Consider the following 110,925-nt stretch of genomic DNA (forward strand, 5'->3'; position numbering starts at 1 on the left):
CGTGTTCTATATTAAATAATATTAATGTCGGAACAGATATCGATTAGAAATTAGAAATCAGTCGTATATGCTCATTTATACATCCTCTCACCCAAATATATTTAATGATATCGAAAACAATAAAAACTACGAATTTTATTGGCGTCAATGAATTGGATTTTTCGACAGACTTTCGGGTATTGTTACGACGTTGGTCATTAGTGAATTTTAATTTTTCTTTATCGCTCAACGGCGTAGGAACATATAATATTATATGATCCATTAGCCTATGCGCAAGGGCCATGGACGCAATGTTAAGAATGCGGTATTTAATATCAGTAAACTATATAATATAGTCACTTGAACACGTGTATATATACATATATACATAATATAATATTATGTGTAAATAAATTATTGTATATTATGTATATTGGTGAACGCGTGTTCCCGGACCTTGGACTCTCGTGGCGCTACGATATGCAGTTTCACAATCTTTGTCGTTTTTTTTTTGTATGTGCTTATGTGGGTGGTGATATTATGTATTATAATATACTCCCCGAGAAAAGGCTACGTTCACGCCACAAACATCGATAACGATCTCGACTAATCGACTGTTACTTGTGTTATATTATTACATATATATATATATATATAATAATTTATATACTGTTATTGTAAATTGTAATGCAATATTAAATTTGCGTTCGAATTTTTTTTGTTTCGCGTGTACAAAATCTATTGTAACGACGTTTGAATAATATTTGAAGACTGTAACAACAGTACATGCCAATGTACTCGTACGAGCGTGAAAAATAAAATATATACGTCATAATATATTTTCTGTTGATCGGAAGATATCATTATTGAGAGGTAAATGTAGGACGTCGGTGCAGTTGACGTGCGCAGTGTCGTGCGTTTCGATATTATGTTATTATGTCTATATAATGTATTAAAATATAAGAGTCGAACTGCATGTCTGCATCAGTGTGCATATTAAAATGTGTGTACTTTAGTGATTTTAAGTTCTAGTCTCATATAGAACGAACGAGATATAGTTGATACAAATTTTATATAGTTTAATATAATACGTAATATTGTACGAATATACGGCTGATGTTGCGAGTACCTGTTCATTTTTGGGAGCATTCAGCCTATACTTACTACTTATCTATCTATCTTTTTTACTTATATAAAGAAACTTATCGATTGCATCGTAATAGAATACGTCGAGCTTTTTCAAAATATTATGTAGGTAGTTGATCCCAATAACTAATGTATACACTTTAACTGAAAATTTCAGCTAATTAATGATAAAATAACGTTGTTGAAATTCATATGTAATAACGTATGAATACATGTATAATAAAGAACTAAACTTAAATAAAATCTGAAAACTAAATAATAATTATGAAATTAAAAAAAAAAAAAAAATTAAAATATCGAATCACTATTTAAAAAAGCGTGGTCAAGTGAGTATACCGTTCTGCTGTACATTAGGAGCCGCGTGGGTCATTATTATAATATATAGAAGTGTTAAATTTGAATCCAATGAAATCCATTTGAATCCATTTTGTATCATTATATACAAAAAACGATTCTAAACGGAGATGATTTGTCATAATATTTTGAAAATAGATACCGTTAATTTAAACATTTGGTGAAAATTTCAAATGTATACAGTGATTCGGTTTTGAGTTATAACTATATAAAATTTTTTTATCGAAAATTGGTTTTGCTTAAAAATACTCATTTATCCGTCACTTTTTTGTGATTTTTTCCGATTTTTTTGAAAACTGTTGGAAAATTCTTACTTTTGATATCTTTTATAAGGCACCAATTAAATTCACTTTGTCATCAGAAACCACTCATGAAGTTTTAAATTGGAATATTGTTTCGACAAGGTAAGTGTACACAAATAAAAATAAAACACATTGTAAAGTCAATACATTCATCACTTCGTTCAAAATCTAAAAATTATAACTGTATTTAATTTTGTAAAACTAATAATTTGAGTAATATGTTACAATAAATGTTGTATTGTATTTATTGTTTTTCTGCTACATGTGCTCCGTTAGTATGTATAATCGATAGTCAATGGAATTTAGGTAGGTATACTCAAACAGCGAAATCGATAACATCTCAATTATTTTTGGGAGTGTAACTGAGGCTAAACGTATAAAATAATGTGTGTTGTGAGATGTGTATTCAATATGATACATATAAGTTTATGTTCGACAAAAAAGTAATAAAGTAATTTTTATATAACTGACATATATTATAATCGTAGCCCGTAGGTAGTTATAATTTTATAAGCGCATGTCGAATAAAATGTATGTTATATGTTAATTTGTATAAATTTTTATAATAGCCGACACTTCCACTTTAGCCCGCACAACTACTATATTATACTCGCATCTGTCGCACGTATTATTTATAAGTATTAATAGAATATCATTATGAATTCAATGTAGATTTTTATACATAATGTATAATGCTTATTAAAAAATAATAATAATAATAATGAACATAAAATAATTATCCTTGCAATTTAAGAATAATAATGAAAAAAAAACAGAATGGTATTTAGAGGACGTCATGCTGAAGCTTATTACATTTTTCTCTCTCATATTGTGTGCTTTGCGTAAACGAGTTTGAGAAGATCAATCATAATAATGATTATGGGAAATGATTTTACAGCTCAAATATTATACTAATTGTTGTATGTGTATGTATACAAAAGTTAAAAAAAAAAACTCAATATTTTTCAAACGAGCCGCAAGATTTAATCTCAAAGATATTGTTTTTTTTTTAAATATTATTTTTATAAGTCTATTAAATCTAGTATAATATTTCCCACTGATTGGTGTGAACTATTGCCTTTGTTATACACACTTGCACGCGGAATAAAAGATATAATTACATAAATATAACAAACCTTGAATTAGCGTTCTTTAAACTGAAAATATTAATCACGATTAATATAATTCATATTTAATAAAGTATTTTAATATGACTAGATAATAATATATAATATGTAATACATATTATGTATCTATACTACCTAGTATCTATCATTGAAAAATATTCATTTTGAACTTTTAGAGTAGCACATTCGTTAAGGCTTGATCATGATGATCATATTTATTCACCTATTATTAAAAGTATATTAGGCGTATGAGATTTTCAAATATTTTGTTTAATATTTTTAAGAGTTGGTTTAACATTACACAATTATTAGTTGGCAGTGATGATTTTTATGAATTTAAAACTGAGCTAATTTCAAATATCAGTACTTGTTCGTTACTTTTAATAAACTGCTTGTTTAGTACAACAGTATCATATTGTTAACCACCTACTCGCGTGTAGTTTTGAAAAATTATAGACATCCACTGTGTAATAAAACTGTAGTAGCTTGTTAGTATGTGTTACAAATGATTTTAGCCACAGAACGGGTGTATAAGTGGACAATAATATAATATATAGACTAAATAATATGGTGCGCATGCGGGGGAGGTGATAGGTCAGTAGCAATCACGAACCGTGAACAAGACAGACGGCATTTTTTAATTTATAATAATGAAAAAATAGGTTGAATAATAATCGTTTAGTATAGTATAGGTACATTTCGCTTGTTTAATGGGTATTAATTTGTTCTTTTCGTATTTCATTTCCAATGAAATTGTAACACGTTTCCCAACAACCAGTTCGGTGAAAGTTAACGGCGAAGCGATGCTTGCACTTGTCCTTGTGCTTATGTCTGTCACTGTCCGTCCGGGGTCAATTCGTACATGATTATCATTATTATTATTATTATATTATGTATATCGCACATGATAATATTATAATAATCGCGCCGAGAAGGAACATATATTATAATATTGTATTGTAACCGAATTCAAGGTCGGAACGTTGGTTATTGTTGACCGGACCCTTAAGACGTATATTGCGGCCGTTTGTTATCATACAATATATGATATAATGGATGGATAAAATTTCACAAACGCACGACGACGAGTGCCTAGTGTTGCCGAATATATATATTTATATATTTGCAACCGTCGAATTTGGAGACCGTGGACTGCACGTTTTCGAAGCCCATCGTATGGTTTTTTACATTTCTCTGACATCGATGCGATTATGAATTATAATATCGTATGCGCTGCACAAGTGCACAACACAACCGGCTTACCACTAATGTTATAAAGCGAGTCGATTTTGGACATGTTATTTGATCGGCGATGGCATAATAATAATATAATATAAGAGAAACGACAATTTTCATTGTGGTTTTTTGTTATCGATTTCATAATTTAGCAGAAATATCATTGAAGTAGGTTTATTTGCGAAGGTTAATTAATTTTTCCAAATTACTATATTCGGTAACAATGTATCTTCGAGCGTATAACATTGAAAAACTCGGCGAGTCGAAGAGATCTGAAAATTCGTTTTACGGATGAGAAACGATTTTCGTACGAAAGGCCACAATAATATAACATGTTATACGATTAAAAATAATGTTTACGATTTTCGTATTTGGCGTTGTTATTTATTATTCCTTGGAATATTAAGTACACCGTGGAATATTAGTTATATAGTTGACCTATGCGTCATGTTATATTATATTGAAGCCACCTTCTTGTTATTCGTTTTGATGTTTAATTAGTAGGTATCTACCTATCACATAATATAATAAACACGCATGTGATCATAAAAATTAAAAATATTAAACACATATAATTGTGTGACTAATTATTAAGGAAAAAACTAACTATTTTTACACACATAATAATGCAGTCTAATAACACAGTTACGCAATCGATTTCAATTAATAAGTATTTATAAGCTATAATTGTTTCGAATTTGCATATAACACGCATAATGTATAATGTGGAGTGAAATTTATTTCAATTGTAATTTATAATATGCCTTGTGGGTGGCAAGTAGGGACCTCAGGTATAGTCTGATAGTCGTAACAATATACGAAGTGTTTACAATACAAATAACTGTAATGTGTAAAGAGCTTTTTTAACAATCCATTTGTGAGTATAGGTTGATAGAAAAAAAATGATAATATTATTCGCAATTGTATTATACATCACGTGTAATCGCTTAAAAACTAAAGTAAAACACGATAAATATACTGATTGCAATTTTAACTATTACAGCGGGCAAACTGAAACGGCCAACCGGATCTTGGTATGCAACATATGTATAGCTACCGACTTAAAAAAACAGTCGCATTCGCATTTACAAAACCGACCCGATCTACGATGCTTATAAAGTCACAAAATAGATGGAAAATATGCATTTGAAGACAGTTCGCGAGGCTGTTTGGTGATGTCCGGAAAGACGTTATCTGTAATTGTTGGCGTTATCATCATCGTGGGGTTTCTACAGAGACAACGATTTTCCGACGAAAACGTACCACCGTCGCTTAATAAAAGGGCATATTATAGTCTGCATTTCTACTTGCCGGTTACGATGTCCGCAAAGCCAAAAATCAGTCAACCCCTAAGCGTCTCCTATATAATTAGGAGTCCTGAGTTGGAAACGGCTTGGTTATTATTGATTTTACTTGGGTGGTTAGATCGTTGGATGACTGTGAGCTGTAATAAATGTATTTATTTAGAATATATGGTGTACATTTTAGATAATTTAACTTAACATAATTTTATAAATTCGTATAATTAAATCAGTTTAATAGGTACTCTCACATAATTAAGGATACATATTGAGAGTTTAAATTAATTGTTATATCCATTAAAAAATAATACTTAAAGTAGGCATTATAATAAAATGTTTGAAAAGGTTGGGTCTAAATATGAATTTTAATTCATAACCCCTCCCCCCTGAATTGCATATAATGTTAACTTGATGATGTTGATAAAAAATGTGGCTTGCGAACAGATACAATTTTCTAATAGGAAATTCTTTTTTTCGGTCATCACTGGATAGGAGGGGAGGATTCTAAGTGATTACTTTCAGAAAAGTCCATATGATACGACTTGAACTAAATTAATCCCGAAAGTTCAATATTATAAAATATTATAATAAAATATATAAACTTGTTAAAAAAAAACCTATAGATCTTAAGTACCTATTAGTATATTTTATAATGTAATTTTATAATTATTTATTTATAAGTATACTGTACTTATATAGTTATATGCCATTTGTTTAAGTAAAATCTATGAACCATAGTCGACCATTTATATTTAGTTTATAATTTTCAAATATTATATCATAATATACTCCTCATTTGTGTGTAAAATATTGCTGTTTAATATACTATGTAGTATATTACATTATTATCTTAACAACATTTTTTTAGCAAAACTACAAATGAAGTTGATAAATAAGAGTTTAAATACATCAACAACAAGTAAAACGATCGACATTTATAATTTCTGGTTTTACTTTATAATATGTGTTAGTATGTGATGTTTTCTTATTTAATCGCATAGATACTATAATAAAGTTTGAATTATTGCATTTTAATCTTGAGTTCTAAGGAATAGGGTATCTCCACACCCGATCAAGGAAAATAGGTTATGAATGGTAGTGGGTGTTTGTTAATTTTTCTGTACGAGATTGTCGAAAAAAATCTTACATAATTCTGTACATCATCATATAATTATTTGCTTCATGCAAGGTGTATTACGTATATTTTTTAGCTGTTGAAAATCGATTAAATTTCATTCTGGCCGTAAGAATAAAACCAATAATAATTGAAACCGAAAAAGTTATTACATTGTATGTACAATTATTAATTATTGTTGTCGTTTCAAACATTGTGATATAATATTTTTTTTTATTAAAGTTTATTCTTATCGAAAACGGTAACGGACCATCGATCACCCGCTGAGTCTTGTATTATACATTTATACATCATGTATGACCAAAGCAAAATATGTGGTTTTTGACTACACAAACACGATCAGTTGTACACTATATTTTCAAATATGTGTTTATGCACGTATGTGATGAATGTGTAATGTTTTTAATGTGACAAGACGTATGTATATACTATATATATTATATATTATATGTTTTTTTCGTATTTTACCACACCTACGCCAGAGGCTAACCGCTTTGCGGGCAGAACAGCTTTGTTTCCTAACTGGATTTTGCACTTAATAATAATATACAATAGTGTTACAAAATGTTCACTGTTGAACTAATAAAAAGGTATAGATATTAACTTGGCTTTAGAACTATGTCTACCAGCTACCGCAAGTTTTAGACGAGTAACGTACAGCGCTTAAGACCAAAGTTTGTTCTTCCATGACGACTTGTACCGGTAGGTGCGGTTGAACCTTTGAACTATGACACTATAATATCGTACGCGGCCATGGACTCGACATCGATTTTATTACATTTTCTATGTATAAAGTATTCGTATTACACTGCACACTATTAGTTTGCCGACCTTAATCTGCCTGCGTAAATCATGACAATAGTAATTTTTAATAAACATTCCAACAGGTTTTGTTTTATAATATTATATTTTTTATAGATTCTGAATATTATGGTAATATGAATAACTTAACTAATATACCACATTACCACGTATAGAAAAGTTTTTTTTTAGATTATTGAGTTAAAGGAGAAAAAGTAAAACTATTATTTGTTTTAATCTCACGCCTTGACGTTATAATTTAACTTTTTAGAATTTAGGGGAATTAAATAATAATTGTGGGAAATTCGATTTCAAGTAAAATCGACAATAAATACTAATTGTTTTCAGAATCCTTTCAGAGATCAGTTGGTACGTTGGAATGTATAGTATATAATTTAATTTCCTATTACGGTTATCTAAGTTGCCATTTACCGTAGTCTAGTATAGAAAACATAACCGTGATTCTTGTGTGGTATATATTATGTTTGATAAATAGAGAACATTACCGCTTTCAATCCTTTTAAGAACGTGTTAGCAATTTATTATTGATAAATACTATGTAGTAAAATATTGTGATTAGACAACTGATAAGTTATTGTGGACTGTTATTTTAGGTACTTAGATTTATTAATTTTAGTTTATTTCAAATTATTTAATAGTTTGTGTAAATCATAAAAACTGTTTGAAAAATCTTAAGAAAATATCAGATTTTTGTCAATTCTTGAAATGCGTTTATACTAGCCAATCGTTTTTTTTTTTAATTTAATATTTAAGATTAAAGATACCCTGCTGTACAGTATTGTATTGAGTGGAGTTTGGCGAATATAAACATTCTCCAGTCTTTGTAAGTTATTAATCATTAATCATTACTATTTTATTTTATTAAAACGCATATATATATAATACTTCTTGTGAACTAATACAATTAGGTACATTATGTTTCCAAGTGTTTATTTACTTAACAAACTTGACAAGTGTACAAGTACAATATGTTGTTATTTAGCTTTAGTTATACCGCTAATTTAATAGGTATTTACATCTAATACTCTACACTTTTACCTATATATTGGAATTGAAGATGTATTATGATATAACATATTATTTAATGTAAGACTTTGTTGTACTCAATACATTTCATATTTTTTATTCACCAAGTTATATAATACAATCCAATTAGTAAGTCACGTTTTTGACTCCGTTTTTATGAAAAGAAAAAAATAAGTTATAATAATACCTTTTATATTATAACATGAATGATTCAATGATTGAGTGATGATAATTATAACGTATATTCAATAGTTCACTTTGTTAAAATGTGTGCATTAAGCAGTGACTTTTAAATACACTAATAAGGAATTCAATTTATAATGTTTTAAAGTACGTTGTTTCCTCGAGTTTGTTAATATTTGAATTTGATTGATGAAGAATCCATGGAGTTTTGAATTTTGACGTAGACGGAATGGTGTTGTTATGGCTGTTAATTGATTTTAGTTTATCATGGTTGAATAAATATTTTTAACTGGTAAAAAGTCTCTTAAAATTATTTAAAAACGTGCAAAATAAATACCTCTATAGAGCTAATCTTATTTTAGTTCTGAGTAAAATAATTAAAATTAATCACATGAAATTATATTTTAAACGTAGGTATTCAATATAATAAATTAATAAATTTAATAATAATGATATTCTTAATTAATAGTGTGACACTGTGAAGGGTACAGGCAGAGTTGTAAACGGCTTCGAAAACATATTTTTTCGCTAAAATTAAGTTTTACCTTACACAATTGACTACAATAAATAGAAGTTTCAACAAAACCTAACCAAGTTAGATAGTCGTAATTAAAAAAAAAAAGTCGAAAATGGGTTATTATCATTAAATTCAAGATATTGCAAAATCATTTAGATTGTATTATAACATTTACAACCGACGCCTACGTACAAAAAGCTTTGTATATTATGATATAATATTATATGATGTATATAATATAGGTATTCAAACGAAAGTAGGGTTGGCAGCTCAGTTAAATTTGGAAGGGCTGGTCAAGACTTGGCCTGGTTGCCTGTTATGAAAATTATGGGTTTAATGATTTACTTTTAACACGTCGTATATTTATTGTACAATTGTGATTGACTAAGAACACGGCACCACCAAACACTTTTATTTTGATCGATCTTTATTCTTTTATAAATGGACCAGTTGACTGGTTGGAGACACTATTAGCTGCATTAGTTCAAATGTCAAAATACGTTTATAATGTTTGTATAAGCCACAATTTGTAACTTTGTAAGTATTGATAAAAACTATTAATGATATTTTCTATTTGTCACTATAGGTACCTACATGTAGCACAAAAGTAGAGCCGAGTTGCATAAAAAATTGATTAGTTTAACGGTTCAGTGAAACGTAATGGACCAATCATAGGCTACTTAATTTATTTTAAGGGACTATTAGCTCACTATTGACTCATTAAATGTTAAGTGATTTCTTATGCAAACTGCAGGCATAGGTATTATGCTTATACATGAATAGAACATATAGATATTTGGTTTAGTGACTAAAGACAAGTGTCAATAAATGTATAAAATAAATAATGTCATATTACTTTTTAATTTACAACATAAAATCAATGTTATTAGTCGATATCATATTGTAAGAGTATGTAAGTAAGTTTTAAAATATTTAAAAGTGTTATATACATAATAATTTATATTATATTATTATTATGATAATATATATATGCCCATAAAAATATTATTATCCCGAATGAACACATTTTGTCTAATAAGATATACTCGATTCTTTTTTTTATTTGTTAAATAGATTATACCAATTTAAACGAGTTTCCCAAGTGGATTATGACAACACGTACCTACCTTATGAATCTAAAAAATATATTTTCGTATCTGACTAGTGAAACACCTCCCTCTTCTTTGTGCAGATTCTGGATACGAGTATCAACTTTGAGATTTAAAAGGTGATGCCTATGATTTACCATACACTATATGAAAAGTTAGATTTATCAATATTAATTATATACATATTTTCTACAAATTAGACATCATAATTTAGATGCATTTTAGCATTTACCAATTAAATATATATAAGTAATAGTATGTATAATGGAGTTTTTGTCATCCGCGTCGTGTAAATGATATAAACGATACTATATACCTGGTTTTACTTTATAATTTATTTATATGGTAGATTCATTAGTTATAAATAAGGGGAGGGGCTGTAATATTTTTACGTGACAGACGTGAGATTATATAACCGTCAGTACCAAAATCGTATCATTAAGTTTAGACGATTGTAACAAAAAAAAAAAAAAAAAAAATGGTGATTATTTTTTTATGGACAATTTATGACGATAAATGGGCTAGTAAAAAATACTCACCGTTGCACCTGACCTATAGCTGAAACTCTGCGCACGGCTGTACGAATAATCTATACACGTGCACGTGTGAGAGTGTGCGAATAATGCGTATAAATGTATATATTGTACAATATAATATCGTATCGCATATATTATTATATATAGGAAAGTGATAGGCATAAAACGTCGACTGCGGCAGAATATCTGGCCGATATGCGATGTCGCGATATATAAAGTCATGTGTAGGTTTATTATATAGATATGTAGTACATTGTACTCTCCGAACGCCCTTGGCTCCTGTTGTGTATCGGCATAGTAGCGGGGTCGTATAGTAGCAGTGCACGGGCTGAACGAACGGTCGTCGCCGTCGTTGGATTCCTGCGACGCCGTCATCACGTTCCGGATCATCGGCCTCGAGGACGAACGAGGTCGTCTCGGGTTAAGAAAAAAAGTTTGCGCGGTAGCTGCAGCGGAGCAATGCTCATCGCCGCGGTCGTGCGACTATAAGCGAGTAAAACGGTACACGGACATTACATTGTGTATTATGATATGAGACATAAGTATATAATATAGGTCCTGCACACGTACAGCACATTACACTGTATATAGTATGTTATATACAGAGCGGTTATCTCAACCGATGACTACTATACAAGAGTTGTACCTACATCCGCTAGTCGTTTCAAAAAGCTACGCGTTGACGTTTAAATCGACGATTTTCTTTTCGATACTTAAACGATCCATCATCTACCTTTATTTTTTCGTATCATCACGCACGTTCGAATACTACGCGCGCAGTATATAATATTATTATGTTTTTAACGTTTTTATGTATAGATATTCGTGGACATTTTTTTTTCAACGAGTAATCTCTTAATATATTTATCACAGAAAGCGTTTAAAGTTTCAACTTGTGTTTAGTAATGGGTCCACCAGCAGGTTAGGCTGATTTTGGAATAAAAAAAGGAAGTCATGCAGATACCAAATTATCGCGTTAAGTAGTATTAAGGTAATAAGGTATAAAATCATTGTAGGTATGTACTTTAATACAGACACTATAACATAATAATTCATTTGTTTTTTATTAATCGACGAATTAACGAGAAAGGCATATCCCCGTAAAAGAAATTAAGTTGACTTCGGCATCTATATTTTATCCGCCACTACACTATACAGGTGCCAATACTCCTTATTGCTTTTTAACTATTATCTCGCGGTCTAAACTTTAAATGCCCGAAATAAAAATTATTCGTTTAGTATTAGATAATACGTATACATCGAAATATTTAGAAGTATCCTACTGGCGACTGGTCACTAGAAATCACTAGTTCACAAAAATATAATATACTTAACGACAAACACGAGATTTGTGTATTATAAATGGTCGATACTTTTTGAAATGACTAGCACATATTTTTACAATAACATATTTTCAATAATTAATTATACACATGTATAGTATAGGTATATATAATATATAGAATATAAATCATTTGTACCTATCTACCGGATAGTGTATTTATTCTTTGTATATAATATATAACGCTTACATGCTTTGGGTTATTACTTAACGAGTAAGAATTTAATTGTTCGAAAATTTCGTCATTATCATCCTCGCAATTATATCACACACATACACACACGCGCGCGCACGCGCAAACATAACATTTTGGTACGCGTACTGTATAGGTATGTAGGCACATAGGTATATATGTATGATTGTAGTGTAAGATCGCATATATTATTATTATATAGGCTTTATTTGGATGAAAAGAAAGCGATCAATCACGTGGCTCATTACCCGGTCCGTTTTTGATATTTTTATTTGCGATGCTTAAATAGAAATACGTACATACGTTTGATACGTATTATGTATTATTATAATATGGACTAGCTATATGTAATATATTTACCCGTGCCGGTGCCGGTGCCGCTGCACGCGTAATGACATTTCTTTCTGTATTGCTTTTTTTATTTTTATTTTTTTTTTCGTTTTACTTTTCAATTAACCGACCATAAAGAGAATAGAAACCGATCGCGGGTGAAAATCGCAAGTCACGCGTTATCAAGAGCTCTCTGGGTCTCTTTGTTCGATCATATGTGTCTATATGCGCAGCTCATTACATTCTCTCGGCTCGTTACACTATTTTTTCCTCGTCGCTGCAACAGTGATCACTCCCGCGAGGAACTCGCTGCAATCAATCATTTCCCAAAATCATACGTATCGTAATATACCACCTACACATACAAATTTTAATACGAAAATTGTGGCCTAACACGTAATTAAGGACATTGGTTTCGGTTAGTTTATGGCTAAATCGTCTTTTGTTGTATAGAAAATAACATACGAATATATCACGCAAAGAGAGTGGAGTCGATGAGATGACCATTCAAAATTATAAATATTTGTATACATAATATAATGTGGTTAGTTTGTTTTCGTGTTATAATATAAGAACCTGCATGTAAGGTGTATTTAATTCTGCAGACTGAAACATGAATTATTAACTATTTCGTCAGTTATGAAAAAAGTTTTTAGTTTACCTAATAAACTTTAATTTTATTATCACATAAGCTATGATGTAATTGTGTGTATATGAAAGAAAAAAATCCGGAAGATAGATTAAAAACAAAATTCAATGTTTTGAATTAAATATTGAAATTCTCAAGTAATATAATGTTATTCAGTATTTTCATTAAAAATTAAAATAGGCTAATAGGTAAATTTTTTTTTTTTTTTTGATGATGATAAGTATGTATAGAATTATGGTTTTACTAAACTTATATCGAATTCATCCATGCATTCGGTAATTAATTAAAAAATATATCTAGCATTTGTGTTTCACGAAACTCAAATACTTTTTATTTTGGCTTAATTATTTCTTAAGGTATTTTCAACCGGGTATTTTTATTATAGCAGCTTTTCTTCGAGATTCTTGTTAAATTCGATTTAAATAAGTACTTCATATTAAACGCTCATAGTGTTAGTTGATTAACCCGTTCAACCATAACCGTTAATTTTCTGCTACACTAAACGTCCAAACAACGAGTTTATATGGCAATTCATATTAAGATTAACGTACAAACATTGCACGTTGTTTATTCATATTATATGTTACATATTAATGTATAATTACCAATAGCTTATTAGAATTACAATAATATGATAAAAATTTTATAAAAATTACATTTGGGAGTTAACATTTGTTAAATTAGTTTTCCCATTAACAGACGTTTCATCGCGTATGGTGACTTTAACGATCGCTTCGTTTTATTATAACATAATATTATATTGTTAATTAATAGGTTTTCTGTATGAACATTTGAATTGATTATACATGAAAAGAGCCATATCGTAAAAAGGTAACTTAGAAAAGTTAAAAATAAAATAAAATACGGACATGTCTTACCTGAAGTCATGGGCTTAATATATGTGTAGTTGTGTGAATATTAAATTTAAGTGAAGTATAGGCATCGCATCTGTTGATTTTAGTAAATTCTTGATATAATTTAGCCTTAGCGGCACCTATATATACCTAGTACTGTTCAATAATGACGTAAAATACTCTTTAAACTATTATTTTTATTTAATTTTATTATTAATTATAGGCATGTTTAGATATTTTTTTGTAGATTTAACCAAGATTATTTTAAGCCATATATAATTATAATAAATAGCTTTAAATAAGTGCCTACTAATAAAATGTATTTTTTATGAAAACAGCAAAATTTTTATTTTTATAGTTATTCTCACGGGCGTCCCTAATAACTTAATCTAAAACAAAATTAAAAGTATCGTTGTACCAGATACCTATAGTAAAATGTATTCCAAACGTCATTGTAATCAAGTGCAAAATATTTCACTAATTACATTTATTTCGAGGTCAAAATTATCCACGCTTTTAAGGGTCATTATAATTACTAATTAGTAAGTAATTTATTCAATTGAATTTTCGCACATGAAAAACGTTAATGTTTGGAACGATATTTATCGTCATAAAAACAAGGTTTTATTAAAAAAAAAATATTATATTATAACTATATTTACAAATTAAGCACATTTATATAAATATATATATCGCTCTAATAAAAAAGTAACAATAAATTTACCTAATATTATGTACATTACAATATAAAGTGTCAAGTTTTGTTTGTACTCGGGGAATTTCTTTACATCTCTCGGACAAATTATGTGTGCATATGCAATAATATGCAGGGTGTTTTATTTGTCTTCGTATTCCTATATACTCCTACTTCTACATCCGCTTCCTTTAAAAACTTACGTAACGATTTGAATGCTTAATGGAAATAAGTGATTCTACAACATTTAAAATATTTACATAAATTATATCTCTGTATAAATATTGTCTATAGACTATAATTTTGAAAAACAGTTCTTATATCGAGTTTTGATGAGCTAAAGAAGTAAAAAATATAAAATATTGTAACGATATTGGAGTTCTCTATTGAATTAGGCAATTATTTTCAAACATTATATTAAAAAAATATTCTAGAAAAAAGACAAATGTATTTACGGAGACGGTCAAGACGGTGTCAGTATGTTAATATATTTTTAAATTCTTTGTACATTCATCTCATTTTGTGTTTAACTAATTAAAAATATAATGTTGTTTTTTTTTTTTTTAATTAATTGTATTTAATTTTTTATCTTGAACGAACTGTTTTAAAAGTATATTATACACAATACACATATTAGATAAGTATACTGCCTATATTTATTAATTAAACCATCGTAAACATATTTAACTATAATGCGTGTTTAGAATCGTTCTTATTTAACAACATCTTAAACGTATTATTATTGTGTGTAATATGATTTTATAAAAATGAGTTAAATTAAATAGATCAATAGAGTCGCGCGTCATGCGTATATACTTACACAATATAATATAATATCCCCATCAGTGTATAATCGAACAGTCGAAAAATCCCGCTAACGTACTATAAGAAGTAAAAAAAAAAAAAAAAAAGGAACACTTTCTTGTCCTCTCACTTTCTGGCCCTACTACTGTGATCCTCCCACTGGCTCTACATGTCTCGTCTAATCGGTATGTCTGTTGTGTCGGTTGCAGTGAACACGGCAGAGAACAAGTTGAGGGCGTCGCGCCAGTGATCACGCCGAGTCGCACGCGCTCAGATCGTCGGTCCCGAGTGGATGTCTCTAAGTAATAGTTACGTGATTTTCGAAAACAAAAATAGTTAAATAGATAACACGTATTTATGATATATATATATATAATACAATAATTATCAATATTTACTTGTGCTTTGATTTTTGATTAGTGGTTTTTATTTTTTTATTGAAATTTATCGATTTGTTTAATTGTTATTATTTTCGATTACGAAATTATGAAGGAAATATTGTTTAAATTTAACGTCAGTGATTCGATCAGTACTTGACGGATTTCCTGACACCTGGATTTCCATTTTGGACCTAAGTGGTCAAATGACGTTAACTTCGTGAAAGGTTGGTAACATTTGCATAACATGTTAAAATATTTTTTGAAGTACTGCAATACTTATAGATTTTACTTGTTGTCTTTTTATAGGGATAAAATATATTATCGATTCAACTATTTTTACTGTTTTTACGTTTTTTTTTATTTTTATTTTTTAATAGATTGATAGTCTGGGTACTAACGTTTTGTGTGTTTCTACTAGAAGTACCTATAAAAATAAATAAAGACGTCCTTGTTACGATTTATTAATGAATAAAAATACTAAAAAAATTATCTAATTGACTTTTAAATTAAATAGACAGTGAATAAATTAATGTGCTGCTATTTAAGAAATATTAACCTAATCATCTAAGTCATCTAAAAATGTAAGTTGTATACTTATTTTAACAATAATTATTTATATTAATTGAATTTTTAATAAAGAAAATCAAGTGTTTTTTATTAACTATTTATGAATGTAAAATAGTCGTGTACATTTTCAAGCATAAACTGTGTGAACAAAGTAGTTAATTAATATTATATAATCCAACATAAACATGATTAAATTATTAAATTATAACAAATTTAGGTACCTAAGTACTTTGTTATTATTACCAATTTCCATATTCGAATAATTAATTTGTTCTATTTAAATAAGGTTATTTGTGTGTTTTAGATTTTACATTCTAACGTTACATTTAACTTTAACATGAAACTTTTTGTTTTGAATTTAATTTTATTGAAAAAAATAACATGTATGTAGATTTTTGATCTCGTCATTTTTAGATTGTTACATCATACACATATACATATGATTAAACTAATTAAATAAATTAACCAAGTAGTTGGGTGTCAAGTGTCAACCTTAATGCTAATATATAGCTATTAAGTAACATATTACCTTAAACTATTTATTATTATTATACTCATACTCATGCAGTAAACCCACTAACATTACAATTTGTTAAAAATAAAAGGAGTACATATTTTCAATGAATTATGGATGAATAAGCATTATATATTTATGTTGTCTGGAGTGGAATTCTAAATGAAATCATATTTATCTAATTATTATTTATACATACCAGTTGCTAGATAAATTGATTTTATTCAGTAGGTATACTCGAATCGTTGTATAATATCAATAATGGAAATATGATTTCTAATTTTAAATAATATTCTTCTTGTATTCTGTATTTTTGAATAGTAATTTATTGTATACTTTTATAATAATAATATAACTAAACTATACTCTCGTTGATATATTATACAAGCTGCCAATACCATATGAAATGATCTATATAGTATATTTTCTTAATATATTTTTTTTTTTACCGAGGGATAGCAGTATTATTGAAACAATAACCGGAAGTATTAACGATGTTTACACCCCGATGTTATATAAAAGAGAGAGAAATCATAATAATTTAAATATTTGATATTTGTGTATTTTCTAAAACGTACAGTAATATTATAATTAAAAGTTATAAAGTTATATACTAATAATGATGATCTATAATCTAAAGATTACCGCGCGTCTGAAATATAATTGCCATGGGAATATGTATATTACGTTGTATTTTAATTGGCGGGCTTTTACTTTTGTGAAAATTGTTTTTAAAAACGCACTCTGAGTATGACTATCATGCATACCTGTCTTCTTTTTCATTCATTCGAGATTTATCTTAATAATTGCATGTGCAAGTAGTTTAAGTAAATCTGAGTAGGTACCTAGGTAAATGTTAATCAGATTATATCAATAAAATAGATTACATCGTTTGCTAGTATTCTTATTTGTAATTCCTCGATGATATATTTCAACTATAGATTAGTCGTTTGCATTAATTCTATTTATTTCAATAAATTATGTAGATACAAATCTATATTGTATAGACTAGTAACAAATTACAGTAAATAACAGTAATATTAACATAATATTATTATATTTTAATTTTCGACTGTAAACATTATACTTAATACGTAAATTAGAATTACAATAGATACATACAGATTCAAAAATATAAAAAAGAATACAATTGATTTACAAAGAATGTCGAGTTATAATAATAATAATAATAAAAATAATTATAATAATTTAAATATTGCGGTGTAGGTAAACCACAGACTTGAAGTAGATTGAATTGATTTTTTTTTAAACCAGTGAGATTATAATTTACTTTAAGTAATTATACTATTTAATTTATATTTATGTAGGTAAATTAAATATTTGTTTCCAACTATAAACATTTTGATAACATTATAAGATTTATTTTTAGAAATGTAATTAAGTAACTTTTATAATTTACATATACGTAATTATAATATTGTATACCAGTTTAAATAATATAATATTAAGTAGTACTAAAATAGTTTAAAAATCATATATTTAATGTAAAAGATTATATTATAATACATCACTGGCCACTGCACACTATATAATTTAAAGTGGCTATTAAAATAATTAAAGTATTTGCAATTTATATAAAATATTAAGTTGAATAATTTTATATACTTTATTCAGACAAATTATAATCACTTATTCACTTATAATAATTCGCTGTACAAAGATTATACTTGAATACATTATAATTTTATGTGTGTTTAGTTAGCTTAAAGATTCACGTTTGTTCTATACGTATATAATAAAAATGAAAATAAAACAGTTAAATGTTGTTAATTTATATCTTACGCGTTTATCTGCAGCAGCACAGCGAATTATGTCTCTTGTACATTAATAATTCTTATATATCATGAAAATGTCATTCTAACGCGGCGATGCTCAAAGTTCGTTTGGTTATACGAGTGCATAATATGTAAAGTATAAATCGTTATAAAAATAAATAAATTAACAGTATCTACGACATATCGCACACAATAATATATCGATGTAAAAGAAAGCGAATCTATTACACGGTTGTTGCATCATATTAAAAAATAAATATTAACTTTAATCACGCGTATACAAATATATTTTATATATTATAGTAATTATAGCGCTGTACCGCATCATAACACGCGTAAAATATGTATAATGATGTTATTTTTCTTTTCTTTTTACCATAGGTTTACTGACAAATTTAAGGAGAGTGTGGGTGGGGGATCCAAAGTTTCACGCTATCTTTAGCGGTTATTTTTAAGGGTGGCTAATCTTTAGAAAGTTTTAGTTTGCACCAAAATAAGAGCATGTATAATTTGCACTATTGTAAGTATAGCCGAAAACAGTGTTTGTAATTTGTTCCAATATGAGTATTGAGTAGATATTTATTTATTCGATTATTTCGTCGGTACTCTCGTTGAAGCCGAGGCTCACCATATTCAAATGACAATAAAAGATTTTATAATTACCAATATTAATATTTCTAATAAATTATCCGTCGTCATATCTCGTTATCTCGTATTCATTAAAAATAAATTGACATCCGATAACCATTTATTAAAAAAAATATGTAGATGATACGAATATTCTGTAAAATATTTTGGTTTATCTACCTTCTGCAAGCAAAACGTATGTTGAAAGTAGAGAGTTATTTTCTTTGAATCTATATGAACTAAATACATTTACAATGATACTATGATAGAAATAAAGACATAATCAATTAAATATTTATTAAATTTACAATTTAGATACATAGAAATTAGAAAAAGATTTATTTATATTGTTATTTACTATACGATATTATTTGTTAAAATTATTACTAGCTTATAGCTAAATCAAGGCAGAAATATCGTAGAACGACGTTAATAGCCGCTTAGAAACTAAAATAGAATATCGTGTATTCGCGTACGTTACTTCACTCCCACCAGATTTTAATTTTATAATTTTTTTCATGTGAATAATTAATGCTCAATTCCTGTGAATTGCTGACGAGCTTTTTATAAATTTTGCTCTATCTGTTTACTGGAAAAGTCGAATTTTCTTCGTGAGGGACTTTGATGCATATCATTTTCAGTCAATTTTAACAGACCCGGAATATTGTATATAAGTCTAAAATGATTCTTTTTTTCTTTTTTTTAATATTTTTGACAATGTCTAAATACACATAAAGTGTTTGGGTCTGTCGTGTGTGTATCGCACGAGCACAGTACTACAGTGTGTAATGCATAATATTGTAACAAAATTGAGAAAAGAAATTTAGCGAACGTCACGGATTTCTACGTGCATATATGTACGCGTGTAGGTATATATTATGCCTAAGTGTTATAGCTACGCGTATATACTACACATATAGGCGTATAAGCTACGGTCAGCGGCAGTGTATCGGTTACTTACGTTTAATAATTTAACTCTTCGCCAGCTGCAGAAGATGAGTGACAGACAGGAGGAAGGCGAACGGACAGCGCCTTCCGGATTCCCCGCAGGAGCCGTTGACCTTTCTGCCGACTATATTATTACGCGTTATTGAATTACAATCAATCATTATATAATATAATACGTATATAAGTATATGTATGCGTTCATTGGCGTCGTCGATACCGGAGATCGGTGGTAAAAATTGAATTCAATATATTAATTATTATTAAAATCAAACGAGTGGTATCGCGCCGTGCGCCCTGGCACAAATAGTAATTCATCATCGTTTATATCAACGACCGCGATGTGCCTCCTTTTCTCACCGAATATAATATGTATTATAATAACATAATAATTGGATAGATATTGACCAGAATAATAATAATAATAATAATAATAATCACTTATTGCTTAATATTAATTATCATGTTATAAATTGCTCTATTCCATTATTATCTAAAGTATAAGCTATGGTAGTCGTATGTCGATTTCACCTATACTATTAGAGTTATATTTTTGATTTTTTAAAGTTGAAGCGTTTGAAAAATGTGAAATTTAAAAGTTTTAAGCTAGTAAGCTACCTAACATAACTAAGTCACAAAAATTCTAAATAGAATGTGACTAGATAGTTCTAAAAATGATTTAATGTTACGTTATATTTGTATAGGTGATTCAATAATATATTTTGATGTACAATAATTAATAATACAACTATTACCATTCCCCAGTGTTGTTCTACAGAATGATGTTTGTTTATTTTACTCTCATTTTGATTTATCATCGATTTGTCTAATGTCTACTGTCTAGTGTCTACTGTCTAGTGTCTATACGTTATAATGTGGTTGTATCCGTGTTGTTGTTTGTTTTCTATATTATTAATTATCATGCGTAGGATGTTTTCAAACATGCAGTTTATAACGATATTTGAATATAATGACGACGATGATGCATTTTTTAATTATCATGATTATTTTAATATTATGTGCTGCGTGGGATGGCGTGAGGTCGACGATCTGGTAATTGATAAATAATATGTTCTATTGTAATACAAATGCATAATATAGTTATTAAAAAATAAAAATTAATGAATAAGTGAATAAATTGTTCGTTCGTGATATTTATTTCAATCAATTTCACGGTTTATAAATGTATTATTATCAATTAAAAAACAATTATGAAACTATATGGAATTTTATTTTTCTATCGTTTTAAAAATCAGCATCATACATTTTGCATATATTTAATAAATACCGCGGAAAATAGAAATTATTTAATATCTTTATTAGCTTAATTAGTAGTTAATAACTAATATGCATACAATTAAATTATTTCATTGATAGATCAATACAAAAACAATACAACAATAGCCAGTACATAGTTAAGACATATTACATATAGTATACAATGTACACACGTATATGCAGGTATTGTAGGTACTTGGTAGTTTGCATATACTAAGTACAGTTATGATGTAAGAAAATGTACATCATTTTCTATGTGTGACCTTATTAATATTAAATTATATTTTATCTCAAGAGAAATAACTCTATGCAATGCTTTTAGTATATTATTTCTTATGAAGTTGTATTATAATACGTATGTTAACCCATTTCGACTGCTGTCACCATTCAATATCTTTGATCTTATTATCAACTTACCTCTTAACATTATATTGAAATTCATGTACGGACGTATGGTTTAATTATATCATGATTAATTAAAGTTTTTAATAGTATAGATTGTTGCTCGATTTAGTATTATTTTTATTTTTAAATATAATCATAATTATAAGTCTGTTGTACATAAAAGTTATCAAAATTTATTTTTATTTTTTATATATGTCAATAGTTGCAAATTTTCTTTAGTAGACCTTACACCAATGTTATTAGAATATTTCTGAAATTATGGGACAGAATTTTAGTATATTTTAAACTCGCTAGGGAAATAAAATTGCATTAAGTAACACTTAATAAAGAAAATAAAAATACTTATTTTCATTGAGTTTTTATTATTAAGAATTTATATACATGAAATTGGTATAAGAGAGGAAAATCTTATTTACCCTAACTTTCAATCTTAAATATAAATTGTGCGTAACAAAGCAAATATAAGTTCACGCAGATGTCAGACGTGTCGTAAAATATTTTAAAATTATTTTGAGCTATTCAAAATACCTTGAATAAAAATTAAAAGTTACAATAAAAATCGTTTCAAGGACATATTTTACCCTTTCTTTTATAAATATTTATTAATATAAAAAGTAATTGCAACTTAAATCAATTGAAAATAAGTAAAGTTTCTTTTGCAATCGGTTTTATCGACATATTATATGAAAATAAATGTATCATACGTTCTTAAATACTCAATATATATTACAATACGTACTAATATGTTATAGAGAATAGTACCTATACCACCAGTTCATTATACACTGTGTATAAAAAAATGTTTCCCGGCAAAGAAATATATTCAGTCAGAAAGGTTAAATATTTTAAATGATATTATTAATAAAATTAAAAATGGAAATGAAAATGATGATTTAAATTTTTAAAAATTAAACTGTTGTGGCTTTTGTAATGTAATGTAACAACAATGTTTCTATATTGAATATTATGTTATTCAGTTTGATAGAAATAACGCTACAAGATGCCCTCGAAAATTTTGTTTTCTTAAATTTTTATAATAGGAGTTTTATCTCAATAATCGTTTACCAATAATTTATACGACTGATCTGCGTAAACTAGTTTTTGGCGTAATATATACGTTTATGATAAACAAACCTTGATGTAGTGCTCTGTGACAATATATTATTATTTCTGTAGACATAAAATAAATAGTAATAGGATATATTATATATATGTATATATTATGTATGTGTGTGTGTGAGTGTTTGTTTTCGTTTATATTACGTTATAAAATTTTGTAATATGGTATATATAAATTTTATTCGTTTTGTAGAAATATAAAACGAGATTTAAAATAATAAAAGCTTATTATACTCGTAGTAACGATTTTAGCAAAATTAAAATTATACATTTTTAAATATACCACATCAGACATAATATATAGATATGTTATATCATTTATATTATGTTTACAATTTTAATTGAAAAGTTTTTATAAACTTTAACTTTGTTTATCTTTTATGACATTTACATTTAAATACCTATTTGGAACAAGTATGACAATTTATTATCTATATAATTTTATTTTTTATTTTAAGTTCGAGTATGTATCAAGATAAATAGGACTAAAGATAATATTAACTTAGTTATTTTTAGAAAGACTAGGGGTAGTGGTGTTCATCAACTTTTAGCCTTTAGCAGAAGTAAACTTGGGCATCTGAATGGAAAATATTGAAATAATCTAGTAATTGTAGTTATTGTATTGAAATTCAAAAAATATTTATGGTAGGGACGAAACGTATTGCCATTATGAAACCTGATACAACTTTTAATAAAATATTTATACTAATTTTAAGTTAATTATAAAATGAACTTATTTCCATTGTATCTAGCAAGTAGTATTGACTTATGAGTTATAAAATTAATGATATAGGTATGATTTAATATATTATAATATAATTATAACTATGTTTTTAGTAAAAATTAATTCAACATTCAGCAGAGACTGACTACGTTTTCGCTCAGAATCGTTTTTCGTAATCAATGACTTATTATTTTATATTGAATTAAAATTGACAGTGATAGACTCAGTAATGAGATACATTAAAAACCTACTATATAACAGACTATAGAGTGATTTCTGTGGGTTTTTTATTTATTTATTTTATTGAATAGCTTGTGGCTTAAAATCTTAAAGTATATAACTTGTTTTAATTTTTATCAAATTTCTTAAATAAGTTCTACTGTTATTTTAAAATCATATTTGTTAATTTATAATTAATCATGATTGTATATATTATGCCTTTGGAGTTTGGAGAAGAGTACAATTAACTCTAACAAAAAGGTTACTATAGGCGGACATTTGAATATCATAGACAAATCAAAATAATTTGTCATTGTTACGTAATCGCTCGTTCTGATTTGACATAATTATTTTATGAAAAAATATAATCGATGTACATGATATAATTAATGAAATATGTCCGAAGAGAAAACGTGATGATATTATGTTTATGTTCTTAAATTAATGATAGGGCAAATAGAAATTTATGACGGGTAGAATAAATCTAATGGTTTCATAACAGTATCTTATATTATAGTTCTACAAATTGTATAACTATGGAAAATTATTTTCATTAGTAGAATTTAGTAGAACGATTAAATAATTTACTAAAATATGCTTAGCTTATGTCTACATTGTTCAGAATAATAATATTTATTATTCAAAACTATATAGATACACGACACATTTATAGAAATACAAATGTATTCTACAAAGTGTTCCGTTTAACGTATATGCCATTTATTCACTTAACAAAAACATACTATTAATAAAAACGAAAAATTTACATTTAAACTTGTGAAATTTTATAAAATTATAGCTTCGTACACCTAAAACGTTTTTACACAATAGATTTCAAGTTATAATAAATAAATTATGAAACAGTATAATAATAATTATTAAGTTAATTTGAGTTCCATTATTAGATAAGATATGTTTTCATACAAAAAATAATAACACAACAATATTCTACAATTTTTTTACGATTCTACATCTAAATATTTCAAATATTTATTCGTTATACAATATTGTAAATGGAATGTGAACACGGATATTTATTCGACTAGGTAAAATATTATACTTATATCGGTATAGCATTATACATAGAAATGGTCTTGTTGAAAAACTGTTTACAATAGCCGTAAAATTAGGATATTTGCTGTACCAATGTGTATTCAAATATCCGAATTTGTTTTTGTATAATAATACTAAAATGTATATGACATAATTGAAGTATAACATAACAAAATCTTATACGTAGCTAGTTGTCAGTTTTTATATATCAAAGTAGTATATTTAAAATTTTTTACCATATCATTTACAAATGCAACTTGTAACTGCTATGGTTATAATCTGCAGTCTCTACAGATCAGAGTGAGTGTGACCAATTCATTTTTGATGTATTTTATTCTTAAGTTATTATTCGTTAATCTTACACTCTACGTCTACACCTTAGTTTTCAAATGAATTGTGCATTGAATACTTTTTTATTTTTAATAAAAATGTAATTGAATATAACTGTCTAGAGTCCGTCACTAATATTATTGCTACTAACGAGGAGTTTAGTTTAGTGAGTGTACAGATGTAAATGTAGTAATTTTGTTTTTCAGTGACTATATGCATTATAAGTATAACAATTTTGAAAAATTTTTCTACAATTTTTATCTTTTAAACATATTTAAATAATCAACACAAGATGAGTTTCAGCTTGTTTGTATAAAAATGAATTTCACAATACGCTTAAGTAGTAGGCTTAATCGATTTTTAATTTCTCTCGAAAAATGTGACCGACGTCGGTCTATGTCGATTATGAAAATACCCATCATTAACGCGTTGAAAAAAAATACGATGACTATAAACACCGATGATGAACCAAAACGTCTTGTCCTATACATCTATACACTCTACGGGATATCTCGTTTACTATTTACAATATCTGTGTTTCAATATTTTAATTTAAACGATTTGTTGGAAATACTTCGATTTCGACAATGAGCTATTTCGATCAAACAGGATGCTGCGGTATCGTGTACACATTGTACACTGCAGTATACGATCTGATAATATACTCATTGCGGTATTTATTTTATTATAGACGAATCTATTCGCGTATAGCTGTCTGCATAATACACACTGCAGTGTCGGTACCCATATAATAGCATAGGTATTATACCGCGTCGTCGTCGTTCTTTTTCTCGCACAAAGTGATCGTATCGTATATTATAATATAATAACTGCAACAATCTTGGCCACCTGCGTGTTCGGGACGTTACGAGCGTATATACCCGTGCGCCTTTTACCACGTTGCAGACGATGAATAATAATTATTATGACATTACGATATATTTTATAATAAGGGCTTTAGAGTCTTCTGCCGGCGCGGCGTGGACTCCGCACGGACTCGCCCGCGATCGGTGCACGTTGTGCCCGCGTTCGAGTCATGACAGGTCGATACATATAATTAGGATTCTCCGCGAAAACCTGTCCATAAATCATCAACGTGACGATTCGCAGCGAAAACTTTCTTCTGCCGCGTTCGGTACACCGAATGGGTCACGACCGATCCGGCCGTCTGTAGCGTGTATAATACCATATATATGTATAATTAATAGCTGGTATATATTATATAAAAATAATATAATAATAATAATATACATAGGTATATATACTATGTGCCATGTCTAGTCGTCGACAAAATATTATCAAAACCGTGGCGGATTTTCGGGCCCCAAGAGTGGTAGAAAAGTGAGACTGAGGGAAAATATGTGGGTCAAGTTCGAAATCGGTCGGCCACATACCCGAAAATGATTTTTATCACGAATCGTGGGGGAGGTGGGCGATGATTAAGGGCGATATGCATAATACACGCCAACGATATAAATTCGTTCCATATACAATTCGAAATGAGATCTTCTAAATAATAATGCTCGTAAATTATATTCGTTACCGCGGGTAGATCGCGGCCGAAATCGAAATAAAGTATAATTTTCTGCTCGACCAAACCTGTTGCAGTATCATAATACGTATTCTATACGTAAATACTATCGCATCACGTATCGATTTATATAATTTCACATAGCTGAGGGTCACTGCATAGCTGCATGTCAGCTATAGTGGTGGCGTTCAATGGTCGTCAAGGACGCGTATGTATATCGTCATCCGGTGAAAATCTGCGGACACATTTCTATACGATGAGATATAATAATAATATGTACGCGTAGCAATGTTAAGTAGTCATGTAGGTATGCATGTATAATGTATATATATATGTATGTATAAAATCGTGAATATGTATTCGGTAATCTAACGATTTGAGACGCTTGGGCGGCGGCAGCCGATATATAATATTATAACAGCAGTATTTATAATATTATAGTAGTATTATATCTTTGAGTAGTCGACGACGCCTATTAATTGCATCCGTACATTAAATGTGTCTACACAACTGAGGACTTCACATTTAGTCGAGGCCGCGGGCACGACGAACAAACGGCGTTGACGATTTGGATTTCTCAACTCGGGCGTTGAGTTCAACAACAATAACAATAGAAATAATAATAATAATTTATAATATAATTCGTTTATACAATAATAGCTATAGTATTGTATAATAGAATATATATAGTCACGATGATACGCGGACTACGCGAAATAATACGTTATACATGTTACTTACTCACAGTCTTCTCCATCTGCAGCAGTTAATCGAATCTCGTTGATTTAATAACCGCGTACTTATATATATACACACACAATATGTATTTACTGCTTATATATACAGTCGTTCCGGTAATGTCGAGATATTATTCTGAACCGTTATGTAATTTCATTTTTATAGCGCGAAACGCGGAGACTTCAACGATCGGGTTTTTCGCCGAGTGTCAAGAGAGTCACACTATACATATAATAAAACATTGTAATATTGTATACTATAAAAATGTTTTCGGGATATATTATAAGAAACGAACCGATATTCATTTCAGGAAATTCTATGCACTGTATAGGGTGTTCTTCTCAATTTTTTTCTTTAGATTATCTTATTGCAGGTCCCAATGTCCTATATTTCTGATTTTTTTCACTAAGTATTTCTGCTATCTCATGGTCAATCTCCAATTATAATTAGTTGTTAGATTTAATATCCTAAACGTTTTTTTAAAAATATTTTTATGGAATTGTAGTAATTGTACAATCAATTAGGTATAGGTATAGGGAGTCAGGGAAGTTATTTTAACAGTAAACTTTTATTAATTGTAAAAAAAAAGCTAACATTTTTGAAATATTTTTTATATTATTTGAAGTATGTACAAAAATTAAACATTTTTTTAAAAAAATTAGTATAACTATTTTTGTTATTATGCTTAAAATTTTTCTTAAATTTTTGAATGTTGCTAAATATTTTTAACTTAATATTCTGAAGCAGAATTTTTTTCTGAGAATTTAAATATATAAATTAAAATAGAATATTAAAAGACAAGTTAATTATTTATGAGTATTTAAAATTAAAATAAACCATAAGTGTTGGATAGCGAGAGGTGAAGGTTCTCAGAAAAATATTAAGCTTCAGAATACAAAATTAAAAATGTATGATGCTGTATAAAAAGGTAAAAATTAATGATAAATTTGTAATCTAATATGTTGTTTTTTAAAGACTTAAAGCTATATAAAATAATATTTTTTTAAGAAACCTTAAGTTTACTAAAAAATACTTCTTTGTATATATAGATTATAGGTAGAAGTAGTAGTTGGTATAAAATCAAATTTGTACTAGTTTAGGTCATATTATGTAGCAGTGTCGTGTTTCGAGATCGAATGTCTGTGTCAGTAATGATTTTTCTTAATAAAATTACTTGCACAAAAAACGTGATAAAATTATATGTGTACAATTTAATGCATTTCCCCGAAATTGTCAACTATGTTATTTTCACTGTAGTTATTTTCCGATTCTCCTCGGTTCGTAAGTAAACGAATAGGTAACGAAGAGGAGAACAAAGTGTGTAGCGTAGAGAACGGACAGAAGAGGCGTGCGCGTGCGTTCAAGAGAGAAAAAAAATTCTGCAAACAATTTCAAACAGATCAATCAAAAGCGAAATATTAAATAAAGATCATTTATAGCTTTTTATTGTTGTGCGTACGGACGTAACCGACACGCATTGACAACTCAATCCCGTCACCGTATACACTCCGTTATATATCAATTCACAATGACGCAACGAAATAATATTATATATTGTGTATGACCATTTATAATAATCGGATAATAATTTATTGTTCCAGGGACATCCGGACGACGACACCAAGCCCAATGAGATCACAATGTTGCTGACATTTCTACTGGCAGGTGAGTGCGACGGGGTGGTACTATCGGAATTGCTGTTGATAATTCTCTCTCACACACACACGCACACACATACATAGACCCAGCTTTAGTATATATAAATGTATATATGTAGAAATGCATATCAAATACACCACACATCATGTACACGCCGCCGTCGATACGACATATTAATAAATCAGTGTACAAAAATATGAAACAATTCACTATTAGAAAACTCGCAACCGAGTCACGTACTGATGGGGGAAAATGAGAATGGAAAAAAGAAAAAAAAATGTACAAAAAAAAAACCATTTATATTTTATACGTTTTCAACAACTCTCTCGGTTGTTTTGTTATGTACCTATAGTATAAAAATATTCTTCGTTGTCATTGTATTATATTATTAAATTGTCTTACCTATATTATAGGATACCTACCTATATTATACGAGTCGGCTTACAACGTTATTGTGTCGGCGAAGAATATATGATAAATTTCCACAAATTTCTTGTGCTTTTTTTAAAAATTTATTTTCCATAATCGATAATATTATATAATATGAGTGACTGCTACTTTAAAATCATATAAGATCACTATAATATAATATGGTTTCTAACATTACCAATAATAATAGAATAACAGAAAAAAATAATTACAACACAAAGTTAACAAATTTCATTAACGTTTTAACAAATATTTTGTCTCTTACGTATTATTATTATATCGTTAAATATCATTCATTAATTTACTCTGCAAAAAGTAGATTTTATATACATATATATATATATATATATATATATATTTATATGTATTAATGTATTATACTTACATAGTGAGACTTGTTTTGACTATAGCCTGTTTAGTGGAGTTCACAATCAAAATTTACATAGAATGATGTAACTGCATATGGATTACATTATTGCACTCCAATAGTGTCCTTGGAAGGACGTTAAAAATCGAATATTCGTATTTATCGTTGAAATGTACTGTTAAATATCTAATATATATATTTTATTTACATTTTTTTAAAAGATTAATTGAAATTTTAACATACTGTCACATTAGCACAAACCAAATATTTAGTGTTTACTAAATGATTATGACGGCCAAAAGGTATTAATTATATTATATTGTTATGTGTTACAAGTTTTTTATGAAATTCGAATCAATAATAATTATTATTATACATAAATATAGTAATAATATAATATAATATTAATATATTATATATTATATTGTATATTTTTAATAGGTAGGTACTATTAAAATAAATTAGTTGTCGGTATATAGTTAAAATACATCTGATAAATTTAAATTAGTTCAAATATTTTATATATTATAATGGTGACTGTATAAAATTAATTTTGATATAAATAAATAAACATTTGACCAATATTTATCTGCAGTGGTTTTTTTTTTAGTGTTAAAAACGTGTTTTATATGTGAATGTAACTTCTATAATCTACTGTAGCATATTATTAGGTATCAGGTATGTCTTACTCGTATTTGTATTTTCACTTCATAACATGACATAAAAAATTTTATATTTGTGTAGAAAATATTTGGATTAATTGGTTAGGTAGTTTAAGTTAGTTTAAAAAATACTGTACTATAATATGTTCCTACTATATACATAACTCATTTAAAGTTAGAATATTTGACATTCGTTATCTTTTTGCTCTTTGTTTAATTTATGTACAATAAATAATATTTATTTAATAACTTAACAAATATTTTTGATTTTTCCACAAATATCTATACTCTATATGTATAATATTACCGAGGTATAATATAGTTATATAAGTCTCAAATTATTTTCAGTAAGATTCATTTTTACACTATTCAAAAGTGAATTGTATAATTTTTTTCTAAAACAAGTTTTTATCGTTATAATATCTTGGTGTCCCAAAAAAATCGTTCAATTGTATTCAAAATTCGATAAGTTTATAATAGTAGATTTAATTCTATACTTTAGATGAATTTATCACAACGAGCCAAAAATAAATTAAAAATGATATAATTTTCGCATATTTTATTTTGATTCAAATGTATAAGATATGCTGTCAACACTAAAATAAGTATAGATACTACCAATATAACTGTACAAAAAACTTTTGTTAATTAATAGTCGGGATGAAATAATGTTACATATCATACCTGGTATCCGGTATACACTTCACCCGCTGCAGAATCATGTGGCGTAATCTCCGTTTCATCACGGTGGCGTATATATATATAGCAATATAATATACATATTACGAGCAGCATAAAACTGTGTTTCCTAACGATTTTTCTACGAGTTTCGAAATCAAAGTAGCAATTTAATACCCCAAGGTTTGAAAGGGTTAGAACGCACATGCGATATCGGTTTTGCTTTACGCGATTTGACTTCTGTTCTTGCCGTTGTATAATATTTCTTAGACTCGCGTGCACCGCGTTTGATCGTTTATGGGCAGGCAGGAATCGCCCAGATCCGCTTACATAAAAATATATTATCGAAAGAAAGAGAAAAATCGAATAAAAGAAGTCAGAGCAAAACCGGTTGTTCAGCGGCGGGCGAATTTCGTGAAGGTACGAAACGCAAAAACAAAAACAAAAATGCCATGAAAAACCTTGTGTGCGAATACGTAGGTATACTGGGTATACATATACATATAACACACGTATACATAGCTTATAATCTAAAAATTCTTTGGCACGTGAACGCGAATCCGAAAAAAAAATCAAACGCGTTGATCTTGAGATATCCCGGACACCTGTCCATTGTTCTGTCGTGAGATATATAAATAATATCGTCTTATAGATAGGTTACATCCCAATCCTAATGGTATTGTATTAGAGCTGTGAAATTAATATTGCCACGGCAAAATACGATTTAACGGTAAACGTTTCCTAAGCCTAAAATTTCTTTTCGTATCGAATGCGGAATATGATTTCTGTCAGTTTTGTATTTTACATATTATTTTTTTTTTTTGGGGGGGGGGAGATATCACTAATATATTGTATTTCGTGTTAACTTAATAGTCAGGATACTATATTGAAATTTTCGGAAATATGATGTTCTTTCAGAAATATATTCATATAATATAACGATAATGTACAGAAAATAATCGGTAAATAAAATCTCGGTTATTCAATGCATATCATTTTGAATGTCTTGCGTTTAACCTGTTTGAAAAATTGACCAGGTTCCTATAATGAGTTTAATACTTTAATGAATAAATTATTCTTATTTCCGGGATGTTATGATTTCTAAATTCTAAGAACGAAGCATAAATTATACACTTATTTTCAGTGCGTTTTACCAGAATTTTGAAGAGTCGTTTTAGACAACGACTTTTTTAAAGAACTGTTTTTTTTTTATTTATTTATGAGATTTTTATTTTTAGATTTTTGATATTTATTAAAATATAATGAATATAGTATATAAACTTAATCGGGTATTTTAGAAATTGGTTACTGTCGTGTGGTTTTATCTTTTACCAAAGTAATCTAGTGCAATAAAAGTGCTCTAAAAGTTTCACCTAGTTCTTTATATATCTGTGACAAAACACGAGAACAGATTTGATCATTTTTTAAATTTCCTTATAGTTTTTAATAAAACATTGAAAATACTGTGAAAACATACCAATAATAAAAGCTCAAAATCAAATAAACATAATTGATTTTGGTCTTGTACAGGATTGTTTTTCAAATGCAGTGATCCATCACAAGTTTAAGTGTGCATAAATAGAATGCATACCTACAGCTAACACACCCCCTCGACCAGTTAATTTAGTCAACTTGAAATTGGTATCACATTTGTTATGTATTAATTTTCGCACATAAATACAGATAATATTATGTCAAGTGTGTGCATAACAGTCCCACGCATTATTCATGTATTTTGAAATTAAAATGAATGCTTGTACATCGAATTGCACAGTCCGTATAAACTTAATATAGATACGATTATTACGGTATAGGTAGTGTTAGAGTTATTATTGCTAACGTGATGAAATTTGCGGGGTCTATGCTTATATATTATATGTTCATAATACGTGAAGACTAAAAAGATTTGATGATTTTTTTTTACCATAAATCATAGCTTTCACAATGCAATCAACATACTATATAAAAACAAAATATTATTTCATTTCACAAAATTAAATTAATTTCATTTAACGTTTTTGGGTTAGGTTAAATATGCGCAAACATTTAATTTATGAGAGACATCGACAGAGATCAACTATATTTTTTAAATTGTTTAATACGTTTTCGTTTTCTGCAACAAACTACATTATATATTTTGTTTTTTTCTCTGTTAATCATTTAATGAACCATGTAAAATTGCGCCACGACAATAAATCGGGACTTTCGGGTTCACAAATCACAATAAATCTAAAAATTGATATCCGCGTGCGTTTAACGATATACATGTAACAATATAATATATATATATATATAAACGTTCGTGGTCGCCGTTTTGTAAAAACGATTAAAAACACATATTAACCACGTCCACTTGATGATTTCTAATATATTTTAAATGTCCATCTGCTATGCCTATATAAAACACGATATTATATATACGTATATTATTGTTGCTGCTATATCGAAACAAACTCGAGACATTAAAAACATTACGCCTACTCGTTTTGCAGTTTTTGACGTTTAGACTTTCATCCGAGCCCCGGGCTCATCCGTACATCGTATACGCGCCAATTCAATTAGATCCACTCGTATTTCTCGTAGCCCATTCACAATTGTATTACAAATGTTATAATTATGTTTTAATGCGAACACACCTAAACACAAGTCGTAACCGCGTTCTTATACACTACGGGTATACAAACAAGCATTAACATACCTCCTCGTATATAAGTGCAAATGCATTATAATATAATCTTCAAACAAATGATAATAATTATTATTTTCATAATTATAATGACGTACACGCCGAACAGGTAGCAATGTGTATAGGTCTGTATAAATGTGTTCTAACGCAGCCTCCGGATGTTAGGTATAAATACGCCGACGATTTAAAGCATAATGACGTAGGTTTATAATGCATCATCGAAAATGTTAAATTGTATCAAGCTTTTCAGATCTTCTTATATATTTATATCTAATACAAAATTCATAGTATAATGATATGATGTAATGCCAAGGCTTTAATATTATGTATATAGTTATTGTAAATTTGTCTATTTTCCAATAATGAATGCAATTAAAATTAACCATATCTATATATTATAAGCGTTTAACTAAATATATACCAATATTACCTGTGTAGGTATTTATATTTTATAATTGAAACTCACCAAGGTTTTAATTATTTAATACACATTAAGAATATACGTTTAGTCCAAAATATAGTATTACATTATAATATTACAAATTATGATACAAAATGGTTTGTATATTTTTATATTGTAAAATGTATAGTTTGATGTCTGATAATATAACATATAAAAATGTTCGTAGCATTGAGATATCACCTACAGTTGATTAATTATTTTACCCTATTTACAATGGCCTATGAGTTGTAATTTTTAACTTGTTACTTTTTTTTCGGTAAATTTATACTCCATAAAATTCGTATTAAAAACAAATCATCTCTAACGACTCGTAAGGTCAAAACAAAATTCTGGACATTGTCCGTATTTTGGCCATGGTCATTAGCTTTCATCAATTTACACGCCCAATTAATACGAATACGTTGTAGAATGTAGAGTAAACCAGTAACCTACACGTACATAGACGTTATGAAAAAAAATAAACAAATAACGCATGCGGACAAGTTTCAATTAAACAGTTTTTCATTGTATACGCATGGGCAGCGGTGATGGCGAACAACAACAATAATGATATAATTTTGTCCAGGGTCTGCATCGCAAGTTGTGAAATCGTATTATATTTATAATATATTATTCAGTGTTTTACTTTGTACGCATATTATCATAACGATATACTACCTACCGTATTATAATAATATGTTTAATGATGGTGCATTATTAATATAATATTAAATGTTTTAATGAAGCAATAGCTTGCTAAGATTTGGAAAAGGCCAAACACTAAATAATTTTTAAATAATATACTTGCGGGCCGCATTAATTTTTTCTATCGAGACATGAATTGATATAACGATAATAGTCAATTCGAAAAAAAAAATATTTAATTGCATCAAAAAATTCATATAAATTATTAGAAATATTAATATATTTATTTATTATTTTTAATTTTATGTTATTTTGACATAGATGCGTATAGAATCTTTCTGTTCCTTGCGGAAAAAGATATCGCATATGAAAAATATGACACTCTTTAAAAGAAAAAAAGTTTGTATTGAAATAGAACATCCCTTAAGTTATATATAAAAATCGAACAATTTAAAAAATATAGTTTTTAAAAATGCTATAAATTATTATTAAATGAGAAATGATGGTGAGTATTATGCTCACAGTGAATTATCATGTATTCATTGCTTGTATTGAAAGGGAGGTGGGAAGGACGGAATCTTCTTCTTTAAAAAAAATATTTATTCGATTCTTTATCATATTACATTATTACCCTTTAAGACAATTAAATACTTAGGTACACGCAATTTTTTACACTTTTACGCCCTCCTTCTAATTTTTCACTAATAAAGCACTTCCTGTTAGAAAATACAATATATCTTATTGTTCGCATACGATTTGATTATTGATTGTAATATAATGTTACATTTTACGAGTATGTATGTGTAGACAAGCGAACATTTTAAAGAGCTGGCGATTATATTAATAAGTAGAGATGACATTGCAATGCATTACAATATTCGTTGCACTTTTCATTTCAAACTACGAATTTCAAATGTTTCAATGACCGTTGTTGTCGGTTGACGAAGAGATGCCGCCAAAGCAAATATACATTTAATATAGTATTAAACGGACGGATTATAAAACGTTGCGAATAATAACAGTAATAATAAGACGCGCGTACGACGTCGTTTTTACGACCGTGTTGCGGCGTGAAATGTGTGAGGTCGCCCAAAGCATCAAAACGGACAGAGATCAACTTTCACCGTGGGAACTGCAGTTGTAATGTCGAGATGTGTTACTGTAGTGTATTCTGGCATAAACACAAAGATTTTTACGGATACAATTTTTGATCGGTTCACTCGGACGATGAAATAGAACGAAATATTGTATTGTAACGACTATGTTATATATTTAGACTGATACTATATTATAAGTGTACATAATATTAGTGACGTGTCGAAGGGGTTATCTGCAGTTACTGAGAGTCGGTTACCTCTGAATTCTTTAAGGGGTGGTGGTTTTTGGTCAATGGTTAATGGGTAATATAATTTAGTACCAAATTTGTATTTTAGTATTTATTACAACAGGCATAGTTAAAAATATGACAGTTAATATCTTTATAGGGTTTTTTGTGGGTGGGTGTAATATTAAACTATATTTAACCCTTGAACAATTTAAAGTTTGACACGCCATCGTATAAAATATTATATTATTTAAACGCACGCGATGATGCGTTTTGCATTTCGAAATTCCTCCGAGCTCTCAATTTTAACAAACAATGATGATATTTTTACCAGGAAATGGATCATGATCGAGTGAAATTTAGTTTTTAGGATACACTATGGCCTCGATTCACAGTGCCACATGGTGTTTTGACATTTCTCAAAATTCGTGGAACTGTGCGTAGGTCCTATATAGTTAGAATTTTAAAGAATTTTATTTTATTAGGTTTATTCGTGTAGTATTCACTTTTTACTTAGGTATTGAAAATTCGTCAACGTTAACATAATGTATGTGCAAATATTTAGTCTGGTCAGATCTGCACACCATACACGATTCAGAATTCGACAATACACGTACAAATTAAAGGTTACAAATCCAGCTGATTAGGTTTTAAGTATGTGTGGCAACTATAGGATTTAACGATTGTGAAGTCTTAGAAAACCAAAGTTTAAAATAACTCCCACACCCCCATCATTAGCATCAATAGAACTTCAAAGTCAGTTCTAGCTGTAGTAAAATCAAGACTGAAAACAAACCACTACTGCAGAAGAAAAGCGACTGTTCACATCTTATATTTAGGATGTTAATGCTTATAAAATATCATTATCGATGATTATCTTATTATAAGATATAATTTTCTTTTTATATTTAGTATAGCCAGATCACTAGAATCTGTTTTGGGTCATATCGAACTGATGTGTATTTTAATTCTTCTCAAATATATACCCACAGTCAATATACATTTACTATATAATTTTTAATTATTTTATACATTGAACCATAATAACGATTTTTATTTTTATACGATAATTTAAATTTTAACTTGGAGGCGCTAAAATTTAAAACATATAAGGGGTTAAAATCGTTTATGGGAAGGAGGATAAGACCGTTATTAGCTCCTCCTTATAGTTATGTCGTCGACAAGACATTAATATAGCGATGAGAATAAAACTATTTACAAATTTGGTCGTTTTTAAATGTTGATTAAAAAAAATTGAATTCTAGGCCTCAAGCTTATAATATGTTATATACTATATAAATATAGGTAGTCTTTTGCCTCCGGCTACAGCGGAGTTGTACGCACGCTTCAATCGACTCAAAAACAGTAATAATATTTTGCATTGCAGTGCTAACTTAAAATTATGAAATACCAACGGTTTTTTTTTTTATTGCTTTTTCATACCATTCATTACAAGAAAAATACTAAGTGTACATCATATTATTATAGTGTACTTATTAATATTTTGTTGTTATGACGTAACGATTTGGTCATATTATCACTGCTTCAACACAAACATTAAATATTAAAATATATAATATTATATTATAGACATCACTCATTCACTCACGTCAGACTGTATTACGTACGTATTTTGAGTTTTGACTCAACATTACGTATATAATACATAATATATAAATATATATCACAGAAAAATTACTGTCATTTTTTTGTAAACGTTCTATTAAATATGTGTCTGTTATTCTGAAAAATCAAGAAGATAAGCTTCTATACGCTATAGCTAAATTGATGCATATTATAATATATTATTTATATGTATACAATTATAATACCATTAATACCAAAATGTAACAGCCAATGAAAATGTATCTATATAATCTAATAGTTTCTATGGAAGTTAATGTTTTATTTGCATTAGAGTTTCATAATAATTAATTTAATGTTTTTGAGATATATGGCTCAAATTTGCTTAAAAATGTAGGTAGTTAAATCTAGTTTATATATTATTATATTCCGGTTTATGCCGATGTTTAAACAAACGTTACACACTGTGGATTATAATTGTTTTGACTTCCCGGAGAAAGTGATGCGGTCATTTTGTCTGTCTGCATACGTGTACGTTATATATGTACTGCAGTATATACTATATATATATTATATTGAAATCGCAGAATATAATCTACCTACAACTCTGGTTTCATAATAATGTAACGATGGACATCATTACATCAATTATATGGGCAATAATATATAATAGACTATAGGTCCTGCGCATATATCTAATTTCTATGAAAAGTATAAATTTTTATTAAAATTGTTTTTTAAATTAAAATTTATAGTTGAGAAGTAATATTTTTTGTTTCATCTGTGTCGGCATTGCTGATTGTTAAATATAACTAGGTACAAAATATTTATTATTTATATATATCTTAGGTATATATGTATATTATGTAAGTAGGTATATACCTTTATTTTTACTTCATTAAATAAACAACTTTGTATGACCTAATAATATATATGATTTTTTTTACGCAAGTTGATGATAATAATTAACATATTTAATTAAAATTGAAACGGTTTTGCAGAACGATCACATTTTATTGATTGTATATTATGTCGGAGAAACAAAATTAAATATGTATTTATTTTTAAGTTTATATTATCATACCTATATAATATTGTTTGTACACAGTTTAAAAATTATAACTTAATATTTATTGATGAAATAAATTACCTATATCTATATATAGTTTAAATAGATAGTTTTTAAAGACAAAAACGGTTTTATGATATAGCGCCTACTCATAGATAATAAACTTTAATAAAGAGAAAATAAATAATAATATTTGAAAAAATTTGTCATCGTCATAAATCTATTTTATAGTGACACGTAACATATTAGTGAGTAAATAATATAATATTCGCTCTGAAAGAGTTATGTGTATATTATTAAATACTATATAATAGGTATCTATATATAGTAAATGGGATTCTAGTTTGATTTGCATCCTACGTAATTGATAAATTATACAAAATATTACTTTATCACTGTGATTCGAGCTTATTATACATTTATCGTTAACGATTAGTATTATTAAAAATCCTGAACATTTGCAATTTTACATACCTTCACCTAATTTGCGTTCAATTATGCAGCAAGCTTTTTATTACGAATAAAAACGTTAGTGGGTGGGCGTATAACGGCCGGTAAATATTATTTACAACTTACCTATACATATATATATATATATATATTATATGCTGCAGTATAGAAACGGTGATAAAATTCATCGACACACATATACATTATACACGTATATCAATATATACATATATAGAAATAATAATAATAAAAAATTTATTTATGAATTAAAGAACGCGCGTGTGCATTTTGTGCGACAATCAATTAGTTGCGCCGACCGAAATCGCGTCAAATTTTGAGAGCCGCATCACGAGCGAGAGCCCACATTTATATCGTATATATAGGTATATTAAATTATGTATTGTAAGACATAGGTATATGTATACTGTTACTGCAAGTATCGCTATATCGCGTTGGCAAAAGTACCTAACCTATTGTATATACTTCGCACACACATATATATATATATGGGTTTCAACGGCTGCGGCGGTCTGGGCGTGATTCCAGTCGCGTGTAAGTGTGATTATCGTCCACCGCCGCTCCGTAGAACAAACAATAGAAAGCAGATTATATTTTGACACAGTGAAAAAAAAAAAATTGCGTTTTAATAACGCACATAATATGCACACTCTGTCACATTATATATTATTATACTGTATACGTGTTCGGATTATTCTTATTATTACTATTACTATTATACCTACAGACTACTACGTGTATATACGACAGCCGGTTCGACCCGTATCGTGTTATATTATGTTATTATGTATAGTTAAACGGAGATATCTTTTACGCTAAATACGAGTTGAATAAAAATATTTAAAAATAAAAATAAATAAATAAAACGGATGACAATATACGGACAGGAATGGCGTGAAAACGCCATTATTACTATACACGCGTACGCATACGCATAGGTATAGGTATATATTATTATCGTGAGTCCAAATGGATATTACATTATACATTTTACATTGTCAGTTCGTATATAATAATACATATATAACTTCCATGTTTGGCGGGCGCAGAAGAATTATATTGTTTTTTTATTTTTTTGTTGTTGTCCGTGTGTTATTAGTTGTGTAAACACGAGCCTTGATTTACGTAACGCTCGTAGTGGGTGTCTCCAAAATATCGATTATCGTTTTTAATAATATTTATAATATAAAAAAAAAATAAATACCAATGTGTATATTACATAGCTACTACGACTATTATTATAATAAACGCGTGTGGTACGGATTAAAATTGGTTTTATTCGATCGCCATTGTCCCTATGGGAAATAAATTATTGGAATTAAACAAACCAAATACCTATTGCAGTTAATAATGAAAAAGTGATACAATAAGTAAGAAAATCGTCAATAGAAAAATAATATACTTGGGCACCCATAACATTATATAAATAATAGGTATAAACTGTAGTAGTAATAATAATAATAGCCTATTATTTACGACCTTCGTTATTATCTAATAATTTATAACGTTATGATAACGCCTATGCTTGCTCCCCAGTAATACATTGTGCTATATAATATAAGGTTTGTGGAGAAAAATAAAAAAATAAAATCTACAAACTGACTCCGATTTGCATTATCTATGAGTTCTCGAAAAACGCCCACAGAAAAATTATAGATTAAATGATAAGTCTAATAACAATTTGCTAATTTTGTTTTGTTCCTAAACAATCGTAATGCGGTTACGATTTTAATTATTGTTTACCATAATAAAATAGTATACATAAAATCGTATAATGTATGGGTAAAAATTATAACTGGGGTAGACGGAATATGTATATTTTCGTACATGTGTACTTTTTTTTACTTCTAAGGCCGCCCTTGGATAAAGTCACGCTTTAAAACACTCATTGTATTGTTCGTTTTTGAGTCGCCTTGAAGTCACTATAGATTAAATTAGTTAGAAACAGCTTAGGTCGGGTTAAGATTTTCTAGCGGTAAAACAATTGATACCAAACTGGATTATATATTGCGTAAAAACATAAATGATCGAAACTCTGTATATTATTATTAATTATTTCAAATAATAATTATTGGGTATATATGCGTCTATAAATATCGCTATCTGAACGTACTAATTTGCCGTAATTACTTTAATTCGATTCAATTCGTGAACAATATATACAAGGGCTACAGTGTACGAACTACGAGTGTACCTACAAATATTATATCACAGTATCTTTTTAGTCTATATATATATATATCATGTCAGTCATGGTGTTTGAACTTTAGTATTTAAAATACATTCACATAAATCGTAATATAGCGTTATACATAATGGCCTCGATGTACATTTATATTTGAGATTAAGCGCAATAATATAATTTTACATTATTTGATCACGAGAATTACAATGATGTATCAATGTACGAGGATATTAAATCATAACCCACTAATACAAGTAGATTTCGGGGAAAAAAAATTGAATTGTATAATATGTTAACCAATATTTTATCATAGAAAAAAATATTATTATTAACAAACTCATGTAGTCTGGATTTTTAATGGGAGTGTTTTAGTTTTAATCATAAATCTTTAATTTGTATATAATATCAAATATGACAAAATATTTTTTTAGATATGTGAACTGTGAAGCATATAATAAATATATATTTTGCGCATAAATACGCAATATTATTTAGAGGGAGGATATTTAAACACCCAAAACACCCCTCTGGCTACGCCACTATAAATATAGGTATTAAAAATATTATTATTTATGAAGGCTACACTTTGATGTGTTGGTCTTCATCTTACAAAGAATCAATATAATAAATTTGCTTCTCAGAATATTCATTTTATATTTTAATTTCAGTAATACAGTAAATTGAACTTAATTTAAGTATAAATATAATATTTTCTAAGTCATATCATCTAAACTTTTATTAATATTTTAATTTTAGGGTATGGATAACGATCATTTTAAAATTTTAATACTTTATATAGTTATAGGTTCAATCTCATTTTAAAAGTCTATACGAGATGCTGCAGTTTTAGATTATACTTACCTTTATATTTGATTATATAGATCAATTTATCCTTAAATTCAAATAAAATTACACAAAATGGATTCTACAGAACACAATTTGCTATGTTGTATGCGTTTGTAAGACGAATACAACACATACGGATTTATCGTTGTTTTAATAAAATCATATAATTTGCTTATACGTTACACCAATAAATGACAGTAATTAGCTATTTTCGAATAGTCGATTTTTATTTGTTACAATTCGGCGCAGCTAAAACTTTTAGCAATTTAAATTAATTCGTGATTTTTTGAAACGATAAGTTGACTGCTGTAGACGTCATTGTAGGGAGGATGCGTTCGTAGATATTTATTTTTATATTACTCTAATTATTATACTACGGAGATGAGAGTGAGAGTGTTTTTTCCGCGCCCCAGTTAAGAAACATTTTTATGTACAACAGGTTTACACCAAGACCAAGCGCATAATATAATACATTAATAAACAGATACCTACAACCCACATGTAATATTGTATTATATATGAGCCACGGGATACGAGCGAACGGTACTTATTATTATAAGACTCAGGTCTTCCATCAATTCCATTGATGAGCTACTCTATTTTTAAAACTACGCGGTTGACGTAGGTCACGGTCGCTTACGGCACCCAAACACATAGGTACACGCAAGGTTTATCGTAATAAAATATACAGTCGATCAACACGCGATCGTATCTATTTATTTACAGTTTTAAACGTGTTATTTTTTATTTTTATTTTAAGTTATTTTATATTACTATGTATGTTTGTGATTTTAAAAAATCACACCACGCGTAAGCCGTATAAACACACTTATTTTTTTTATTATTATTATATTATAGCCATTATATTATGTACTTTGCTGCGCGACACGCTCGTTAATCGCACAACGAGCCTACCGAGGCGGCGATAATCTAATAATTAAGACGCAACAACTAAACCGGTCGGCATGGTAAAAAATACTCACTGGCGAATGGTATACATTATGAATATTATAATTTATAATATTGCACAAAAACACAGATAATATTTTAAGACGTATATACCCAGTTGAATTATATGCTAGGTGACTAAAACTAACTATCTGCAATGTCCAATACATAATACACGTTATAAATATTGTTTGTATACGTTATAGGTAGGTATATTGTATTATTTTTATACACAATTTAAATCGAATTCGGGTGATCTATATATGAGTGCAATCAATATTTTTATTTAGTTGTATAGGCAACCCTATAAGATCTTATTAAAAAAAAAGATGAAATAAGGTTTATGCTATATCATAGTTTTGACTGATTCAAGTTGAAAATAAAGTTTTCATCTAATTAAAATATACATATACATATAAACTTTTAATTGACTTGATTATTTCTTTATAAAAAGGAAAGCAGGAATATTTTAGATTTATTTTTTTTATTTTGAATAAACACTAAATTACCCAAATTATTAGTTTTATTGATTTAATATGTTTTAAGTGTTTTATGTGTAAAACATATATAAATTTCCTGATTACATTAATATATTGCTTAAAACTTAAAAGTTAATACTACTAAATTTATATTGGTATATATTTTTCCATAAACAACTCAAGAGTATATTATTATGTGACTGCGTATAATAATACATGTATATATTATGATTGCCGTCTTTTAGTATTCTAAAAACGAAACTCAACATCTATGGTTACACATATTTGATATTTGTTTACTCTTTCAAACGAATAAAATCTAACGAAATTTTATCATTTTTTAAAACTAAATAGGTAATATCAAATATGATACTGTACAATAAATGAAGTAGGTATACCATTGCTTTTTCTTTTTACACGAGCCCTTAATTCACTGTATCTTTATTATTATTCATATCATTCATTTTGTTGTTTCTGTTAATAAATATTATATAATATTACCTTTATCATCTATTTTGAAGATAATCGCAAAATTGACGTATTCCAAAAATATTTATAAAATATCTTTAACCCTTAATTTACTAATTGATAAAAAAAAATATATTACTCACTTATAAATAATTAACCTACTGGTTCTTATATTCTGCCTTCTTGGTCATATAATTGGTCCGTTCTCCGCTGCCTCCGTATTAGAACGATAGCATTCTACGCCTGTGGTTATATTGTTACATATGTATAATGTTCATTATTGTACGCGTAAGTACATCTGAATATGCAGTGTCATGCTAATAATTACAACTGACGTTTAATCACCTTTATATTTTCAATATTAATTTATTAATTTATTAGGACAAATAAAAATAAATAAACAAACTATTTAGTTATAGGTATAGCTTTTTAGAATTTTAACTACGTGTAGAACTATAATATATAGACTTATAATTGTATTAGTTAGGTACTTATACAAATGTTAGAATTTTCAAAATTTGACAAAACGGAACTTTCTAGTTTTCAAATTAATCAAATTTGTATTCCTCATAACTTAATTTTAAAAACATTATATTGATAGAGCATTTAATTTTTTTTTCACTAATTACAGATACCTATATACAATTGTAATTAATTTACATACTTGCAATGAATTGATTATACGTTTTTTTTAAAGTGTAGCATTGGTGGTTTTATATTTTTATTTAACTCTTTTGTCAAAAGAGGCCTAAGATATCTTTATATATGATATATTTAAACAAATTAATAATAAAAAAAATACCAATGTATCTTTTAATTTGGCGACCTAGTGCACTTGCCCTCTTTGCCCTTCTCTCTCCTTATCACGACCTTGTGAACACACGTGCGTAATATTGTGGTAATATAATGTAGGTACCGCATGATTTATAAACCGATAATCACATTACACAGAGGTGTATTGTCGAACAAGCGGAGGGTTTTCAATACTTGAGCACCCTCCCCACCATTTAAAAGCATTTGGAAAGTATATCTAACTCGAGTACTCCCAAAATGTTAACAATAATGTCGTTGTAACTATTTGTCGATTTTTGTGTTGATATTTTACATAACTCTCGTAACAGAAGCCATAATAGTTACATTATTATACATTATTAAAGATTGATTTGAATAAGGATAGGCCCGGTAAAGCAAACAATAAACTAGAAATAAGACAAATTTAAAAAATTAACATTTGGTAAAAATTTTGAATTTTTGAATTAAAAAAAAAAATATATATAAATTGAGGTGTTTGCGATTAGTTACAATTATTATTATACGATGTAAATGACTTGTATACAATACGGAGAAAATCGATGTTTTCTCACATATTATCGAGATCGAGTTTGTAGCTTATAGCGGTCATCAGGGGGCTTCGGCTAAGACGTGTTTTTATCAAAATCGTATACACGCGGGTAACGTAGGTACTTAAAGTACAGGCGTTATATACACCATATATATACATATATAGGTACATTGACAAATGAAATTACGTTATTTAAGTGTGTTACTGCGTATTACAATAATGGCACATTAAAGTAGTCCGGCTCGAACGGTGGGTCCGACCGAACAACAGAATACATAATAATATGTATATTGTATATTATTATAATAAATAATGATAAGACGATTGCTACAATCGCGAACGGGCGCGCGCGCGCTCCGGTCACGCGAGGAGAGCGACACACGACGAACGAGACGACGACGATAACGATAATAATTATGACAGAATCGTGTCGGCGCGCGCCTGTAAAATATTTCATGCGCGTGTTTGTGTGACTTGACGGGCGGCACGCAGAGTTATAGTTTTTTGCCATATGGCCGAGGCAACCGCCGAGACGACGAAACAGAGTTTTTTTTTTCGAAATAATCTCGATTTTTGTCAATTTTTTTGTTGTATTTTTTCTTTCGAGTGGAGGGAAAAAGCTCGGTGAAGATTTCACTTTCCGGCCTCCTTCACAGATCGGTTACCGAGTGTCTGGTCTACGCGGTTACCCGTCATATCGTATTATACGCGGTGTTTCGTAATTAGTAAACAATCGTTTTCGATTTTCTCGACATACTGAACGAGAGTGAAACATAATATTATATTGTGCACTAGAAACACACACAAACACGTTTGATAATAATATTATATACGTAATGAGTATCGATGGTTAAGCGCTCGCGTTGTATGCGCCGAAGTGTTAACTGCAGTAATGACTTATAAAATAATATACACGTTTGCAAATTTTTCTGAAACTACGTTTGTAATGTATTACGATGTTCACGATTCATATATTTCGTATTCATTGATCGTGATTCGTGGCTATTAGTTATCACCTTGAAAATGTTAACATACCTTTGTATAAACTTTAACGCATCGCGTACTATACGGTACTTCACCTACACACGCATCATATTTTAAGTATACGTACTGCGTTAAATATACAGTAGTCGTCTTTATTTGCGGTTTCTGCGAATTTCGTCACTTGAGTAACACGAGCGGTTAACTCCGTCGGAATACCGATTAAATAAGAAGAGGATGAAAAAGTCTATTGACGTTAACTCGACCAGTTTAATTTTCTATTATCTGTAATTGGTGTACGAACTACTAAAACCCCATCAGTGTTGAGACCTTGCCATCAGTTGCATCACAATAAAATATAAATACACCGACGACGTTGCGATGGCGTTCGTAGAAATTGCTATAACGCTTTTATTAGTTATTTCCTTCGAATCGATTCGTTTATTAATATTTAAAAAATAATTTCACTATGCTGTCCAATCATATCACAGTTAAATTTGTCGATTACCTTGTTGAAAATTATATAAGTATAATGATGCAGTTTCCCTCCTCATTTGTGGGCTGATCGAATTGCAGATCTGGATAGAACTACAAATGCTTGTAAATTCTTCGTCGTCTAAAAAAATTAATATCATAAAATTTACCAAAATTTACATAATATTTGTATTAAAGTTCTATCGAATTTCAAACGAAAACTTGTGTAATACTTAAAACTTCATAATATATCTTAATCAAATAAACACAAAAATTAAAAAAAAAATAATAGAACGCTATGAATACTATGTATTTAATTTGTACTGGCAATTATTTATTTTATTTTTTAATATCTTATACTAATAGTAATTCAATAATTTTAACTAATAATTTTAAGTTTTAAGTGTTAAATATTTCGGCGTATTACTTGTAATTATTATTTAATGTACATAGGCTATTTTATTATTATGAATATTATGATTTTTTTTTCTAATATTATTTTTAATGTTATTCTTCTACATGGTTTTTTCCTAGCTGAGTGTACCCACACTAAAAAAGGTATTTTGTGGTGGTGCTTACATGCGCGTCCAACCGTCCAAGTAACATATTACGCGTTTATGATGTTTGTGACATAACACCTATACACCACAAATAACGTTTGTAACAAAACCAATATTAAATTAAATTCGTAAGTAAAAAAAATATAAAGAAGAAGATAATAACAGGGAAAAAACAATTTCAAATTGAAAAAATGGCTAGTGTATTATTATTTATTATTGTGTATAGTGTATAAGACGTAACTCAAAGACGGCGACAGTAAGAAATTCAATTTAAATTTTTCAACGAACCGTCTGGAAACTATATGATAACTGCAGCAAATGTAGTAGAAATAATATACCTATTACGTATTGGTAATGAAATGTTCAAATAGTTATTATTGTATTATAAAATTGACGAATCCGATAGGAGAGATAATAGAAAGATTTCAACAAACGCGCAAATATGACAAAATAACTTCACTTTAAGTGAAAATGTATTTTAGATTCTGCTATAATAAATTAGTCACTACAATAACTTATGCACAATATTTTGTCTATAGTCTTCTAAAATGTATTCAATTAAAACAATAAAAATTATTATAATTAAAATACACTTTTTCATTCTCGTCGTTTTTATTTTTTAGTGGTTTGAGTACAATTACTATATAAATAGAGTAGGTATATTATTGGTACTTAAATAAAGTTTTATTGTTTTATAACAAACTCCGGAATGCAACGGTTACATTTAAAATAATAGGTATTAGCAATCAAATAAATAACTGAATTCATACTATGCATAAAAAAATAGTGGAAGAAATTAACCAAAATAATGCCTTAAAAACTAACTATTGAAACTTCTTTAAATTTAAATCAAGACAACAATAATTATATAATATATTGTTATGAAATCATTCTCTATGCTTCAGATGTGACTGAGTTTTACGAGGATCTGTACGACGCCGTGTCTATGAACTCAACTCAAACAAGTATAAACTTATGAATGTGATTTACGTGTATACGAATTAAGATATATGACAATTTAGGTCATTTGAAATTTGGATTTAGCTTGACAAACTATTTTATGATATCTAATATTATGGTATAGTGCAGTTCATCAAGGATATACAAATCAAACATATCTACCTGTGGTTTTAGCAGAACATTTCATAATAATATGTTGTGCGGTTTGGTCTAGGAATCGTAATCAAGTGAACTAACAAGCAGACAATTTTGCATAATACAATATTTAAGTAGATGTATTTGTTTTATTAATGTATATTATATGAGCAGACAAATATTTTTATAATACCCGCAATGTGACAAACCGTTTAAATATTCAACTTTGGTATTGTTTACGACATCGTGTGACCGAATTGTAGTCCATAAAAAACGTGTTGACGGTCAATAAATAATTTAAGACAATAAAAATGGCTTTTTAATATTCTGATAAACGTAAAAAAAATTTAATATAATTATACTAATTTATGCTCGAAAATGAACACAATATGCATATTGTAAAGAATCGTGAATCATTCGATCGATTGTAATTTTTAAATATCCGGTGAATATATTATATTTTTACGGTTATAATATTATAATATTTAAATAGCAATCCGCACGATTTAAATTTTTTAAATAAACCAATTGTAGGCACCATAATATGAATGTTATAATTATTTTCAATAAGGCGTCCAAAATGTGTCGAATATCTACACGATTACTTGATTTTTAAAAGATTATTGACCATATAATAATGTATACAATTTTGAGCGTTTAATGTTTATAGCAGTTATAAAATGTTATGTAGGTTGCTAGTAGTAGGTAAATAATACGTAATATTTATAGTGTCAACAATTTTTGATAAGCACACAATTGCCATTGTAATGCATGTATGCATTACACTGGCTTACACTGGATTACTGTCAATGAATTTTAAAATTTCGATTTAAACGACAGCAATTTACACATGTACGACCCGCACCATTATGCATAAAAATCACGATATTAAATCAGTGTATTGCCGACGTTCCCCAGGAATATTTTTCACTAATGCAATATAATATGTTATCATTTGTCGGTGTTAAAGTCTTATAGCAGCGATTTACTGGCGTGTCTGAAACCGTGAAACGCGGTGAATGACTGAGAGAAAAATATGTTGATAAAATAAAAATTTCGTTATCTGGGACGCAACTCCAAAAAAAAAAAAAAAACATCGGTTCTTTTACCCGACTGGCAGACCGCGTGATTGTTTACTCTTTCTATCCGCATCCTATACACAGACGTATATTTTACGAGTTATATTACGGTATACCACGCCAAGCCGCGGCGGATCATAGGTCTCGACACCGGGCCGGCCGAGAAGAGAGGTCATGCTCGGTTGCCGAGGTCGCACATATCCACGGATGAGAGATCGGTTTAATAAGGCGTTTTTTTTTTTTGTTTTTCGTTTTTTTTTTTCACAACTTTATTAGCCAACCAAATTATGCATACAATATACACTTGCATATTATGTACCTATACTACAGTGTCCAGGCATCACGGTGCACCAAAACATCTCCTCGGCCTTTTTCCCCCCAGCATCTTTCTTCCTATTTCTATATATAATATAATATCCCGCGGGCTTGGATAAGATGCCTTGGCCGTTTCCACAGCCGCTCAGTACACATATAATTATACGACGATCCGATACAAAAGGTCGCGGTTGGGACTGCGGTGCACAACATGAAAGATGATTTCGTCGCGATACAGGATCGACGCGTATACTGTATAATATATTATATATAGTTATCTCGTATTATGCGTGTGTAGGTGTTCCCATAGTATACGGTAATAATATTATACTATATTATATAATGACCCGACATCACGGCAGTAGTTGGCACGTCGTTAAAATATACTCGAATTGAAATTTAAATTTTTAGTACTGTATAAGTGTATAATACACATAGAATATAATAACTACCACAAAAATTACGAGTCTCGCCGAATAGTCCTTTATGGAGCCTGTATATATTATGAAAGCAGTGTGAATCGTTCGATAGATCTATAGCTACCTATACTATATATACGATGTTTTTAATAACGGTTGGCCCTCGTTATATATTTATATATTAATTTTTTTAATGAGGAAAAAAAACGTTAATTATGTTGTAACTCCGTATACACTCGTAGGTACCTATTATTTTTTATTTCATAAACTACATAGCTCAAACGAATTCGATAGATTCGTTCCCCGCGCAAGCGCGTAGTATATATTATGTATATACTATAGGTACCTATATTATATTAATATATTGTACTCTTCCGGTGGATTGTACAACTGCCCAATATAATATTATTGTGTTCGAACCTCACGTTTTTCATTAATTTAATAACGTCTTATTATATTCTGTGTTTTTTTTTTCAGCCGCGCTGTGGAACTGCAATTGCTGGTGGAATGCCGCCAATATTTACACTTTCGCCGTGCAACCCGGAGTAAGTACTCGTACAATAAATTATTAATAAAATAATATCATGTTTTATGTTATACGATTTGTGTTGTATGACTGAACTTTAAATTGTTTTTCGAATCGACGTATATACTCGAATAATACATCGCAGGCGAAACAATCGCATGGCTAGGAAAATTCACCCTACCTAAGGTTAGGCATGACCTAATGATATATTTGAGGTATACCTGAAATCTGAATAATTACATAGTGTGTATCGATAGAGTTATAGTGATTATTTGCGCCCGACGCCCAAACGGCAGTTCTGTAGGCATCTATTCCAGCGTGTGTGATTGTTTTGGCTAAATTACATAACTCGGGCATGCTCGAAGAACCGTGGTGTAGTATATAGTTAGTATACTATAGGAGGTATCTACCAGCTATTACACCCATAAGTCATAACACATAATATCATATTATGTGCTCACATAACGTACGCGTAAAATATTGAGGTGATTGTTGCCGGTGTTTAAGACGACGGATAATCGTATATACTGTATTATGTACACAATCGTTAGTAATTATGCGTTCGTAATTATATATAATATATTATATACCGGGTGATTTTTTTTCCAACTGTAAACACTCATTTTTTTAAAAGCATTAACATTTTTTAAGTTTTAATATTTAATTTATAAAGACATAATATTATATCTGAGCAAAATATACTTCTAAATATTTCGAACCAATAGTTAAAAGCGTTAAAAGTTTAGAAGTAGCAAAGTAGTATACATTCTGCGTGCAACAAGGGTATATTGGGTATAATTTAGCACAGTACACAGTATAGTAATGCACAGTAATGTACAACTATACGATAGTATAGTACAGTACATTGTACAGTACCTACTACTCAGATCACTCCACTTAACTCATTGAACTTTAAAAAATGACAAAAAAATGAAAAAAAAATAAAACATTATCAAAATTAATAGTTTTTGATATTTAAGTGTTAACTGTTTAAATATTCATCCTGTATATTATGTTGTGTATAATAAGCGTTCTTATGTGTTATACACGTGAAAAACAAATCTTTGTACGAAAATAACTATAATATAGCCTACAGGTACACATGATAATAATATACTTATACTGTAGATATTGACGTAACAAATTCAATCGAAATTCAATTATTAATTGCAGTTTATTCTAATTTGTATGCACTTTAACCAAAACGGTCTGGTTATTTATCCAGGTAGTTTTAATTAATTTTAAAAATAAATTCATAAACATTTTAAATAGATAAATATGAATATAATATGGTGATATATACTAATATACTATTAAGTATTAACTAGAACTCACGGAGAAAGTATCTGAAAATTAGTATTACTGTGTATGTGTTTTAAAAAAATTACAATATGCGATATCCTTGGCAATTGTAACTGATTTTTAAATTATTATGCTGATGTATTCATTAAAAATTCAGTTCACTTGGTATATTGATTTTCAGTATATGTATATACCTATAATGTATAAGTTAAAAAATAACTATAATATTATAGATACGTAGGACTCGGTTTCATAACTGGTTATAAAATGACATGTGTTACTTGTATACACTTCGTTATATTTTCGCCAATTAGATACCAATGTTATGAATATTTGTTCACATCCACGCGTCATCATTCCAGCGTTGAAAACGATTTCAAGAACATTATAAATGCAATTATTACATACATACATATTGATCGATTCAATTAATAATATATTATAATATAGTTATTTGTTTACTCAAAACACATAAACGATTTAGAAGAAAAAAATTGATGAAACATTAATTATTGTGTAATACTGTTTTAATATAATATAATAATATAATATTATACTTATATTATTACTAAATATAATATGTATATAAAGTATACACGTATTATACAATTATTTTAAAACATATTAATTTATCATCATAATATTCATGTTCTTGTATATCTATTTAGCTTAATTTTGCTGTTATACGTAATATTTATTTTAAATTAAAAAAATATGGAAAAAACAAAAAAGTACACAATAATATCATGAATAAAATTTTCGATGAAACTGTAAAAATAGAAAATAAAAATATTTTCATGATCAATTATTTTTGAAACCATTGACGTTTAATGTTTTAATAAAAACAAATATGATATTAACTCTTTTTATTTAGTGATTTATGTAGGTAATTTATGAACTTGTCTCATGTTTAATCATAATATATTTATTATTTCTGGGCGTATTACATATTATTTCTTAATTTGTGTATTTTGTATTATATTATGCCGATAAATATTTCCATACAATCATAACGCTAATTAATGATTATTATATAAAAAATAAAATCATCAAATCTTTGTTATTATGTAATAGCATGTATTAGGATACAAGTTTCACCAAATACTTGAATAAATATAAGCATAATATTATAGTATACTTAGTATAGTTACTAACTATTAATTTTAATGAAATAATAATATTAACTTGACCTAGATTAAAATTATAAAAAAAATATTTTAGATTTAAATATATACATTTCATAACTGTCGTGTAGCTAATAAAATAAATTATTAACTGATTGTTATCAATAAAACTATTATGATTATTATTAAGATTATCAAAAATCACACAGTATCCGTGTAAAACTAAAAGATATTGATAAACGTAGTATAAATATGAATTTGAAATTCATAATATACCTATCTGGTTTAAAATGATATCATAATTACTTATTTTAATACTACATTTTGTTGTCTTTTTATAATTTTCCAAGGAGTTAGGAGACACTGTTTTTGTTCAAATAGATCCGTTAATTTTTTATTTGTTTCGTACATTTGATTGCAACGTAGAAACAATTAACACAATTTATGGATAACAATTTTTTAATTTTTAGTCGACAAAAATATCATAAACAACTGAAATAATAAGACCATTTTAATTTAAGATTTTCTTGGTCCAAACTATGTCTGGATGATGACTGGTGATAAAAAGGAATATCAAATTTAACCTACCAAATAATAAAATCACAGTTATATACTTATAACAGTGTAGTAGACGTTAGGTTATGACACTATATACCTATGACACATATTACACTGCATTTAATTACAAATCTGTAAATTATAAATTTATTTATGACTATCATTATAGGTCTTAAAAACATAATGTTATAATTTAAAATAATGTAACTTAGAGACTACTGTTTTTTTCTATTTGTTGTACATTTGATGTGTACTTTGCGAGTTATACAAATACTATCGAACGCACGCCCTCGCACAATTAATCGTTTATCGCAACTTCGTGTACAAACTATGACTTTTGTTATGTTTTTAATCATTCAAATTTATTTAGTCACTTTATAATAATTTTCTTTATTAGGTATCCTATTTATGTAAAATCGACTATGGTTTGTTTTATATTATTTTATAATACATTAATAAAAGTTAATAGCTATGGTATTGTATTCTTTTTAGTAATATTATTCAAATTAAAAATAAAATTTCATATTTACAGAACATATTAATCTATGGTTTATAATAATGTTAATTCGTTGTTGAAATGTATACCGTAGTTATCAACACAATTCTAGTCTTACGAAAAAAAAAGTTGATGTGTACTAATAGGAGTTAATGAACAAAAGAATCATAAAGTAATATAGATAAAAAGTAGGTGTTCTAGAAAAACTAGGAAAAAATCAAATCCCCCCCCAAAAAAAAAAACTGACTATGGCACTGAATCATAAGTATATCCATGTATTCTACTTTTTAGTAGAACATAATTTTATTTTACATAATATACAATTTTAATAAAATTTGCTTAAATTTACAAATTTGTACATTTATTTCACAAAATATCACGTTTTTAGTGTCGAAATTGTTAGTGCATGTATGCGTGAGGGGTTGGTATGTAGACGTGTGGGACCAATTATTAAAATTCGTTATCTAGTCAAAACTCAAAACTTTAGCATATGATTTCATTAACAAACATTATCATTCATTAATGTCATATTGTTGTGTGTACGTTTTCAGTATTTGGACTTTGACAATTTACCGGATACGAATTTCTCATGCGATGGCAAAGTCATCGGAGGTTATTACGCGGACGTGGAGACCGGCTGTCAGATGTTTCATGTTTGCACTATTGGCCAAAAAGGTAAGAGGGAAATATAAACAAAAACAAAACCCAACCCAATTCGATTTTTCGCTACACAGAGGCAACTTTCTTCCGACACGTGAGTCAGTCGGCTATTGCCGCCACTCGGTTATATAACTGGAGCAATCCAGTTATCGTGATTTACATAAAAAAAAAACCGCCACACGGATTAAGTCTGCGCTATTACTTCTACCTGCAACTCCGGCTGCAGAAATGTATGATGTATTTTTGTTCATATATATACGTATAATATGTACACATATATTGTAATATGCGTTTTACTTGCACCTAAACTTATGGGTATGTGTGTGTGTGTGTATGTTGCATAGGTGTATCTGAGCATATTTATAGTATATATTATATCGGAATAGGACGAGGGCATTGCAGGATAATATAAAATATTATTATAATATTGTTTATAATAAGCTTCGATCATAAAATATAGGTGTACATAATATGATACGCAATTTCCCCGTTGGCTGGATCTATATAAAATTATACTTACGAATAAAACGATAAATGTATATAATGTAATAAACAGGGTGTATCGAGATTTCGAGAAGGTCTGATAGATATTCAAACGCGATTCTAATTTAAAATCGTCAAGTGTTCGCGGTGACAACGACGAAAACTATCGACGTTGACACAACGTCTCGATAAAGCTTCGACTGTTTATCAGTGAGGTCTTACACCATATTATTTTACATACCTATGTATATATAGTCTCCGCGCTTAATGGATAGGATCTTCTTTTTACGAGTATATTATATATTTACCATAATATATTATATTGTATACATACACTATATATAGGTATATCGCGTGCGTTTCGTTTGCAATCTTTGCGTGCAACACATTCCTCGCTTCGTACACAATGGTATAAAACAACTATAACACTCGTTATAATATTATCACTGTATAGGTACGTTCTACTGATATTACGTAAATCTCATTTTATCCGCAAAAAGCACTAAATACGCGTGTATCAGGGCCGCCTTTTTTCTTTGTGCGTGTGTATAATATACACTTAGATAGAGTATAAGAGGTTCCTACCTACTGCTACGGCGGTCGAAAAGGTCACGGATATGTGCTCAAGTTAAAATGCTAAATTTTATCGCTGTACATTGTAGCGTTTGTCATCTAATAACACACGATCGAGTCGTATGCCGTTTCTTAAATCGCCATCACGTTCAATTTCTGTCTTGAGTAATTTACAATAGGTATAATAAAATATTATACTATCGTAGTTGTGTACAGTATGTGTAATGTGTACGCGCTTACATATTACACTCAATAAATGATACACCGTACAATATGCATTAGATAATATCTAATATTATTATATTGTGTGCATAGACAATATAACTTGTAAAAAGTGTTTAAAAACTTTTCGGATTTATAAAGATAACAAAAATGTGCTGATATAATTTAATTTAAACAGTGTAATACAATATTATACCTACATGAAAATCACATTTAAATATATTATATTATAATGTTTCATAGAAATCTTAATGATAACTTTTTGTCGTAAAATTTTGATACGAATTGTCTTGTTGTATGTATACAACAATAACCTGTTAAAATGTTAACAATTATAATGGCAGCAATAAAATAGCTACTTCCAAAAGTATTGCATATTAATTACTATTGAATAACTTCATTAACTATAGCATTTTAGGCATTAAGGCCGTAAATGGTTTCGTTGCGTAAACTGTAACAACTAACAAAACAATGCGGAAATATGTTAATAAAATACTGTCGACTTATCTATAACAAAATACATTCCAGGTAAACACACGATTTATAATTTCTTATAAATATTTATGGTATTCAATTGTCGTATTTAATTAGACCAAAACATTACTGCATATTATAATAAAATGCGATTAATTTTTCAAATATGAAAACTTCAGAAACCTATTTAACGTATTTATTTATTATTTTTTTTTCAACTCACACATATCATATTTTAAAAGACAATTTTTAACTATTTAAATTACTTAGGTATTATGAAATAAATGTACAATAAAGTTGACTAAAAAAAATACTGAATAGCTTATTTAAATGTGTTCAATGGTTTAGACATATATATTTATTTTTATTTTTGAATAATAGACTAGGATATAAATTAAAAATGTTTATCATTATTCATTACCATTATTTTTATTGGAATTATAATCATTAACATCTTTAACTCTTGAAATAATAACTTACTAATAGTAATAAATAACCTATAACGTACCAATAGAATTCATAACACATATTGTATTAAATATCTTGATAACAAAATATAATAACACTATTCAGCAGTATGTTATAAAGCTAGAAAAGTAATAGGTGTCATAAAAAAGCCCAATTACTTAACTGATATAAATTATTTGAAAAATGGAAGTTAAAATATTCTATGGTATATACATTATACATACACACTCAAACTCGCAGAGTAATATCAGACTATAATAATGTTGAGTATTATTATTATATAAAGTATGCGACGAGGAAGTGCTATTGCGTTTAGTTTTTAAATGAAAACCGTTGTAGGTATTTGATAATTATTAATTACTAAAAAAACATGTCGTCAAAGTATAATCGTTGTAGCCGAGTTTTGAACCAGTTTTCAATAAAAAAAAAGACTGAATTTGGTTTGCAGCTGCGGTTAATTGCACTGTTGAGGGGATTTTTGTCTTTTCACTCTCGATATATTTATACGCATATACCTATAATGTATATTATATATAGAACCTTACGTAGGTATCTGCACAATCTTTATTATATGCCTAAAGTGCGCAGCGAATGAACCGCCTTATACGGTGTTTTGTCAGTAGCTCGTCGACCCGAAGCATTTTGATAATAATTAATCACAAAGTAGGCTAAACACGGATTGTGGGAGTGAAATGCAAAGAGAAAAAATATATAATAATAATAATAATAATAAACCGTATTATATACCTATAAACTTAATATAATCACGCCGGCTCGTATGCGCGCACGCCAGTCGGCGGTGGACCAGTTTTGCGACCCACCATCGGGACATATAAATTACAGACATTCTTAACAAGGTTATAACAACGACCATTGGACCTGGGCGAGTTGCATAACCCCGCGATAGACTTGCATGCCATTACGCGGCGGTATCGAGTCTTATAGGTATTATACAGATAAACTGCAAACGCTGCGCTATAATAATATATATAACACGCGAATAATATAATATGTATAAGTCTACCGTGTGTCCGTATGTTTATTCTAAGCTCACGAATCCCCCGGCGAAGTCCGAACCGACGTGTATATATATATATATGTGTGTGTGTGTATTATATAGGTATAATATTGTTGTGTGCGTGTTATTTATAATTACCATCCGAGTTATATACATATGATGTAGGTATTATAATATATATATATTATTCAAATTAGCGTATACCCCCGCAAGACGATTTAAATGGCGTAACATCCATAGGTATCCCCGTAACAGCGGACCACTGCAGTTGAAATGTGTGTTAACCAGAATGTATATTATCCAGAACGCACACGGTTACGTCGGCCGTAACTGAGACTAGGACTTTAACACTATATAAAACCCTAGATATACTTATAACATATATTTTAATATTATATAGTATAGCATATATATATAAGGTACATTTAAAAGTTATGCACTATAAAAATAAAAACCGAAAATATGCAACTGTTATGGTTTTTCGTTCACGCGTTCACATGTTTTTACAGTAAAAACTGCATAATAAATCTATTTTAAATCTATAGCATAGTTAATTAATTATAACTATACGATTTTCTACTTTTCACATTTACAAATCAATTTAATGAAGTTACGTTTATCATATAAAATACAATCTGGTTTCGATAAGTATAAAATTGTTCGTCATGAATTAGATGTTTTTAATTTAAAAATTAAGTACCTATAGGTACTATTGCTACAACCACCGATTTTCGTTTTTATGATAAGAAAATAATGTTAATAACCTAACCTATGTTATTAAAACAATATAAACGCTACTAACTCTAATATAATAATAATTAATAATAGTATAATTTATTCTAAATAAATAAAATTACAAAATATTATAGTTTTGAATTTTTTTGAGTATGGTTTGAGTATAATAATATAGGTATTACACTGCATCGTCTATAATTAAGGATCTAATCCTTATTATAACAGACGATAGTCTCTAAAAAATAAAAATGATATAATATTAGAAATAAATAACTAACAATTATAATTACAAAATTAATTAGTATGGTAAAATGTTGGTAAAGCAGCTGTAAAATAATACCGTTTCCTTAAGTTTGTTCTTCGTTAAACCATTTTCATACATAAATTATTGGTGGTGTGACAACCTCTTAAAATAAAATAATGGCGATGCATACAGTATAAAGTATATCGTTGTATTAAAATATATTAAAAACGTAACATTGGTATAATGTGCTATTGTAGTATAACACGTTCGAATAATTGTTCTATTGACTTAAAATGATTGCAGTAAAGTTCAAATATATTTTTTAAATTATTAATAAATTAAATTTTTTTTATGATAAATTAACTTATTTGCGTTGTGTTCAAAACTTCTTGACTAATGAGAACATATTTTGTAGAATTTGATATGATTTATATATTTACGAGTACTAACAATTTGTTTACCTGGTGGCTAACTGCGATTGTTACCAATAATTACTAATGGCTAATGAGCCATAGTAAAAATTCGTTTTATGAAATGTTTATTTGCATTTTAAGCAACAAAATAATACATAATATTATGATAAAATATTTTTTTAAATAATGTGTTAATAAATTATAGTACTTTACTTATGATTAAATATGAAATTTACCCAGGTGAAATAATTATTAAATTTATTAGTTTGTAAATTATTGAAAATGATTATACTCTATATTATACTCTATTGAGTAAGTTATGCTTCGTTAAAATTATTAGTTTCTGTCAAATGAAAAACAAATTCAGATAATTTATTAGAGAAATATTTCAAACCCGATTTAGATGAATTGAAAAATCGATATTATGACACTAATTCATTGAAAACTAATAATAAGATCTGTACACGAATAAAAATAATTTAAATATAAAATTAAAACAAAAAAATAATAATTCATGTTAGTGTGACAATACATTGGACATAAAAATTACAGACACGTATTTTTTCATATAATAACAAGGCCCTTGTAATAAAGGGCGTTGTCGTTATTGATAAATAATAAGTACAGCTAATACCTACATTACATTACATACGTGTTATAATAATCTCGAGGAATGGATTTACTAGCTTACTATTTGCATATATTTTTTTATAAAATACCAAGAAATAAGTAAGTAATAGTCAGGGTCTTATAGGAATCATATTTTTTGGCTGGCTACTTATTTGATTTTTTATTATTATTTGTATTTTGGTTTGTATAGGTAGTCATTTTATAGTATTATCTGGGATCTTCTAAGAATAATTTAGTATATTTTCGTTTTGTTTTTTATAATTTTTAAAGCATACTTTAAAATTCTTAAGATAATATTACAAAATCAATATTTTTATATTTTCGAGTGTTATCTTCCAAATAATAATTATATTTTAGAGGATTAATAACTTGTCAATTGAAGTTATAATAATAGTTAGATAACTGTTTTGAAAGTAAATAATGAAATAATATAACATTTTACATAATTACGATTGTCTATTGTGGTATGTACCTATCCAAAATTATTATTCTGAGTAATACAAGTAATATCTAAAAAAAAAAAATATACATTTATACTTTACGGTATTTATGTCAAGTACAATATACTGTAGTTTTATAAGCAAAAAAAATTATAATACATATTTATTATAATTATTATTTATTATTTATTTATACAATACTCTAAATACAATAATTTTCCAGTATATTTTCAGAACTCTATTAAATCTTTATTATTAACAATAATTATTCTTACTATAAATCACATTACTATATTGTTTATTATTACAAATTATTTATTACAGTCCGGCTGTTGTCAATATCACTTTCTCGTTAAAAATGACCTATATAATTATTATTTAATATGTGTAAAAGAAATATCGTAAAAATCATAAATATTAAAACATGAAAATATAATCTTATTATTTTACTTTCCAATATTATACGATTTGTACACATTTTAACACGTTCAATGCCGCGGTCGACACGTAGTCGACAAAATATGCATTGCCCCGGACGCCGCTGTCGACACGTAGTCGACAAATTAGTTATTGACTTTAATGTCTCATAACTTTTGCTGGAGTTGTTTGATTGTATTGAATTTTTCTTCTGGCCATTTGTGATTACATTACTAATTGAATGGTGTATTTGGTTTTATATTTGGTCTAAAAATACACCTGTTATTTCAACTTTTCCGGAATGTAGAGACGGAGCTCCTTTTATTTGTTTAATACCAACATATATTGCATATCGTCGTCTAATAAAGTAATAAATATTACTTGACATTTTAATTAAAGATATTATTTATAAAATTCAATTTTTCCCGGATGTAGAGACAGAGTGGCTTTTATTACTATTAGTATAATTCTAATATACCTATATATATATATAATGCATATTATCGGTTAATACGTATTATTAGATGTTATTAGTTAAATAATATTATTAGTTATAAAGTATAAGAAAATATATGTGTAGGTTCTAAAATGATATACAGAGTGTAACAGGAATATATGACAAATAACATAATATACTAGAATAGTCGACCGGGTGGAAATTTGTTGCGGCGACGCGGTAACGTACGGCGAATAGGCCGCGGCATTGAACGTGTTAATCTACAGAGAGTATTTTATGATTTCTACATTCGAGATTCAACTGTAGAGTACAATTATGATGATTGACAGTCAATATTTGAACGAAAAATGAAAATGAGCTGAGCAAATAAGTTATAATTTACATTTTACATACGTATAAGTTTTGTTTTATGTTTCTATAATCATGTATTTGAGTTATTTAATATGTGTAGTTTTATATATAACTCATCTTTTTGATACATCTTTACCAATTATTGTAAATAAGGTACAAGCTTCATATTTAGTACTTTATAAACACGAGTTTTACTATACATTTCAAATATCTATATTCTAAAGCGTTGCAAAAAATAGGAAGAATTATTAAACAAATTGTTGTTTCAGAAAACTTCTTAGCTATTTTATGGAAATTTTAGAAAATAATAATCATACAGGGATTTTAATTATGCACCTTATCATCACATACACCACATTTCATAGACAAGATAGATTTTCATTTCGTAATTATTTTGTTATTTTTCCGTTTATTGCAAAGTGTTACATTAATCGTATAATACGTTTTGTAAGCCAGCATATTAGATAACCATTATTTTCGAAACTATGATTTTTATGTGAACTCTACTGCGCCTACTCGTAAGTTAATACTCGTCCATACCGTATTGTCTTCGAGTATTCAGTTACCACTTAACTAGTTTACATAAAACCTAAACAATACATTATTACATTATTATTTTTATTATCATAATCAACAAAAAAAAATGAAAATATCAACTAAGTGATATCGTATTATTGTCGAACGATCTTCGTGTATATTAGTTTCTTATTACGACTTTCAACCAGATCGTAAATATATTATTACATTATTATTATAAACAGCGAATGCTGCAGCACAATATTATAATATACGATCGGCACGAGCGATAAAAATAACACGCTTTCAATAATAAATAAGTTAGCTGAGTATAAAACATTATGTGCGTTATAATAATATTATTATTTACAACTAAAATGGTTGGCTACAGCAGAACGCATTAACCAGTATATAAGTACTGTTTAAACTACGATACTATTGTATTACGACGGTAATGTTACCATAACAATATAAGCGCAATTAACATATGGTATGTACAGTGTACACAATAATTATTTGTATTTTGTACGTATGGTGACAAAATTTGGTTTACATTCATAATAATATTATAACCTGATATACATTACCTATAAATTATATATTTTGAGTGCCTGTGTAAACGTTATTAACACCAGACATTATCGTTATAATTAATAACTGCATCCTAATATCCTAATATATAATATGCAGTCGATTAAGTGATTAGGACAATTTCGCTGATTTCGAATTTTTCGAATTCCAACTTAAACGTAAAGATACCTCCTATATTAATATATTATAATTTTTATTATTTCTTAGTCGAAATAACAGTTAAAATAGTTTATGTAAAACCGACCAAAAACCACAATATAGGAATCGTTTAAAAACAGATTTGAAAAATATACGAAAGACTCAATGCGGAATAATTAATAATGATAAAACAAAATTATTATTCTACATGGTAAAAAGTGGAAATTTATAAAGTTCAAATACTTAAAATAGTGATGGTAAATTAAATGTAACATTTTTTAAAATTTAATTTTGTTTACTTTATAATATCGATGGTGTCTATTTTACAGAGCCTTTATTTTAATTAAAGTTTACCATTTGACCTTTTACAACTATTTTACATTTGTATTATACCTATATTTTATATTCTGTATATACATCACGTTTAAAAAAAATATCAAACTTAATTATGACTTAAATTAAAAATATTTTTGAAATAATAATATTGCTTACACTAACCAATGATACGTGTGGATTGGGCTTGTTCCATTATTTTAAGAAAATTAAATTATTAATCCGCTATAGACTATATACCAGTATCTTGGTATATAAACTATTTATTTACCAAAACATTAAAATATGTCAAAATAGCCATATAAAAAGTCGTATCAGTAAAAATGATTTATGTCAAATTATTTCTATACATTTGTCATTTATACACTACCATTTATAAGAGCAAATATTTCTTATAATTTTTCTGTTATATGATACATTGTTTGATTAAATACAGAAAACGTTAGAGTTGAAAACTTTTAAACTACCTTCGGCTACAAAAATTGTGTAAAAAAAAACATGTTATAGACGATAGTAATATATAGTATACGTATCTACTTTTATAATATTTTATGAAATACCACATTTAATACCTTAAAATATAATAAACTCGCATATTAGAATTCTTCAATTTTTTATATTATAATGATACATTGCATGACAACAAAAATAATTTATTTAATAATTTATTTAATAATTTCATTTTTTCATTGTAATTCCTAATAATTGTTTAGTCAAACACGCTCTTTGTACTTTCTACAAGAATTTGAGATATAATTCCATTTTAAAATAAGTCATAAAGTGTATAAAGCGTAGAGAAACTGATAATGTCAATAAATCTGTGTTCTACAGATTATCTATGGCCTTAATCACATAATTCGGATGCCATACAAAAAATATTTCTTGAATATTTTCACTGTTGCTAACCTGCAGAGAAGCCTTATTACACAATCACTATTATAATAAAAAAAATCTTTTCTGCACAGCTTTTGGTCATAATATAATAAATCGTGCACTAAAATGTTTTAGATAAAATACAAATATACAACATAAGATGGTTGTTATCATTCTTAAAATAATATTCAGAAATGATTCGAAACAATTGTAATTATAATTAAAAACACTTAGGTAATTTTATAACTATTAACTGTGTTTTTCATTATACATTATTACATATTTAATGTCAGCACTTAAATTTTAACACAGTCATATTCAAAATATTAAAATCCTACATAATTTGATCGGAAAACAAATTAAATTTGTTATACCAATATTATATAGAATAATAAAATATATTGAATCATAATAACTATCTATTATATTTTTATATTTAACACTTTTAGGATTGATTTTAATGTGTTTTTATCTGTTCTAGCGGAAATTACCGATATCAAATTCTTATGTCTAAACGGGACAGTATTTGATCAAGAAACCAGGGTTTGCGAACGTTTGGACGAAGTTGATTGCAGTAGGAGCGAAAGTTTCTTCGATCTTAATTTGGAATTATACGGAAACAACGGAGCAGGCTATGGGTAAATAATTTTTTATTACTGCAATAAACAATAATCTATAATATAAATAAGTCATACAGATATAGTCATTAAAGTTAGCGAATAATTTTATGGGAAATTGTTTAATAGAGCTTAAATATTTGAAGGTATATTATTATTATACTAAAAATATTTTGGGTCCGTTCGAACATCCATACAACAGGTTTATACATTCAATTTTTGAGGTTGCGATTTTATTATTATACTACGATAAAATTATCATACGAGTTGTCGGCAAGAATAAGTTGTTTACCCTGGTCGTTCTTACTATTTCATTTGCCACTTTATCGATAAAATAAATGAAATATTATCCGACGATATAATACGATATGCCCACTGGGTATCAAAGTCTGTAAAAAGGCGATATGTGGTAAGTTGAAATGTGTGTAAATTATACTATAATATTATGTTATTACATAATTATAAAAATAAAATATCTATAATATGCAATTAATAATATATTTTATGATTTAACCAAATATTAACACAAATAATTATAGAATAGAATATACTTAAATTGTTACCTATTTAAATTTTACATGTTTTTATTTAAACCTGTAATTATTGTATTCAATAATCAATAATATTGAAAACTTTCAAAATATGATGTGTGCTAAGTAGTGTACTTTAGTATGTTAAAGTCAATGTTCGTTGTTTTGGCACAATATTATATAATAAATACTTACTTAGTTTACCAAGCACATTAAAAAAAACAATAATAATAATTAAAAAAAAAAAAAAAACTATTTGCACAACACGATAGTCGTACACTATTAGATCATTTTATTAGCTATTTAATATTTATGTAAACATTAATATTAATACTTTTAATACCAATAGGTACGCATGTTTTGTGAATACAAATCTTTAAGTTTAGTTAATTTGTAATTTACCACGAAATACAATAATGATTATAATCTATTTAATTCGTCGATGTCGTCTACTCGTTAAAAGAAACGAAAATATTTAGTAAGCCCAAAAATAAAAATAAAATAACTGAAACGAAATGAAATATAAAAGTTAAAATCACAAAAATTCACATGCCCTATATTGTACTCACGTGATCGTGAAATAATGTTATCATATACTACATGTATTTATATGACAAATGTTTGCAGGATCGCACCGGAAGAACCACCGGAACAGGAGTCAGTGCAGTGTAACGAGGACGAGGGAGAGTGTTCCGGAACGTCCGATTACTTTGACGAGGAGGTGACCACGATCGCGGGGCCGGTGGGCGCATTGGCGGCCACAGCGGCGGTCATCGCCACGACGACGACCACGACGACCACAACGACCACGACGACCACGACGCCCCGGACGACTACAGTCAGTGCGGCCACAAGTAGCAAGCGACCGTCACAGCCGATAGTGATGACGAGCACGGCGAAACCGACGCAGCAGCCGGCCGTCTCGTATCCGACGAATTCACCGGAAACCATAGCGGCCCTGATAGCACTGCACAACGCGTTTCAGGAGAGTCTCAAAGAACGCGAACAAGGGCCCGGGCCCAAGGGGCAGCAGGCCCACCACAGATACCATCCACCGCCGCCGCCACCGCCGCCGCCACAGCAGCAGCAGCCCAAGCCGTTTACGGTTGCCAACTTCCAACCACCACGACATTTCCCGTCCAAAGCGCCGCAGCAGTATCTGCAACAGCAGCAACATCTGCAACACCACCAGCAGCAGCAACAGCAGCCGCCACCGCCCCCGTATCGACATCAGCAGCAACATCTGCAACAGTCTCAGCAACAGCAGCAGCAGCAGCAACAACAGCAGCAACAGCAGCAACAGCAACAGCAGCAGCTGCAGCAGCAGCATCCGGTTTTATTGTCGTCCGAGCGGTTTGGAAACCAAAACTTCCGTCACGGCTTCCGGTTGCAAAACGAACCGGCACCACCACCGCCGCCACTACCAGCAGACGAGTCGCCACCTCCGTCGTCGTACCAACATCAGCAGTACACAGGAGAGGGTGCGCAGTACGACGGTAACTACGACGAATCCGTCGCGATCGTCGGGCTGGGCGAAGACGACGACGACGTGGCCGACGAAGAGTCTCGGCGGAACTTTGCGCGCGAAGCTCCCGAGTCTTCGGTCTCGGTTTCGGTGCAAGTCAGCTCGTCGTCGACTAAAAACAGTGCCATCAACCAGCAGCAGCAGCAGCAGCAGCGACCGGCGCAGGCCGAAGAGTCTGCTACGCCTACCGCCACTACGACGACGACCACCACGACGACCACTACTACGACGATGGCCACGGCCACGGAGGCCGACCGGCCGTTCACGGTTAAGTCGTCACTGCCGCAGCCGCCTCCGTTGGACGACACCGATCCAAACGGTGGTGACCTGTACGAGGACGAGTACGAAGAGTTTGAAGGCGACGAAGAGTTCTTCAAGGACGTGCCAAAAGTGGGCCAGGACAGGAGACGGAGATACGCGTTGGGCGTTGGCAGACGAGCGTAGCGATTCGATGATGATTTTGATAATAATAATATATATTATCGTTGTCGTTGCAACCGTGTACTGCGCGAGAACGGCCGTCAAAGTCCATCGTGATGAGACGATCGAACGCGATTCAAAATGTTTTTGCTCAATAGTTTTGCGTCTGTTATTATAATATGATCACGACTGTACACTATACGCAAATACGGCCATTTTTTTCTCTTCACGTTGTCGTCAATCGTATATTCTATTACTATACGCCGACTTTGCTGAATCCTACTCATCCTCCTAATCTCTGTCCTCACTTTTTACTCATTCCTGTCCTATCTGCGAGTAAAAAAAAACGAAAACGTGATTTTTTTTTTTTTTTTGTTTTACTGTTTATCTAAATTTTTTATGTATAAATTAAATTACACGATTTTTTTTTTTACGAATAAGCTAATGATGATTATAACATTATTATAAATATTATTATTTTTTTTTGCAATAATTATGTCGTGTGAATGAATATACACATCTTGCTATTCCTATACAACTGTCATATATAATCAGGGCTCGGGACTATTAGCACTCGCATATACATGGTATAAACTGGTGTGTCTATGCAGAATTTATCGTTTAAAAGTTATGCGGAATCGTTTCATTTAAGTTTTCAATAATATTAAGTATATTTTTACTCGACTTTTGATTTTTTTTTTTTTTTTTTCACGGTTGTTTTAATTTAATATTTTTCTTGTCAATATTTTATATCGTGTTGAACCGATAGTATTAGTATTATTTATCATCATTTTAATTAAATGTTTGAATTAAAAACAATAAGTTTGATATACATTTTTACGTATTAGATGATATTTTAAGTAAGCGCTCAAGTCCCGACTCATGATTACATAATATATAAATTAGTATAAACGATATTGTGCCCAGTATAAATAAAATACATGTTACACTCAACACGTCATACGGATATTAAAATAAAAGAATATATTTATAAATATAATATTATTCTGTTCTGAGTTAACCAAGTTTATTTAGGAATGTTACACACGTCGTATGCATATAATAATATAGTATTATTTTGTATTTTTTTACCCTTGAAAACATAACAATATCATATATATAATATATATATGTGTGTTATCAATGATTATTAATTTTATGTTTTTCCTCATATATGATGGGTAATTTAGACTGATACATGTTATTATTATTGTACTCGGATTATTGTGTTTAGTTTTACGAAAAGTGTGTAATATACGATAATAAAATTGTTTAATCATTTTTAGTATAACGTTATGATTTTATTTCTATTTCCATTTCTGTCGATATCTTGGTTATTGTAAATAAACATAGTATAATACATTCATGATCGGATCGAAAAAATTCCAACGATTTCTACAAAGTAAAGTACTTCTAATGAATTCCATATAATCATATAATAGGAAAATTATAATGTTATGCAAACATATAAATTATATTATTATATTATACCATATTATATTATGTCAAGTTACATCGAAACTATCAACGAAGAAAAACACGTCATTATTGAGTTGTACATTTTTCGCTAAGCGATTTTAAGTAATGTGCCAATTAATATTATATTATAATTTTTGTTAACTTTTTGTACGCTTGAAATATACTAGCCATTAGATAAATCAACCAAATAATAAACTATTAAAATAATATAGTATAGTGAAAAAATAATTTTATTACCTATTGTATTATATGCCTATTATGATATTATTTGTATAATTATTTTAGGTATCAAATAAAACTGTGTAAATACTTTTTTTGTTTTGATTAATTTAATTTCTCACAAAATGCATTTACACTAGAGTAGAAGATTTGTACTGTTGATTTTATAGCAGAGAGAATTTATGAATTTCAGAGAATCTTTTTAGAATTTAAAATTTAAATACAGTTTAATAATTGTATTATTCAAACAATTATATATGTAATATATTAATATATTAATTATACGAGTACACTATGACGACCGTTAATCATACCATAAACTTTATTCGGACAAAAAAAAATTTATAAGTATAACGTTAATTAAGATAATATTGCAATTGAAATTGATACATTTCTATAAATATACATCCATTCAATTTTTCGATATATTATAAAAAACTATAATGATGGTGTAGTTATTATTAATGTAGAAAATATTATAACGTTACTATGAAAAGAAGTATTAAAAGTAGTGAAATTAATCATATTCGATACTTCATAATTAAAACTATAGTAAAGAAATTATTTTGATTTTAATAACTAAAATTAATAGGTATAATTGTATTTTATAGTATTTATCCATAATAGATGTTTCAAAAAATAGTGAACCTATATTAATTTAAATGTAAGAAATTTAAAATATAAATAGATATAAAAAGTCAAATACCTATATAAAGGAAGAGAGAATCATGAATTATGACTACTTATGGTACCTTTAACTCATTGAAACCTAATTTACATAGTGTATATAGTATTAGGTACCTTTATGGGCAATTTTAAAATAATAATAAAATAAATTGAATTCTATACTAAATGACCATAGGGTTTTTGATTAGAAATAGTATAATTTATATTCAATATTATTTCTTTAAATATCTGCATACTATATACCTATTACTAACCTACTTAAATTTCTTTATGAAATATTAATTACAATAATAATATAGAGCAATAATTGAGCATTCTAGTTTTGGTTATAAATTACTCTTTACGTGAATATTAATATTTTAAAATTAGTTGATTTATTTGTTTTGAATAGGTACTATATAAAATATAGTTAGTACTCGGTAGATTTAAAAAAAAAGTATAAATGTATTATTTTATTATAACTAATAATAATATATTTACTGTATGCAAATAACTCTATATAACTTGATATAATTCTTTAAATCGAACCTGAATCGAGGAAAAATTGTAATCATAAAAATAAAAAATTCTGGAAAAACTTATTATGTACCTGATAGATATATTATCATATTTTAAACTGAATTAAATTATTTTAAAATAAAATACATTTTTAATGTATAGTAATAACTAATAATATTAAAATTAATTAAGTTATTGATTTAGTTTATAGTAACTACTTTATATAATAAGTATTTATTGCTATAAGTAAAACAGTAAAATTGATGTTTGATTTTCTTAGAAAAATAACAAGTATTAAATAATTTAATAATTTAATACATTTTATAATTTCATCTTTCTTATAACTATTTTATTTTTTAGTAGCATTTACATTTGAAAATCATTTAACAATAAAAAAATGCACATAGTATGGAATTATAGAGAAAATAATTATTCATACTTCAATTTATTTAAATAAATTTTAATTGTAAGTTATACAGAGCAATTCACTGAGATACAGATCATTCTAACTTTTTTGAAAATGTTTGTTTTCTATAATTTTATGTTATTTAAAAAAAAAAAAAAAAAATACTATACTTTTATCATTATAGTTTTTTAATTAATTTTTAATAACTAATTACTATTTAATAACTAGGTATACAATATTATAATGAGAATTTTTTTTATCTTAATACAATGATTGATATAATGGAAATATATTTAAAAATAAGTACTTAAGTAATTTTAGACTTAAATGAATATGAAAATAAATAAAATATAAATATCAACATACTTTATATAAAATTAAAATAAAATTAATCAATACAAATTTTTATATTATTTACTATGGTTTATTCAAACAGTAGTTAAAAAATTAGAGATCAAAGACAATATAGTATTTACTATCAACGAAGTACGATGTATTAAGAATATTGTCTTAAAAAAGTGTTTAATATAACTACAAACAAAATAATAATATGGCTGATGAAACATTAAGTGATATTAAGGTTGTAAAGGTAAATTAGACATTACAATAATAATATTTTAATTTTCAAGTATATTTTTTTTACATATTTTCATTAGCAAATCATAACTAGGCAATTTTTAATGTGTTGATTGTCATAGTTTCCCAGGTATAACTCATACGGCTCATAGGTCATTGGTACCCTAAAGTATTTATACTATACAGTGTGAACTTATATAGTTATATAGTATTGCTACCTATAAAAAAATTAGAGCTCATCATAACCATTTAATCATCGTTTTTAAACTATTTTAATTTATAAACCATGTTTCAGTTGTATTTTTTTGGACATGATGTCATGATGGCAGATTGCATACAACTGGTTTAAACTTTGTATTTAATATTTAATTATTTGTGTTAAAATATTCGAGTATTTTACTGTACATTATTTTATTAAAGAAAAAAAATAATTTATATATTTAATGTGATATAAAGATCTTTGTAATTAAATTAAAGAATTTCTTATTAAAATAGATCATGAAGGTAATGCAAAAGTCAAAATAATACAATATTTTATAACTTATAAAATAATAAATTATTTTAAGTCTCATTTATAAATAGCACAAATAATTTATTTATTTAAAAATGAAATATCATGTTATAATTTTGTTTATAGAATAATAATATGTATGCAAATATAGATATTTTTGTACTCGTGGTAAACAGACTTGGCGGTAAACGGAAATGTCGATTTTGGTGGAAAAGTAGATCACCCATATTTGTATTTTAAGTACATATTTCATATAATTTATTAAAAAAAAGAAAAACAAACTAAAACAACATGTAACATAGAGTATAATACATTATTTATATTATACAATATTTACTGTTTAGTATGGATTTTATAAAATATATATTAAAATGATTACGTATAAATCATTAAATAATCTATCTACCGCGTGTTTTCCTAATTATTTGTGTGTTTTGAAAAACATAAAATCGATCAATAAGATATACACCGTGTATGGTCAGTTGATGTAAATTCATCTGATTGTATTTTATGTGTTTTCGTCTTGAGTTAATATAGTTATAGTATAATATTTTAGACTAGGTACAGTATTTTTAATGTGAAAATGAAATTAAAAATACCTTATTTAATAGTAAATACATTTGTAATTTTTAGTTTTTGGTTTTTTAATAAAAAATAAAATATTTTTAAGAGCATATTCTTGCATTTCTGTATATTTTTAGAGCATATATGTTTGTTTTTTTTTTTGGCATAAAGGCATGCATATTTTAACATTTTTTAGAGCATAAAGTCCCTAATCCTAGTTATAACTTACAATAATTTGTCTTAAAATCATTATCAAATGTACTGCTGTAGAGAGAATAAACAAAGTATAAGTATATCTTCCGATATAAATAGGTAAGTATACTCAACGTGTTAGATGATATTACATAATTATACGAAATGTCTAATTTAAAACAAAAAAACGAACCATTTTATTATAATAATATCAGAAAAAATCAACATATCTATTATCTATTATAACACTATTTCGATTAATAAAATAATAACGTTTAGGGTCGGATCTGACCCTGCAGCAATACCGTTTTTGCGAGTAAAATAATAGAAAAACGTAGCGTTCCGTTATGATACTATAATTTCGTGTTTTTTGAGGTGTCGATAAAGTCACAATTGCGTGCGATTACGATAATAGTGTGCTAATTCCTCGTTAATTCGATGTATAGACTTAGGATCGCGGGTGAATACGCGACGGGCAGCACCTAAGACCCCCTACTACCAAACTGGTCATTTGCAGCAAATGACGCCAGCCGCAAGTGAACGTCCTGTATATAAGCCCAGGACGACAGTCGAAAAGGCACATCATTCGATCAGTCGTCTTTTCGAACACACAGAGAACCTTATAGAGAACTGTCCACAGCCAAACGAATCGCTCGACATCACTCGACGAATACTCAAAATCAACACTCGTCACAAATTTTCATCTACAACTACAACAACATGTTCAAGTGAGTTTAAATTATTATTATTATTATTATTGACGGTTTACCGAGTACAAAGACTTGCGGTCGACGAACTCAAACTCAATGTACGTTTTCCGCCAAAGTATATTATTATTTTAAACTTGAGCGACGTTTCGAACGCGCGGCAATAAGTCATTCGGTATTATCGCCGACGAACCGTCAGAAATCAAATAATTTAAAATAATAACGAAACGATTTTCAGGTACACAATCATGATCGCGGTTGTCGTATCGGCGTCTCTGGCCAACTCCGTTCCAACCAACTCTTCCGCGGCAGCGGCCAACCGGTACGACCCTATGTCTGGCGCGGCCACAATCTTACACAAGAGCAAACAATACGTCAAGCCGGACCAACGCCAATCGTTGTTCTCGTACGAGTCCTCCAACGGACAGTCGAACCACGGCGGCCATCACTTGTTAGAGTCCGGTCTGTCCGGCCTGCTCGAGGCGATCAGCATCCCAAAGAAGATCATCGGCAGCGTGGTCAGTCTGCTCAAGACGATCGATCTGAGGAAACTCGTCAAGATCGCCCTGATCGGCGGCGCAGTGGTCGTGTTGGGCGCTGTGGCCGTGGCCGGAGCCGCCGGTATCGCTGCCATTGTGACCGCGGTAGGCGCGGCAATCCCGTACATCCGGTTCTTCTTCGGACACAATAAGGGACAGGTTTCCGACTCCGAGATAGACGTCATCAGCGAATTCGTGTTGGACGCTTTCAACAAGTACGATCATCAGCACAAGGCGTAACGACGAGGCTCGTAATACTATATTTATATAATTATCGACCGTCCGGTTATATTTATTGTACATTATATTAATATTCACGACTCGCCCAAAACGGCTTACCTATATTTATATTATTTATAAATTATATTATATTTTATGTTTATAAGTGTGATTATAATATAATAAACAAAAATGTTCTACTCTTATTCGCTCTCGTCTTATATCGCTCTTATATATAATTATTATAATACCATGTTTATTCGTTGTGTCCGCACTGAGTACGTTCACAGCCGCCAGTAAGTCATCGTGTTTATATTGATGTATTTATAATATATAATATTAAATATTATGTAAGGTGAGCTTTGCAGTACGATAACCATACACACTGTAAAGAGTGATTTGAGTTCTGTCTGCGTGAGTTGAATTTGTTCGAATATAATATACTGCTCTGGTATATCCGTAAAATCAAAGGGAATTTAACTTAATAAACACGGTGAACAAAAATATAAATAAATCGAATTGAAGAGAGGTAGTTTATTAGTCTTTATATATATATATGTATATTTATAGCCGTTATAACGCAATGCAATACATAGTTTAAAATAAAACTATTTATACTGAATGCAATGCTGAACATTTATAAGTACATTGTACATATCATTAAATAGCGAGTAAAATTGTTTAAAAATCTTAAAACTATTAGTATTTAGGACATTTTTACTAAAACAGACAATCGAACTACAACAATATTATTGCAGAAAAGTATATTTAAGTATATATAAGTGCTTTATACCTCTATGTAAATATCATACTGCGTATGGTGTCTAACGACTGACAACAGAGACAACTAAGAGACTAAACCGCAGTCAAAACATTGCGTTATTGCAAGGAATATTTTTGGTTTGTAAGATTCTTTCTTATGATCCCTTATAGATTCGATAAAAACAAAAATATGATTAGATGAAAATGTTTGTATTTAAAACAAAACATCGCAAATGACCTTTTTTGATTGTTACTATTGGAAATTTATTTTTCTATAGTATAGTAAAGTGTAGTATTATAGTTTATAGGTATGTTGAACTTTTTTTTTCTAAAACAAACCACCTAAATTATATAATAATTATTAAAGTACAGATTTTTGTGAACTAAAATGTATTGAAATATGTCATATAAATATTAAATATACAGTAAAAATCATAAAAAAATGTAAAAAAAAAACAAGAAAATATATTTTTTTTAATTTCTATAAAATTTACTAATTAAACAACTAACAACTATTAATTAGGTATTTAAATACACAAGATATATAAAAAAATTTCATTTTAATATGTGATATATTTCGAATTTTTTAAAAATAAACAAAAATATAAAAATTAAATTAAACCATAAGATTCAAATTTTAATGATTCGTGTAGATAATTGACAAAAATCCAAAAAAGGAAAAAAATCAGCAATTGCATAGCAACGATTTTTCATGGCTTTTCACATTACATTTTAAGATACCTATTCCATATTATTATTGTTTTAAAATATACTGCGAAGATCCCTTAAGGTATATAGTGCGTTTGTAAAACTATAGCATTTTATTTACACAGTGAAAAATAGGTAATACTAGTTTTTTTAGAAAAAAATGACAACAAGTGGTTGTGAGGTTTATTAGACTACAATTGTAAATTTGAAAATTTTACTTTTTTATGCATACACATTCATTAGTCATCGCATCAGATCATTTATGTGAAATTTTGAAGTTGAAAACCTAATCCTTCACCAAGTATTGTATATAATGTGATTTATTCAAAAAACGATTTTTCATGGCTTTTCACATTAAATTTTAAGATATTCCATATTATTATTATTTTAAAACATACTGGGACGATCCCTTAAGGGCTTAAGGTATATAGTGCGTTTATAAAACCATATCATTTTATTTACACAGTGAAAAATAGGTAAAACTAGTTTTTTTTAGAAAAAAATGACAAGTGGTTGTGAGGTTTATTATAGACTATATAATTATTGTAAATTTGAAAATTTTACTTTTTTGATGTATATTCATTAGTCATCGCATTAGATCATATATGTGCAATTTTGAAATTGAAAACTCACTCCTTCACCAAGTTTTGTACATAACGTGATTTAAAAAAAAAAAAACGGTTTTTCGTGGCTTTTCACGTTAAATTTTAAAATATGCTATATTATTATTGTTTTAAAAGATACTGCGACGTTTCCTTAAAATGTATAGTGCGTTTGTAAAATGATTACAATTTATTTACACAGTGAAAAATAGGTAAAACTAGTTTTTTTTAGAAAAAAACTGACAACAAGGGGCTGTGAGGAATATTAGAGTATGATTAAAATATTGATAATTTATAATAAAACTTATAATACAATTAAAAAAAACGTCAAAAACTGATTTTGCGTAAAAATTCCCGTTTTCGTCGCTTTTTTGTGTACCTCCCCGTTTTTTTTAAAAACTTTTGGTAAATTATTACTTTTGACCTCTATACTGATCAGAGAATACTCAATTTACCACAAAAAACTACCCCTGAAAGTTTAAATCGAAGCATTATTTCGACAAGTTTTAGTGTCCACAAATTAACATTTAGTAATGCCAAATAGTCTTGTTATGTTGGTAGTTTTATCATAAGTAAAATATAAATGCCATGATTATTTGTTCAAAATTATTAAAACTTTAGTATTAATATAATACATTGTATTGCTATTAAATAAATAAAATTTATTTATCTATTTATCATATTTTTTTACGATTACAAAAATAATGAATGCTTATACTGGATAATTAATTATTTATATTTTTCTTTTAACAAAAATGATTACCATAAGTGTTCTATTTAATATCTATCATAGGATCAAATTCTATGAATATGCAATATTATACTATTATTATAAATTATTATTTATTGCCAAGGTACTTATTATAGCTATTATCGCAATATGCATTATATTGTATATAAATTATTATATTATATTATATTATATTATGTATAAACTATCAACCTATTAATTATTCACTCATTTTAGGCATTTGTATTAATTAATAATAAAATATTTTGATCATTATTCATTGTTATAGAATCCAGATATATAGTGAGGAATATTTCCGAAATATAGTTTAGTAGATACCTATTTAGATTATATTATACGACATTATAATATATTTAATTAATATTTAATATTTTCAATTATTAAAAAAAAAATTTTAAATTTTAATTAACACATTTTAAATGTATATACTAGAATAAAAATTAGCGTGATGATAAAATCAATCAACTTAAAAATTACTGTATATAATGGAAAGTAAGTCTTTGTGTAACTTAAATTTAACTTTTTAGCTCATTAATGCCCAGCCTTATCGAAGGTAAATGTCTGTTCTTACATAATACTATAATCATATTATCTATCAGAATAACACAATACATAAGTATATTGTTCATGAATGATTCGAAGAAAATAGTGGTTTTTATAAATTATTTAAAAATGTTAAGATTAGTTTATTTTAAGTATAGCAAATGACAGTTGTTATATAACAATTTCTGAACATGTTTTTACCATTTATATTATTAACTTTAAATAATTATACTTAATTATTTATTAGATGTTGGGCATTAACTTTGTCACATTTTAAATTCTAAGCGGAATAATGAATGTATTGATTTTATCATAATGTATTTTTTATTATTTTTTGTTTATAAGTACACGATAAAATGCTTTTATTTTCAAAAAAGGGGGTAGTTTTGAAAATAAATTTGAATATAGTTTATACTTTATAAAGATTTCAAACTTAAAAATAAAAGTTATTTTTTACATCTGTATAAAATATTAAAAATACATAAACACGATTTACTGTTTATATGCATTTAAAATTAGAATTTTGAGAAAATTCGTTAAAACCTCAAAAAATTTCAATCTATTTTGTAGTTAAAAATTATAAAAACAGTTTTTTTTTATATCTAAGTGTTTATTTAGTACAAGTTTCTTCAAAAATAGTTCATACTCAAACTATAAAATCTAAAAATTGTATAAAGACAATTATTTTTTATAAGTAATGATATGTGTTAATAAATTTGTTATAATTGAAAAACATTATTCAAGGGAACTCACGCTCTTTTATTTATTTTGAATTATTATAAGTTTTACTGTATTATGTATTTCAAATCTATTTCGACTGTTTTACATCATTTAGAGAAAATTGTTATTAAATTTTGAGTTATATAATTTGATATAATATTGGCTTTATCAGCCACTCCGACTACTCTCGCCGACCGCGGACGGTTACCTCATTGTTCATAACGCGAAATCGTCAATAATGGTATAAACGTAAATATTATTATAACAATTTTTTTGGTACTAGGTAATAATAATTTAATAATTGTAAAATTCTATCAACCTACCGTAGAAATAAAAGTAAAATTAATGACTTGATTAGCAATACTAAAAACCATAAAATTTAATAAACTTAGTGGTATAATATAAGCTAGCTAATAGACAGTTTGTGTTCAAAATCTTTGTTCGTATACAATGATACATTTGTATCATGATCATTAAATTCAAATTTATCAAACCTATATTAGTTACAAACTCGTTTTATACTTATTTAACAATAATTATATAAAAATTTATAAGATTTATAAATTTAAGAAGAATCTAATAATATGATTTTATATAAGTAACATTACATTAAATATAATAATGAAAACAAATTAGAATAAAACTTAAGAGTAAAATTAGTACTTATATTAGTATACTATACACAATAATTTAAACTTGGTATTATAATAATTGTACAGCTCAACTTTTTGAGAACTAACAAACCTTAATACCCGAACAATTTTTGAAAAATATTATGTCGATAATATAATATAGAAAAAAAATATTTAATTCACATTAATTCATTTTATAATTACAAAATTCTATTTTTTTTTTTTAATTTTGTGAAATATTACTTTTTAAGACTCAATAATATTAAGTTGCATAAAATTGTACTAATATATAGTATCTCAATTCGATATTATGATCACTCGTTATTTAGAATATGCAAACTAGTATAATACAATATTTTTAATATTTTAATTGAAATAATAACATTAGTAATGCGATAATATATATTTTGGTTTCAAAACTGTTGTAACAGGCATCGAATTAATTAATTGGGAAATCATATATGAAAACATTTCGTTACCTAACTACCATTACCAGCTACAATCGACATCGCACAAGAATACGATTATGTTAATTGTGTGCAAATGTCTCGTTAATGCGATATAAACGATTAAGTACCTAGTGGATAATTTCTTTTTCCAATTACAAAATTTCGTGGAGGTCTTAAGAATCAATGGTATGGGCATTGCGATTCTAAATTGACGCCTTTAAGGCCTATCTACGATACCTATATATAAGCTCAGAGGTAATGTTGAAAAGGCATACTACACTTGGCACTCTTGCGAACATCCTCAACTCGAACGCGCCTCCACAACAGCTCGAAACTCCTACCGAAGTAAATCATAAGACACAATTGACGGAACCATCATCATGTTCAAGTGAGTGTTGTTTGTCTTAAATAATTATACAATTTATATACTATCATAATTATACAACGTATCGACATTGACAACCCTGAGTACTGAGTAGAATAAATTTTGAATTAGACATCATATTAAAACTCTGATAATACATTTACGTATAACTTATAATATGTAATTTTAGTAAATCGTTCACCGCTAAAACGCTTAAAACCTTGTTCCCTAACTATATTATACTCTAAGTACATTATAATATGTTTTTTACCTATATTATTGTCATAACTCTTTATTTTTACTTTATTCGATATATTAGCAACACAGTATAACGCGTATTAAAAATATTATTGTTATAAAACTTTTAAAAATTGGAGTACTTACACCTATCGTAAAATATTCGTAAACACAGAATGTGATTTTTTTAACACAGTTATTTCCATAAAATTAATACAATGTAGATAATATCAGATTTGAGCAATGGAGTACTTTGGTGCGATGAGTTTACTTTTCTTTGTATGAGCTTGAAATTAATTTTACTCGCAATTTAACTTTAAAAGCGTACACTAGGTAACTATTGAATACTTAGGTATTTTCAAATTTACAATTAGCTCTTTAATTTCTGGAATTATATTATATTTTATGATCTTTATATTCTATACTTAATACTAAAATCTAACTAATAGATCTAAATCCGCTGATGATATTTATTAAAGGTATATTGATATAACATATTATTAAAATATATGTTATTATGTTCTTATCTATTTTATTTAGAAATTCTATTTTTTTTTCGGTTTACGTAAATATAACATAAAAACACACTTAATTAAGTCAATTCAGATTAATTTTAAAATGTATAATCAAAAAAAAAAAAAACAAGTTACGTTATTTTCATTTAACATAATAATATTAATTATTATTATATGCAATAGCCAACAGTTATATGTTAGCTATTTTGAATTTCATCGCTTTAATTTTCAACATTTGATTGATACATTTACGAAATAAACCATGATTCAAATATTAATTCAATTTATTATATAATATCATTATAGTATTATAGTATTATAGTCGCAATTGAATGAATGATATTTCATAGGTCCAAATAAACCAACGTAATATGTTCTCTCACAGTTCTAGAGTATGCAATATGCATGTATCATGTATGCATGACCGAACTGAACATTTTATCGGCAGTTATCGGCGTATAAATTATACTTAAATTTTTTTTTGAACCACTTCCTTTTATTATGTATCCAACGCAAACCCTTGTAAGACATCCTATGTAATTCCTAACCCAACGATGATATTTGATAAATTTGGACTTTTCACTACTATATCACGAGCTTTACAAGTAAAATACTATAATACAGCTGTTCTCAACCTTTTTGTTGATAAATTCTCCTAATATCTATAATAAATTATGTAAAGGAAATACAATTTGATCTTCTACACCAATATTATTTAAATTGCTGTTAAGAATATTATTTCTAAGACCATCTTCGTTAGCTGGTTCAAATATTTTGACATTTATTTTCCAAAATTTCTTAAATTTTGCGACGATGGCATTATTTTCAATCGATTTATTCTATTTACTAGACATCTATATATGAATACCATTTTTTATTAAGTATCCGATTAACGACCAATTTAAAATAAACTGTTATATATTTTCCGCTATTACTAATGACAATTATATTACTGCCATGTTTGTTTGTTTATAAATTTCATTTGTATTGGTGTTGTTACGTTTTTTAGTTTATAATTTAGTTAGACACGTAGCTATACTAGCTACGCCGCACAGTGCAGTACCTATAATATAAACCATTAACGCGCGCAACATCAAATATCACAACGCGTGGATGGATTTAACATTTCACCTATTTAAGCTACAAAAGTATATAAATATACATATTTGTTATAAATTATGTCAGCAATATTTTTATGTAGAGGTATTTTTGTGATAAAATGAATATTTTTAAAAATAATTTAAAAACACTGAAAAATTGCACATAAAATCCAAGATAGTGGACACTTCCGGACTTCGGAGCGATTGCGACTTTTTTTTTGGTTAATCAGGAACCCACAACCAAATTTTCTGCAAAGTTTCAAAACTTTCCGATTTATTTCCTAAAAACACCTTTTTCGAAGCTTAAATAACTGGACTATATCACAATATGCACGCGTTTTAAATGTACCTATTACTTTTTGTATTATTTATAATTAGATTATTTTAACTATTGATAATGATTTGGTAATATTTATATATTACCAAAAAGAAAAAAAAATACGAAATAGCAAATAATATAATAATACATAACCAATAATGCACCCTCACAGGTACACTGCCACGTTTTTGATCGTAGCCATGGCCGCATCGGCTTCACTGGCCGTCAGCATACCGACCGAACACCGGCCACAGGAACCGGCCGCGGAGGCCAGCAACGTGGTGATGCACAAGAAACAAGTGAAACCCGAAAAGATCGTGTTCATGACGGAGGTATCGTCGTCGCACGAGGGCGAGGGCGAGGACGGAAGCGGAAGCGGCGGCAGCGGCTTACTGGAATTGGGGATGTCCGGTCTGCTGGAGGCGGTCAGCGCACCGAAGAAGATCATCGGCGCCGTCGCCGGTTTCGTGATCGGCAAACTCAAGTCGCTGAACCTCAAGAAAGTCGTCAAGATCGCGCTGCTGGCCGCCTTGGTGACCGTGTTCGGCGCCGTGGCCGCCGTGTCCGTGGCCGGTCTCGTGTCCATCGTGTCGGTGGTGTGCTCGGTGCTGCCGTACCTGAAATTCGTGTTTGGCGGCGCCCATCCCTACCACAAGGACGAGTCCACTTCCGAGTCGCAGGTCGACCTGGTCACCGAGTTCATGATGAGCGCGCTCGAAAAGTACGACGGCAAGCGCAAAGCGTGAGTCGGAGTCGGCCGCCGCCGAAAACGTTCACGGTCGCTGTCGCACGGCAAATACGGTTAACATTTTATATTTATTGTGCACCTAACACGCCGATATCGTTAGACTTTAGTGTGTGTTTCATATTATTATGATACATTATATTATACACTTTTTATACTCGTGTGTTATATATATATATATTTAGAGTATTGCGGAAAACAATAAACTAAACATAATAATAATATGATAACATTGTGTTAAACTTTTATTTTATAATATTATATGTGATCAATCCATAAAATAGGTATATTCGTGTTAGTAGTTACGCGTCTATATTATTATTGGGTAACGGCCTACAATAATCGAAAATAATAATGCAATATTATGGTATTTACGTTAATGCGCGTCTAATGTCGCCTGATAATCGTCCATATCGCACATTTACACGATAAATTCCAGCGCGGGTAAAATTAGTATAATAGTAAAATAGTAGTTGGTTATAGGAAAAACGCAATTAATCGATGTGTATTTTCAGTCACTTACTATTGATATTATTTAGTCATCGAGGTAAAACGTTTGTATTTTGTTTTAAAATATTTACAACAACAAACGATAATCTTGGAAATTCACGTTATTGTCCGGTAGATGACGAGAATAACCTACCGACTAGGCTAATATAACGTTAATAACAGGTAATTAACTGACGATTATTGTAAATGTTAATTACCAGTTACCACCCCGCATTGCATAGTGTATAGTAGTCGATATTTATAATAGGGTAACCAATGACCATAAATAATGAAAAAAAAGCAGCTAGACAAACAATGTTGACTCAATACTAAAATTAATACTTCCAAAAATAAGTATAGTCGTATTGAAACTAAAAAATGATGATTTCATGATGATCAATTTCTTAAACAGTAACACAAATATAGGTACGCAAACGTATAAAATGAACATTCAATAATATAAAGTTAGACAGTTAAAGAGTATTCAATTATTAATCTTTAAAAATTAAAAAAAACTACGTGTTGCAACTATATGTGAATATTTTAAACTATGAAACTACAAGGAAGGTTTTAAAAAAAAAAATTCAAGACTTTATTATTAACAATTGATTTGAATAATAACCAATAACATATGTGATTCCAAAATTAAAATGTGAATTGGCTTAAATATGGTAATGTACAGCGTAAACGTGTGTAAATCATTTTAAAATATTTTGAAAATTTAACCATGTATAGACAACGCTATTTTAAACATTTGGTAAAAATTTTAAGTATTTACAGTGATTCGTTTTTGAGTTATAACTAAATAAAAAAATTTAATATTTTTCAAAAACTGTTGGAAAATTCTTACTTTTGATCTCCATAATGCACCAAGGTAATTTTTCTCTTTGTCATCGGAGACCCCCCCCCCCTCCCCCTGAAGTTTGAAATTTAATCATTATTTTAACAAACTATGCTGTACACAGACACAAAACAACTATTTAAAATATAACTCGATTTTTCATTAACATATAGAATCAAAATATAGTCGAATGAGTATCAGAGAACATGCGTAACAAAAATTTCCATTTTCACATTTAAATATATAGATAATATGCTTTAAATGTAACAATTTGATTACGATATAAGCATACAATGTATAAAAGTTTTGATATGTATTTGAAAAACAAAATAATTTTAAAAATATTTTTTCAATAGGTAATACATTACTTTGTCTAATTTAATACGGAAATGTTATTAAAACTACGAAATATCCAGCACTGACTATCCTTTCTAGTCATTATCAGCCATAACTAAGATATCACGATAATTTTTAAATTATCATCTTTTCCGGTAACATATTATAAAAATATAAACTAGTTATTAGTATGGTAGTTTATTTGAATATTATAAATAATACAGTAAGTAAATTTATTATCTATTAAATATCTAATCTCGGTTCAAATATCGGTTCAAAGGAACTTGGAATTCAATTTATAATATCATTCAATAAAAAAAGTTAAATTAACAACAAATTAATTTTATTGATTACATAGGACAAATTGTACCTATCTGTAATTATTTCTAATATTTTCTATAAGAAAAACTAATGCGTGTATCGTATTCTAATGGTATTTTTCCAAAAAAGTATATTAACGCCAAATAATAAAAAAAGAAACTAAATAAAATGCTTATTAAAAGGTATGTTTTAAATTTCTTCAATTAATATATTTTGAATTAAAACATTGATACTAATATTGAAATATTTATAATTAGTAATATTAATAGTGTTCAAATTTATAATAAATCTTAATGAAAAGAAGCTGTCAACAATCAAAATATTAAGTAAATTGTAATATTATAACGTGATAAAAAAAAATGTGTAAAGAAAATGCAAAGAAAAAAAGTGGGCAAGTGGGTACCGTTCTGCTGTACATTAGGGGGTGGGGTGGATCTCGGACTAGGGTAGATTAAATTTTAATGCAATGATAGGTAATCATTGTATACGAAAAACGATTCTGAACGAAGATGATTTGTCAGCCTAGTATATAATTTCCAGTGGTTGGTGAAAAAGGTGGTTTATGTTTTAATGGCCTGAATACACCAAAATTTAAGTTTTTTTATAATTATTGTAAGCTAAACTTGAAAAATCTTGTATTAAATTTTCAACTCTTAGCTACCTATACAAACATTTTTATGAATTATACCTACAAAATAATTTGCAAATATTCATAATTTTGACAAATTTTCGTCAAAATTTGAACTTCAAATGCTAAAAAAAAAAAAAAATTGTGCCTATGCATTCTTTTAATTTTTTAATCACTATAAGAATAACATTTGAAGAACTTTGTATACAATTTTCAAGTATTTTGATAGGGCCAAAAAATTTTTATCGACATTTCAAAAAAAAATTTTCAGAAAAATTGAAAATTTCAGTTGTCTATAAATAGCTCAAAAAAACTCAAAATATTTTGAAAATTAAATCATGTAAGGAAAATGCCAATCTAAATAACTGGTAAAATTTTCAAGTATCTATGACTTTTTGAATAATAACAAATATTTAAAACCGTTTGAGGATAAATCGTTATCGTTACGCGATTTCGTAAAAATTTTAAAATTCAAACGCACTTAAATTTTTTTTTACAATGATGCTTCAAGTTTTCTCTATAGATACTCGAAGGAACACTTAGTGTTGTATTTTCAATTCTTAGTTATTAACACAAAAAATTTAATGATTTTTCAACTTCAAAATTACTTGCAAATTTTAGCGTTTTCGATAGATTTCGTAAAAATTTGAAATAAACGCTTTTAAAAAAAATTTTGACTAACGATTTTTAATTTTTTTTAGCTACAATAAGAACAACTCATACGGAAACTTGTATTAAATTTTCTAGTTTTTTTGGTTATCCAAATTTTTTTTACAGACACTTCAAAAAAAATTCGCATAAAAATCGAAAATTTCAGTGGTCTATAAATAACTCAAAAAAAGTCAAAAATTTTTTAAAATTAAACTGTATATAGATAACACTAACATAAACATTTGGTGAAAATTTCAAGTATTTACAGTGATCAGTTTTTGAATTACAACCATATAAAAAAATCGATTCGATCGAAAACTGGTTTTGGGTAAAAATTTCCATTTTTCCGTCATTTTTTTTTTGTTTTTCTCGATTTTTTTGAAAACTGTTGGAAAATGTTTACTTTTTACCTCTATCATGCACCAAGGATATTCACTTTTCCATCGGAAACCACCCCCCGAAGTTTGAAATTGAAGCATTATTTCGACTAGTTATGCTGTTACACAGACACACACAAAAAAAAAACATACATCATTGTAAATTCAATACATTCATCACTGCGTTCAGAATCTAAAATTGTTGTTAATAAAATATTAATGTGGAGCAAATTATATGTAATTTTTGCACCTTTGGTGCTAATAGCCTTAATCATAATATATTCTGTGTTCGGTCGCCGCAGACATAGGTAGCACACCAACACCGTACCCAGATTAGCACTGCCGACATTCGTATTTCAACTATAACTCACCCCAAAAAGTGCTTATTCACAATTTAACACAGTTATCACAACAGGTGTCACGTCCTTTTCCACGCGCGTGTCAATAACCGCCGTGTGCGTATTTACCATTTTACGCGACATATTCAAGTCTCGTTTTCAACACCGTTGACATTATTTTTCGATTATATATAAGTACCTACTTTTTAGATGTATTTCCTAACCACTGTGTTTGTAACGTAATACAGGGTGTTTCATAAAGAACGCAGTTTTTAAAGTGCTGGGTAATTTTTCGTTGTTAGGTCGGTGTCACTATTCTTATAATTTCTGTCATTTATGATTGTTGAGGTTTTTATTCATTGTGTTTTTGTAATAGTAATTTTGTTTATTTGTCGTCAAGGAGCGGTATACAATTGAATTTGTTAATTGGGTTTTAATGAATCAACGTTCTGTTTATTTTGTAAAAAAAAAAAATCATCTTTAGTGATGAGACGCATTTCCAGTTAAATGGATATGTCAATAAATAAAATTTTCAAATTTGGAGAAATAAGAACCCAAAACCAAGCATAGAAAAACGAATGCATCAACAGCCAGTAACCGTTTGGTATAGCTTTTATGAAGGTGGAGTGATAAAAGTGTCACTGCGTGTCGGGCGATTAGAGGGGCCAGAGGGGATCACGTGCACGATATTGTATTTCACACTTAAACCTCGAGTCATAGTGAAATAATATATACCATTAATAATGTATTTCTTATAAAATAAAATTGATTTATAGCAAAATTAAAAACTGCGTTCTTTATGAAACACCCTATATGGCTATATTACTTCGTGAGGGTAAGCCGCAACCTCCGCGAATACAGCGAAGAGAATGAAGCGTGATAATTGACCGATGGCTAGATTAATGCTGATTTTATTAGTTTTTTGTTTATGATAAAATATATATATATAAGTGTATGTAATATAAATGCTAAATTGAATGAGTTATATAATTTACAATGATTTGTGATAAAGTTCAATTTTTTCCAAAATAAAACCATAAACAATTCCCTTAATATATCACATTAAACAGATTGAAGTAACAACTGATGCGACAGTTGCGAAAATTTTTAATAATTATCTACTTCATAAAGTCATAAACGTATTATCTTTAAAAACGAAAATTGTATTAACGTTTTTCTGCACATCTTAAAGTGCAAATGGCACTTCTGGGCATAATAGTCTTCACCGATAACAGCTTTTTTATATTGAAGTTTATTATTAAAATATAAAATAATATATAACAGAATATCTAATAGTAAAAATTAGATTCCTATATCTAGAGTATAGTCTGTTAATATTTAATCGTATTGTATAGTTTTAGAAACGTCCCGCTAACAAAAAATTTTACAAGGTGTATGTTATAAACAAATTAGATACAATACAGTAATTCCATATTGTCTACAATAATAATATATAATAATTGAAAATAATATAACAGTATATAGGTACAAAGCTGGGCTAGTTAGTCATTTTTTTCAACTAGTTGAAGTTAAGTTACTTTAATAAAAATCTAACTAAGTTAGAATATAAGTTAGTTTCTGAAACTGTCAAAATTTCTAACTTAGTTAGTTAAAAGTTAGTTTGGTGAAAATAGTAATTAAAGTTAGAGTAGAATTTAGAAGTTAGTTTTTCTTATAGATTAAAAAACTTTTTTGTTAAATTGTAAATAATAAGTTATCTAACTTCAATTAATGATAAAAACTGAAAAATTGAAATAAACACCTAGTAATTTAGTCAAAATGTTCTACTTAAGTAAGTAACAATTTCAATTTTTTGAAAATTAGTATATCACTTGTCGGTTAATAGAAAATGAAAAGTGAAACCAAATAAAAAAAAAAAACAGAACAGTATAACAACTTCAAATATTAATTATAAATAATAATACATAATACAATAAAATTATAATAATAACTAGTTACTTTTTTTCTAACGAGTTAGATTATATTACACATTATAAAACTTAACTTTAACTTTCTAACTAGTTAGTGCCCAGCTTAGAATATATATATAATAATTACACCACAGGGATGAACTCAGCGTTAGCGTTATATGACCTGATCATTACTGAACACCTAATCCCTACTCATCAATTTTAGTATGCGCTAACATAGGTTAAATGGAGTGCGTAGGTGATACTACATATAATTTTAATTTGATTTTATTCGTTAATTATTTATTGTTTTTAGGACAATATTGGCTGTTTATAAATCATAAATATCCTATTTACAGTTATTTATCACTATTTTTACAGTTGGTTAACTGTCAACTTTAAATTTAAAAAAACAACAGAATTTATGTAGTTACGTACGGAAATGTAAAACAAACACTTAGTATTCAAATCAAAAATTGGAAACGCATTTTCAGAATAACTGATTAATATAGTTTGGTGTAAAGACGTGTATAATAACGGTATACTTAAATTAAAAAATTGAACTCTTTCTACTTGTATGAATAAAGTATTAATTTCACACTTAAGACAATACAAATAAAAATGTATTTTCCTCAACCATTACTTTTAATTTGTGTCCTTCTCATCTTAGCAGAACGTATACATTCTCAAAGTTTAAAAGGTGAGCTCAATAAAATAATATCATGATTATGATTATGATGTGTGCATGTTCTTATAAATAATTATGAATAGAGCTGATATACATATATATTTATTGTAGGAATTAATTAATTGTAATAATTTTAGTAGTTTTAATTTATTGATTTGTTGAGCACACAGAATTCAAACTTTATATTTTACATTTTTTTTCCATACAGTCTAAAATACAGTGATTACTTTATACATTATGCGTTCTAGGGTTATATGTTATTTTGTCAACTCGTAGCTTTTTTGACTCCTGCAGCAGTTCAATAATATTAATAACATTTTAACGTTCATCATGTATTCATCGTTGTGTACGAAAATACTATTTCAAATAATAAAAGTTATTGTTGTGTTTTTAGGTCCCGGAATATCATCATGTTCTTATTCTAATTTTCGCGATAGTGTATGTGAATGGCCGCCTATACAAGTTTCAGAAATACCAGCAGAGTGCACATCTTTAAATTACCTTGTAGCTTTAATTGATGAAAATTACTTTATTGGTCCATCAACATCAGGTTCAGATTATGGTAACTATATACTAATAAAATATATAATTAATAATTCAACTTTACTTTGGGTGGTTTTTGTAATTCAAAAATCGTTATGTATTGGAGAATGTATAGAATCCTAATTATGTATACTGATACATTATATTATGAATACAGATAGACAGATAGATATATATACATTATATGCAATATAATGTAGTATCAAATTGAACTTGATAAATGATAACGATCGGAGAAAGATTGACAGAATATTTTCGCTAACACTAAAAAAAGTTGAGTGACCTTATTAGTTGTGAATGTTATGATTATCAATGAATATCATGACATAAAGTAAACTATAAAACTATGTAGTAATTATGTAATAATTTTAAAACACCAGTAATACCTAACATCAAAACATAAACAATTTATCCCGAAAATTGAAAACACAATTAAGTAAAAAAGTAATAACAACTATTTTAATTTATAATGTTGTACTAACTTTTGCAGTTGCAAATCTATAATAACTCAAAATTAATTTTTCATTCAATACCGGGTTTAATATAAATAGAAGATTAATTTATATTATCTTAGATTTGTTTTGTTCCATTGATAGTCGTTTGGTTTATGACGCTCTTCAATTATGAAAACATTATAATTTAGAATATCAGATACAATGCTGTCTGCTTTAATAAATTTGTACATTCAAATAACCATACATATTTTTAAAACTAGACTTTTACTACACATGCATCTATAAGTAAGAATGATTATAGCTATTAATCATAAAATGTTCGTAAAAAAATTAATTGGTACTTAAGTGTTAACGCTCTTCTGTACCTACTGTACCGAGTGGAGCTTATAGAGCCTATAGAGTAGTTCACTTTAATAAATGTGTTAAAATTAAATCAATATTAGGTATCATTGTATACGAAAAACGATTTTGAACGAAGATGATTTGTCAGCATAGTGATTTAACACTTAGCGATGAAAAAATGTGGTATATGTTTTAATAACCTGAACACCCCGCCATAATTAAATCATGTACAGAAAATGGCAACTGAAACAACTGTTGTATGTTTCAAGTGTCTATTACGGTTTATAATTTTTGAATAATAATAAATATTAAAAATCGTTTAAAGGATAAATCGTTATCGTTTCGGGATAATTTAAAATTCAAACGATTTGAAGTAATACGTATGGGAAATTGTATGTATAATTTTTAACCTCAGTCATAAATATTAAAAATGTTTTAAATTTACAACTATAAAATAATTTGTAAATTTTTTCGATTTTCACATACCTATATCCTATAAATTTGAAATCTAAAATTTTATAAAAAAAAAAAACAAAAAATTACCCAAAATCTCACCATTACCAAGTAGTCGACGAAAAGTCCTACTTCTTAGGATAAAATCATTATAATTTCACTGAAACTTACAGAAAACGACAAAACCAATTTTGAAATACCTCACTATATCAGCTAGATTTCTTTAAAGATTCGGGACACCAAAAATATTATACACCAATTCGGGTATAGATTACAATAAATCAACCAATATATTACTACTATCACTCAACGAAACATAATGATCAATTTTAATAAATTATTATTTCAATCTTCAATAAAACGCCTTTATTAATAAGGAAAAGTAAATTGTCAAAGTAACAAAAAAAAATATTATGTCAATAGAAATAATAGTGATTTAATAAAAAGAGAAATATGCGTATTGAAGATTTTATAAATCTGGTTTATTATAATGATAATTTTGTTTTCAGTAATTTGATTAAATTGTTTATTGAACGAATAAATCGTTTGTTAAATTGACATAATATTTTATACTAAAAATCTTAGAATGTTGTCCAAATTTCGCGTATTTCAACGGCCGATTCCAACAACACAGCAAATTACACTTAGTAATTAGTATTATACAGAGTTGGCCATAGTGTTTCCAGTTTATGAAAAGTAACTGTACAGAAAAATAAGGAAACACGATGATCGACCTATATATATGCAACATATTAACACGGTTGCATGCCTATAGTCTTATACCTATTTGAATGTCAAAGAATATAATACGATTTTCCATTTTTAAATTTTCTTATAAAAGCAGTACATCGTACTGCAAGCACAACGAAAATTATTGTCAATAATTTATTACTTAATACCTATTAACAATATTTTGTCACTGTCGTGTCATAACTCGCAACGCTCACAACTCGCAAATTCACATCTTCGAGGACTCAAGCTGTTTTTCAGTTATTTGACAGTTTTCTTTTCAGCTTATATAGATATTAATTTGTTTTGAAATTAAAATTAAATATACATTATTTCAACGCTTCAACTTACTGGCCACTAAGTAAGTACATTATAATTTTATTTTTAGAAATATTGACATAAATTTGTAAGAATGCATTTTTATTTTATTTTATTTAGTTTTCAGCCAATATATAGTTCTAAACTGTATAAAATTAAAAATACAAAAGTAATTTTTTTTTTAACTAAATTTTTATACAAATTAAAATAATTAAAATAATATAGTAAAACAATTTAATACCACAATACAATTTTTTTACTAATTACAAGGTATATATACATATTTAATATAAAATACTACTAAATAAACATTTATCTACAAGGAAAATGATTTGTTTTATTTGTAAAATTAATGTCGAAAATCTCTCCTCTCTTGTTGTACATTTTAAAATGTTTCATTCATTAACTGCTTATAGTACTTATAAATGTTGTGAAAGTCGTTGTTCACATATTTTTTCATCATTACCAAAATTTTAAAGACATGTTAATAATAAGCATAAAATGTCTAGTACTAATCCCTCATCAAGTTCTCAATTCTTATTGGAACAGTCCATCAGTTATAATGATAATGAAAACCCTATGGACACTGTAGATATTGAAAATAATTCTGAACAAGAAATAATGGAAAATGACTTTAATTATAACGAATCTATTAATATTATTTATAAACTAGCTATTTTAAAACTGATTGATTTGCTATTAGTCTACTCTTTTACTGAAGATCAAATTTTACAACTTCAAAAATTAATAAAAATATACAATGATAATAAATTATGTTAAATTATTTAATGATACCCTTAAACCAAAACACCACTTACTAATACTAGATCCAACAGTTATACGACAATCTGGCCCTCCAAGACAATTTTGGTGTTTTCGATTTGAAGGGAAACATAAGAAGATTAAAATATATGCACAAGTTACATCAACTCGAAAAAATATAACATTAACGTTAGCTAAAAAATTTCAATTAAAATATTCTTATTCTAAAAGTCCAAAATCTGAACTAATTGCTTTTGATAAAAATGAGATCACTATAAATGAAACAGAACAAAACATAATATTTAACAGAACTAATTTGCAGGTAGTTCAATATAAAATATACAAAGAAATACATTATCGCGACATAACATATAAAGAAAATTTATATTTAATTCAGGGTGCTAATCAACATTTTATTTTTGAAATAAGTGCTATTCTTTTAGTAATCAAAAATAATAAAATTATGATATTAGCTAAAAAGCATTTATTAAATAATTTAAATGAACACTATCTGGCTTACGAAATACCTAATGAGCCACAAATATATGATGAACTATCGATAAATAATATTGATACATTCAGTGGTCCACCCTTGAATATAATTAAAATACCTATCAACTGGACAAACATTTGTACGATTAAAAGAATTGTTTTAACAGTCATGTAGGTACCTATAATATGCCTAGTTAACTTTTACAAATGTGTATACTAAACTTGTATAATTACCTTAATATTAGGTTTTATTACCTAAATATTTGTTTAAATGTTTATTCTAAACTTGTATAGTTAACTTAAATCTTAAGTTTTTTTTTATTATAATTTTTTACAATTAACATAACTTAAATTTGTCAACAAATATATTATTATAAAAAAATATTAACCTACTTAAATTTAATTTTTTAAATACTTAGTAGAAAAATTCAATTCAATGTGTCCACTCAAGAAATTATATGGCCAGAAAATAGTACTGATTCTGAATGCGATTTTGAAGATATTAATATAAATTTTAATTTGACTACTATGGACAATGTAAAGATTGGTTAGATTATAAGTGAAAACTATGTTTTTATGTTTAGCGATCAGTTTTGACAGTGATTTTGATAGTCGATTGTAACTTTGTTTGTGAGAGGGTAGTCTAGTACATTGATAAAAGGCTCGAGCTCTACGTTTTTCAACTATCTTAATTCTTATCTGTTCCGGGATCAGATTGTACTTAGGTGGAGATAAATTTAAGTTTGTAGCAGACCAGGCAGCTGTTTTGGTTAGATTATTAACTGCAGAATCAATATCGTGAGGCGTTTTTAGTTTGATATTAAGTTTAATATTTGCATTGATAGTTTCTTGAAATTTTACAATATTAGTGGATCGATTGAAAAGATAAAGGGGAGTTTTTTGAAATGCAGGAGAAGCGTTTAGAACTGCTGAGTGATCAAAATTTAAGTCAAGCAGGTTAGAAGTGTGACAGAATATATGATTGGGAATTTTTGTTACAAAGATGTCTAGTATGTCTGGATTTTTTTGAGGTGAAGAAGGTCAGTAGGTTGGCCCAGGAAGAGCAGAAATTTTAAATTTTTTGTGTTTGTAAAGTTGTGCAGTGTGGTGTCACGAGGGTTATTGGTGTAGCAACCCCTTGCTTGGTGCTTGGCGTTATAATCACTGCCAATAATGAAATTGTTTTTTATTATATTAAAGTACTGGGAGAACTTAGAAAAGGTTATGTTATGCTTGGGGGGGGAACGTATAAGGCAGCTATGGTGAAATAATAATTATTTAGTTTTATAACAATTGCACAAGATTGTATGAAGTCTTGAGAAAAACTAGGAAGAATTTGGAACATAATGTTTAACTTGATATTTATAGCTACACCTCCGTGTGCCGTATTGTCAGGGTGGTTGGTATGGATTAATTTATAACCAGGAATAAAAATTTTAGTATATTCAGTGAAGTGTGTCTCAGTAATTAGTGCTATAGCTAAACGTTTATTATTTAAAATTACTTCTAGTTCGTGAGCATGACTTTTTAACCCATTCGCGTTTAACTGTAAGGTTAGGAGAGAATTGTTGGTAACAGAGTTAAAATTTTTACTATGAGAGTTAATCATTTTTCTTTTCCAGTAGATTTGATATTACTTTGGTAAGTAATAATAAGAATGGATTAATAAAAGATTTAAATTCCTCTAAGAAGCTTGAAATTATTTTATTTACGTCAACATCAGGAGGGATAGGATTTGAGGAGTGTGCATGATTGTTGGATTGATTTGATGTGACGTAAGCATAGGATTTTCATTGGTCAGGGTGTTTGTTGAATGAAGTGTCATTTGATGGGTGGCTACTTTGTACATTTGAAGACTTATATCTAATACTATCAGTTACAATATTACTTTTTGAAGTTGGTTTTTTTCGACGTAGTAGTTCTCTGTAGATTGAACAGCCTTTGTAATTCGCAGGATGATTTTCGGAACAGAGTGCACATTTAGGTGGGGCGTCTCGTGGATTTGGACAGTCCGAGGTTTGATGGCCAGCTCCACAGCGTACGCGGCGAGGATGATGGCCACAATAAGCCCTTGTATGACCATGTTCTTTACATTTCAAGCATTGACTTATTACTTTGGATTTGTATGGTTTTTCAATTCATATTTTGGTGTAAAGTAAGGATGATAATTCAAAGATTTCTTTTAATTTAGGTGAAGGTTCCAAATCAACAAAGAACAACGGAAGAGGATTTTTGTTTACTTTGTGAAGTACATTAATTACTTGTCTAACCTCAAAGAGTCTGAATTCAAGTTCTTCTTTGATAGTTTTAATGGGTGTGGAAGAATGTAAGTTACTTATAACAATTCTTAAAGGTTTATCCTCTCTGAGCTGATAAGTGTGATACTCCACGTTTTCGTCTTTGAGAAAATGAATTAGGGTTCTGTATAATTCAGGATTTGAGGTTTGTATTTTTAGTTTATCTGCAGAATACTTATAGATAAAATTATCCACACCAATTATTTCAATAAGCCTAACGCACAGTTCAAGAAAATCCTCAACACCTTTGACAAAAACTGGCGTAGGTGGTTTGTTTTGGGCGTTAACGTCAGTGTTAATGTCTATTTGTTCTGTAACGGAATTTGTAACTTCATTTTAAATTTGTCTGAGAACTTCATAATGATTTTGCGAATAATCGATAATAGGTAAGACGTATAGTACCCACACGGCCACAATGGTGTAGCGATGTCAATATTTAATCAAACGCAACGAATTGTCTATAAATACTTCAAATTACCATTTCTATTTTATATTGGTAATTGTTACTGTGATACTATATAAATAATAAACCCACGAATAATAATAATAATTTAGCTATTAAGCTATATATTTTAGTAATGTTGTTAATTACATATTTATAAATTATAATATAATATGTGTAAATAACTGATGTATTACCTATACCCATGTCACGAATTACTTGATATTCTAATTATGCCAACATCGATCTGATGTGAACTTATCATTTTTATTTTAGATTATTATTATTAATATAAATTACAGTTCAATGTTTTAATATTTTACTATGGTAATTTATAAAATTATTATTAAAGCAAGCATGTATTTTAATAGTAAATACACCTTTTTCAGTATAGTTTGAATACCTAATTCAATTAGTTTACATGTATGATCTTACCAACACTTACGTATCTACTTATTTAATAGTTAAACTTACCTATTTAAATCTTCTGCTGTTTATAGATATTTATTCGAAAATTATTTTACAATAATACAATGTAATAATAAAATATTATAATATAATATAGCCTAAAGGAATAAATGTATAATATACTAATATACTACTTGTTAGTTGTTAATGTTTATTACTATAAAATGATACAATATTTTTTTAGATGGTCAAAACATAGTACTATTCCTCCTACTTCGTTCTTTCTTTGTCCCTACAACAAAAAAAAAGTGATTAGAGATGAAAATGGGAAAAAAACATAATAAAATATTCAATCAAGGATTCTCAAAATAGTTTTATTACATTTCACAATACCATAACCGCATCAGAAGTATACACAAATAATTTAAAAGACAAACATTTACCCATTCAACCATTTATTGTCATTATTGGTGTTCCATTAAAGCCAGAACAAATATATTTATTTTTTGATTCTATCAAATATAATTTTTTTTGTACAGTAATAGCAATAGATGTATGTTTTAAAATAATACATTTATTTAATCATCAATACCCTTTACAATCTTCTGCTGTGTGGATGTATATACAAAAATTATTTTATAATATAACTACTAAATATGATACTTCACACGCAATTATTACTCAAATTATACATGAATTAAAGAAATAATGGTGTTGATTTATGATTATTACAATTTAATTAGGTGTATTTGTTTACCTTATGCCCTATATGTCCTATTTGCTAGGCTAGGTACCTATACTTTATTTATTTATATTTAAAATTATATTCTTAATATTTATATCTTTATATTAAGAAACTATTAACACATTTTTATTATAAAATATAATTAGAATATTAACATGTATTATAATATTATATAGCATTTCTATTTTATATTTCTTCATCTTTATTGCCTATGTATTTTTATATCACATATTAATATAAAATTAAAATAATTTTGTTTAATAATCATTTATGTATTATTATAATCTGCATATATTTTATTTGTTTATATATTTTTTATGATTATGTACTTTTTATGAATAAATGTTATTTATATCCTTAAAACACGAGTATATATATATAAATATATATTTTTTAGTAAATTATGAATAATATTCATTTTAGTTATTTGACTGATAATAATTTTATATAGGTAACAAATTGTTATATTTAAATCAATAGGTAAATTATTTTATTGAATAGAATAAAATCACTATTAGTTTTAAAACGATATATTATTTTGTTATTTTGACAAATATCATTATTCAATATAATAATAATTTTATTAAGATGATAAAAAGTTTATATTAATCGATTACCTACTGGTTTGTTAAGGAATGATAAAATAAATGTTGATCGTATAAACTATTTATTATTTTTATAAAATATTTTTTATTATCGTAATAAAAATCTTATTATAATAATACAATTTTTATCAAATAATTATCAATTCCATATCTACCAATATTATTTTATCAAATTAATAAATACTTTATGGGGTCATTATTAATAACTATTTTATTAAATCGATCTATTTATTTATTTATTTTTTTTGAATTTATTATTTTTTTTTCGTTGAGTGTACCCTTTTTAAAATTATTATGCTACATTAGGCCTTTGTCTAAAAATTCTATCTGAAAAGTTATAACCTGGTAAAAATCTTAATTTTAATAATATGTAATAATTGTTTTATAATTTATATAGCAATTTTAGACACTTTATTGGCCAGTGATAAGGATGTATATTTATACTACGGCCGGGAAACGACAACAGATTGGGCTAATGTGCTTGGTAATGGATGTGCAGAAGCCAATGCATTAAAAGAAATGAATTCATTAGAAGTATTTTTTGAGGCACATAAGGGGATCGATGGTCTTATACTTGTTGGTATAACCTATGAAGTAAGAACTGTTTTAATTTAAATTCTTATAAATTAATTAATTCCCAAGATGTCTAAATTTATTATAATGCAGTACGTTTGTAAAGACTATTTAATATACCTACTTTTAAAAGGTAAGGTATCATTGTACCCCTTCCCACCATCTCAACACCCAACCGGTTATTAATTCTTATAATTATTAACGTTGTACAAATCTCATATTTGTAGATAAATAATTAATATTCACATTTCAAGAACTTTTAAGATGGTGACTTATAGTCATATTATTCTATGTATTATATATTTTTTCATTTACATTGATGATCACTGCAAAAGCGTTTTTCTGGAAATATATTATAATTATTAATAATAATAATATAAATTATATAAAAATATTTTTTTAAGGTCGTATTACCATAAAATAATACCTGAAATAATATAAAAAATAATTTACCAAATTTGTATAATACATAATATTGAATTCTATAGCCTAGCGACCCAGAATTTGCAAACTTTACTGAAAATTTTAAAATATATCTTGATGTGCTGAAAAAAAAGTTTCCAAATCTGGCGATTGGGTTGGATTTATTTGCATCATTCCTTATAGATCAGTATAACGATCCAAAACGCGTATGTGAGTATTTATGTTTATATAGATATTATATTTTTCACTATACATAATAATTTTCAAATATTCATGATTTTGACAAATTTTATCAATATATGAACATGAAACAATAATACAAAGAAAATAGTACCTATTCTTATAACTTTTTAATTTCTATATAAGACTAAATTATGGAATTTTGTATACAATTTTCAAAAACATTTACTTATTCAAATAAATTTTAACGACGTTAAAACAAAACAAAAGCAAATATTCAAATACCTATAAGTAACCTTAACATAAGCGAGATATTTTGAAAATTAAATCATGTAAAGATAATGATTATTTTAAAAAATGGTGAAATTTTTAATTATCTACGACTTATACTTTTTGAATGATAAAAAATATTGATAAATAATATATATGATACATAATTATAGTTAAGCGATTTCATGAAAATTTCAATACACTCATAACATTAACGCTTAGATTTTTCTCCATAAGTTTTTCTTCACAAACTAAGTATTAAATTGTTTAACCTAAAAAATAAATGCAAAAAGTTGTATGGGTTTTTAACTACAAAATTACTTGAACATTTTCACAATTTTGACTGATTTAAAAGTTATAAACTTACAAACAAAAAATTGTGAATAACGATTTTTGATTTTTTTCAACTACAATAAGAACCACTTACAAGAAACCTTGTATGAAAGTCTTTTAAGTATCCCAAAATATTTTTATTGACATTTCAAAAAAAAATAGTCAGATAAATCTAAAATTTCAGTTGTCTATAAAAAGCTTAAAAAATTCAAAATATTTTGAAATTTTAACTGTGTATAGATAACGCTTATATAAACATTATGTAAAAATTTTAAGTATTTACAATGATTACTTTTGAGTTTAAACTATATCAAAAAATGGATTTTGTCAAAAACTGGTGTTGCGTTAAAATTCCCGTTTTTCCATAACTTTTTTTTTTGTTTTTCCCAATTTTTTTAAAAACTACTGGAATAGGTATGTTTAACTTTGACCTCTATAATGCACCAAAGATATTCAGTTTGCTATCAGAAACTGTCACAACAATTTTAAATTGAAGTTTAATTTCAACAAGTTTTGCTGTACTCAGATACACAAATGCAAATATAAAAAAAAACACAAATCATTGTAAAATTAAAACATTCATCACTTCTTTCGGAATCTAAAACAAATATAAAATTCCACAAATCAACTGGAAGTGTCACCAGTCCCTTTAAATGTTCATATTGTGTTATACTATAAGAACATATTCTTATTGTACATTAGAACACAGATTGTATTTCTCTTGTAAAAAAAAAAAAAACAATATTTCTTGCATGATTGTAAATAATTATAAATTTGTATGTCTATTTTGGCTGACATTAAATCAGTTATTTAAATCTCTAACCTAATGGTTAATAATACTCTTAAAATATACTCTGTGTAATAAAATGTTACTAATAAATATTGATTTGTATATATGTATTCACTGTAGAAATAAATAGAATAATTTTTATGTTCAAACATTTTAAAAGGGTTGGATTTCAAAGTATTAGACGTATCTATTGATTTTTATGCTGTTACTATGGAGGAATTTAATCCATGCAATGCTGACTTCAAAACCGGAACTGTTATAAAATCTGCAAAAAATATAATACATACATTGGTATTTAAACATAATTATCGATTAAAAATAAATAATTACTTTCTAATTTATTCTCTAATTCTAGGATATATTAGCAGATGTCTTACAAAAAACGAATATTCCAAAAGCAAAAACATATTTTAAATTTAAAACAAACCCAGAATCACCTGATGATACACTGATTCTTTGTGGTATGAATAATGAAAAGGTATAAAAATTAAATATAAGCTTACAAAGATTTATTATTTGTCAGTTTAGATAAGGTTATTAATACACCATGTCGTGGGGGAATAGTAACATTATTTTATAATAACTAAAAACGAAATAAAATACTAACTTTATACTAATTACTTAAAGAATAATTATCTCGTCAAAGGCATTATGAGTATAAAACAATTATATACAATATAGAACTTATATGAAAAACCTATCAAATTAAGTTTAAATTTACGTTATCCTTATTCTTTCGCTTAATCCTAAGCCACTTGGGTTGCATGTTACTTCTATCTCAAAATAGGTATATTTTTCAGATAATAAATTTTACTGATAAATGGTAATTTGAGTCCCATTATTGGGAGGTGGACATAAATATTTTATACAACTTGTTAGTATTAATTTATGCTGGAAATAACTAGCACCTACTGATATTAATTCGGACGCAAGTAGTATGCACCCGCAACTATATTAGCCATCAAATCAAAATAGATATATAGCTTTTATTGAAATATTTACATTCTTTTATAATATATAAAATTATTATTATACATGTGTAAATTATAAAATTAGACTAACAAAATAATATTCATAGTTGTGTGAATTGCCGTCAACCGTAACATGTGATTGGTGTTCAGATACCATAGCATCATACAATGAAAAGGTAATTTTTTTGTTACAAATAAATGTATGTATTTTTAATAATTTTATTATTTTTAGGGTAAATTTTCGAAAGAATATGGCGCTGGCTTTATTGCTCGTTATATTGATTTTGAAGATAAAAATAATACTTGTAAATGTGAAAAACCATTCTTCGCCTTTTACGCTTTGCTAGATGGTTTTAATGGTATTACATCAAAACCCTGTGAATTATTTGATAATCGTAATTAATAGCATAATTAAAATTTTTACACCAACCACAATTATTAACATGTTTAAAGACAAATAATTATGATACATATTATACGTCATTATGACACAGTTTCGTTTTTTAACCTTTTATTCATTATTCATTAGATATCAAATTAAAGTCAGAATCTCTTCTTCTGTATCGCACAAACATTATCTACTATAGTTCATTAATACCTACTTTACTCGTGTTCATCTTTTTTCAAGTACAATATTACACACAGTATACTTGGTCGCCATACAATATCCATAACAGGTGTAACACACTGATTTAATTATCTATTGTATTCTCTGAGAAGCGTCAACTACAATGTGTATTTTAGCCATCTTTAGTATTATTGATATTATATTGTATTTATGATAATATAATGTTAATTTGGTTTTATTCGATAATTATTATTCGTTTTTTAGGACAATTTTGGCTATTTATTGTCACAAACATAAAATTTATAATTATTAATTAGGTACTATTTTAAATGTTTATTATTAATTAAAAAATTATTATTTATTTATTTAATTACTGACTTGTAATACATACACTTGTCGTTTATTTTACAAATAGCATTAATATAAACATTACATAGATAAAATTTAGAATATTTAATGAAAAACACATTATTGACAAAATAATTAATATTAATAGTTGATTATAAAATATACATATATTTGATTTACTGAGCTAAATAATAACTCGATCCGTATGGATTAAATTGTAATGCTCATTACACAACACGAATAAAATTGTACTTTTATCAACCTTTTTAGTTTGTATCATTCATTTCCTAACTTCCAAAAGATCTAAATGGTAAACACTCTCTTAAATATATTAACAAAAAAAAAAAGTGTGGTATATTATAGGATACGTGGTAGAATATAATATATAACATATATTATATTTAAATTGGGTGGTGAAAATGTTTTTATTTAAAGTTATTATATCACTTGTCGGTTAATAAAAAATGAAAAGTGAAACAAAATAAAAAAAATACAGAACAGAATAACAACTATTCAAATATTAATAATAAATAATAATACATACTATAATAAAATTATAATAATAACTAGTAATTTTTTTTCTAACGAATTAGATTATATTACACATTATTAAACTTAACTTTAACTTTCTAACTAGTTATTGCCCAGCTTTGAATATATATATAATAATTACACCACAGGGATGAACTCAGCGTTCACCGAGACAAAGAGGTGGTTCAAACACAAAATGCGTTATATGACCCGATCATTACTGAACACCTAAATCCTTTCTCATCAATTTTAGTATGCGCTCTCAATACATCATGTAAATGGAGTGCGGAGGTGATACTACCTATAATTTTAATTTGATTTTATTCGTTAATTATTTATTGTTTTTAGGACAATATTGGCTGTTTTTAAATCATAAATATCCTATTTACAGTTATTTATCACTATTTATACAGTTGGTTAACTGTCAACTTTAAATTTAAAAAAACAACAGAATTTATGTAGTTACGTATGAAAATTTAAAACAAACACTTAGTATTCAGATCAATAATTGGAAGAGCATTTTCAGAATAACTGATTAAAATAGTTTGGTGTAAAGACGTGTATAATAACGGTCTACTTAAATTAAAAATTTTAACTCTTTCTACTTGTATGAATAAAGTATTAATTTCACACTTAAGACAATACAAATAAAAATGTATTTTCCTCAACCATTACTTTTAATTTGTGTCCTTCTCATCTTAACAGAACGTATACATTCTCAAAGTTTAAAAGGTGAGCTCAATATTAAATAAAATAATATCATGATTATGATTATGATATGTGCATGGTCTTATATATAATTATGAATAGAGCTGATATTCATATACAGAGTGATTCTTTTATCAAACAACACTCATTATTTCCAAAAGTATTCATGTTTTTGAAAATATTTTTTTACATAGTTTCAAATTGTTAAAAAAACAACATTTTTATAAAAAAATTATATTTTTAAATATTTTTTATCCTTATAATTTTTTAAGTTTTTTACTTTTTTGAATGACAACATAGATTTTTAATTTCATATTCCAAAGCAGAATAAATTTTTGAGTATTCCGATACATAAAAATCGAATTAAGGTGAGTAGTTTATGAGTTATACTTATTCAAAGTTTATACAAGCGAGTAGTGGACAAACATTTTGCCGTCTAACCCCGTACCACTCCACTCCGCGCAACTAAACTTTAAAGTTTAAATACGTATAACTCATAAACTACTCACCCTAAATTTGATTTTTATGTATCGAATTACTCGGAGAATTATTTTGCTTTGGAATATAAAATTAAAAATCTATGTTGTCATTCAAAAAAGTAAAAAACTTAAAAAAATCTAAGGATAAAAAATATTTAAAAATATAATTTTTTTTATAAAAACGTTGTTTTTTTAACAAATAGAAACTATGTAAAAAAATATTTTCAAAAAAATGAATACTTTTGGAAATAATGAGTGTTGTTTGATAAAAAAATCACCCTGTATATTTATTGTAGGAATTAATTAATTGTAATAATTTTAGTAGTTTTAATTTATTTATTTGTTGAGCACACAGAATTCAAACTTTATATTATTTTACATTTTTTTTCCATACAGTCTAAAAATACAGTGAATACCTTATACATTATGCGTTCTAGGGTTATATGTTATTTTATCAACTCCTGGATGTAATAGCTTTTTTGACTCCTGCAGCAGTTCAATAATATTAATAACATTTTAACGTTCATCATGTATTCATCGTTGTGTACGAAAATACTATTTCAAATAATAAAAGTTATTGTTGTGTTTTTGGTCCCGGAATATCATCATGTTCTTATTCTAATTTTCGCGATAGTGTATGTGAATGGCCGCCTATACAAGTTTCAGACATACCAGCAGAGTGCACATCTTTAAATTACCTTGTAGCTATAATTAATGAAAATTACTGTATTGGTCCATCAACATCGCGTTCAGATTATGGTAACTGTTTGGGAAAATTTAGTATAGATGAGATAGTATGTATACCAGGTACACCATACCTTTGTTTGTCAGTTCTTAGATATCCGTCGTAATGGACGCAGTGTAAAACTGACACTCGCCGCGTAATAATAAATTGTAAAAGGAAAGAATAAATAATTATTAACACAAATCTCGTTCATATTAATTAATACAGTCCACAAATTCTTATACAAAAAAATAATCGAACAGTAACTATATACTAATAAAATATATAATTTTTAATTTAACTTTACTTTGGGTGTTTTTTGTAATTCAAAAATCGTTATGTATTGTAGAATGTATAAAATCCTAATTAAGTATATACAGATACTATATTACATGCAATATAATTTAGTATCAAACTGAACTTATGAACTTGATCATGATCGGAGAAAGATTGACAGAATATTTTCGCTAACACTAAAAAAAGTTGAGTGATCTTATTAGTTATTAATCTTATGATTATCAATGAATGTCATGACATAAAGTAAGCTATAAAATTATGTAGTAATTATGAAATAATTTTAGAACACCAGTAATACCTAACATCAAAACAAAAACAATTTATCCCGAAAATTGAAAACACAATAAATTAAAAAAACAATAACAACTATTTTAATTTATAATGTTATACTAACATTTGAAGTTGCAAAACTATAATAACTCAAAATTAATTTTTCATTCCATACCATGTTAAATATAAATAGAAGATTAATTTATAATATCCCAAATTTGTTAAGTTCCATTAGTCACCAGTCCCTTTAAATGTTCATTTTGTTTTATACTATTAGAACAGATTATTCTTATTGTACTTTAGAACACAGATTGTAATTCTCTTGTAAAAAAAAAAAAAAATATATTTCTTACATGATTGTAAATAATTATAAATTTGTATGTCTATTTTGGCTGACATTACATCAGTTATTTAAATATCTAATTAATGGTTAATAATACTCTTAAAATCCACTCTGTGAAATAAAATGTTACTAATAAATATTGATTTATATGTATGTATTCACTGTAGAAATAAATAGAATAATTTTTATGTTCAAACATTTTAAAAGGGTTGGATTTCAAAGTATTAGACGTATCTATTGATTTTTATGCTGTTACTATGGAGGAATTTAATCCATGCAATGCTGACTTCAAAACTGGAGTTGTTACAAAATCTGCAAAAAATACAAAACATACATTGGTGTTTAAACATAATTATCGATTTAAAATCAATAATTATTTTCTAATTTATATTCTAATTCTAGGATATATTAGCAGATGTCTTACAAAAAATGTGTATTAAAAGCAAAAAAACATATTATAAATTTAAACTAAACCCAGAATCACCTGACGATGGACTTACTCTTTATGGTATGAATAATGAAAAGGTATAAAAATTAAACATAAGCTTACGAACATTTATTACTTGTCAGTTTAGATAATGTTATTAATACACTATGTCGTGGGGGAATAGTAACATTATTTTGTAATAACTAAAAACGAAATAAAATACTAACTTTATACTAATTACTTAAAAAAAGAATGATCTCGTCAAACGCATTATCAGTATAAAACAATTATATACAAATTAAAACTTAGATGAAATACCTGTCAAATTAAGTTTAAATTTACGTTATTCTCATTATTTTGCTTAATGCTAAGTCACTTGGGTTGCATGTTACTTCCATCTCAAAATATGTGTATTTTTCAGATAATAAATTTTACTGGTAAATGGTAATTTGAGTCCCGTTTTTGGGAGGTAAACATGAATATTTTATACAACTTGTTAGTATTAGATTCTATAATTAGATTATATAGTTTACGTTAATAATCTTGTATATGAAATACAAAAATTGAAAAACATATGAAATTTGTCTAAAAAAAATATATCGAATGTAAATCGTCTAATTCTATTTTTGAATCCTTTTTTTTGCTGGAATTAACTCGCACCTACTGATATTAATTTGGACGTAAATAGTATGCACCCGAAACTATATTAGCCAACAAATCTAAATAGATATAACCTTCTTTGAAATTATTACATTCTTTTATATATAAAATTATTATTTTACATGTGTAAATTATAATATTAGACTAACAAAATAATATTCATAGTAGTGTGAACTGCCGTCAAACGCAACAAGTGATTGGTGTTCAGATACCATAGCAACATACAATGAAAAGGTCATTTTTTTGATACATAAAAATGTACGTATTATTAATAATTTTATTATTTTTAGGGTAAATTTTCGAAAGAATATGGCGCTGGCTTTATGACTCGTTATATTAATTTTGAAGATAAAAATAATACTTGTCAATGTGAAAAATCATTCTTCGCCTTTTACGCTTTGCTAGATGGTTTTAATGGTATTACATCAAAACCCTGTGTATTATTTGATGATCGTGATCATTCTTAGCATAATTAAAATTTTTACACCAACCACAATTATTAACATGTTTAAAGACAAATAATTATAATACATATTATACGTCATTATGACACAGTTTTGTTTTTTATAACCTTTTATTCATCATTCATTAGATATCAAATTAAAGTTAGAATCTCTTCTTCTGTATCACGCAAACATTATCTACTATAGTTCATTAATGCCTACTTAACTCGTGTTCATATTTTTTCAAGTACAATATTACACACAGTATACTTGGTCGCCATCCAATATCCATAACAGGTGTTACACACAGATTTAATTAAATCCTGTATAGGCAATGACAATCTAAACAACTGATGTTTGTATCAAAATTTTACGAATAGTAATTTTTAACTATAACAATAATCTAAAATTATATAATAGTAAATCGTTATTTTACGCGTGAATTTTGGATTTCGTAAAAATTTATAAATATGATTATAGTTTTTTTTTTTAATTGGCCAACTCTAAACTTCTTTTATAATAATTGTATGTCAAAATTCTGAAAAATATTGATAAAATTTCAATTGTTACTTATATATATAAATTTATTTTTAAATGCTACAATTATAATTGCAATATATATAAATAACATGAGTATTTTGATGAATTGTATTAAATATTTAAACTTTAAACGCTTAAAAAAAATAATTTGTTTTATGTCTTCTTATAATTTTTGAATCACTATAAGACTAACTCATGAGGAATTTGGTATTAAGTTTTCAAGTATTTTGAAAAAATTTTATCGAAATTTATAAAAAAAAAAAAACTAAACAAAACTGAATATTTCAAATTTCTTTTAATAGCCTTAAAATAAAAAGTGACATTTTTTGATAATAAATTACCAAATTAAATAACTGGTGAAATGTCCAAGTACATTTTAAATAATAACAAATATAATAAGAAAACAAACGATTCTACTAGCAAACCTTGTGTCATAGGCAAGGTAGGTATACAGAGGAGTAAACACTTTGATAGTACCTAAATTGATTGAAAAATGTACATCACTTGTGATTTACTTCAGGTGTGCTACCTACCCGGCGAAGGCTCATAATGTTCATATTTCTATACGAAAATACGATGCACGATGCTTGCAAAGCCATAAAAATATAATATACCAATTAAGTTACACTATTTAAAATTAAAAATATTTATTATATTTGGGCAATTCCATAGCTCATGTAATTACTAAATATAGGAAGTATTAAGTAATAATAAATGCTGAAATGCAATATGTGCCATACCACGAACCGGACCTAGGCTCTTCAGTCTAGTGATCCGCGCCTTTACGCACAAACACTTTTCACTTGTTTTTTTTCTCTCCCGTTATCCAACTTCTCTGCACCTCAACAGTCACCACATCATTTTTAGTGTCAATATTTTCTTAGTGACAACCTTCAATAAATATTTCTGCCCGACGCCGAGTTTTTTATTTTTTTTTCCCCTCACATCTTCCTCATCCAAGACGTAACAACACCCAGGTACGCGTCAAACCTTAAACTTTATACCGTTTAATTTGTAGATTATTTACAGCTAAAGTCAAATAAAACTAATACATTTTAGTTAAAAAATTCTAAAAGATTGGTGGCAAAAACATAATCACTAAAAAAAATAAAAAATTGTGTTCATAGTAAGTTAAGATATTACTATGAGGACCTAAAATATTATAATAGTTTACAGTGGCTAACCTACTTGGTTAACACTGATAACAATATAAGAAGACATAATATGTGATGAGTGATCACTGATCAATCCATTGATTGAACATAAATAATTTTACAAACGCATTCTAAAAAAAAAAATTTATTATGTCAAATGTCAATCGTCAATGTACGTAGGGCTAATATTAAAAAGGTTTGCTTATCGGTTTGCCCGGTAAGAATTTTAGAGCCACTCCGACTCCGCACCTGGATGATATCGATATTATTATAATATTATAAATCAAATGTTATTTTATAAAACTCCCTGTGATCTTATGTGATCTCATTTTCTATTTTTTATCATAAATAAATTTTAAAAATAATTTAATAAATTTAACTACATTAACTAACGCGAAAATTAATAGAAATATCAAGATTTGATATGTTTTATCCAAATGCTAACAAATGATATTTTAGTCAAATTTGATAATCTATGTAAATAAAATCCAAATACCATTGACTGACTGATCGCTGTATCTCAAAAACTACTCAACGTACCGACTTCAATTTTGAAATAGAGGCTCTTCTCATATTTTAACTGTGCAATAAGAAAGGATTTTTCAAAATCCGCATTTTAAAGGGTTGCTCAAACGGAAATTTTGAGATTTATGATAGACATTTTGTTTATAATTTTTGTTTATAAATGGTTGCTATAACAACCTGATTTATGTGTTAACACATTTATCACTTTATTATTATAGCTAATTATAATGTATAAAAACATGATAACATGAAGTCGTAAACTCGTAAAATACCCTACGCATTTACGCATACACGAGGACAAGGTGTTTTACTTATTATTTTTGAATATTAATTATTAATGCGTCTTCGTATACACACCCCAGTTTATGTACGGTTATTTCTAATTCTTATTTAAAATTTATTACATTCTTACAAATTAATAAAAACTAATTAATATGGTTGTCGAATGTGAGCTGGTGGCAGGTGTACCTCAATGATGAACTGTATGAAAAATTTGGATCAGAAAGGAACTAAGATTGCAAGTTAAAGCTCTGCACAAAAATGTAATAGACGTTATAGTTATCACTGGGAGCGCTAGAGGAGACATAGTTTTAATCCCGAGAATACCGATGATTCCAACTGATTATCCCTTTGAATTAAAAAGAATACAATTCCCACTCGAAGTTTGCTTTGCTATGACTATTAATAAGTCTCAAGGACAATCATTGAGCATGACAGGGATTGACTTGAGAGAAGCATGTTTTTCACATGGACGGATGTTCTAGAGTTAGCTCTGACAGTAGTTTGGTTATTTTAGCCCCAAAAGACAGTACCAAAAATACTGTTTATAAGGAGTTATTGAGATGAATAAAATATGTCAATATAAATATTTTTTTTTTTTTAGTTTTTATAACACCATTGTATTAATCTAATAATAATATGGTTGGATTAAACAACATGTACAAGTCTTGT

The 110,925-nt window shown here is 27.6% G+C and overlaps 4 protein-coding genes across 5 annotated transcripts; all 4 read left to right on the forward strand.

Moving 5' to 3' along the window:
* Positions 1–15,838: 15,838 nt before the first annotated feature.
* Positions 15,839–69,996, forward strand: LOC114129484 (transcription factor SPT20 homolog). Its single transcript, XM_050202012.1, has 6 exons — positions 15,839–16,243; positions 29,467–29,530; positions 51,547–51,614; positions 55,627–55,750; positions 65,593–65,749; positions 66,886–69,996. The coding sequence occupies exons 2-6, from the start codon at positions 29,506–29,508 to the stop codon at positions 68,225–68,227; spliced, it is 1,716 nt and encodes a 571-aa protein (XP_050057969.1). The 5' UTR covers positions 15,839–16,243; positions 29,467–29,505; the 3' UTR covers positions 68,228–69,996.
* Positions 69,997–73,562: 3,566 nt separating this feature from the next.
* On the forward strand, positions 73,563–75,006 carry LOC114129480 (uncharacterized). Its single transcript, XM_027994227.2, has 2 exons — positions 73,563–74,063; positions 74,281–75,006. Exons 1-2 carry the CDS (start codon positions 74,056–74,058, stop codon positions 74,819–74,821), a joined length of 549 nt encoding a protein of 182 aa, XP_027850028.1. The 5' UTR covers positions 73,563–74,055; the 3' UTR covers positions 74,822–75,006.
* Positions 75,007–82,660: 7,654 nt separating this feature from the next.
* Positions 82,661–83,435, forward strand: LOC114129481 (uncharacterized). Its single transcript, XM_027994229.2, has one exon. It carries the CDS (start codon positions 82,661–82,663, stop codon positions 83,246–83,248), a length of 588 nt encoding a protein of 195 aa, XP_027850030.2. The 3' UTR covers positions 83,249–83,435.
* A 6,148-nt stretch (positions 83,436–89,583) lies between these two features.
* Positions 89,584–107,859, forward strand: LOC126550440 (uncharacterized). Of its 2 annotated transcripts, none has more exons than XM_050202017.1 (8): positions 89,584–89,838; positions 90,221–90,388; positions 98,815–99,011; positions 99,479–99,623; positions 101,147–101,277; positions 101,342–101,464; positions 102,065–102,133; positions 107,603–107,859. In XM_050202017.1, exons 1-8 carry the CDS (start codon positions 89,760–89,762, stop codon positions 107,777–107,779), a joined length of 1,089 nt encoding a protein of 362 aa, XP_050057974.1. In that variant the 5' UTR covers positions 89,584–89,759; the 3' UTR covers positions 107,780–107,859. The 2 variants fall into 2 exon arrangements, with proteins under 2 accessions (XP_050057974.1, XP_050057975.1); XM_050202018.1 differs by lacking the exon at positions 107,603–107,859 and adding an exon at positions 102,190–103,138 and having other exon boundaries at positions 89,585–89,838.
* Positions 107,860–110,925: the final 3,066 nt, after the last annotated feature.

The sequence above is a fragment of the Aphis gossypii genome, chromosome 2 (assembly GCF_020184175.1).
Source record: "Aphis gossypii isolate Hap1 chromosome 2, ASM2018417v2, whole genome shotgun sequence".
Classification (NCBI taxonomy): Eukaryota; Metazoa; Arthropoda; class Insecta; order Hemiptera; family Aphididae; genus Aphis; species Aphis gossypii.

Coding starts and splice junctions, on each gene's coding strand:
- LOC114129484 (XM_050202012.1), top strand. CDS start 29,506: ATGTTGCTGACATTTCTACTGGCAG. Junction 29,531..51,546: donor GCTGACATTTCTACTGGCAG/GTGAGTGCGACG, acceptor TTTTTTTTTCAG/CCGCGCTGTGGAACTGCAAT. Junction 55,751..65,592: donor TTGCACTATTGGCCAAAAAG/GTAAGAGGGAAA, acceptor TATCTGTTCTAG/CGGAAATTACCGATATCAAA.
- LOC114129481 (XM_027994229.2), top strand. CDS start 82,661: ATGCACCCTCACAGGTACACTGCCACGTTTTTGATCGTAGCCATGGCC.
- LOC126550440 (XM_050202017.1), top strand. CDS start 89,760: ATGTATTTTCCTCAACCATTACTTTTAATTTGTGTCCTTCTCATCTTA. Junction 89,839..90,220: donor ACATTCTCAAAGTTTAAAAG/GTGAGCTCAATA, acceptor TTGTGTTTTTAG/GTCCCGGAATATCATCATGT. Junction 90,389..98,814: donor AACATCAGGTTCAGATTATG/GTAACTATATAC, acceptor TAATTTATATAG/CAATTTTAGACACTTTATTG.